We start from the raw sequence: 144,179 nt of genomic DNA, 5'->3' as shown, positions 1-144,179 counted from the left end.
TCTCCTGCCCCCAATCCCTCCCAGCATCAGAGTCTTTTCCAATGAGTCAACTCTTTGCATGAGGTGGCCAAAGTATTGGAGTTTCAGCTTTAGCATCAGTCCTTCCAAAGAACACCCAGGACTGATCTCCTTTAGAATGGACTGGTTGGATCTCCTTGCAGTCCATGGGACTCTCAAGAGTCTTCTCCAACACCACAGTTCAAAAGCATCAATTCTTCGGCGCTCAGCCTTCTTCACAGTCCAACTCTCACATCCATACATGACCACTGGAAAAACCATAGCCTTGACTAGACGGACCTTTGTTGGCAATGTAATGTCTCTGCTTTTGAATATGCTATCTAGGTTGGTCATAACTTTCCTTCCAAGGAGTAAACATCTTTTAATTTCATGGCTGCAGTCACCATCTGCAGTGATTTTGGAGCCCCCCAAAATAAAGTCTGACGCTGTTTCCACTGTTTCCCCATCTATTTCCCATGAAGTGATGGGAACAGATGCCATGATCTTCGTTTTCTGAATGTTGAGCTTTAAGCCAACTTTTTCACTCTCCTCTTTCACTTTCATCAAGAGGCTTTTTAGTTCCTCTTCACTTTCTGCCATAAGGGTGGTGCCATCTGCATATCTGAGGTGATTGATACTTCTCCTGGCAATCTTGATTCCAGCTTGTGCTTCTTCCAGCCCAGCATTTCTCATGATGTACTCTGCATATAAGTTAAATAAGCAGGGTGACAACATACAGCCTTGACGTACTCCTTTTCCTATTTGGAACCAATCTGTTGTTCCATGTCCTGTTCTAACCATTGCTTCCTGATCTGCATACAGATTTCTCAAGAGGCAGATCAGGTGGTCTGGTATTCCCATCTCTTTCAGAATTTTCCACAGTTTATTGTGATCCACACAGTCAAAGGCTTTGGCATAGTCAATAAAGCAGAAATAGATGTTTTTCTGGAACTCTCTTGCTTTTTCCATGATACAGTGGGTGTTGACAATTTGATCTCTGGTTCCTCTGCCTTTTCTAAAACCAGCTTGAACATCTGGAAGTTCATGGTTCACGTATTGCTGAAGCCTGGCTTGGAGAATTTTGAGCATTACTTTACTAGCGTGTGAGATGAGTGCAACTGTGCACTAGTTTGAGCATTCTTTGGCATTGCCTTTCTTTGGGATTGGAATGAAAACTGACCTTTTCCAGTCCTGTGGCCACTGCTGAGTTTTCCAAATTTGCTGGCATAGCGAGTGCAGCACTTTCACAGCATCATCTTTCAGGATTTGAAAGAGCTCAACTGGAATTCCATCACCTCCACTAGCTTTGTTCGTAGTGATGCTTTCTAAGGCCCACTTGACTTCACATTCCAGGATGTCTGGCTCTAGGTGAGTGATCACACCATCATGATTATCTTGGTCATGAAGATCTTTTTTGTACAGTTCTTCTGTGTATTCTTGCCGCCTCTTCTTAATATCTTTTGCTTCTGTTAGGTCCATACCATTTCTGTCCTTTATTGAGCCCATCTTTGCATGAAATATTCTCTTGGTATCTCTAATTTTCTTGAAGAGATCTCTAGTCTTTCCCATTCCGTTGTTTTCCTCTATTTCTTTGCATTGATCGCTGAGGAAGCCTTTCTTATCTCTTCTTGCTATTCTTTGGAACTCTACATTCAGATGCTTATGTCTTTCCTTTTCTCCTTTGCTTTTCGTTTCTCTTCTTTTTGCAGCTATTTGTAAGGCCTCCCCAGACAGCCATTTTGCTTTTTCACATTTCTTTTCCATGGGGATGGTCTTGATCCCTGTCTCCTGTACAGTGTCATGAACCTCCGTCCATAGTTCATCAGGCACTCTATCTATCAAATCTAGCCCCTTAAATCTATTTCTCACTTCCACTGTATAATCATAAGGGATTTGATTTAGGTCATATCTGAATGGTCTAGTGGTTTTCCCTACTTTCTTCAATTTCAGTCTGAATTTGGCAATAAGGAGTTCATGATCTGAGCCACAGTCAGCTCCTGGTCTTGTTTTTGTTGACTGTATAGACCTTCTCCATCTTTGGCTGCAAAGAATATAATCAATCTGATTTCGGTGTTGACCATCTGGTGATGTCCATGTGTAGAGTCTTCTCTTGTGTTGTTGGAAGAGGGTGTTTGCTATGACCAGTGTTTTCTCTTGGCAAAACTCTATTAGCCTTTGCCCTGCTTCATTCTGTATTCCAAGGCCAAATTTGCCTCTTACTGCAGGTGTTTCTTGACTTCCTACTTTTGCATTCCAGTCCCCTATAATGAAAAGGACATCTTTTTTGGGTGTTAGTTCTAAAAGGTCTTGTAGGTCTTCATAGAACCGTTCAACTTCAGCTTCTTCAGCGTTACTGGTTGGGGCATAGACTTGGATTACTGTGATATTGAATGGTTTACCTTGGAAACGCACAGAGATTGTTCTGTTGTTTTTGAGATTGCATCCAAGTACTGCATTTCGGACTCTTTTGTTGACCATGATGGCTATTCCATTTCTTCTAAGGGATTCCTGCCCGCAGTAGTAGATATAATGGTCACCTGAGTTAAATTCACCTATTCCAGTCCATTTTAGCTCACTGATTCTTAGAATGTCGACATTCACCTTTGCCATCTCCTGTTTGACCACTTCCAATTTGCCTTGATTCATGGACCTGACATTCCAGGTTCACATGGAATACTGCTCTTTACAGCATCGAACCTTGCTTCTATCACCAGTCACATCCACAACTAGGTATTGTTTTTGCTTTGGCTCCATCCCTTCATTCTTTCTGGAGTTATTTCTCCACTGATCTCCTGCAGCATACTGGGGACCTTCTGACCTGGGGAGTTCCTCTTTCAGTATCCTATCATTTTGCCTTTTTATACTGTTCATGGGGTTCTCAAGGCAAGAATATGGAAGTGGCTTGCCATTCCCTTCTCCAGTGGACCACATTCTGTCAGACCTCTCCACCATGACCCGCCCATCTTGGGGGCCCCACATGGCATGGCTTAGTTTCATTGGGTTAGACAAGGCTGTGGTCCGTATGATTAGATTGACTAGTTTTCTGTGATTATGGTTTGTGTGTCTACCCTCTGATGCTTCTCGAAACACCTACCGTCTTACTTGGGTTTCTCTTACCTTGTACATGGGGTATCCCTTCACAGCTGCTCCAGCAAAGCGCAGCCGCTGCTCCTTACCTTGGACGAGGGGTATCTCCTCACAGCTGCCCCTCTTGACCTTGAACATGGAGTAGCTCCTCTCTGCCCTCCTGAGCCAGCGCAGCCACCGCTCCTTGGATGTGGATCTGGTAACTGATTATTAGTAATACTATTGTTTAAGGAAACCAACTCTGTCAAATGTTTCTAAGTGAAATACAAATTACCTCTAAACAGGTACTGAAAATTAGAAGAGATGTTTTACCTTTGGATCATATCACCAAAGCAACATGGATTTCATTTCACACAATTTATTCATCTTCCAGTAAACTTCGGTATACCTTTCCATGTTAACTTTTATTACAGTGGATAGCATTATTTGACAGAAGTCTACTTCCTGCCTTAAAAAATCTACATTATAAAGTGTGTCTTCTTACTACCTTAACCATTGGGTATAGTGTTTTCAAACTCCCAACAAATCTTTAATTAATATTAATATTTGGGATCTGAGAATGAGAAATCAGAATTCTTGGGAATTCTAAGGAATCTCTGAAAGTCTGAGAGAGGCTTATTTTTCCTGCTTTGTATATGTATTTTTAATTATGAATTATTTTTATTATAATAGGGTTGCAATAATAACTGGATAAATAATGAATGATTACTATAACAGGGTTATACTCAATAAGCAATGAATGACTTTTATTGTCATAGGATTATACTAAAACTTTGAATGGCTTTCTGCAAGCAAAATTTATCATAATATTTGTGTGGTTTATTATTTTTGTAAACTGATGCATTATGATAGGATTAAATCTTTTGATAACATGTAAAAGGGATATTTTCCTGATAGAAATATTTGATAATAGAAAAGATTCAAGGAAGGTAACATTAATACAAAATATGTACCGAACAAAAACCATTTCAGAATGGAAAGATATCCCAAATATGTTTAGTCTCTCAGTCGTGTCTGACTCTTTGTGACCCCATGCACTGTAGCCTTCCAGGTTCCTCTGTCCATGGGATTCTCTAGCAAGAGTACTGAAGTGGGTAGCCATTCCTTCTCCAGGGGATCTTCCAGACCCATGGATCGAACCCAGATCTCCTGCATTGCAGACAGACTGTTTACCATCTGAGCCACCAGGGAAGCCTCATTATCCCAAATACTGATATTTAAAAGACTCCATGTAAAAAGTCACACCTAAAGTGTCAATTTCCCCATGTGATACTCTTGATCTTTGTTTTGCAACAAATATTCCACATGTAGATGCTTTTCTTGCCTTTTGTCTTGAGTTGATCTAATTATTATTTGTTCAAAAGCACCTTCATTTGAGCATGAAGGCATATGTCACTGGTTTTCTTTTTTAACAATTAAAATGTTTTGTCTACTTGCCCTGATTTTGGTGTTGCTGTTGAAATCACTATCAGTTATGCTAATTTAATTTTTTGTTTTGCTAATTCAAATTTCACGTGTAGTCTCCACAGCACTGCACTGACATTTTCTCTTTGCATTTCTTCTGTTTAAATATTTACAAAGAACTGTAGTCCATAGCAAATACTCAAACACTAGAGAATGTTATTGGGTATATTTGAATAATGTAACATTTAGCTCTCCTGGTGTGGTTCATAGCATAAAGAAACACATGTCAATATTGCCAATTTAAGTATTTATTTTTCGTTTCAAACTTGCTATTTCTGGAAACACTCATAAAATCTGTATAAAGTACATCTTGTTCTATATATGTATTAATATTTATTTTCTTTGCAATAACAGTGTACTGTTAGGAGCACACAGGACCAGAATACACTCTTATAACATGGCAATGATCACAGGCAACAGGCACTGATTAAATCACAACACTCTTCTGCTCCTTGCTCTGATCCCAGTTTCCAGAAACTTATTAATAGATCTTAACCTTGGACTCCCCACGTAGCACTTCCTGCTATTGCTTTTTACTTGAATTAGAGACTTCCATTGAGCTAATAATGTCTTACCTGTTAACTCTATTCCTTCCAGGAAAATTAGAATTATTCAAGTTTTCCTGAGTTCACAATTGATTTTTCTTAGAATTTGAGATTTAGAACAACATAAATTTCCTGATAAAAGCAGGGAAGAAATTCTCATGTAAAAACACTGGTTGTCATCTCTGGTTGAACAATGGAATTTGTTGGGTATTTCATTAGAGGAAAACTGAATTTTTCTCCCTCTGGGATCTTCTCTGGGTCAGGGACGGAGGTATGGTGAACACTGGAGATATTTATGAACAAGTATAATGGTCTTCACGGCAATCACAATTAATGTTAGGGATGCCTAAGCACGTAAGTGTGAAATTCTTCAGGTAAATTTTTACATACTTTGGGTCCTGATCTTTCTTAATCATCATTCTCAAGCTGAATGTTATGGAAAGTTTATGATAGATAAATGTAATTTTACACATCTAGATAGCATCTCACTCTCATAAATTGATAAACATATATAGAGGAGATGAGGTTAGTATTTAAAGCATTTTGTTCACTCATTAATATGAAGTCATTTTTGTAAATATGCTGTAACTGTGTCACATACATGAACTGGTAGAATATAGATTAGTCAATTGATTAAATTACCCCCAATATAATAAGCTGATTTGCCATGTATTTTATTATAGTGATGTAGTATTTGGAGGTGATGATATGTTTGTGAACATGTAGAAAGAACTTTTTTTTTTTTGCTTGAAACTGGTAATTTACTGCTCACTCAAATGCCATAAATACTGGTTTTGGCCAGAGAGAAATCATGGAATTTATCTTTGAGCTAAACTGTGAGTCAAATTTTAGACCAGCAAGCATTTTTGTACAGTTTCAAATTATAGCCTAACTGGTTACCTTTTACTAGTCCTCCCCACCTATAACCTCTCTCAATGATGGCAAACCACAGTGGTCCAAAGTCTCTGGACCAAGAGGAGCCGACCCACCTGATTTAGGTCCCAGAATTACTCAGCTTTGTGACTCTGAGCATGTCATCTAGCACCTGGGCCTGCTTCCGGGGTTTGGATGTCTTGCTTCATTCCAGTTCAGAAATCTTGTAATTCTCTGATCTGAATTATATCCTGTATACAGTTCTCTGTACCACAAACTTCGGCAATCCCAAGCCTTATCTCACATGATGGGTTAGATATTACAAGAGGAAGGCAGAGACAGACTACAGCTGGATCAGGCTGGCTTGGGGTCACATTTAATTCAAAGCACATTGGTTGAATTATTGATCAGACATTTCCTGGGCTGGCCAAAAGTCTGTTAGAGTTTTTTTTTCCATAACATCTTATAGAAAACGCTGAATGAATTTTTTTGTCCAACTTCAATACAAATATGTTTGCTAAGCAACTTGTAAACACTGGCTAGGCCATCAGTGGCTTGTTTTCCTAAATCCTGGGGATCCGCATAAACATGGGAGCCCCTGGAACAGACACCTGCAGCAGCTTCCTCTCTGCCTTGGCTGTTTCCTGAGGCAGAGGGGCTGTGGCTCGTTTCTTGGCAGGAGTTAACTCTCCCGCCCTTTCCCATTCTGCCCTCCAGACGGTGATGTTCTTTGTAATGGGGTGTGAGCCGGGGCAGGGAGGGCTGGTCTGCTGGACTGTGGATGCTGTCAGCCTCTGGGGTCCACAGGGGAAGACTCAAAATAGAACAGCAAATGCTTTTTCCCCAAAAAAAGTCCATTTGTTTCACGCCAAAACAGACATGGATGATTGTTTCTTTTGAAAAAAGATTATCTCAAATACAATAGCTTCTAAGGGATTATACAGAATCGCTAACCTATCCAACCGTCCACGTGCTAAGTGTTCACTGAGCACCTGCGAAGTACCAGAGTCTCTGTAGAGAGATGGAAAAAGAGGTTCACAAGAGAAGCCTGGCCTAGTGGTGGTGCATAATTTTGTATGTCAACGTGAGTGGGCCATCTGGCCTAGATATTGGGCACAGATGAGTCTAGAGGTGACTGAGAAGGTTTCTTTAGATGAGGTTAGCATTTAAATCAGTAAACTGTGAGGAAAGCAGATGGCAGGTTACCCTCCTTTATATGAGAGGGCCTCACCCAATCAGTTGGAGGTCTTAAGAGAAAAAGCATGATTTCCAAGGAAGAAGAGGGAATTCTGCCTCCAGACTGCAATGTCATCTCCGGGGTCTCTAGCCAGGATATCCATGTCAGCCTGAAGCTTCTGAATGATATCAGTAACTGGTCCTCCTCAATAATAAGAAAAATAGTGGTCATAATAAACAACTTATGTTAATTGAAGACTTAACGCTCTATCAAGCATGCCTTGGGAGCTTCACAGGTATTGGCTCATGTAATCCTATGAAGTATAGGGATTGTATTCATCACCTTTTAATGGATGAGGAAACCGAGGTATCAAGGGATGATGTAACCTCTCCCGGTAGTTGGTGTCTGCGTGGGGTTAAAATGCAGGCAGTGTCTCCTACTGCAGAGCTGTTGCCTGGATCAGTGCACCGTGTTCCCCTCTCCTGCTCATCCCGCTAACCCTGCAGTCATGCAGCCCCTCAGGTCCTATCCCTGTCACACCCCTGTCCTTGTGTGATTCCTGCAAGGATCCCATGTGGTAGGAAGGCCTGCTGGTTCATTCCCCAGCTCACAAGTGAAGAGAGGGAAAGTCAGAGAATTTGTGAAGCCTGTGCCTTAGTCTTGGGGCCAATAGTCACTGCAGTTCCTTTGTCTCCTAATGAAGATGGTGCCATTTTTAACTGCCCGGTGTCTTTCCCTCCAAGGGTTTCTGTTTACCCTGAGGTTGGCAAATGGGTAATTTTCTCAGCAACTCAGACTCTTCAGGCCCTGGGGCTGTGTTAAGGAGGTAACATTGCAGCCGATGGAGTGGACATGCTTTTGAAGGTCTCCCTGTTCCTCTTGTGCTCCGAGGCTGTGCCTGCCAGGTGTCCTTTTTGGAGAATCTCATTTCTTCTCTCCACATGCACTGTTTCGCTTGGTTTGTGGGTTCAGCTTAATCCATCCTTCCAGAATCTTCCTCGACAGCTCCTCTCTCTTTTCTTTCCTTCTGCATCAGAATTTCTTGGCCACGTGTCCCATTTGATAATTAACCATTGGCACAGTTCTCATGTGCTTTGATTCATTCAAAACCTCAGGTGTTGGGAGTTCTCTCTTCAGGAAACCTCTCCAGGTTTTTCAGCTCCCGGGTCAGGCCCAGAGCCTGGCAAGTGGAAGGCACAGAGTTTACATTTGTTGATTTGACGTGATTTAATATAATTCAAAATGCAGACCAGTCACAGTTGGAAATGACCCAGTCAGCTCAGAGTGCTTCAAAGGGAGGCTGGTCAGAAAGCTCCCCTGGAGCTAGGGAACCTCCCCTGGGAACCTCTCCAGGCCCCTGCTGTGACGTCCTGGAATTCAGTAGGAGTTTTAATGGGTGTAATAATGACCCCGTGATTCAGAAGTACAGCTTGAACACAAGCAATTTCCTCAGTTCAGTTCCTCACCAGGAGCATTTCCTGGGGAGAGTTCAGAACTAGTTTTATTACACCTCCTTTAATTTGGGCACTTTTCAAGTCAACCCCGCAGGGATCACCTCTCTCTGTCCAGGCTGCTTAAAGATTTCCCTGAATTTCTTTTGCAGCAACTGTAGAAAAGGGCAAAATCAAGGTCACTGCTATGTAACTTAGGAAGTAGCTTGGGGAGGAAGGGTTGAATGGTGGATATCTATGGCAGGGCATATGAGAAAATGACACGCAGGGGACAGTCCCTAACCGAGGGTCCTGGGAAAGTAACATGGGACTTATAGAACCACAGAGAAGAAGCAAGGGGAAAGGGAGCCATGATGTCACAGGAGCACGTGCAGCAGGGCTGCCCTGGGACCCCAGTGCCCTTATTCAAGAGATGTTAGAGCTCAGATCTGTGAGTTCTTAGCCTGACAATTGTCCCGGATGCCGTCAAAGCCAGGCCTTTACTGGACAAATGGAATGGAAGCACAGAGAATGGATGGGTCTCTTCCCAGTGCAACAGCACAGGAATCCTTCCCCTCCAGAGTGAGTAGCTGGAAATAGTCGGATATTCCAGTGTAAACTTTGATTTTGGCATCTTAACCATTCTGGATCCAAGATGGGTTTCAGGGCAGCAGGAGAGGAAGACGTAGTCTGGGTGAGTGAACAAAAGGAAGCAGAGCACCTCGGGCGCTGGCATTATACAGAACAGAGTGCAAAGTCTGGCCCTTTAACTGTTGAAAGCTGAGACTTCAGGGAACTTACTAATTTCCCCGAATTTCCTGCCTCAGGGAATTCTTGGGTGCAAAGTGCCAGCCAACAGCTCCATGAACCGGTCTCTTCCCACTATGGAAGGGCTCCTGTCGGACTGCGCCTGCAGCATCATGACGTCTTATTTCTGGGTGCTTCCAGACTGTGACCTCAGTCAGTACCTGCACCGGGCTTGAAGCTCTGTGGGAACGTCTCAGAGCCCCTGTGGCTGGGATGCCGGCTGTTGGCCGAGTGTGACAACGTTAAATATAACAGCTGATGATGTCGTCAGAGCCCGGTGAGGAGCGGCGTCTGCCAGCATCCCAGCCACTGGCGCCTTGTCCGCCCGCCGTCTCGTCCGCCCTGCCACTGTGGCCAGACGGCCAGTTGGCTGGAGTCTTTGCCCCTGGGAAGCAAGGGGGCTGGGGAAGGGGGCCTCCGAGGGGGTTTCCGGCTCCTGAATGCTGTGATTCCCTCGCACACTAGCAGGAGGGCAGCGATCCAGTCTCTGCCAGCCACACCTTTTGCCATCTCCTCTTGGAGGCCTTGTTGAAGCACGTGGTGGCCCCGGGCAGCTGTGCGGCCTTGACCAGGGTGAGGGTGACAGCTGTCAGGTCCAGGGCAGCCCCGTGGCCTGGAGATGTGGTGGGTGGCTGAGCGAGAACCAGACCAGGTCTCCAGTCTCCTGGCTGGTGCTCATCAGAGGCACCCAGACACCCTCCATGCTGCTGGCCCCTGCTTAGCACATCCATGGGCCCAGCTGGCACATGCAGGGCCCCCAACTCCAGTTCTGGAGTCTGGGGGCGGGCACAGGGGAGGCTTACCCAGGGGCAGCTTACCTCCCTGTGACAGACAGCTTTTTTTTTTAATGTGGACCATTTAAAAATCTTTATTGAATCTGTTGCAATATTGCTTCTGTTTGATGTTTTTTGGCCTCGAGGCATGTGGGATCTTAGCGCCCTGACCACGGATTGAATCCGCATCTCCTGCATTTGAAGGCCAAGTCCTAACCACTGGACCACCAGGGAAGTCCTTGGGGACACAGTTTTGGTCAAGCTCGGGTGACCAGAAACAGGCTCCTGTATGGTGTTCAGAGCCAATACCAGTAAAATGATACTCACCACCAGACCCGGGAAAACAGGTTAAATGTGCTTTCTTTCTGAATCCCAAACACTTTTTGTTTTTTCAATCTGTAAAGGATGCTTCTGCTTATTGCTTTTCATGCAGCCACTTGCTCAACACTCGGGACCCACTGGACACCCCTGCCCCCATCATTTTCTTGCTTGCTCACATGTTGCAAAGCCCGAGTATCCAAGGGCCCTGTGCTGGGTGAGGAGGTTGATGAAATGAACCCCGAATGCTTTCTTCTGGTCCTGGCCATGCACCACGTCCTCACTGTCATCTTGTACACTGTCACCTGCCTTCACTCAACTCAGTACACAAGCATCTAGCGGTCATTGCATTGGCAGGCAGACCCTTTACCACTGAGCCACCAGGGAAGTCCAAGTCCAGGTGTCCTAAAGCAGCTTTTTCACCCTAAGGAGAGAGATTCCATTTACTCCTGTTCACAAGTTACAAAATGTTTCATTCATTTGTGACTTTTGGTAGGAGTAGGGGCAAGATTGGGAAGTGACATTAGTTGTTTCATTGGCCAACACTCATGGATAAAATCTGGTTGTCTATATCCTTCCCAGCAAATGCATTGCTCTGCCCTAAATTTAATTTCCATTGAGATTTCTCAATGAAATATTCCCCACCTTATTTTGTATTCTTTACCAAACTGGTTTTTAAAATGATTTTCGTGGACAATGAATTCCATTCATCATATAAAAACTCTGAAACCCAGGTCAGACTCGGTGCACAACCCCCGAGGGAAGGTCCACCTGCTTCTTTATATTTCACATGGTGCTTGGCAGTCCTCTCCTCTCTTCGCGCCCTTACACACTTTGGCTGGAACAGAATGTTTCCAAGCAGGTGTGTCCTAACCCAGAAGCCTGGGTTTAAGGATGCTTTCGTGAAAACAAATGAGCAATGAACATATTCAGTGCCATACAATTAGATCTCAAAATAGCAACTCTAGAGTTTTTAAAATAAAAGATACCATCCCCAATGGAGATGACATGATTTCAAAAACACCTACAGTATAACATTTCTACATGAGTCAAAAAATAGAGATACAATTAAAGAGATACAGGAAAGAGAAAAAGAAAGGGGTGTGATTTAGGTGGAAGCTAACTCACATAGAAAAAAAAAATTTAACCAAAAAGATGAAAATAGTGGACCAGAGAAAAATTTTCTTTTCCTTAAAAACACATGCACAAAGAATGCCAAGGAATGAGGGAGAAAATGGAATAAGCTACAGAAGTCATCAGCTTTTATCTCTTTATTGTAAAATACTGCATGCATTGAAATAGAATTTTGGCAACAGGAGGCTTGAGTCAGCATGACCACACAGTCTGGTTTGCTCAGGACAGTCTCTGCTCTTGCCTCCAATAATCTCACATTCAAATCCTCTCATTCAGTATCACTGTCCGTCCTCAAATTTGCAGTAGTTTGGACATTAAGTTATATGGTCTCTTGCAAGGAGATCCAACCAGTCCCTCCTGAATATTCATTGGAAGGACTGATGCTGAAGCTGAAACTCCAATCCTTTGGCCACCTGATGTGAAGAACTGACTCATTAGAAAAGACCCTGATGCTGGGAGAGATTGAAGGCGGGAGAAGGGGACGACAGAGGGTGAGATGGTTGGATGGTATCGCCGACTCAATGGACATGAGTTTGAGTAAATTCCGGGAGTTGGCGATGGACAAGGAACCCTGGCATGCTGCAGTCCCTGGGGTTGCAAAGAGCAACTGAGCGACTGAGTGACTGAACTGAACTGTAGCAGCAAAACTCAAATATTTGTGATATGGAAAATAATTAGTAAAGGCATTGGTTTCCTTCAAGGTTTTTGAAATACGGGATTGAAATGACAAGATAAAATTCCACGTGTTTCTGTCACTAGCTCAGATGTACACTGATGCTGGAGTGACTGAGGATTTCAGAAGAACATACAGAATGGAGTGTGGAAGAATTAAGTTGTCTTCACGGCTATGGTCAGGATATATTACATTTGTAGGGCGAGCAGTTTTTTAGAGACCTCCCATATGCGTAGACTCCTGAGGACTTCTATGACTTTGAGTGGCCTGGTGAGAGGAGGTAATGTTAACAGTGATGGAGAAGATGCCAATCCACTCGCTCTCAGGGTGGACGCCACCCCTACTGATTCTGGAGGAAAAGGAGTGGAAACAGACCGGAACACATTCAAAAGATAGGGACCCCAGAGGCAGGAATCTACTGGGAAGATCGTGGGAAATGAAATCTGCATATCAACATAGAATCACGACTAATGGATCCCAGTAGTTCCAGCTTTGGAAGAACATATTAGGTGTTGCTTTTAGTGGAGATGAGGAACAGAAGCTCCTTAGGAGAACATTTTGAGGTGACAAGGGCGATCATCTGGAAAAGGGTGGTTTGGTACCCAAACTCTTTAAATGTGTCCTTGGAAAGTTAAATAGATTATACAGAGTTTTTTTTTTTCTTATTTTTTCTCCTTTTTATACACTGTGAATACACGATAGCATTATCTATTACTATCATCTGAAAAAAGTAGCCTTGTCTTTCACTATATTTGGGGAGGTTATCAATTGCCAGAGATTGCCTAAGTGGAGTGTCAGTCTCATTGGCAGAAAGGTAGGTTGAAGGATTCAAGTCTAATACGTTTGGGGATGACTTTGTGCAGGTGACCCAGTGATGTCTGCATTCATTTCAAGGGAGAGTGTGTCCTGGACAGCTGGCTTCTTGCTCCTCAATCAAGACACTCTGGAACTGTGACATTCGGGGGATCCCCCGCCCCTTTCTGAGTCATCCAGGAAGTAAATGGGATATATCAGAAAAGTCTGACCTAGGCTTGATTTCCAGGGTCAGTTTACCGAAGGTGAGGTCGTGGGTCTCTTTCTTAATCAGCATGAGGTGATAGGGATACTGGAGGGCAGTCCTGGGAAGATTTGATGAAATTCTAACTAGCTATTGTATTGACATGTGAAGTACTTAGGCTTCTGCAAGGAGGCTGTTCATCGCATGTGGTCCCCTGGATCTCGTGGTACCTATTCTATTGGGCAGAATTCTGGGACACAGGCCCCGAGGGAATTAAACCGCTGGGCCAGACAGCTCCATGGCTTCTATGATGTCCTTCTTATTAATCACTATATCAAAGTAGATTTAAGTGCAGTAGCAAGGTGGTCTTTCATTTAAAAGCTTTAGAAGAAAGCTAAATGAACGGCAAAGGTGACACAATATCATTTAACTTCTATCTTTTTGTCACTGTAAATAAATAGAACCAGTTTTCTTAAGATGTGTATCAAATTTACTCCTTTAATTTATTCATTAATAGACATATTTGCCTATGGCTTACAATTTGAAATGTCTGTAATATTACCAATCCCAAAGAAAGGCAATGCCAAAGAATGGTCAATCTACCACACAATTGCACTCATCTCACATGCTAGTAAAGTAATGCTCAAAATTCTCCAAGCCAGGCTTCAGCAATACGTGAACTATGAATTTCCAGATGTTCAAGCTGGTTTTAGAAAAGGCAGAGGAACCAGAGATCAAATTGCCAACATCCGCTGGATCATTGAAAAAGCAAGAGAGTTCCAGAAAAACATCTATTTCTGCTTTATTGACTATGCCAAAGTCTTTGACTGTATGGATCACAATAAACTGTGGAAAATTCTGAAAGAAATGGGAATACCAGACCACTTGACCTGCCTCTTAAGAAACCTGTATGCAGGTCAGGAAGCAACAGTTAGAACTGGACATGGAACAATGGACTGGTTCCAAATAGGAAAAGGAGTTCGTCAAGGCTGTATATTGTCACCCTGCTTTTTTAACTTATATGCAGAGTACATCATGAGAAACGCTGGGCTGGAAGAAGCACAAGCTGGAATCAAGATTGCCAGGAGAAATATCAATAACCTCAGATATGCAGATGACACCACCCTTATGGCAGAAAGTGAAGAAGAACTAAACAGCCTCTTGATGAAAGTGAAAGAGGAGAGTGAAAAAGTTGGCTTAAAGCTCAACATTCAGAAAACGAAGATCATGGCATTCGGTCTCATCACTTCATGGCAAATAGATGGGGAAACAGTGGCTGACTTTATTTTGGGGGGCTCCAAAATCACTACAGATGGTGACTGCAGCCATGAAATTAAAAGACGCTTACTCCTTGGAAGGAAAGTTATGACCAACCTAGATAGCATATTCAAAAGCAGAGACATTACTTTGCCAACAAAGTTTCATCTAGTCAAGGCTATGGTTTTTCCTGTGGTCATATATGGATGTGAGAGTTGGACTGTGAAGAAAGCTGAGCACCAAAGAATTGATGCTTTTGAACTGTGGTTTTGGAGAAGACTCTTGAGAGTCCCTTGGACTGCAAGGAGATCCAGCCAGTCCATCCTAAAGAAAATCAACCCTGAAAACTCATTGGAAGGACTGATTCCGAAGGTGAAGCTCCAGTACTTGGCCACCTGATGAGAAGAGAAGATTCATTGGAAAGGACCCTGATGCTGGGAAATATAGAGGGCAGGAGAAGAGGGCAACAGAGAATGAGATGGTTGGATGGCATCACCAACTCAATGGAGATGAGTTTGGGTAAGTTCCAGGAGATAGTGAAGGACAGGCAAGCCTGGCGTGCTGTAGTCTAAAGGGTTGAAAGGAGTCGGACACAACTTAGTGACTGAACGACAATAACAAAATCTCTAAAGAACAGATTCTTAAAGCTAGAAAGGGTCTTTGTCTTTTCCTTGAAACCATCTCTCACTTGAGGCAGAAATGAAATTGATGGTATTTCAGCCATAGCTTCTATACACCATTCATTCATTCATTCACCAAGCATTTACTGTGTATATACTACATTTGTTAGACACTGGATAAAATGGTTCTTCAGACATTTAAAATCCATTGGAAGAAACTTGCAAAGCAGTCAGTCAAGTGCAGGTTAAATATACAATATATACTGTGTGCTTAGTATATGCTAGGAGCTGTTCTGAATGTTGCCCACAGATGAAATTTGATCCGTACAAGTCATCATGACATAATACTCAGAGTCTGAACTCTCAGCATCCATGCCTAACAGCCCAGGACACATGCAATCTACTGCTCACAGAAAGCAGAGGGAGGACCCCAACCCAGTCAGTCTGATCCAGAGTCTGGGCTTTTAATGATGGTGCCATAGAAGATGCTGGAACATGCGGAAGAAGCCCTGGTCCAGCCTGGAGACTGCGAATGGTTGAGACTTGCTTCCTATAAATAGGTACCCAGGGACTCACCATCTGTAGAGACAGGTCACCAGCTTTGGAAGGCTTATGAATGTAAGCCTTTTCTTCCTGAAAAAGAAGAGAAAACACACAACTGAACACTATGAAACATTAGGAAAGGAAGGAGGAAGGGAGTGGGAGTGAGTAACCCGGGGAACAGTAAGTAGGTGTGGGGAGATAAGGGAGCAGTCGGTGAGAAATGGTGAGTTCTTTTTCTCGTTTCATGACTGTATCACTGAGACATATGCTCCCACCTCCTGGGCCTGGAACTTGCCAAGATCCACCTCCTCTACCCACCAGCCTCCGCCTGAGACACCTGCCCCCCCGGGACCACATCGCTCTCACCCTCAGCATCACTTCCTGGGGTGACTGGCCCGCCCCATGGATGGTCTTCCTGCCACCATTATATGTTTTCACAGAATCCTTCAGAGACCTCATCACAACTGGAATTATTTGGGTAATTATTTAAGCAATGGTTCTACATCCACTTTTTTGCCCTAATTCTAAGCTCCATGAGGACAAAAACAGTCTCTCTTTTGTTTGTCATTATCTACCTGGTACCCAATAGCGTGGGCTTTCCAAGTGGCTTCCCTAGTGGCTCAGAGGTTAAAGCGTCTGCCTGCAATGCAGGAGACCTAAGTTTGATCCCTGGGTCAGGAAGATCCCTGGAGAAGGAAATGGCAACCCACTTCAGTATTCTTGCCTGGAGAATCCCATGGACGGAGGAGCCTGGTGGGCTACATTCCACGGGGTCGCAAAGAGTCGGACACGACTGAGCAACTTCACTTTCACTTTCCAAGTGGCTCAGAGGTAAAGAATTCACCTGTTAATGCAGGAGATGCAGGAGACTCAGGTTCGATCCTTGGGTCGGGAGATCTCCTGGAGGAGGAAATGGCAAACCCACTCCAGAATTCTTGCCTGAATAATCCCACAGACAGAGCAGCCTGGCAGGTTGCAGTCCTTGGAGTCCCAAAGTGTTGGACACGACTTTGAGACTGGGCACACACGCATGTACCCAGTGTAGTGCCAAGGTCAGCATTAGTGCCTGTTATGGGTTGAATTTTGTTCTCCACTACCCCTCAAAAAAGATATGCTAGAGTACTAAACCCTGGTGCCTTAGAACATGACTTTATTGGGAGTTGAGTCTTTACAGAGGGAATCAAGTGAAGATGAGGTCGTAGGGGTGGGCCTGATTCAATACAACTGGTGTCCTTATACAAAGGGGAAACTGGATTACAGACACTCACACGGTGAGGACACTCTGCGAAGGTGATGGCAGAGATGTGTGAGTCAAGGGACCCCTCAGATTGTCAGCAAACTACCAGCAGCTGGGGGAGAGGCCTGAAAAGATTCCCTAACATTTTCAGGAGGAGTCAACCCCGATGACAGACACCTCAATCTTAAGCTTCCAGCCTGCAGAGGAATAAGTTGCTTGTTCAAGTCACCCAGTTTGTGGTCCTTTTTACTGTCCTTATCAAAGGAGGGATTTCGGACACACACACACACACACACACACACAATTTGAAAATGAAGGCAGAAATCTATAAGCCTAGCAGGTAGCTAACCCAGTACCCAAGAGTGAAAGTGTTAGTCACTCAGAAAGTTGTGTCTGACTCTTGTGACCCCACGGATGGAGGAGCCTGGCGGGCTACAGTCCCACCAGGCTCCTCCATCCATGGGATTCTCCAGGCAAGAACTGGAGTGGGCAGCCACTGCCTTCTAGAGGGTCTTCCTGACCCAGGGATTGAACCCAGGTCTCCTGCATTACAGGCAGATTCTTTACCATCTGAGCCACCTGGGAAGCCCATAGCGCCTGATGAATATCCGTTAAATATGAAAAAAGAAGAAATCATGCATAGATTGACACAGTCCTTTCCCTCACTTGGAATAAGGGCTCAGTTGATGTCTGTTGCTAAAAGGATGTTTAACATGTTACCTTTTGTGTGTTTGTTTACATGTTTGAATTTTATTTCTCATTGCTAATTTCAAAGCCAGATGAGTTTAACTCTTTCTATTACTCTTAAGAAAAATGATATTTTAACTTACTCAATTCTTTATTATTCTTCATGTCCTGGATCTTGGACTAGAGAGGAAGAAGGAACAGCACGAAAGAGTGGCTGGTGTCACCTGAGACCGTGTGTGACACCAGTGATAAGCATGAAATCTTGAAAATCACACACCGAAGAGCTGGCTTTACATTGTGGGGGGAAATGTGACTCATTCCTGCGTTCGTGATGATGTTGCCATGCACGGATTGGTACCTGGCAGGCTGCGTTTTCTCTAGGATTTCTGCCACCAACTGTCACTACATGCTTTCCAATTTGCACAATCTCATCACTGCCAAGAATGAAATCCTCCCTGTGACTTGTAATTACAGGACTGCTCCTGTTGCCCCCCCTCCCCACATCCCTGGAGATTAAATTTGCACATTCTGACAAAGTCATTTCTTGATTTTGTTTTCTGTACGAGTCATGGAAGGTTTCCTGAACAAGCTCCATTGTAAACAGGGAGTAGGTGTCAACTCCCAGAAATACTTTCTCCTCTGACAATTCAATTGTTTTCTTGGTCTCCAGGTTTTTCACCTTTTACGAAACATGATGTTTTCTCTATATCTTGTCTAAATACAGATATGAAAACACTGCACAGATTGATAAGCTAAAGAGCTAAAGTCTAATTAGAAGACAAATGGGATTTTTCTGCAAATATGTACAGAGTGTCTTGAAAGATCACTTGGGTTTCTCAGGTGCCCCTGACGGCTTGAGACTGATGTCCCAGGAAGCAGAACAGAAAGGAAAGACAGGGATTGTCTGGAATGCCACTCAGGTTGTTCAGTTGCTCACTTGTGTCTAACTCTTTGAGACCCCATGGACTGCAGCTTTGGATTTTCCAGGCAAGAATACTGGAGTGGGTTGCTAATCTTCCCAGACCAGGGATCCAACCTGTGTCCCCTGGATTGGCAAGCGGATTCCTTACCACTGAGCCACCAGGGAATCCCGCTACTCAGGTACCTTGGTACTAATTGCCACTTTGGATCAATTCATTGTTTGCCAAGTGGATGTGAGTACCTTGGCTCCCATGGGGACTGCCTCACCAGCCCATGACTTGCTTTATGGTTCATAATGAGCCTTGGTGCCTGGAATCCGTGCAGCCACAGCTAACCTTGTTCCAGGTGAGTCCCCCACCTGCCCTCTTCAGCCCACTCCTCCACCCTCTGACATCTGCTCCGTCTCCTTTGACTCTTCCCCTTTGCTTCTCTGTAGCTCCTTCCTCTCAGCCTGTGCACACATTAAGTATATACCATCTTTAAATGAAATGGAACAAAACAAAATCCTATTAATGAGCTTCCTCCTCAAGGTGGAAACCTCCTCTCTTATTTCTTTTTTTGCAAAAACCTGGAGAGTCTTTCTAAGCTGAACATCTTTCCTTTTTTCACCTTCCACTCACCTCAGCTCACTCTGTGGCCACTTCACCCTCCCTGCTCTTATTAAGGTGTCTAAATATTCCCCCAAATTGGGAGACTTTCAGTCCTTATCTCACTTGACTGTCAGTGTGACGTCATCTTCCCCAGCTTCAAGCACCATCTCTATGCCTTGAATCCCAAATCTTCACTTTTACCAAGGACCTGAGTGCTGAGCTCTAAACTTATCTTCGAAGTGCTCGTTGGACACGACCCCAGCAAGTTGTCTAGGAACTTCAAGTTGAGATGCCACAAGGTGAATTTGATAATGTCTTCAAAACTGCTCCTTGTTGTGTTCCCTATTTCAGCACATGGCAGGACCACCCGCCACCTCCTCTAAGCTGGAATCTTGTGTATTTCCTTGTTCTTTCTCTGTTACATTTCTCACACCCAATGTTATCAACTTCGTTTAGTCTTGCCTTGTGTATAACTCTCAAACTTGTTGTTGTTTTAATTTGCATTGCCATAAGTTTGGTTCTGCCCTTAGCATCTCTGCTGCTGCTAAGTCACTTCAGTCGTGTCCGACTCTGTGCGACTCCATAGACGGCAGCCTACTAGGCTCCCCCGTCCCTGGGATTCTCCAGGCAAGAACACTGGAGTGGGTTGCCATCTCTTTCTCCAATGCATGAAAGTGAAAAGTGAAAGCGAAGTCGCTCAATCGTGTCTGACCCTCAGCGACCCCATGGACTAAGACCTGTTAACTAAGAGTTAGCCAAGGAGATTTTTTTCCCTTAAGGTGCAACCTCGTTAAAGTCTGGACCCTGATTTTGAAAGTCCGTGATGGGGTTTGAGACTCTGCATTGCTAGCCTGCTCCTTGGTGCTGCTGCAGTGGGTTCCAGGCCCACGTCTCAAGGAGCAATGGTCCCAACAAGCAACTCCTTGTCTCACATCCTCCACCTTCCTCTTCCACTTCCCGATCTCTGCCCTGCATAACACTTCCACCAACCTTTGCAGGTCATTCTCTACAATGTGGACGATGACCTTCTAATCTCTTAAAGTAAAAATATAATAATGCCATTGCCCCATTTAAAAAGTTTTAATTAGGCTCTCACTGCTTTCAGGGCAAAATGCAAGCTTCTCAGTAAAATCTACAGGATGATTTTAGTGATCAGAAACCCACCTGCCTCTTATACCCTGATCTCTCAATCCATAGGAGATTTATATTCCTTTTTTTCAGGGGGAGGGACTGAAGACTCTGTTGGATTCTCAAACTGGTCTTTAGCTGAAGAAAGGGGAATACCTACTGTCCTTTCTTGATGAGGGAAATGTTATATAGATCAAGAAATAGGAACCTGCATGGACGGGAAAATTTCTCTGAGCTCATCAAGCCCAGGGAGTTGCAGATACTGCAGTCCTTGGGGTCCTAGCCCAGGGCTAGTTTCACAGAGCCATTAACACTGCCCTTCATTAGTGAGTGAGATTGAGGTCAAAATGAGATGTGGAAGGGTTATGACTTCAGGTCACAACAGTAAAGCAACTTGCTTTAGTTGCTTTGCAAGTCTTGAGTTACTCCTCCTTTGTTGAGTCCACACTGGGGGAAGGCTTGACTGTACTTTTTTGACAATGGAAAATAAACAGAAGAAAGAGAGATGCTCTGGCAATGCAGGAAAGGGAACTTGGACTGTGGCTGGAAGAAGTGAGCAGTGTCAAGAGATGTGTCATGTCAAGATGGTGATCAGTGAGCCACAGATGGAGGAGCTTGGTTACTCAGCCTGGAGGAGAGAGGTTGTGGGGCTGGGGGGCCTTTCCAGGAAGTCATGCTGTCAGTTTTCCAGTATCTGCCAAGTTATTATGAGGGTGGAAGTGGGCTTTAGGGGAAGCCCACTAAATAGGTAGAATTGTCCAGGGATGGGACAGGATGCACCACGGTGTGGCAGCTGTTGCTCTAGCAGGGTTTCCATGATGACATCACATGGCTTCTGTAGATGGGACTCCTTTATACACGCAGGGTTAGATCAGTCGACTTTGGCTGCTGCCTTACCCCCAGGTCCATGATTATACATGCTTTAGTGATAAAGACTGAGTGATGGGTGCTCACCTCATGAACAATTCAATGGTCCCAGACATAGGTAAGTAGATGCCATGGATGACAGCCACAGTCAGAAAAGGTGAAAAGTGAAAGTGAAGTCACTCAGTTGTGTCTGACTCTTTGTGACCCCATGGACTGTAGCCTACCAGACTCCTCTGTCCGTAGGATTTTCCAGGCAAGAGTACTGAAGTGGGTTGCCATTTCCTTCTCCAGGAGATCTTCCCAACCCAGGGATTGAACCTGGGTCTCCCGCATTGTAGGCAGACGCTTTACCGTCTGAGCCACCTCTGACTTTTCATCAAGTCGCATGTGCATCTATTTTGAATGGGTGACTATTTGTTCTCATAAATTTCTAGGGTGTTCTATGGCCAACTTATTTCATAGAGTAAATTAAGGATTGTCAAAATGTTTCTGCAGCGGGTCAGATAATAAATTTTCAGCTTTGTGGGTTGTAGGTCTCTGTCTTGACTACTTAACTCTGCTGTTGTAGCATGAAGGTAGCCCATAGACAATCTATACATAAATGGATGTGGCTGGGTGCCAATAAAACTTTACTTACAAAAACAGACAGCAGTCACAATTTGTCCCAACAAATTATACAGTCTCACAGTGCAAACACTTTGTGTTTAATTTGAAACACTGATGAAAAACAGAAAATGCATTCAGCATGTATTGATTTTCTATGATGTTTATGTGATCATGAGTATTTGTTTGAATGAAAGTGAAAGTGGTCGTCGCTCAGTTGTGTCCGGCTCTTTTCGATGCCATAACTATAGCCAGGGAGGCTTCTCTGTCTATGGGATTCTCCAGGTAAGAATACTGGAATGGGTTGCCATGCCCTTCTCCAGCGTATCTTCCTGGCCCAGGTATTGAACCCAGGTCTCCTACATCACAGGCAGATTCTTTATGACCTGAGCTACTGAGGAAGCCCTATATTGTATTTGTATGAATACCTAGAAGTAAACAGGGTTTCTATGGGATTGCTAGTTTAACTTTTGGTTAGTGTACTGAAACATCATCTCAGAAGACAGGTGTCTTCTTTCTGTAGGAGACTTCGAAACCCACCAGCAGAGCAGGAGAAATATATGTTGACTTTAAAGCTGTAAATTTTGCTATCAGGATTGTTCATCTTTAAAGATACAGTTTTGACTCTCAGAAGACATTTAAAAAACAATGTCAAAATAAATAGCATTTGACATTTTAAAACACAATTAGTGTTGAGCATTCAGTAGGGGGCGGGTAGAAGCAGCAGCTGGGCTTGTGGAGGAGGAGTGGTTTCTGGTCACTCCTATTTATTACACTTTTGGAATAATGGCAAAAGGTGGTGACTGCTACATCTTGGGGTCTGTTTAATCTCCAGCTGTGAACATGTGATCAATCATCTCGTGGACAACAAAAGACTTTTTCCCAGACCAGCAATGATTTCCATGTGCTCACAGGAGGTTTATGTATGTGCTGTCCTGCCAGCTGACTGGCCCCAACGATGCATTCTCTGTGCTCCATGACTCAAGGGAGATGGAAAAGAGGACTTAAGACTGATTGCTTCTGCTAGTGACTTTGCAACTAACTTACTACTTTGGGGGATTGTCTCTGTTTTCCTCCTAAAAAAGATAAGGGAAACAGTACTTGTAAGTTTACAATTTCAAATGCAAATATTATCAAACCATTTTGCAAATGACTGTCATTGTCACCGTGTCTCAGTTGCTGCCTTTTATTTACAAACAGCTGAGGCTCTTTCTCTCACTTCTGGATGAGACTTTGCAAGGGCTCCGAAACCAACCTCAAAGGTTCTAATGGAAATGTATGTTGTCCAGACATGAAGCATCAGTAGTGCTGCTTTCAGAGGGTAAGAAAATGTGAGCTACATCTGCTCCCGAAGTTTCAGGCTATTTGGCTAAAATTCCTCCATGTGTAGGGATGTATAGGGTGAATAAGTAAGTGTTAGTTGCTCAATCATGCCTGACTCTGACCCCATGGACTGCAGCCCACCAGGCTCCTCTGCCTATGAGATTTTCCAGGCAAGAATACTGGAGTGGGTTGCCATTTCCTTCTCCAGGGGATCTTCCCAACCCAGGGATCGAACCCAGGTCTCCTGCACTGCAGGTAGATTCTTTACCGACTGAGCTACAAGGGAAGCCCTTGTAGGGTGAATATAACTCAGCAAATAAACATTTAATTCACCCTTGTGAATTCACAAGGTGAATATAATTCACCTTTGTAGGGTGAATATAACTCAGCAAATAAACATTTAATTCAAATTTAAACCTAAAGAGCTATCTGAGACAAAAACCATTTTCCAGTATCTTCATTCTGTATAATTTTGGGGAACTGAAATTGCTTAGAAGAATTTTATGTTTTATTTGTGACCATTTAAGAACGTATCATAGTAAGGCTGTGTAACTGACCGTTGGAATTCCCATTTCTACCATTTGCAGAATGGGTAGGACTGGTTGAGGGCTGATGTGCCACTGGTGGGGGTTTTCTACGTTGCTTTCCATCACGTGCTTGGTGAAATATGGCAAGGCAGATGGAAAGCGGGTGATCCATGTCCATAAGATTTCCTGGGGAGGGTTGAGAGGCAGTGGGTGTGCAGAATTCCCCCCACTGTACCCCACTAAAGCTTTTGCCTAAATGAAACAGAAGCATTTTCTCTCTTTCAGATTTTCAACTTAATGATCCCAGAAATGTTTTGTAAATGAATGTTTTTATCTTTTTTTTTTTCTCTCTTTGTGTGGTCCCATCTCCTTTTTCTAGTCTTATTCATAAGGGTCCCACTGTTTCCTGGTAGCTGAGGGGTAGGTATTTGAACTTACCTGTTCAGTGGTGCTGGCAGGGATCAGAGAACGCAGCCAGTGAGCCTGTAGCAGTGCAGATGTCCCCAGGGGAGGACACTATTAAATCAGGAAGACTATTTCAACAAATAGATGGCAATGTGTATATTAGCAATGATGGCAGGTAGATGTTTAGGCAGGAAAAGCTGTTGATTATAAAAGCTAATATTGTGGGAGATCAGGGTGAAGTGTACCTACTAACAGTCCTTGATTTATCAGCATTATCTAAAAATTGAGCTGAATCTAAAAATTCTAAGCAAATATGTGTGCTATTTCATTGGAGGCTGACAAGTACATCTTGAAGTTAACCTCAAAGTATCAATGACATGTCTGGAAGAAACTTGAGACATGGATGCTTTTCACAACAATATTAAAATGCAGAAAAAGTTAATAGTCTGCTACAATTATCCATTCATCTTCTGTCTATAAAATGGAAAATGGTGATGTACTGGAAATTATTATGTTCAGTTTGTTTACTTTTAAACCGTTAAAATGTTGAATGTCAGAAAAAGGAAAGTGTGCTACACAATCAAATTTTAAAAATCAGGATATAAATAGCATGAATGCTACCATCCCATTCCTTAAATCTATCCTTAGTACTGTTGCTGTTGTTTAGTCACTAAGTCGGATCTGACTCTTTGCGACCCCATGGACTGGAACCCACCAGGCTCCTCTGTCAATGGGATTTCCCAGGCAAGAATATTGGAATGGGTTGCCATTTCCTTCTCCAGGGGATCTTTCCCACCCAGGGAGTGAACCTGCATTTCCTGCATTACAGGTTGATTCTTAACTGCTGAGCCACCGGGGAAGCCCTATCCACAGTACTAGGTTGAGCCATATCACATTACCATTTTGTGTGTCAAACTGTTGACATCAGCAATTTCAAACGATCTGGGGTATAAATGAAAACACATGTATACACATGCACAGGAAGGATAACTACCAAAAGTTCTGGACGGTGATCATCAGCATCTGATTTTTCTCTTTTTCTTATTCATACTTTCTATAAAAAATGTGCATTACCTTTCTGATGAGAAAGAGAGATAGAAAATGTTTCTAGCTGCTCCAGGCTCCTTCATTGTGAAGAGATATTGGCTCTGGAACTGATCTACATGGTTTGCCAGTAGATTTGAAAATTCTGGGTCTCTGGTTTCCAGAATTCTTTAAAAATACCAGACTTGGTAAAAATACTTACCTTTTTCTTCCCTTCCCCAAATCGATACCCACAACTAGACCCATTATGTGCAAACCTCTGGCATTTAGTAGATACCAAATAAATCTTTGTGAGTGGCTGAATGAGTGAATATGCAAATACATGAGGGAGATAGTTATTAAATAATAAATGTGTAATGCACTCTGAAATTTTGCTTTTTTCCTCCTGATTACTAAATGACTTGAATTGTCTTAAGAGATAATGTGGCAGAATTATAAGTCCATACATATACACATAACACTAAGAGGAAAATCTAGTTTGTCATAAGGGATAACAAGGAAAATTTTGAATGGATTCTGCCGAATGAGTCTAGAAGTATCTTCCCAATTTTCCTGGATAGAATAAAAAATAATGTCTGGGTAAAAATCTCAGTTCATTATCTGGAAGATGTTAGAATTTCTGGGCTTTTTACCATACAGATATTTCTAAAACAGTTTCACTGGTAAGGACAAATGAGCAGTGCCCAGCCTGGCTCCAGTCTCTGTTCTAGGTCACAGAGCGCATTTAATTCTGTGTGTGATCAGAAACGTTCCTTTCAGTGGCTATCCATTTCTGCTTTGGAATAAAAGGAGGGTGAGGAAGAAAGGGAGAAAGAGGGGACGAAGGAGGAAAGGAAGAAAGAGAAGAAGCAAGGGAAAGAAGAAAGAGAGAGAACAGAGACAGAGAGATGTTCAGCCACATGGGATCCTCATTCGGTCGTATTTTTAGCAAATGGTTATAAAAAAGCTCCAAAGGGTAGATATTGGTCATTTACTAGCTGACACAATCAGTGGAGAACTCTTTTCATCCTGCAATTACCTCTAAGGGACTCATGCCAGCTCAGATGGGCTCTAAGCCCCTGAGTAGACCCCGTCCTTAAATTAACTTGAATAACCTAATTTCTACCTTCCCTGAATCTCTCCTTACACACTGCGCACAGGGCAAAACAGAAGTGAAACAAGAAAGATTAACAAGGTCTGTGCCAGCTGTTGGAGGAGAAGGCATTGTTTGTCTGCATTTAAGGAGAAAAGGACACTATTTGGCCGCGTGGGGTGCCTCGGCGTTGGCTGGTGCTAATGATCGTCCGAGGTGGAGCTGTAACGCGAGCTGCCCGTGGACCCGCTCTGCTGACAGGTGTTAATGGGAGGGGGCAGGACACAGCTGCCTGAACAGAAATCCCATTATCCTTTGCTGGGTATTGATGTGCCCTGTGGGATGTTTTCTCCCTGGCTGTGTTAATGTTCAGCGCACACGCTTGCCTTGTTCGTGGCACAGAGATAGAGACAGAGGTGCCCGGGGCAGACGTAATGGGCTCTGCCTTCCAGTCTGCAGAGGTTGTGTCTGTGGGGACCGAAGGCTTCCTTAATTATAGTGCCAGCTAGGGGACAGGTCTCGAGGAATAGCTCAGCCACGAATAGAATTGCCTGAGGTGCATAGTAAATTAATCTAATGACACGAGGTGCCTGTTGAAAGTCTTTTTTTTTTTTTCCTATCCATAAACAGTAGTCTCGTTTTAAAACTTGATGTTTTGCACAGAAGTTCCAGGAAGTGATTCAACAGTGGAAATCTTGGCCATCCACAGTCCTCTAAACATTTTCAGACTCCTCATTGTTTCCAGTGAGGGATTCTGAAAAATCACTAGAGATAATGTAGAGATAATCCTTGCCTTTGGCCATGCTCTGTGATTTGGTGGCTGAGTTGAAGGGCAGTATGTGATGGAATTGGGTTTGTTGGAGTTAAAAATTACTGAATATAACTTGTAAAGAGATCTTATCACACAGATGAGTCAAGGCAGAATTTACTGTGAAGATTTACACAGGACAGACTCAACTCTGAGCAGTAAATTCACCTGTAGGTCCACTCATTTGACATTCTCCATCATCAGCCAGCCACACTGTTCACCAGTAGAATCTCTACGTGTTAAAGTGTTCCTTATATTAAGCCAAAACCTGGATTTCTGTAAATGGCATGCAGATGTATATGTGTATATGTCAGGTATCAAGACTGTGGCATTTTTGGGCATTTAAAATATTTCAACATTCAATTCAGTTCAAATTGCCCAGTTTCTGCCAGCTGCTGTGCTTTTATTTTCTCTCGGCCTTTTGGCTAAGATCAAGTGTAGCAAGGGGCCTCCCAGGTGGCACAGTGATAAAGAACCTGCCTGCCAATGCAGGAGACACAAGACATGCGGGTTTGACCCCTGGGTCAGGAAGATCCTCTAGGGGAGGAAATGACAACCCCTCCATTATTCTTGCTTGAAAAATTCCTTGGACAGAGGAGCCAGGTAGGCTACCATCCAGGGGGTCACAAAGAGTTGGACACAACGGAGCGACTAAGCACACACAGTAGAGAAAGTGTATGACTCCCTACTTTTGAAGTGTCTCTTAGCTCAGCCTCCGTCTCTATCAGCCATTCCACTCTCTGTTCATGTTTCTGAGTAGTGAGGGTTGTACTCTTTGGCTCACATTTCCCCTGAGAAAGGTGACACAGACAAGAGAGGATCTAGGCTCAAAGCTTTGAGCAAAGGCTGTTGTGAGGTCCATTCCCTAGAAGGCGATTTCTACATCCATTTGCACTGCTTCTGTCAACACAGAAAATTCATCTCAGAGGTTTAGCTAAGCAAAAAGCAGAGGATAAGCTGGGGATGAGCAGTTTATCTAAGATGGTTGGAAATGGCTCTCATAATGATGATAGCATCTTTCCCCTTCAGCAAGCTCAAGGCATTTCCTCTTCTCCCTTTCATGGCTTGTGGGAGAGCTCCTTGCTAACCTTGTTTAGCCGCATGCCTATTCAGTAGATTAGGGATGGAGGGTGAGGGGCATGTCTGCTCGGGAGCTGGAGAGGAACATACGCCTGGATTTGGTAAAAATATACATGTGAATTTGGTAAAAATATACAGAACTGGCTTGAGCCAAGAGGCTGCACTTCTTTTTCAATGCATTATATTTTTCTGGTTATGCAAGTAATTATGTAGCTTCTGTGGGAAATTCAAAACTACAAAAAATGACAATCATTCTTGATTCTGCTATTCAGAAATAATAACTGTCATTACTATTTTGATAATTTCTGTCCATTTAAAATTAAGGGATTTTTTTTTGCATCCTTTTAAATCATTTGCTGCTTTGCCCCCCAAACATTCCCCCACAGCATTAAAAACTCTTTAGGGAGGTGAGTGCCAATGACAGAGTCATATTCAGGACAAAGAAGGACCGGGGCGTGGTGGTGGTCGCTCTCCACGTACCTGGAGCTCTGGGGGCAGAGGGATGAAGTCTTCCTGCAAGTCGTTCGGGTTTCTCAGGTGCCCTTGACAGCTTGAGACTGATGTCCCAGGAAGCAGAACAGAAGGCAGGGATTGCCTGGGATGCCATTCAGGTCGTTTAGTTGCTCAGTCATGTCTGATTTTTGGGATCCCCTGGGCTGTAGCCCACCAGGCTCCTCTCCATTGAATTCTCCAGGCAAGAATACTGGAGTGGGTTGCCTTTCCCTTCTCCATGGGATCTTCCTGACCCAGAGATCAAACCCAGGTCTCCTGCATTGCAAGCAGATTCTTTACCATCTGAGCCACGTGGGAAGCCCCAGAAAAACAGCTTAGGGCTGCCTTTAGTGGAGATGAATAGTTTACTCTGGTGAATAGAAAAAGAACCAAATGAGGAACAGTAGCTCCTTTACCATCTGAGCTGCCAGGGAAGCCCTGAATTCTCCAAAGCAGGTAGAAAGTGCTCAAGGACAAGATTTACATGCCTTGGCCTTTGGGAGACTTCTACCTCCCTGTTTGATGAAATGGGAGCAGAGTTAGAAGTGAACGGGGAATTTCACAGTGATCGCACCTTGGAAAGAAGCAGGCGACTGGTGTAGAAGGATGGATGGGAAATGCTGCCCTCTGGTTTGGGAGGGCTCAGTAGGATAAAGCTGAAATCGCCTTACGGTTCAGACCCTCAGCTACTGAAACTTAATCCTCTGCTGCCTCCAACACTATCCTGCAAATAGGTGACTCATTGAAAAATTGTCCTGAAATAAGGTACAACCTTTGCAGATTGACTCCAAGCAGAAATGCAGAGTTAAAACATGAAAAGTAAAAGGTTCATAAAGAATGCTTACCAGAAAAAAATGATGTCACAGAGCTTAAAAGTATTATGAGCAACTATTTCTTCATGAAGGCAAAGATGTTAATGAAAGGGTGACCTTTCTGAGCGTAAAACTCCAAGGAGACCTATAGAAAAGTGAGAAAATCAAAGCCATTATGGAAATGAGACTCTTATTACGAGAAACAAAAAGCTGTATGTGGCTAAAAACTCACTCAAGGATGTGAAAAGTAAGTCTGAGAAAATGAGCAAGATGAAATGGAAAAGAAACACATTACAAAAGTTTCTAGAAGAAAATTGGTAGTGAAAACAGGTCATATCATAGCCCCTGGAAAAACAAAGAAGGGAGAATATAAGACAAATATTTTAAGTGAGTTTTAAGATTTCCAAAAATTAAAAAAAAAAGAGGTTGAAATGCAGAGATTGAGAGAATATAGTATGTCCCAGGAAAAACAAGTTCAGAATAAAACTATTCTAATATGATTTACTGAAGTGAATGAAGATAATTTTGTGGCATAGAGGAAAAATAAGGTTATTTCTAAGGAGAAAAAGGTAAGGTGACCCTGGGGCTTTCTCACAGCATTTAAATGTGAAAGTCAGCAGAATATGGTAAGTTCTTAGAGATGAAACTGTGGCTCAAGATGTTTATATGCATGTTGTTTTTGTTGCTGTTCAGTCGCTCAGTTGTGTCCAACTTTTTGTGACGCTATGGACTGCAGCACGCCAGGCTTCCCTGTCTTTCACAATCTCCTGGAGCCTGCTCAAACTCATGTCCATTGAGTCAATGATGCCACCCAACCATCTCATCCTCTGTCATCCCCTTCTCCTCCTGCCTTCAATCTTTCCCAGCATCAGGGTCTTTTCCAATGGTGGTCTTTTCTCAAAAGGTGGCCAAAGTATTGGAGCTTCAGCTTCAGCATCAGTCCTTCCAAAGATATTCAGGGTTGATTTCCTTTAGGACTGACTGGCTTGGTCTCCTTGCAGTCCAAGGGACTCTCGGCGGAAGTCTTCTCAGAATCACAGCTCAAAAGCATCAACTCTTCAGTGCTCAGCCTTCTTTATGGTTCAACTCTCACATCTGTAGATGACTACTGGAACAATCATAGCTTTGACGATACAGAACTCTGTGTACAAAGTGGTATCTCTGCTTTGTCATAGTGGTATCTCTAGGTTTGTCATAGCTTTTCTTCCAAAGAATGTCTTTTAATTTCGTGGCTTCAGATACCATCTACAGTGATTTTACAGCCCAAGAAAATAAAATCTGCCACTGTTTCCTTTTATTGTCCTCATCTATTTGCCATGATGTGATGGGACTGGATGCCATGATCTTAGTTTTTCGAATGTTCAGTTTTAAGCCAACTTTTTCACTCTCTTACCCTCATCAAGAAGCTCTTTAGTTACTCTTCACTTTCTGCCATTAAAGTGGTATCATCTGCATAAATGGGTTTCTCCATAGCCTTCTGGCTTATATAGTCTGCTATATTTAGTATCTTTGCACCTTTTTATTTACTGTATCTTTTTTACCTTTTTTTTTTGAGATATCTCTTATGGCTTATTTCCAGAAATTTTGGACTTTATATGTTATCCCTTTTCGTTTAGTTTGCTTGGGTTTGTTAAGATTTTAGGATCTGTAAATTTATAATTCCCAAGCAATTTGATTAAAAGAAGTCTTTATATTTCTACAAAAATATTTTTTGTTCTTTTTCTTTCCTCTCCTTCAATAGCTCCACTTACATTGTCCTTTATTGTGGATAGTTTCCACTGCTATTTTTAAAAATTCAGTTATCTTTTCTTATGTAGCTTCTGATCTGCTTTTAATACTGTGCTTTTATTTTTAATTTACAATTTTTATTTCTAAAAGCCTCATTTAGGTCCTTTTTTTTTTGCATCTTAAATAATTTCCCTGACCATGCTTTCCTCTACCTTTGTGAGCCCTTGGAATAAAATTATATTAGCTTTTTAACTTGTGAGTTTGTTAGTTCCTTTATATCTGTCATGTCTGGATCTGTCTATTTTTTTTTTCTTCTGGTTATGGAAAAATTATGCTCTTTTACAAGCCCGGTAAATTTTTAATAGACACCATATATTGTGAATGTCATATTGTTTGCTGTATTTTGGTGTTTGAATGTGTTCTTAATAGTGATCTGTTTTTGTTTTTGTGTGCCATTAAATTAGTTGGTGGACTTCCTTAGCAGTTCAGCTGGTAAAGAATCTGCCTGCAATGCAGGAGACCTTGGTTCCATTCCTGGGTCAGGAAGATTCCCTGGAGAAGGGATACGCTACCCACTCCAGTATTCTTGGGCTTCCCTGGTAGCACAGACAGTAAAGAATCCACCTCAATGTAGGAGACCTGAGTTTAATCCCTGGGTTGGGAAGATCCCCTGGAGGACATGGCAACCCACTCCAGTATTCTTGCCTGGAGAATCCCCATGGACAGAGGAGTCTGGAGGGCTCCAGTCCATGGGGTCACAAAGAGTCAGACACAACTGAGTGACTAAGCACACACAGAAGTTACTTGGTATCAGGTGGTATCATTTTGAGACTTGCTGTTTCTCTTTTCTACTGGAACCATATATTATATTTTGTTGGGGTATTCAGTCACTCATACATGTCTGACTCTTGAGACCTCATGAACTGCAACACACAAGGCTCCTCTGTCCATGGGATTTTTTTTTCAGGCCAGAATACAGCAGTGGGTTGCCATTTCCTCCTTCAAAGGATCTTCCTGAATCAGGGATTGAACCCAAGTCTCCAGTGTCTCCTGCATTGCAGGTGGATTCTTAACCACCAAGCCACCTGAGAAGCTGCTGTATTTTATTTTGTAACTTCTTATAAGTTCATGTGTATTTCTTTGTGTATTTGGATGCATACTGCAACCAGTTCTATATTTTCTTTCTTTAATCTTTCATTTAATTTTATTTCAAATATTTACTAAATTGTATTTCCAGTTTATTTCTTAATTAACCTTTTTCATTTTGAAATAAATGTAGCTTGACTTGCAAAGGGATTTCATGTGTTCTCTACCCAGTTTCTCCCAAAGGCAACACTTTGCAAAATGACAAGACAGTGTCACAATCATAATATTAACATCAGTACAGCAGGATATAGATGGTTGCAGCACCACGCTGTGTGACCCTTCACAGGACACCCATTTCACTCCCAACCATGCCCCTTTTTTACCCCATTCAATACTATCTGCCCTTCATTTGTATAGTTTCGTCATTTCAAAATGTTATGTAAATGGAATCATACAGTAAATACCTTCTTGGAATTTTCTCCTTTCACTTAGCATAATTTTCTAGAGATGCATCTAGGTTGAGACATCTATCAATAATTTGTTCTTTTTTACTGTTGAGTAGTATTTCCTGGTATGGATGTTTCACAGTTTATTTAAGCCATTGAAGAGCATCTGGGTTGTTTCCAGATTTGGGCTACTATGAATAAAACTGCTATGAACATTTATGTACAGGTTTCAAGTGAACTTTAGTTTTCGTATTTTTCTGGGATTAATGCCTGGGAATGCAAATGGTTATATGGTAGTTGCATGTTTAGTTTTTTGAGAAACTTCCAGACTTTTCCAGAGTGGCTATACCATTTTCCACTGCCACCAGTGACATATGAATAATCCAGTTTGTCCACATCTGTGCCACTATTGATGCTGTCATTTTTAAAAAGTTCTAATCATTCTGATGAATGCTTTTATCCTGTATTTCATGAGCAGATAATAACATTGAATAGCTTTGCATGTCTTTATTTGCCATCTGTATATCTTCTACAGTGAGATGTCTTTTTATGTCTCTTATACATCTTCTAATTAGACTATTTATTTCTTTACTGTTGAATTTTGAGAGTTGTTTATACATTCTAGAAAGCAGTCCTTTGGTGACTATGTGATTTTCAAATATTTTATCCCTCTCTGTAGCCTGTCTTTTCATTTTTTAACAGAGTCTTTTGCAGGGCAAAAGTTTTTAATTATGATCAAATCAAAATTATCAGTTTCTTCTTTTATGGATTTTATTTTTGGATACAAGTCTAAGAACTCTTTACCTATCTTGAGATTCTAAATATTTCCCCTATTTTTCCTTAAAATTTTAGTGTTTTACATTTAATTCCATTATCTGCTTTGAGTTATTTTTGAGGTTTCCCAGGTGGCGTTAGTGGTAAAGAATCCACCTACAAATGCAGGAGACAGGAGATGTGGGTTCAATCCCTGGGTTGGAAAGATCCCCTGGAGTAGGAAATGGCAACCACTCTAGTATTCTTGCCTGGAAAATCCCATGGACTGAGGAGCCTGGTGGGCTACCGTCCATGAGCATCGCAAAGAGATGGACATGACTGAGCACAAACACAGCCTCCAAGATGTGAAGTTAAGTTCTCAGTTCTTTTTTCTTTTAATATATGTTTGTTAAATTTTTCGGTATCATTTGCTGAGAATACTATCCCTCTTTCATTGACTTGCTTTTGCATCTTTCTCAAAAACCAGTTGTGTGGTTGTTTTTGGGTTTTGTATTATGTTCCTTTTGTCTAAGAGTCTCTCTCTCTCCACCAATACCACACAGTCCTGATTACTGTAGTTACAGAAAATCTTGAAGTTAAGTAGACTGACACCTCTAATTTCATTTGCTTAAAAGACTGTTTTTGGAGCAGTGTTAGACTCATAGGTGCAGAAATTGCCCATATAGTCACTGTCCCCACACATGTATAGCCCACCCCGCTCCGTTATCAACAACACTCACCAGACTAGTACATTTTTTTTTTATTACATACTGGACTTTATTACAACAAATTAATTAATTTCTGATAGAAGTTTCATTAGAAAAAATGTGGAGGTACTGAAATTCTTATTTGACACTGCTTTTTGGCTAATCATTCTAGTTTTACTGATTCTATACTCAGTCATTAAAGGCAGAAAGATTAATATTTCATAACAAAGGACTTTCTCAAGTGGTACAACATTTGAAGTACGTAAAAGGAATATTCTCAAAATGTGGACATGACCACAATAAGAGTGTATGATCAGAGAACTTACTGCTGTTTATGGTGTATTTATAGTAGCTACAGACAACTGTTAATTCATGCACATTAAATCTTTACTACCTACTAAAGGTTTCTACCTTATACACATTAAATTATTCATGTCCTAGGGTTTGGCATCTGGCCCAAAGTTAAACCATGATGGAAGATGGCTGTAAAATTGGCTTTTCAGGGCACCAGAGAAAACCTGTCAGCAGACTAGTACATTTTTTACCAAGGATGAACCTACATTGATATATCATGATCACCCGAAGTCCCTAGTTTACCTGAGCATTCATTTTTGATGTTGTGCATGCTATGGTTAGACAAATGCATAATGAAACCTATACATCACTTTGGTAACGTACAGAGTATTTTCATTCCCTAAAAATATCCTGAGCTGTGCTTATTCTGTTCCCCACACCCTTACCAACAGCTACCAATATTCTTATCTACACAGTTTTGCCTTTTCCAGAATATCATATATGGTTGACCCTTGAACAATGTGGATTTGAACTGCATAGATCCATATACAGGCTGACTTTTTCAATAAATACTACAATACATGGCTCAGATGGTAAAGAATCTACCTACAATGCAAAAGTTTGAGCTTGATTCCTGGTTTGGAAAGATCCCCTGGAGAAGGGAATGGCAACTCACTCCAGTATCCTTGTCTGGAGAATCCCAGGGACAGAGGATCCTGGTGGGCTATAGTCCATGGGATCGCAAAGAGTCGGACACAAGTGAGCAACTAACGCTTTCACTTTCACGGCAATACTACAGGCTCCAGAGTTGGTTGAATCTGCAGATACAGAGACTCGGATACAAAGGGCCGACTATAAGGTTATCTGCGGATTGCCAGCAGGATCAGTATTCCTATCACCCACATTGTTCAAGGGTCAATTGCATCATAGTTGGAATCATATCATATATACCTTGTCAGATAGGACTTTTCCACTTGGTAATATGCATTAAGTTTCCTCTATATCTTTTCATGGCTTGATAGCTCATTTCACTTTAGTGATTAATAACATTCCACTGGCATGTGCCAGAGTTGGTTTATCTTCTCACCGAGTCATTCTGGTTGGTTCAGTTCAGTTCAATTCAGTCTCTCAGTCATGTCCAACTCTTTTCAACCCCATGGACTGCAGCATGTCAGGCCTTCCTGTCCTTCACCAACTCCTGGAGTTTACTCAAACTCACATCCATTGAGTCGGTGATGCCATCCAACCATCTTATCCTCTGTTGTCCCCTTCTCCACCTGCCTTCAATCTTTCCTAGCATCAGGGTCTTTTCAAATGAGTCAGTTCTTCACATCAGGTGGCCAAAGTATTGGGCTTCAGCTTTAGCATCAGTCCTTCCAATGAATATTCAGGACTGATTTCCTTTAGGATGGACTGATTGGATCTCCTTGCAGTCCAAGAGACACTCAAGAGTCTTCACCAACACCACAGTTCAAAAGCATCAATTCTTCAGCGCTCAGCTTTCTTTATAGTCCAACTCTCACATCCATACATGACTACTGGAAAGTTTTGGCAATCAAGAATAGAGCTTCTATAATCATCTGCATGCAGGTTTTTTGGTGGATATAAGTTTTCAGCTCCTTTGAGTAAATATTAAGGAGCACAATGGCTGGATCATATGGTAAGACAACATCTAATTTTGTGCAGCCCATTTGGAGGACAGTTTGCTTCACATTCTTACCAGCATGCTGTGTTGTCAGAGCTCTGGATTTTGGCCATGCTAACAGGTATGTGGGGATAGCTCATTGCTGTATGATTTATATTCTTCATGTCATATGATGTGGAGCATCTTTTCATAGATTTATATACCATCTGTATATCTTCTTTGGTGAAGTATCTGTTAGGTCTTTGGTCAATTTTTTTAATGATGCCATGAATTTTGAATGCTATTATATGGTCATGTAGCCATTCTGCCCTGTTACTCACCCTTCTTTCCTCAACCTCTTCATCCCTCCTTCCTTCAATCCTGTTTATGAAATTCCTAGTCACTTCTCACGCACAGCACACTGGCTCCATTCCCTCATGGCAGCCTGTTCAGACCTTGTCTAAAGAACAATCTCCTCTTTCTCTCCAAACTTTGTTTTGTTTTCAGAGTTATCCATTGAAACACTGCAGGGGGTACGTCTCACGGAGAATATGCTGTGAACAAGTCCTGGATCTGTCTGCCTGGAACTTAGGCCTGGGTATGGTACAGACTTCAGCTCTTTGACTGTTAACATATGCCTTCAACACACTCTTTCTCATTTGCCATTTGTCTTACAATGTTTGTTGTTTTATCCTGCTGTATAAACATATTTATTTGCAGAAAACCTGTATTTGAAGTTGAATATACAGCTTTCCCTTTAGGTGTATTTATTTTTCAGGCTTATGTAGAATATCCTTCTCTGCCTAAAGGTTATAAGATATTACTCACATTTGTGGTGTGTGCATTTCTTTCGCAGTAAGAAATTCCTTTCGTTTCCTTTACATCTGAGTGAGTTCCGTTCCAGGAGCATGTTCGTAAGACCAATTTGTTCTTAAGTCCAACAAAGTCAGCCCAGGTGTTCAACTAACACAATCAGTATATAGAACTGTACTATAATAGGTTTATAATACTTTTCACACAAATAATGCATAACAACAAACACAAAAAATAAAGAAAACAGTTTTTAATCTTTGATACAGTACCTTGCAAAGAGCAGTAGTAAGTACAGTGCAACAGCTGGCACACAGGGGCTGGCATCAAGCGAACAGGCAAGAAGAGTTACTGACTCTTCTCGACTGGAGGCGTTACTGACTGGAGGAGAGAGAGGAGGGGGAGATGGTAGAGCTGAAGGGCTGTCAGCAACAGGAGATGGAGGACGAGCTGCAGTTTCACTCACGCCTGACGCTGAGGGGACTCACGACCACATCTCTGAAAGTTTGAAACCTGAAGGTTTGGCTGTAAAGGACTCACTGTATTGCTTTATTTCTGGTTTTTTTTTTTTTTTAATATTTGATTCTGTTGGGAACATTTTGACATAAGAAAGGAGCTGAAGACCCTGCATTCTTCTCCCACTTGCCAAAGAACTTGTCTGACATCATTTACATGTTAAAAAATTATTCTCTGCTGAATTGAAATGGCATCTTTTTTCCACATACTCAGTCTCTATTTATGCTTGAGTCTTTATCTGGATTCAAGCATACACACTACTATATATAATATAGTGAAGAAGGACGTACTGAATAGCACAGGGAACTCTACTCAATTCTCTGTAGTGACGTACATTTGCAAAGAATCTAAGTAAGAGTGGATATATGCATCTGGATAACTGATTCACTTTGCAATACAAAAGAAACTGACACAACATTGTGCACAACTATACTTCAGTAGTTTTTTTTAAGATAAAAGAAAATTTCTAAACAAAGAAGATTAAATCCTTATCTGGGTCTCTACTCTTCCCTGGCCTTGGTCTTTTAGATGTTGCCAGTTGTGTCCTTCATAACATCATTGTTAAAAAATGAGATTATCTCTACTCCCCACTCCCAACCATGGCTTTATCTTGGTTATTCTAAAGATATTATATTGGGGTTCAAGGTCCTAGACTGTCAGAGTTAGTGGGATCAAAGTCATCTGAGGCCAGCACCAGCAAGGCATGGATGGGGAAACCAAAGACATAAAAGTAGAGCAATGTGACTGTTGACGGATGGGGAGTCATCACCGGGCCCAGGGTTTAAGTCATGTTCATACACTCCGCCTCTACGCTTCACCTTTGCTCCTACCGCGCCACGCGTCCTTGTAATCTGCCTCTGCTCACTGGGCTAGTCCCCTTCTCCCCGCCTCAGTGCATGCTACTCAGACCTTCTCACGTGATCTTGGAAAAGCAGAAGCTGGGCAGGAGAGAAGCGAGGATGCTGTGTTGTCTGTGTGGAAAATGCTACCGTGTTACACCCTGTGGGGTTTTCCTGAGCTATCTGTGGAGTAAGCAGACCCTGAAGTCAGGGCCACCTGGCTCTGGAAGCTCTCTGATCACGTGGGACTTGAGGTGGACATGGCTGTCCTACCACCCCTGGTGCGGGATGTCAGGGATGCCAGCTGGCCCGGAGCCTGTTGGCAGAGGCAGCAGGGGCAGCCCTAGGCCAGGTGCCCAGTGATGTGCATGATGGAATTGCAGCAGAAGCCCAACAGACCAACAGCGGGGAGACTTCTGAAAGACAAGCACCCTGGCTGCTCTGTGAGTTGAATAGAACCAGAGCACAAGTGTGAGGCTGGGAGAGTATGTGTGTTCTGGGGGTGTGAGGCTGAGATCAGCGATGTGAACTGGGTGGCAAGAAGCGGGTGTCTGTGAATGCTGGGAGGACGGTGTTTGGAGAAGAAAATATGGGATGGAAAATGTGGACCTTCTCCTGGCTGTAGCAGGAGTGATGACTGCTTCTTCTGGGGACATGCTGGATCCAGACACAGCATTTGAGGGATTTCTGAAACCACCCCCTTCTGAGGCTCTCATGTGGTACCTGACCCCTGGGCCTTGGCTGGGAGGGACTGTGGGACCTGGTGACCCCAGGGCAGTTTCCTGGGCAGGCCTCAGCAGCTTTATCATCAAGGCTGCTTGGTGCCAGAGAGGAAGATGAGGATAACTAATGGCTGTGGCCCATGGGATTTGTTTCAAATCTCATAGAGGGCATTCTCAGGCCTTCCAGAAATAACAGAGAACATTTTTCGAAGGGGGTATAATTCCTGCTTCACGGAGGAGGAGCAACACAAATTTTGCAGCCCGAAAGTCCCCCTGTTTTTTTTTCTTTTTGACCTCATTTTTCATACCAAGTCGAGGTGGCCCAGGAACCCTGGGGTCACCTGTGTTTTCCCACGTTGCCTTGGACACCCAGTATGTTGGTGGAGCTCTGACTGTTCCAAGATTAGCATTATTCAAAATGTGCTACCTTTGCCCCCAAGAATGAGGCCTGCATTTTTTCAAGGCTGAGACTTGTCAGAAGAGGAAGCAGAAGCGAGTTGTGGGAAAGCGTGATAATAACGTGGGCAAGAGGAAAGTATCCTTCTCCACAGGCCTCGGAAGCAAGATTCCTGGGGAAGTCAGGCTCAGCTGGTAACAAAAACAAGGAGCAGGTACTTAGAATGCTCATAATTCTAAAATGAATTCTAAAATGCAAAATCTCGGCAGTTCTGTTTTAAGAGTACATCACTATGTAAATATTAACAGATGGGGATACTGACTCAGAATAGTTACTCCTCATAGTAAGTGGCTCCCCTGGAGGAACCTCAGCATCTTCCCTGGGGACGGAGGAAGCAGAAGCTTGTGCCTCTCCAGGCGGTTAGAGGGATGAGACACCCGGCTGCTCTCAGCAAGTTGTCAGTTTTCTTCATGGATCTCCACCATGTACATCATCAATCAGGGAGGCAGGCAGGAAGTCACCCATTAGGGTGGGTCCTCGTGCAGTGTTTTGGGGAAACACTAGCTGTTTGTCTACCCTGGGGTTGGGGAGGCCCCGCAGGAACAGGTCGTTATGGACTGAATGGCTGTTTTCCCCAAAATTCGTGTGTTGGAGCCCTGACCCCTAATGTGAGGGTATTATCTTGCCATTGTTGTGTAGCTGCTCAGTCGTGTCCGACTCTTTGTGACCCTATGAACTGTAGCCCGCCAGGCTCCTCTGTGCATGGGATTCTCCAGGCAAGAACACTGGAGGGGGTTGCCATGCCCTCCTCCAGGGGACCTTCCTGACCCAGGGATCGAACACAGGCCTCCTGTGTTTCCTGCTTTGGCAGGCAGGTTCTTTACCACTGAGTCACCTGGGAAGAGCAATGTGAGGGTATTAGGAGATGAGTATGTTTAGATGAGGCCATAGGATTGAGCACTGTGTTGGGATTAGAACCTGTAGGAGGACAGGGGAAGCACCAGAACTTCTCCACCAGGCGAGGAAACAGCAAGAAGGCAACCATCTGGTGCCAAGAAGAGGGCCCTCGGCAGACCCAGGATCTGCCAGCACCTGGGTCCTGGACTCCTCAGTCTGCAGAACTGCTAGGAAGACATCTGCTATAAGTCCCCCAGGTTGGGCCATTTCACTCTGCCAGCCCGAGTAGACCAAGGTGGAATAGGCAGTTCCATGTCAGAGACAGCTGGGCCCCAGGCTCACCTCCACCATCCCTGTAACTGGATGATCTTGCATGGCTCTGAACTCAGTACTTCTAAAACAGAGATAATGTCTTCCTTGTAGGACTGTTGTTCTGTCTAGAACACACACACCCAACCCTTGACTCCTGCTTCCCCCTCCATGTATATATAATGCATCCAGCCCTATACACTTGGTACAACATATTGGTACCTCAATATATTATTTTTATTGTCTGAGTGCATGCATGCTAAGTTGCTTCAGTAATGTCTGACTCTTTGAGACCCCAAGGACTGTAACCTGCCTGGCTCCTGAGTCCATGGGATGCTCCAGGCAAGAATACTGGAGTGGGTTGCCATGACTTCCTCCAGGGGATCTTCCCCACCTAGGGATCAACCCTGGGTCTCTAGGCAGATTCTTTACTGTGGAGCCCCAGGGAAACCCAGTTCTTATTGTCTACTGGTTTATACAAATAGAAGCTCTTTTAGAGCTGCCATCTATGTGGCAAAGGTGACGTGCTAAAGGAGACATTTAGAAACTGGACTTCAGAGTAGAGGAACCAACTGGATGTGGAGGTCCTAAATCTGGAGGGACTCAGATTTGACTTATTTTTAGTATACTCTAATGTGGAAACTAAAAAGGTAGCATGCATTCTAGTCTAGAGGTAAGCACCCAATAATAAGCCCCTATGAACAGTGAAGAAAAATTGCTGCACACAGCTTTTCCATTTTTGATGAATAGGCTCTGATGCCACAGTAATGGTATTTAGTAAATTATAATGCTTCCATTAAATTATAGTCCTGTGGCAAGTAGTTGTGAATTCAATTACACTGCTTGGCTTCTAGCTATCCTACATATTTCATCAAAAGTTGATTTGCTACTGATGGCAATAGCTCCACATTTCTATGAGGAAAAGAATGCACTTGGCAAAATTTGGGTTGAAAGTCAACCAGCGAATGAGAGGCTTATTGGAGTCCTCCATTAGCTGGGAACTTTTGTGGTCACCCTCCGTTTACACGGGCTGCCCTGAGACCCTGTCCTAGGGAGGCAGTCTTTTGTGCTGTTCCTTCTATCCAAGGCTACAGTCCAGCAGCTCCAAGAGAGGGCAAAAGGTGGTTCTCCTCAATTTTCAGGTGAAACCAAAGGCGGATCCCATCTGGAAAAGGAAGGCTCCAGTGCATAAGTCTGCCAAGAAACTTCAAGTTCAAGTTAGCCCTCCTAGGACATGAACTCCAGTTAGTGACAGGAGACCTGAGAGTCAAATTTCAGGGGTTCAAGTTTCTTTAGTGGATAGCATCTGAATTAACTAGCCCTCTTGAGCAGTGCTAAAACTTCACTAGACTGAGAAGTCTTCAAAGCAAGGTCAAAGGCAGGAAGACATTGGCATGACCCAAAGAATGGGGCAAACAGCATTACTTACCTCAAGTGTTGATGTGAAGAGTAAATGAATGCTGCATGTAATACACTTGAAACAGTGCCTGGCCTTTAAGAATGTTACATGTAAGTGTTATTATTGTTATTAAGCATATTATATATTTTTATCACACCTTGAGGAACTCTGTGGTCCACAGAGAATATTGGGAATCATAGCCAAAGAAGGATTCTTGAGAGTGAACCAGTCGTTGATGTTGTTCAATCCCTCAGTCGTGTCCAACTCTTTACCACCCCATGGACTACAGCACGCCAGGCTTCCCCATCCATTACCATCTCCCAGAGTCTGCTCAAACTCATGACCATTGAGTCGGTGATGCCATCTAACCATCTCATCCTCTGTCACCCTCTTCTCCACCTGCCTTCAATCTTTCCCAGCATCAGGGTATTTTCCAATGAGTGGGCTCTTGGCATCAGATGGCCAAAGTATTGGAGCTTCAGCTTCAGCATCAGTCCTTTCAGTGAATATTCAGGGAGTCATAGTTGTCTCCATTTTGTGGTGTAAGATGACCTTAGTTCCATGTATACCTAGTAAAGGAACACACTTTCCAAGTTCATCACCTGATTGCGATGCAGGGCTGTGATTTGCATCCTATCATACTATGGTACCTCCTCCTAGACACCCATTGCCACACAACCAAGATATCATAGAACTTAACTGATTAACAAGCTCTCTGTCTCTAGGACTTGATTTATTAACTTATTAACCAGGGTTCATACTATAATACTGTAAAGCCTGATTTGGGCCACATTAGGAGTATTTGAGCAGCTGTGTAGCTGAGAGCTTGGTTTCCCTGATGGCTCAGTGGGTATAGAATCCTCCTGCAATACAGGAGACACAGGAGACTCGGGTTCAATCCAGTATTCTTGCCTGGAGAATCCATGGACGGGGGAGCCTGTTGAGCTACCATCCCTTGGGTCAACAGAGTCAGACAAGACTGAGTGACTAAGCGCAAACACACACACACACACACACACACACACACATGCACACACAGCTGAGAGCACACGAAGGCAGAGGACCTGTGTATCAAGAGAAAAAAGGAAATTCCACAATCTACAGACACTGAGTGGTGATGTTGATTCCTGCAAGATTCTAGAATGTCCATGGATTAAGCATGAAAAGCTTTCAGTGATGTCTGGTTCTCCCAAGAGCTGGTTAGAGGATTGAACTCTGCTTCCCAGAAGCTGAGGGTGGGTTTGCAGAAAGAGGTGACACAGATCAGTTCGTATTACTAGGTCATGGCTCTGAGCCTGCTCCTCTCTGCTCCCCATGGCAGGAGTACATGTTGGCATGAGACTGCCTAGAGAGCAAAATATTCTGGTGTTCTCAGCTAACTCCAGGAGGACAGCTACCTTGGAGAGGAACTAAACTTGTCTTTGTCATCCACTGTTATTTTGGTCTTGTTCTTTTTCTTTTGTATCTGTTTCTTTTTTAAATTGAAACACAATGATCTGTTTTTCTTTTTTACTAACATATAGAAGCATAGTCTACCTTGATTGATATTATATGGTTTGTAAAGGAATAGGTCTAACTAGAGAGGTCAAGAGGAACTATACACACTTCCATTATGTGATGAATATATTGTAGGTTGTTTCTTTTTATTATGCTGTTAGACTAGCAAACTGGGGCAATGCTGTTCATTTCATTACTTAGTTTTCATTACACTTTTTCAAAAAAATATTTATTAAAGTCTCTTGAGCAAGAAGGAAAAGTATGAGCTCAGTGCTACAAGAGTCAGGTTGAATTTTTAATACCTTAATTAATGTATTAAAATGAATCTGAGCAAAACCCCTGGTGAACTATCATGGGGTTGGTTCATTCTTTGAACTGTGGGTATGCACTCGGTCACATAGTAGTGTCCAACTCTTCAGGACCCCATGGGCTGTAGCCCACCAGGCTCCTCTGTCCATGGAATTTTCCAGGCAAGAATACTGGAGCAGGTTTCCATTTCCTTCTTCAAGGGATCTTTCCCACCCAGGGATAGAACCTGCATCTCTTATGACTCCCAGGTTGGCAGGCAAGTTCCTTACCAACTGGACCACTGGGGAGATCCTTCATCCTCGCTCTGTGAAAGTGAAAGTGAAGTGTCCAACTCTTTTCGACCCGTGGACTGTAGCCCACCAAGCTCCTCCGTCCATGGGATTCTTCAGGCAAGAATACTGGAGTGGGTTGCCATTTCCTTCTCCAGGGGATCTCCCCGACCCAGGGATCGAAGCCAGGTCTCCCACATTGCAGGCAGACGCTTTAACCTCTGCGCCACCAGGGAAGCCCCTTAAATACAAGAATACAGTCTCTCAGAAAACCTCCTATAGAGACACAGAACTTCTTTGCTCTGTACCTTTCATAAAAAAAGGAATGGTTGGAACCAGGATTTATGGTATTCTTGCTAAACGTCCCAAATCAACTAGACTAAATTCAGATTAAATTATGTTCAGTTATATGTTGTGTGATATTAAATTAATAGTATAATATAAAATTTCTATGATCACTTAATGCAATGTTATTTATTTTCTCCAAAGGTTGGTAAACACCTATCCAAGACTAAGAGAGATATCCAAGACTAGGCGAATCCCGCCAGGCTCCTTGTCCATAGAATTCTCCAGATAAGAATACTGGAGTGAGTTGCCATTTCCTTCTCCAGGGAATCTTCCCAACCAAGAGATGGGACATGAGTCTCTTTCTTTGCAGGCAGATGTTTTACCATCTGAGCCACCAGGGAAGCCCAGCAGGAGAATAGTTAAATACATTGTAACATGTGTCCTTGAAGTACATTGAATGTCACTGGGTTTGTTAAAGATATAATGTTAAATTAAAAGATGAAGTAGTTACAAAATTATATACAGCAGTGAGCCCAGTGTGGTTTTAAAAGGAAAGTACCATGGTAGGGAGGCTCAAGAGGAAGGGGATATATGTATCAGATCAGATCAGATCAGTCGCTCAGTCGTGTCCAACTCTTTGCAACCCCATGAATCGCAGCACGCCAGGCCTCCCTGTCCAACACCAACTCCCGGAGTTCACTGAGACTCACTTCCATCGAGTCAGTGATGCCATCCAGCCATCTCATCCTCTGTCGTCCCCTTCTCCTCCTGCCCCCAATCCCTCCCAGCATCAGAGTCTTTTCCAATGAGTCAACTCTTCACATGAGGTGGCCAAAGTACTGGAGTTTCAACTTTAGCATCATTCCTTCCAAAGAAATCCCAGGGCTGATCTCCTTCAGAATGGACTGGTTGGATCTCCTTGCAGTCCAAAAGACTCTCAAGAGTCTTCTCCAACACCACAGTTCAAAAGCATCAATTTTTTGGCGCTCAGCCTTCTTCACAGTCCAACTCTCACATCCATACATGACCACTGGAAAAACCATAGCCTTGACTTGACGGACCTTTGTTGGCAAAGTAATATCTCTGCTTTTGAACATGCTGTCTAGGTTGGTCATAACTTTCCTTCCAAGGAGTAAGAGTCTTTTAATTTCATGGCTGATTCACTTTGTTGTACAGTAGAAACTAACACAACATTATGTGTGTGTGCTCAGTCACTCAGTCATGTCTGTCTCTTCACAACCCCATGGACTGTAGCCTGCTAGGCTCCTCTGCCCTTGGAATTTTCCAGGCAAGAATACTGGAGTAGATTGCCATTTTCCTTCTCCAGGGGTCTTCCCGACCCAGGGATCGAAATTGGCATCTCTTGTGTCTCCTGAATTGGCAGGTAGATTCTTTACCACTAGCGCCACTTGGGAAGCCCAACACAACATTATACACCAAAAAAAAAAAAAAAAAAGAAGAAGAAAAAAGGACCAAAGTACCCAAAGATGATTTTTCTTCTTTCTTTCTCTTTTTACATTTCCAATAATTTTTTACATAGATAGGTATTATTTTTATAATGAAAGTAACATACTTTTAAAAAGAGGGAAAACTTTATATATAATGATATCAATACTCTATGGCTATATGGTTTTCAGTGGTCCATTTGAAGTTTCTTTATGGCCCATGGTTTGAAATAAAAGACATTTACTTAAAAAAATTAGAAAAAGACTTCCCAACAGACATATAAAGAACTTTGTCAAAAAACGTATGAGGAAAAAAATCCCCTGGATTTTTCTCAAATACTATCTGCTCTCATTTATTTACACATTTGTTCTTCTATTTGCTTGTTCATTCAACACGTCAGTATTGAGAACCCATGTTGCTCAAGGTCATGGGTGCACTAAGTTGACTATTTGCCAGCTCTTTAAGTACAGATCAGGGGCTTTCCCAATAGCTCAGTTGGTAAAGACTCAGCCCGCAACGCAGGAGACCCTGGTTCGATTCCTGGGTCGGGAAGATCTCCTGGAGAAGGAATAGGTTATCCCTCCAGTATTCTTGGGCTTCCCTTATGGCTCAGCTGGTAAAGAATCCACCCGTAATGTGGGAGACCTGGGTTTGATCCCTGGGTTGGGAAGATCCCCTGGAGAAGGGAACGGCTACCTACTCCAGTGTTATGGCCTAGAGAATTCTATGGATTGTATAATCCATGGGGTCGCAAAGAGTCGAACACGACTGAGTGACTTTCACTTTCACTTCACTTTTCACTAAGTACAGGTCTTGTTCTCCACCGTACTTGAGCGTTCAGAACCACTGAATTCCACTGTTGAGCTGTATGTTACAACATTACTGCTGGTGTGTTGTGAAAATTGCAGCGTGTGCTCATTGTTCCTTCTTCCTGTCTCAATTTCCTTCCTTTCAGTTGATGGTGAATTAGAACAGATGCAGCCAGAAGAGGCCAGAGTGGCAACCCGAGCCATCACAACTGGGGACCAAGAGGACAGTGGGTCAGATTCTGCAGGCTGGGCTATACTGTAGGCTGCACTTTGCGTCTGGGACACTTTCCCAAGAACGAAAAGCAAAATGAAAGAACACACACAGGTCACAGATTTGAGGCTGTTATCCGGAAACCAGGGAAAACAAGCAAGAGGAGCTGGGGTTAAGCCAAGATGTGTACATTTGATGCAACTAGTTAATTTGTTCAGATCCTTAGGGAACATCTACCTTCTAAAGTAAACAAATGTTGTTGCTGTTCAGTCCTTGTCAAGTCCAACTCTATGACCGCATGGATTGCAGCATGCCAGGCTCTTCTGTCCTCCACAATCTCCTGGAGTTTGCGCAAACTCATGTCTATTCAGTCAGTGATGCTATCTAACCATTTCATCCTCTGTCATCCCCTTCTCCTTTTGCCTTCAATCTTTGCCAGCTGCAGGGTCTTTTCCAATGGGTTGGCTCTTTGTGTCAGGTGGCCAAAGTATTAGAGCTTCAGCATCAGTCCTTCCAATGAATGGTCAGGGTTGATTTCCTTTAGGGTTGACTGGTTTGATCTCTTTACTGTCCAAGGGACTCTCAAGAGTCTTCTCCAGCATCGATTTGATTTAAAAAAAATCAAGAGCAAAAATGATGTATTATAGCAAGCAGGCCCTTAGACATGGGTGCCCACTTCTGCATATTTACACCTTCACTTTCCCAGGCGCAGAGCTCCTGAGAGGCGCCTATCAGTTTTGATTTTATGTTGGATTCGCTGAGACTTCACTTTTCAACATCAATTAATTTATAGTAGGTGCTTTTAATGTACTAAAATATAGTAGAATGTGGAGAAGGAAAATTTTATTTTAATGGCCATGGAAGCTTCCATTGTCTCTGCCTCCAGGTGCTATATTTTGTAGTGTAATTTTAAAAGTCATAAGTCATGGGGAAGAAAGCATTTCAAGCCTCTTGGGAAATAGCTCTCCCTTCTGTTCCCTGTGGATTGTTATTTGGAAAAAAAAAATATCCTGAGAATTAGAGGACTGGGAAATTTTGCTTTGTTTCTTTATTGAAAGTGAGATATCAGAGATAAATATATTTTATTTGAAATGAGATCTTTTTGTTGTTTAAAAAATAAGATATCCTTATAAAAATTCAGAAACTATAAGAACATATTTTTATACATATAAATTTACTTTTAAACATATTTAAAAGTAAAAGTAACCTGGTTTTCCTAGTAGACATAGTCACTGTTTATATGTATAGTTAGACAGTTAGAAATATACACATATAATTTCACATAAAAATTATACAGTTCTTTATATATAAAATAATTTCAAGTGTGTATATTTATGGAATATTTTGCATTTTCCTATTGCTTTATATATTCAATTTTTTCTTAACATTTAAAATATAAATTGACACACCTCCTTTTATAAACCTCATTTTATTGGCTGCATAATATTCCATTGTATATTCACAATGATGATTTTTATTTTAAGGTAAAAATTCTCTTTGGGTGTAAAATTATAGACTGGTACTCTTCCTACCTGCAGAAGTATTGTGCAACTCTAAGAAGATAATTCTTAGATCAATTGCTAAAAAAAATTCACAGACTCTGGCCAGCAGTAAGTACAAGTTCACCTACTCTCGTCTAAAACTGGAAAGAGTTAACATATGTGCTGTCACCATGAGCACAAGTGTGGGCAGGAAAGCCGTTCTCCTTAACCATTTTTAAATCACACCCAGGATGCATCTGGAAATGATGTCAGGCCAAGACAGAAGTATCCCTAAATTCTAATGAAGTCAGCAACAGGATCACGCGTGAGGCACCTCGGGACACCGACCTCCAAAAGTAGACCCCCGTCTCTCTGTGTCTGATCCACGACAAAGTGCTTTTGCTAATTAAATGCATAGAATCTCTTCTCGCTTTGTAAGACAGATTTCATTCGTATACGTTATATAAAACCCCGTAACTTAAAAGGAGAAATTATAGGACTATTTCTGGCTGGGATTTTTTAATTCTGATTTTACTGAATGACTAAGCAGTCTTGAATTCATAAATATATCTCACTTACTCAATTGTGTCCACAATAGATGGGGCTGCCATCTTCCCGTTCGTTGGCTTAGCCTATTGCCTGCGCTTCCAGAATTAGAAGGGCCACTGTCTAGACCTCCTGACGTGTGAGCAGCCCAGGCTGTGGTCCTCTCGGGCTGCAGAACCGCTTCATCCCCACTCCGGAGCCGCCTTTAATCTTGGTGCTGTTTGCAGACAGACTTTAAAAAGCTGCCCCGAGAATACATCCCTGCCAGTAGTTTAGTGTGTCAAGCCGAGGACAAGAATTTTGTTCTATTCTTAAGATGCAGCTATTTGTGTGGGGGAAGCTTTGGCCAATGGGAAAGAAAGCCGAAGGTCAGGAAAAGAACTCTGTGGGATCCCGTGCCCCATGGGGTTCTGGAAGGGTCTTTCCTGGGAGGAGGGGGAGATCTGGAAGGGTCAGCACACCCCGGGGGTGGCTGTTTTGTGGCTTCATGAGATATTAACCCCAAGCACTCCAGGGTGCAGATGAGAGATGTCGGAGCGAGACGAATTCTCTGTTTGTTTAAAAATTGTTTGCATTTTTTTTTTTTTCCAAAAAATAATAAAATCCTCTAAAGGACTGTTTGTGGGCACTTGTCCAGAGGCAGAGATATGAAGAATAAAGGTAAATAGCTCTTTGTAGAGAAATGGACCTGGGGAGATTGGAGGGAAATGCAAAATTTGATATCCTGGAAACTCTAAATATGCTTTTATTTTTTAAAAAGTGTTTGAGATCCACGTGCCATCCACCACACAGGTGGAGGAGGTTGCAGAGCGCCGGCAAGCCCCACGCTGGGTGGGTGGCCGTCCTGGTCCCGTCTGTGTACCAGCGCTGCCACCAGCTACGGCCAGGGTTGGCTCAGGACTCCTCGTGTGAGTAAGAAACCGAGGAGAGGATAATTTATGGCGTGTGCTTTGAGATTCCCTTAAATAGAAAAGACCAGCCGCTCAAGTTTTCTCAACATGTTTGCTGCTCCCAGGCTGCTTGCTGAGCACACGGCAAACACAGAGCCCCAGAAATGTCTGCAAAAAGGTGCGGGAGCGAGCCCAGCCTCCAGATTGCAAGGTCCCGAGTGACTTCCCAATGACACGCAGCCCTACAGGATGACGGCAAGGTCAAGGGTGGAAAGGGTAGGGACACGCCTTGCCAAGGTCTGGCCCCCAAGCCGGCCCTCCACCCTCATCCATCAAGCCTCATTTCCTTTCCCAGAGTGCAAATGTGAGCAAAGTAGCTTATTAAAGAATAATTCATTGTAGAATGCATTACAAATTGTGATTTATAGTCTTCACTGCAAACTGAACATTGCTTTAAGTTCTAACTTTGAGTAAAATGGAAATTCATTAAATGTCTACCTGGAAAGAGATGGACTTCCTTGGTGGCTCAGATGGTAAAGCATCAGCCTGCAGTGTGGGAGACCTGGGTTCAATCTCTGGGTCAGGAAGATCCCCTGGAGAAGGAAATGGCAACCCAGTCCAGTACTCTTGCCTGGAAAATCTCACAGATGGAGGAGCCTGGTGGGCTACAGTCCATGGGGTGGCAAAGAGTTGGACACTACTGAGTGACTTCACTGGAAAGGAATATTTCATGATTATTTAGAATCCTTAGGAAGTCATCGGGATAGCGTTCATATCCCCTACAATCAGCATTTTGTGGACATCTATTTTTAGATCTTGAGCTCAGCAACTTTAAATAGGTGACTGCTTATGTCAGGGGGATTCAGGGGATTTTCTGGAACCCCAGTGCTCTCATACCCATCCCCAGGTTCCCACTGAAGACTCAGTTGGGTGTTTGTGATTCAGAATTCAAGGGAAAAGGATAAGCAGGTGTGACGTGTGAGGGATTCTTAGGAGGAGGGCAAAGTGGTGAATCTTATCCTGACTGTATAGAGGGGGTGCCCGCCAGAAACAAGTCTAAGGGGCTAGGGGAGGGGGCACACAGAGGCGGCGATGGTCAGCTGGGGTGAGGGAACTTGAGGGAAAGCTTCTCAGAGACGTGGCAACCGGGGAGAGTCCTGTAACAGGAGTCAGGCAGGGGCATCCAGAGAGGAGAAAGGGGGTGTTGAGGTTAGGTGAAGGCAGGGCCAGGACACAGCGTGTCTGGGCTGCAGGATGGAGCCTACTGGGGTGAGAGCTGGGGCTGGAGTGTGAGTTGTGCTCGGAAGCATCCTGGGTCCTCCTGTAACTTCACTCTGATGTGGTGCAACAGATGCTGCTGGCTGGGAGGGCCTGGAGAGTCAGTTATCCATTTCCCAACACTTGCTTGGAAAGGGCCTTGGGGAAGACTCCACAAGCATCCTTGGACTTTGAGCACGACAGAGCCCTGAGTCCCAGGTAGCCAAGCAGAGGGACAGCTGCATTTTGTGGTGGGAGGTGCTTTATAGAACAGATTATGTCCCATCTATAGTCTTCATTATGCAGATCAATCATTTTAAAGCATTTACTGAGCACATGATGACTTCCTACTTAGTGCTATTTAACATATTGAAGCACCAGTGTTTTGGTCATCTGGTGTGAATAGCAGACTCATTGGAAAAGTCCCTGATGCTGGGGAAGATGGAGGGTAGACGCAGAAGAGGGTGACAGAGGATGAGATGGCTGGACAGCATCAGCAGTGCACTGAACTTGGACTTAGACAAACTCCAGGAGGTGACAAGGGATAGGGAGCCCTGGAGTGCTGCAGTCCATGGGGTTGCAAAGAAGTCAGCACGACTGGGCGACGGAAGAACAGCAACATACACCAGGAGATCGGAGGCAGCCTGGGCACCAGAAGTTTCCTGTTGCCTTAGATTGACTCAGCCTGTCCCAGGCTATGGGGTGCTGATTTGAGCAAACTGGTGTGGACCAGATGACAGAGAGGGGTTCAAGAGAGGGACAGAGACTTCATTGGGATGGCCAAGTGATCATGTCTAGATGGATGGAGGTGGGAACAAAAACCTCCCTTGCAAGAGGAAGCCTGGAAACATGGTTTTGTGTCAGAGGTTGTGAAAAGGAAATAGCAGCCTTGGAGATCAGTGGAAAGGAATCAAGCAAGTGTAGCATGGCTGACAGGGAGGCGGGATAAGGGGAGGGTGCTGGTGTTCAGCTGACTGAAGGGCCAGGTAGGTGGGTTAAAATTCACTGCCTTCAGGAGGAGCAGCTGAGAAGCAGCCTAAGAAGCTGTCAAGCGACAGAGAGCAGTGGAGCCTGAGGCAAACAGAGAACACAGGGAGGTCTCCTGACATCAGCTCTAGTTTTAACCTGGCATCGGACAAACCAAACTGGTGGCTGTGACTGATGTTAAGTCTGTCAACTCTCGGGGCTTCCCTGGTGGTCCAGCAGTTAAGACTTTGCCTTTCAATGCGGGGGTGTGTGTGTTTGATTCCTGGCTGGGGAACTAGAGGCCGAAGACCAAAAAAAGCAGCATAAAAACAGAAGCAATAATGTAACAAATTCAATAAAGACTTTAAAAAAATGGTCCATATAAAAAATCTTTAAAAGAGTTTTTAAAAGTTTCTTTTTTCTTTCTTTTTTTTTTTTTTTGCAGAGGAAGGGATATAATTTTAATGTTGTAAACTCTTTATCAAGGGCTTCCTGGTGTCTCAGCAGTAAAAAATCCTCCTACCAATACAGGAGATGCAGGTTCGATCCCTGGGTTGGGAAGATCCCCTGGAGGAGGAAATGGCAACCCACTCCAGTATTCTTACCTGTTGAATCCCAGGCACAGAGGAGCCTGGTGGGCTACAGCTCATGGGGTCGCGAAGAGTCGGACATGACTGAGCCACCAAGCACTTGCACACATACAGCCTGATATTAGTAGAGCTCCAGGAATTGTAGTGAAGTAAATGAGGAAAAAAAGAAAGAAGGAAAGCATGGAATGCCAGTGAGAAAACCGAAGTGTCTCCAACTTAAAAACAAACAAAACACAGCCTTGATTATTAAAAATAGAAACCTGAGATAATACAGCCAAGAATGTTACAAATCCATGCACTTTTCATTAATCCCTTAAGGAAAAACTCCTGCAAGCTCACAGAAGCTCTGTGGAATCTTGGGGATGGGGGCAGGGTATAAATAGACGTGCGGGAGACACGGATTCAGAGACGGTTCTATACGCTGACAGGAGGGTAAACAAGCAGCAGTTGCCTCCGTGGCACAAACACTGGGACTCGGCTAGTTCCGACTCCTAGCTCTGAGTCTCTGTGACTGTGCCACCGAAATTAAGATTTCTCACTTTACATCTCACCATTCTTGACGGGGCCAGAGCTGGTACAACATGAAATTCCGTCTAGAGTGATTTCACCCTCGAAGCAAAACTGCAACGTCTCATATGGCAACGCAGCACTGTAGTCATGACTGCCTTTTCTTCTTTCTTTTTTTTCATTTTTATTTATTTATTTTTGTAAGCAGAAAAAATAATGTGGTTTGATGCAATGGCCCAACACAATAGGAGCTAATGAATAGAGCGTGTTGCACTTGAGAGACTGCAGTTCAATTACTGGTGGTGCCAATCAAGTCAGAAATATTAACCATGGTAACCGCAGATTTCCAGCTTTACAGAGGCATCAGGGAGGCAGTTGCTGTTTGCGGATCACTGGGGTCCTGGGAGGGCCAAGGGCTCCGAGTGACAAAGCACCACTGAGCTGGTGAAAGCCGGCTTCACAAAGACGGGCATTGAGGGACTTCTGCTCCGAAAGGTCCTGCTGAGGAGGCCCAGGGCTTTATTCCCAGAGAACTTGCAGGAGTCCAGGAGGGAAGGCACAATGGCAGAGAAATACGTATTTAGAGGAAGCTGAATAGAGAGAGAAGAAAGTAAGGTATGCGCAATGGGTCATTCTTTATTTCAGTGATCTGGATTCGTTAGAAATTGGGGGCTGTGAGTTATATACAGGATAAGGTAGTTCTTGTGGGAGAAGGGGGCAACAGAGGATGAGATGGTTGGATGGCACGACTGACTCAATGGACGTGAGTTTGAGCAAGCTCCGGGAGATAGTGAAGGACAGGGAAGCCTGGCGTGCTGCAGTCCATGGGATTGCAAAGAGTCTGACATGACTTAGCAACTGAACAAGAAGTGGGTTGAACTGTGTCTGTTTAAAATGCCTTATGTTGGGGCCCTAAGTCCCAGGATGTGACCTTCTCTGGAAATAGGGTCATGGCAAGTGTAACTGGTTACGAAGAGGTCATCCTGGATGATCAGTGAATTGGGTGAATTCAACATGGCTGGTGTCCTTATAAAAATGGGACGTTTAGACACAGAAATGCAGACAGGATGAATGCCATGTGAACTTGAAGACAGAGATTGGGTGGGTGTATCGTCAAGACACACAGCACCAGAGGTGTCAGCAAAGCCCAGCAGCTGGGGGAGAGGCATGCAACAGTTTCTCCGGGGCACCTCAGCCCTGCAAACCCTTGATGTCGGGTTTCTGGCGTCTGAAAGATGAATAAATTCTGCTGCTGAAAGCCATTCCGTTTGTGGTGCCTGTTATGGAGTACCACCCAGATCCATGGAATCAGGAACTCTGAGAGTCGGGAAAGTTACCAGAAGATTGTGATGCACGCTCAAGTTTGAGAACCACCCCTGCCAATTTTAGTTCTTAGTAAAAACAATCCAGGCATGTTAAAACAACAACAACAAAAAATAAAAATAAACAAAAAACCCCAGACTTTTGGCCTTTCTTCCTAGCAGTTTTCATACTCCGTTTTCCCCATGTACACACCCCAATTATTGAATTACAATCTCACAGATACTTTTTTGGAATAAGTTCTGAATCTTAGGGGCCAGGTTTTCCTGGGATGGGCCTAGTGTTTTTTTCTATTTAGAAAGTAATTGATTTTCCAATAAGGATTCTCCACTTTCAAACTGTGTTTCCCAGTTATAAAACAACTTAACACATGAATTGGTTCATTTGCGTAATTGTAGGTCCCGACCCACCCATCGGGAAGACTAAAAAGGAGACACTTCCACTTTGGTGGCCCCTTGGTGAGCCAGCATGGGTCCGAGGCCTGAGCAAGCCTGTGTCCCCCAGTGCCTGGGGAGACCCAAGGACCTCCAGAGGATCCAGATAATCACACAAGTTGGGTTTGCAGAGAATCTAGCAACACTTGCTCGTGTAATGCTTGATCATTAGTTTGGAGTCTTTATCTGTAAAAGAACCTTGAAATGTGATCTTGACCATGGCTTCACTCCCAGCCCTCCAGAGCTCCATCTTTGCCTCTGGGACCTTTCGGATGGCACCCAAGTTCCCAGAGTGGGGCCCGTCACAATTTACCCCCACTTACTTCACCAGGCTCGTTGCCCTGGCCCCTCCCACCTCACTCATGTTCCATGTCATCAGCTCCAATGAGAATAAAGACATCAGCTGACATTGCCCTACCATGCATCACTCTGTGTGTGTGTGTGCTAAGTTCTTCAGTCGTGTCCAACTCTTTGCGGCCCTGTGGGGCATAGCCAACCAGGCTCCTCTGTCCATGGGATTCTCCAGACAAGAATGGGAGTGGGTTGCCACGCCCTCCTCCAGGGGATCTTCTGGACTCAAGGATCAACCCATGTCTCTTACATCTCCTGCATTGGCAGGTGGGTTCTTTACCACTAGCTCTACCTGGGAAGCCTGTGCACCACTCTGAGCTCTCCTCAATGTGCAGAAAAATTTCCTAGGATCAGGCTCCAATCTGGGGTCTAAGGTGCCCCCAAAATTCTAACAAGCTCTCAGGTGTCACTGGGAGGGCAGTAGCGATTGTGGGCAGATCATACTTGAAGGAGCAGGCACTTAGCACATATTCACATGTTTAATCCTCATGACCATGTGTGACGTTGGTGCTATTGTTGTCCCTATTATTCAGATGGGAAAACTGAGGCACAGGATGGTGAAGTGACTTGCTTGAGGTCGCGCAGCAAGAAAGTGTCAGAGTTGGGACTTGAACCCAGGAAGTCTGGCTCTAAAGTCCACTTTCCTGTTCACTTGCCTGTGCTGCTTTTGAAACAGGCCTGGTAAACTGTTTGTGGTATCCAAAGACCCCATCTTCTTTCACTCCTCAATGTTCTCATCTGTGAAATGGGGCTTTGACAATACCTACCTCATATGGTTTTCATGGGGATCAAACGAGACGATATGTGAAGTTTCCCTCTGGTTCTCCTCCTCCTTTTTTATTATTTATATTACTGTGTGGTTACTAGGGCTTCCTTAGTAGCTCAGATGGTAAAGCATCTGTCTGCAACGCAGGAAACCCGGGTTCAATCCCTGGGTTAGGAAGATCCCCTAGAGAAGGAAATGGCAGCCCATTCCAGTATTCTTGCCTGGAAAATCCCATGGATCGCAGAGCCTGGTAGGCTACCATCCATGGGGTCGCAAAGAGTTGGACACAACTGAGCTAATGTAGATTAAACCCCACTGACTCTTGAGGCTGCATCCTTAGGACTCCTTAGCTGGCGAGTTACTGAAATTCTCTGCAAGTCAATTTCCTCTTCCAAAAGAGGCATAATAATCATTCTTTCCTCATAAAGTTATTTTGTGAAGGATGAACTAGATAAAAGCTCTTTGTGCAACCTGGGTACATAGAAAAGTGTCAAAATGTTAATTATTATTATTTAATTAAATAAAAACACTTCTTTTAGCCAATAGTAGTCTCGGACCATAAAACGTCTACCTACAATGTGGGAGACCCAGATTCAATCCCTGGGTTGGGAAGATCCTTTGGAGAAGGAAGTGGCAACCCACTCCAGTACTCTTGCCTGTAAAATCCCATGGACAGAGGAGCATGGTAGGCTACAGTCCATGGGGTTGCAAAGAGTAGGACACGACTGAGCGACTTCACTTCACTCACACTTTTATCCATACACACCAAGGCTTCTGTGGTGGTTCAGACGGTAAAGAATCCACCTGTAATGCAAGAGACCCAGGTTTGATCCCTGGGTCTTGATGATTTCCTGGAGAAGAAAAGACTACCCACTCAAGTATTCTTGCCTGGAGAATCCCAGGGACAGAGGATCCTGGTGGGCTACAGACCATGGAGTCACAAAGAGTCGGACACGACTGAGGTACTAACACTTTGGTTTGAACTTTGGTCTGTTCACATTTATAGTCATTTAATATTCTAAGCACTTTCACAGGTATCTTCTTATTTAATTCTTACAAAAATCTTATGCAACACTTATACGCCCTGTGTAGGTGAGAAGACGGAATCACGGAACCAGTATGACTTGCTCAGGGCAAGTGCAACCATGCTTGTAGTTCATTGTTGGTGGAGCAGAGTGGAAACCCCCCAACGATGCCCATTGGTTCCTCTTTCCAAAATGGCCAATGCAGCTCTCACAATGAAAGACCCCCTGAATGCACGGCAAGATCACTAGCACGTGTGAACTGCATGGAGTTTCTTTGCAACCCAATACATTTCTGCTCACTTAGCTTTGGTATTTTTGTGGATTCCTTAAATCTTTCTTTTAATTATGTGTTTGTGTTGCTTTTTCCTCCTCTCTGACTGTGACCCTTTCTGTAATAACTCTGAGCAAGTAGTCCTGTCCAGCTTCTCCGGTGATCAGTCTGTCCTGGATGCTTCAGCATCATCCCTGTAGCTGGTCCCCGAGAGCCAAGTTCCCAGAGACAGGATGCTGAAGTCAAAGGGGCAAATGGTTTTGCATCCCCTGCTCCTGGAAGCACTCACTTCCCCCTTCATCATTTTTGAAGCTGGGGCAGGAGCCATTTATGTAAAATTAGAAAACTGAGTCCAGCTTGATCTCATAGCTCAGGTGGTAAAGAATCCGCCTGCAGTGCAGGAGACCCAGGTTCGATTCCTGGGTTGGGAAGATCTGCTGGAGAAGAAATAGGCTACCAACTCCAGTATTCTTGGGCTTCCCTTGTGGCTTAGCTGGTAAAGAATCTGCCTGCAAAGTGGGAGACCTGGGTTCGATCCCTGAGTTGAAAAGACCACCTGGAAAAGGAAAAGGCTACCCACTCCAGTTTTCTGGCCTGGAGAATTCCATGGACTGTATAGTCCATGGGGTGGCAAAGAGTTGGACACGACTGAACAACTTTCACTTTCACTGATTTCAGTACCGTGTGCAGCCGTGTCCCGTATGGCACTCTGAGATGAACTGAGCATTGTCTAGGGTGGAGGCCAGTAATTTCCCTAGGTAAATAAGAACCTTTCCTGAGGTTAGTGGTGAGCTTACAGATATTCATTCATTTTTTTAGAATTCATATCTATTTATTAGTAGTATTATGGCTTCCAAAGTGAAGCTAGTGGCAAAGAACCTGCCTGCCAATGCTGAAAACCCAGGAGACCCTGGGTCCTGAAGATCCCCTGGAAGAGGGCATGGAAACCCAACCTAGTTTTCTTGCCTGAAGAATCCCATGGACAGAAGATCCTGGTGGGCTACAGTCCATAGGATCACACAGAGTTGGACATGACTGAAACGACTTGGCACTCATAAATTATTATTATTATTTTAGGCTGTGTCACCTGGCATACGGGATCTTAGTTCCCTGATCAGGGATCAAACCTGGGCCCCCTGAAGTGGAAGCATGGAGTCTTAACCACTGGACCACCAGGGAAGTCCCTATTGATTCATTTTGGATTCAAATTTGGACAGTGATTGCCAGAGTATTACATGACCTAAACAAGTGTTATTTGTAAAATGTAAGTGAATTTATGTGAATTTTATTTTCATAAAATTTTATTTTATTTTATTTCAGCAAGCATTTATCATAGGCCTGTGATGTGCTCAGGAATAGGACAGATCTTTTCAGGATTAAGAGCATCAGAACACACACTCACCCACGTGCATGCACACACACAATGCCTTACAATGAACCTAGGGAGATTTGCCTCTAGTTTGGAGACCTTACAAAGAAAATAATTGGAAAATATTTGCAGTGTTTTCCAATTAAGAACCCAATGGAATGTGTAGGCTGTTTTAATGCTGAAGCTGTGTAGTCAGACATAAGTGCTGCTTTTTGTGAATAATTGGGGCCACTTCATCTTGCTGTGTGAGGGAGACAAAATTTTCACTTTACTGGGCTGCAGGTGAGATGGAAATGTGGAGGACTGCTTTTCTAGAATGGAAGTGGTAATATCGTGGGAAGAGCATTGGGCTTGGAGGCCAAAGATTGCAGTCCAATTTTCGTTCTGATATTTGCTCACAGTGGGATTTTTAAACAAGTTAATTAACCTCTCTGAACCCAATTTGCTGATCTGTAAGATGCAGTTAACAACGTCTCCTTTAAGGACTGCTGAGTGGAGAAGATATGCAGTGATAGAAAGGAGCGTGTCCTGTAAACACCGAGGCACTGTGTTCATTCAGATGCTGTGATGCTAAGAGGGTTCTCAACGTGACTAACGTGAACGTCCACATGTGGGGTGATGTCAGGAAAGGAAAAAGGAGATCTGTTCTGTGTCTCCATTTCTGCCCCCAGTGAGCGGTCAGGCCTGAACTGGGGGACCGAGAGTCAGTGTGCCTGAAGCATTGTTGGTGCAGCCCCAGGGAAAACTGGTCCTGCAGGTGGAGAAGTATGGAGTTTAGTTGTATTACTATATTCACAATGTTGTACAGCCATCGCCATTTCTGGTTCCAGAATTATCTATCACCACACTTGTTAAGGGACTTTCCTGGTGGCTCAGATGATAAAGCATCTGCCTACAATGTGGGAGACCCAGGTTCATTCCCTGGGTTGGGAAGATCTCCTGGAGGAGGAAATGGCAACCCACTCTAGTATTCTTGCCTGGAAAATCCCAAGTACAGAGAAACCTGGTAGGTTACAGTCCATGGGGTTGCAAAGAGTTGGACATGACTGAGAAATTTCACTTTCACTTTGGGACTTGTTGAGTGTGGAAAACCCACCTACAGAGATGCTCTGCAACCCTCCCTCTCTCTGCCCTGCCCCTGGCAACTGTCTCCATGCATCTGCCCATTCTGAATATCTCCTGCAGGTGGAGTCGCCACCGTCTGTGGCCTTTTGTGTCTGTCTCCTTTCCCAGAGCACAGCAATTCTGACCTTCATCCACATTGCAGCATGTACCCCCATGCCACTGCTTTTTGACGTCTGAGTAACGTTCCGTCGTGTGGGTGACTGTCCCGTTTCATCGCTCTGTTCATCAGCTGACGGACACGTGGGTTCTTCCTACCTTTGGGCAGCTGTGAATAGTGCTGCCATGGACGTGGCCGTGAAGCCTTTTGTTTAAATCTGGTCTGATCGTGCCTGTCCCTATTCCATTCTCCATTTGGCCAAAATAATCTTCTGGAAGATAAATCTGACCTTCTCACCCCTTTTGTAAACCTCGGTGGCCCCCCTGCCTTGCACAATAGTCTTGAAGATCGTGTACAGGACATGCAGGCCAGCACGTGCTCTGGCATTTTGCTCACTGCCTCGGCACACCGGCCACCCAGCACTTCTCTCAGTTTCTGGAATCCAGCAAGCTTCCACCCGCTCCCCTTGGTCCCATGGTTGACCAGCTCAGCCTATAAAGCTCTCCTGCGCGCTACTTTACCAAGCTCCCTCCTAATCACCCTTCAGAGTGTGACTAAATCTCACTTCCTAGGGCAGCTTCTAACAACCTGCCAGGCTGCGTCCATCCATCCCCATACAGCCCTGTGTTTTGTATTCTCTCACGCTCTGCCCTTCTCCTTGGCAGTGTGCACCCCTCCTTGCTATGTCCGTGATGAGCTGCCTCTCCTGATTAAACGTTAAGGCCCCCCAAGGGATGGTACTGAGTGTCTCGCGCACAGCTGTAAATCCAGCACATAGCATGTTTCCTGCCACCGAGTAAGAGCTCAGCTTTAATTTGTCAAATGTCCAGAGTGTCTGACCCCCAGCAACTCCAACACATTTAACAGCCTCTGCTCCCCACACCCCTGGCTGTTGCACACTTCCTGTGTTTGCACAGCATGTGGCAGAAAGAGGGAGGCCTCTTTGTCCAGTGAAGAATTCAGGGAATGGGCATCATTCCCCGTGAGATCTGAGTAGATGGCCCGGTTCCCCTGGTTCTGCTGGAGCTGTGAAGGTGAGAGGTGCGGACTTTTTCTCGAGACTGGAAAAAGACGAGAAAAGTGCTGTCTGGGAAGATTGCTTTCATCTGGTCCATGACTGTTTTCTGTTAAGCAGAGGATCTGCAGCCCCAGCAAAGCTGAGAATGTAGGATGGCTGAAATACATTAAGCTTTGGGCCAGACGTTCATACATTTGACATGACATCAGAGCCATGGAGGCCCAGTCACTTAATCTCCTGCAGAGACTGAGCAAAGTCGGTGCCTGTAGAAGATCACTCACAGCATTTTCCTCCTGGGACAAATGGGGGGCAAGTTGGGTACAGGTGCCTCAGCCAGGACAACAGCCATGGGGACCACACTCTGCAGGGTCCCTGTAGGGCTGCAGGCTGTGGCAACAGCTGGGACGCCCTCTCCTATTGCAAGAGTGAGTCACTGCAGGTGGATGACCACACGCCGGGAGAGGCTGTGGAGGGCTGCGCCCAGACCAGTGTCCTGGAGTGATCGGTCACCGAAAGCTGGCTGTGGGAAGGGCAATGGAGGCCCAGCTGGACAGGTTCTTGGCTAGAGCAATCTTCGGATCATTCTGAGTATTTCACTGCCCACAGCCATATGGAAAGACTTAATCAAGAGTTTGCTTTGGTTAGGCATTCTTTCTATTAAAAAGATTTTTAATGAGGAAAAATTGACAATAAAGCATTAATTACCCTTCAAAATGATGGCTCACACCCATTTAAACATGCCTCCATACGGGGCACTGGGCTGTGTGCCTTACTTGCATCATTATTGCTAAGTCCTCACAATGACCTCCCAAGAGGGTGTCCTGATTAGCCCGTGGTACCTAAGGAACAAGAACTTGGGAGATTGATTAAACAATGTCTCCAAGAGTATTTAGCTAGGAAGGGCTGAAGTGGTATTGTGACCAGTTTACTTTGAATTCACAGCCAGTACTTTTAAATTTTACAGCAAGTTGACATCATGTTGGAGGTTTGGGATGAGGGCAGGACCCACTTAGGATTCAGTCCTATGCAGCAGGGAGTAGTTATAGGTGATGAAATAGGGAAATTCATCAGCAGTGTCCCCAAGGAACTCCAGACTTATGCACAGGTATACACACACACACACACACACACACACCCCAAAACAAAGACAAGCAGACGGCCCAGGAGCCTCCAAGGGTAAGCACCTCCCTGTCAGCCTTATTGTGGGATTCAGTGAATTGGTTCAGGTTGATGGTGGATTTGGAATCATGTGCTGCTGCTACTGCTGCTAAGTCACCTCAGTCGTGTCTGACCCTGTGCGACCCCATAGACGGCAGCCCACTAGGCTCCTCTGTCCCTGGGATTCTCCAGGCAAAAATACTGGAGTGGGTTGCCATTGAGCAGACTTAATATGGGATCGCCCTCTTGGATGATGTATTTCTGGCTCAGCGCTACACTGGACTCATGGCATTACCACTTTGACAATGATCAGAAGGAGGTGGTTCCTTTTCAACTCCTCCCCTTGTAATAAATGTCATGAGCGAGTATGGAAGACCGCACTGTGATTCACAGGAAGGAGCACTGGCTCAGGACTTAAGAACACAAGCTCTTGGGACAACTGTCCTGTTCAAATCCCTGCTGTGCTACATGTCACCATGTGACTTGGACTAGTTGTCTCAACAATCTGTACTTTCCTTTCCTCTTCTGTGGAATGAGAATGATGAGAACACCTTCCCGTGATGGTTAATTGTTGCTGTTATCTTGGTTAGATCACAATACCCAGATATTTGGTCAAACATCAGTCTGGATGTTGCTGGGAAGGTATTTTGCCAGGTGAGATTAACATGTAACTCAGTAGACTTTGAATGAGACAGATTATATGCTTCATAATGTGAGTGGGCCTCATCTAAGCAAGGGAAGGCCTTGACAGACTAATTTCCTTCAGGAAGATGGGACTCTGCCAGCAGAGGACCTTCAGGCTCAATCTGCAGCGTCAAATCTTCCCTGGGTCTCTAGCCTGTGGGCTTACCCTGCAGAAATTGGACTTGCCGGTCCCCGCCATTGTGTGAGCCAGTCCCTTTTTCTCTCTCTCTCAATAGGATATATAATATTCTATTGGTTCCGTTTCTCTGGAGTAGCCTGATAACCACACTGCTGCACTTACTCACTGGGTCATTCTGAGGATTAAATGAGTCATTACACTTGAAGCTCAGAGACCAGTGCCTGGCATGGAGTAAGAGGTCAGCCTGTGAGCAGTTATGCTGAAAGTGAAAAAGTGAAGTTGCTCAGTCATGTCTGACTCTTTGCGACCCCAGCGACTGTGTAGCCTACCAGGCTCCTCTGTCCAGGTGATTTTCCAGGCAAGAGTACTGGAGTGGATTGCTATTTCCTTCTCCAGGGGATTTTCTCCATCCAGGGATCAAACCCGGGTCTCCCTCACTGTAGGCAGACGCTTTACTGTCTGAGCCACCAGGGAAGTCAGAGTTAAGCTGAATCCAGTGCTAATTGGATCCGTGCACAAACACGTGTAGGCACAAGGGTGACGGGCGGGGTGAGGGGTGGGGGCAGCCAGGGCAGGCAGGTGAGACACGCTGCAGAGGAAGATGAGGGAAGCAGAGGTCCTGATACCAGGTTGACTGCACACAGTTCTACTGGACTGCTTGTCCTGCTGCTCAAGGTTTCTGCCTTGATCTGGGTCCTTCCATTGTCACAAGAAGGGGTGAGTTTCAAGTGACGTCATCTGCCCAAATGCAAGACTGGCGTTTTGCACAGGGATGCTGATTCTCATACAGGAACAAGGGTGCAAAGGTCAAAGTTACAAATTAATCTGCAACCCTTGGCCATGAGGCAGGTAAAGAACTCACGTTTTCAGAGCCATCTGTACGCTCATCTATGGTAAGGTGAGCACAGGTACAGGTGAACTAGACAGGCAGCTCCTGTCCTTGGGGAAACCCAGAGCATGGGAGGGAAATACTTGCCTGAAACCAAATCCTGGCCATGACCTTGCGGAAGTGGAGGTTAGGGCCAGAGCAGTGGGAGCACTGAGGGTGGAGCACCAGGGGCAGTGGGGGCGAGGAAGGCGGTGGAGATTCTGTGGTTAAAGAGTGCCCTGTGAGAAGCAGGGGAAGGACGTCCCTCAGAAAAAGGTGCAGCCTGAGCAGAGGAGGAAGCACAGGGGGTCTCTATGTCCTGGGGTGGGGAGGAGGAGCGGCCTGAGATGAGGGGACTGAGACAGGACCAGCCTCAGGGACAAACTTGCTTGCGACTGTGTATCATTCACGTTAGTTATGAGAAAGAAGTGGCATTGCTGCTAAAAACTGCGTTTACTCTAGCCTATTTCTGTTGCGTGCTACATGCTCAGTTTCTAAGTCATATCTGACTCTTTGTGACCCCACGGACTGTAGCCTGCCAGGCTCCTCTGTCCATGGGATTCTCCAATCAAGAATACTGGAGTGGGTTGCCATTTCCTCCTCACTTCTTTTACTTAACTTGAAGCTAATTTTTATGACACCACCAAGAGAAGGACCACCAAATCCTTGGAGACAAAAGCATTGTTATGTTCTGTCTGAGAGCTCCTCTAGCAGCCAGCTCAGTGACTTACAGAAAATGCACTTGAATATATGTTTACAGAAAGGAATCAAACGATAAACCTTTGCCTTTCAGCTCATTCGATCGATTCAGTGTTTAGTGATTGTTGACGGAAATATAATAAAATATTTGCAGATCAAAAAGGACCCTTAGGTATTGGCTATTCACTCATCTCACTATAGAGATGGAGGTGTTGAGGGCTCAAGATAAGTCATTTGCCCCAATGCACTGAGTAGTGTGACTTGTCAGATAGAGGCTTTATAGTCTAAGAATCAGAGTGATGAGGCAAATCCCCTAGAATCACACAAATCTTCAGATATGGTTTTATTCACTTGTTCATTTATTTGTGACCAGTCATTTCTGTTATTAAGAGAGAGGTGCTAATAACACAGGGCTTCCCTGGTGGCTCAGTGGTAAAGAATCCGCCGGCAATGCAGGAGACCTGGGTCTGATCCCTGGGTCGGGAAGGTCCCCTGGAGAAAGGAATGGCAACCCACTCCAGTAGAGATGGTTCGTGTAGTTCCACTACAGGTGAGTTGGCCGCCTTCTGCCCTTGATGAAGGACGGCACCGCTCACCAGCTCATAACCCACCAGATCTATGGTGGGAAGGCAGTGGGATCCGTGTAGGGTCACCTTGCAAGTATGCAGTGACATTCAAGTATTCCAGTGACTGCTGTGTATGATTGTGAAAAACATACAGGTCACGGATTGTAACGAATGTGCCCACTAGTGGGGGTGTTGGAAATGGGGGAGGCCATGCATGTACGGTGGCAGGATGTTTGTGTGAAATCTCTGTACTCGCCTCTTAATTTTTCCATGAAACTAAAACTATTCTGAAAAAGTGAAGTCTTTATTAAAAAAAATACCTGGAGTGAATGAATGAGTGACCTGCCCAAGGTGACTCTCCTGGCATGTGATAGGGCAGACAAAACTTGCTCTCTGGATTTGAAAGTGAAAGTGAAGTTGCTCAGTCATGTCTGACTCTTTCTGACCCCATGAACTGTAGCCTACCAGGCACCTCTGTCCTTGGGATTTTCCAGGCAAGGGTACTGGAGTGGGTTGCCATTTCCTTCTCCAGATTTAGTGCCCTGATTTAAGGTCACTCCTGACTTAAGACTAAACAGGAATGCATCTGTGATCAATACGCCGCCTTTCTGGGCTCCGATTATGGAATCAGCAGATGAAGGCTATCACACAATGTGTATGCACTCTTGTTCATTCTCATTCTGCAGGCATTCCTCCACAAGGACACGTCACTGTCTCCCGGAGGGCATGTGCATGTCTAGAAGGTAAGGCGAGTCTCCTTTCCCTTCCTCTGTTCACCCTTCTTGCTCTGAACTTGCCTTTCTCCTTCCTGCATCCTAAGCAGGCCTTGGTGTCTGCATCTCTCATCGTTATTAGGATCTCAAAGACGGAGGCTGTGTTGGAACCAACTTTCTACACCCTCTCTCAGCTCTGCGCTCTGTGCATAATAGGTGCTCAAAAACTGCTTACTGAGGAGGAACTCTGACCATTGCACTGCCTTTGTCTGTCCCATAGAAAATAGATTCCAATTAAAGGCCTTTTGTTGGTGGTAACAACAACAAATAATAATGCCAAAAATTCTTGTGTTACTGCCACGCTTTCAAACAAAAGATTACATAATTGTAGGAAAGAAGCTGTTCCTTCAGAAACTACAAAGAAGTCTTTCCTTCTGTCATAAAATATTTCAGACCCTAGTATGGCTTAATCACTGAGAATAGGACAATGACAGTTTATGGATGGATGGACGGAATAAGTGAGGTTAATAATTCACATATCTTGCATGTATTTGTAGGCATGAGTCCCTTCAATGTTCACCTGAAATGATTACAGTGTTGTTAATCAGCCATACTCCAATACAAATGAAAAAGTTCAAAGTTTGAAAAACAATGATTCACATCCCAGTTGACAAGTGTTCCCACATGGATTCAGAGAGCACTTTCTTTTGCTCACTGTTTTGGACCACACACTTCTGAAAGACTAACCCCCACTTTTTGAGTTGGTGGTTCTTGAGTCCTAGCTGGTCAGCAGAATGTCATGAACGTGTCTGAAGTTGGTGACATTATTTACTGCCTAACATTAGAGAAAGGGGACAATGAGAGGAAAAGTAAGGTCAGGGTGTTGCTTAGATAGCATGTGTGTATGTGTGTATGCTCAGTAGTGTCTGACTCTTTGTGACCCTACGGACTGTCGTCTGCCAAGCTCCTCTGATTGTGGGGATGTCCAGACAAGAAGACACATGTACCCCAGTGTTCACTGAAGCACTGTTTACAATAGCTAGGACATGGAAGAAACCTAGATGTCCATCAACGGATGAATGGATAAAGAAGCTGTGGTATATATATGCAATAGAATATTACTCAGCTAGAAAAAGGAAGGCATATGAGTCAGTTCTAATGAGGTGGATGAACCTACAGCCTATTATACAGAGTGAAGTAAGTCAGAAAAAGAAAGACAGATATCGTATATTAACACATATATATGGAATCTAGAAAGATGGTGCTAATGAACCCATTTGCAGGGCAGCAAAGGAGACACAGACATAAAGAAGAGCCTTTTGGTCACAGTGGGGGAAGGAGAGGGTGGGATGGCTTGAGAGACTAGTGTTGAAACATACATATCACCATATGTAAAACAGATCAGTTCAGTTCAGTTCAGTCACTCAGTCATGTCCAACTCTTTGTGGCTCCATGGACTGCAGCAAGCCAGGCTTCCCTGTCCATCACTAATTCCCTGAGTTGCTCAAACTCATGTCTATCAAGTCAGTGATGTCCAACCATCTTATCTTCTGTCATCCCCTTCTCATCCTGCCTTCAGTCTTTCCCAGCATCAGGGTCTTTTCCATCAAGAAGAGTCAGTTCTTTGCATCAGGCCAAAGTTTTGGGGCTTCAGCATCAGTCCTTCCAATGAATAGTCAGGACTGATTTCCTTTAGAATGGATTGGTTGGATCTCCTTGCAGTTCAAGGGACTCACAAGAGTCTTCTCCAACACCACAGTTCAAAAGCTTTCTTTATAGTGCAACTCTCACATCCATACATTACCACTGGAAAAACCATAGCCTTGACTAGACGGCCAGTGGGAATTTTCTGTATGATGCAAAGCCAGTGCTCTGTGACAATCTAGAGGGGTTGGGTAGGGAAGGAGGCGGGAGGGAAGTTAAAGAGGAAGGAAACATAGGTATGCTGATGTTGATTCATGTTGATGTATGGCAGAAATCATCACAATATTTTAAAGCAATTATCCTTCAATTAAAAATAAAATAAAAAGAATACTGGAGTGGGTTATAGGCTAAACACTGGAGACATTCTCAAGGTAAAGTTGCCATCAGAGAGAGGAGTGTGAATCAGAGTGAGAAATCAAGTCAACAGACAGACAAATGTGTTTTCTGCTGGTGTTGATAAACTAATCCCAATAAAGGAAAGATAAGCAAATGTTCATTTGTAAATGAAGTTTCAGAGTAGAAGCAGCACTGGACATATCAGATGGAAAATTTGTTTTAAAAATAGAAATTAATTTATTCCATAAGTCAAAAGATGAGTGAGGCTGTCACTACATTAAAAAAAAAAGAAAGATGATCACTACAAATGTGTTTAATGTCAGGGAATGCAACTTTGGCAATACTTTTAGAACTGGATTTAAAAGTAACTTCAATCACTTTCTTGCCAATCCTTTATTCCTCCTTTTTGTTTTTGAAGAAAAAAAAAAATCCAAGTTTCCTCTGAATCTAGTTCGAGCATTTCTGGAAGGGAATTTGTCCAAGATTCTGTAAACTGCTGATGTTCTATTTTGCCATGCCTTATAAACATATAAAGGGTTATTTTGTTGTTGCATATTTAGGTTTTTAATCACTTTTCAACTCCTTTACCTCAGGAATCCATTCAGTTACCCTCTCAATTTTATTTCTTTGCTTTTTTATATATTCTTCTGATATTCATTTATGTTTTAAAATTTATTTTATATTGGAATATAGTTGATTAACAACATTGTGTTAGTTTAAGTTGGACAGGAAAATGATTCAGTTATGCAATCCTGAATATTCAATGGAAAGACTGATGTTAAAGCTGAAGCTCCAATACTTTGACCACCTGATTCAAAGAGCTGACTCATTGGAAAAGACCCTGATGCTGGGAAAGACTGAGGCCAGGAGGAGAAGGGGGCAGCAGAGGATGAGATGATTGGATGGTATCATCGACTCAATGGACATGCGTTTGAGCAAACTCTGGGAGATAGTGAAGGACAGGGAAGTCTGGAGTGCTGCAGTCCATGGAGTTGCAAAGAGGTGGATCTCAGTTAGCGACTGAACAGCAACATGCATATACATGTACCTATTCTTTTTCAAGTGCTTTTCCCATTTAAGCTGTTGCAGAATGTTGAGCATGGGCTACACAGTAGGTCCTTGTGGGTTGTCTATTTTACATGTAACAGTGTTGGGAAACCATATGTGAAGATCAGCACTTTTTATGAGAACAAAGAAGTGAATCTTTCTTGTAGAGAATAATTCTACACTGGCAGAGAGCTGTACTGGATGACCTAATAGGCCCTTTCTATCTCTAATTTCTATGATTCTATGAAAATCATCACCCAGGATAAGAAACAGATGTTAGCTGGTGACAATGGCCATGAGGCTCCGTCTTCCTCTCTCAGCCCCTCTCAGAGGCGTAGGTTGCCACCTCTCCCCCCTCTTCTTTGCTCTGTGGCAGCTGATGGGATATTTATAGTCCTCTTCCGCAGCATGCCAATTATAATTATCAATATCTCCACTGATAAAAAAAGAGGCATCATCTGAGTTGCACGCTGTATGCGATAAGCCAAGTTTGAGTCGAAAACGAGAATAGTTTCTTCCAATTATGGACAAAAGAGAGGTGCATTTGGTAGTGGGGGCTGCCACTGAGGCTGTGCTGATGCGGGTTTTGCCTCCCGGAAATCACTTCCATGGACAATAGCCAGGTGGAGATGCTCTTCTGAGCAGCTCTGGCTTGAACAGACAATGCCGTCGGTACTGTACAGAGTTAGAGAGTTGCTTTAAATATAATAAATAAAAGTGAAATCTTACACAAGGCAGCACAGCTTAGTAATTGCTGTTTTGGAGCTCACGTCTCTGCAGTTATTGAGCTCAGCATTTCATCTCCAGCTGCAGCACAATTTTTGCCAAATATAGATAAATGAAGTTAAAGTTATTGGCAACCACTAGTTCTGTGTCCCTGTTTTGAGTTTATAGATTTCATAGGAATGGCATTACTTTATTTCTGCAGCAGACAATTGTTGTTCTGAAGTGAGAACTTTTTCCATGGTACGGTCTATATGGCATCTTGATGGAGGCTGGAAATGTTAGCAGAGGGATCTCTGGGCAGCTGGAGTGAGGTTTCTGTTGAAATTAAGAGGTGAGGGAAGGCAGGTTCTCCACCTGATCAGCATAGTGTGTTTCCAAACCTTAACGAGATTTTCATAAAGCACCTGAAGATATTGCCTTTCATCATGGACTCCCTTCTGACACTGAGGGCTCCAGTCCCATCTGCAGTGTCCTGACACCCACCTGCAGAGACAGGCAGCCCCAGGGAAACTGTGTTGTTGTAGCCTTTTATTTCTGGAGAAGTTGGAGGCTGTGCGATTTCTGCTTAGATGACTCAAAGATATAGATGGGGATACAATCAAAGAATTATAGCATGAAGTCTTAAAAGTGATCTTAGAGCTGGATTTCCATTTTCTATATGGTATTATTCCCTTCCGAGGCAGATGACCCCTGACCTCTTTTTGATCCTCTTTGAGTGGACATAGAGCCTAGTCTTCCAAGAAGCATTTGTTTACAATATCCACTCTCATTGTTGTAGTTCACTATTTCCTCGGCACTTTTTTTGGGTAGAATGTTCCCTTCTCCATCCTAATCTCATTGATTTCTTCAATGATCTTGTTATAGCTTTGGTTGTAGACTCCTTAACACTCTTTGCTGCTTCAGAAAAATAATTTCTAGAACCCTATGTGGCTGAAAAATGGGATGAGAAAACACACTTTGGAAAGAGATCATCATGTGAGTCATAGTCAATTTTATTCACACACACACACACACACACACACACTCACACACACACTCACACAGTCTAAATCTAAAAGCTTCAGCCATTAACTGACCTGAATCTATTAACTTCAATTCTTCAAGTTATTAATAATTTTTCTATCTCTGTTTAACTCACTTATACCAATCATCAGTCATTCCCACATTTTTTTGCTTGCTGAGCCCTCTGTAGATGATATTTGAACAGAGTGGTAACTTAGTCTCTTTTTCCTCGTTTTTTCCTCTCCCCTCTTCTTCCCTCTTTCACACTATCCTTGTTTTTTTTTTTTTTTTTTCCCCAGGAGTGATTTGAACCCATTTAAAATGTGACCAAGCAGGACCTTAGGGGGTCTTTCCCAGGATAGACTTTCCCCCATATCCTCTGCTTTAGTTCCTCTCTGAATGAAGCTGAAGCTCCAATACTCTGGCCACCTGATGTGAAAAACTGACTCACTGGAAAAACCCTGATGCTGGGAAAGATGGAAGGCAGGAGGAGAAGGGGACAGTAGATGATGATATGGTTGGATATCATCACCACTGACTCGATGGACATGAATTAACTCAGGGAGCCGGTGATGGACAGGGCAGCCTGGCGTGCTGCAGTCCTTGGGATCGCAAATAGTCAGACACAACTGAGCGACTGACCTGAACTGAAGTACCTAGATAATAATATTTAATGCAAATTTCCTGAGTTGTTTTGCAGATATGAATCATCCCCACCCCAAATGGAAGATGTTAACTACTTGATGACCAGGAGCTAGCATAGCCCCAGGCCTCCTGTAGCCCCAGGACTGATAATATTAACCCCTATGACACCACCTAGTTCTCTTGTCATCAGCCAATCAGAAAACAGTGCAGAAGCTCATCATACACTCTGTGATGCCTCCACCTCCCAACCTGGCTTTTAAAAATGCTTTGCTGAAACCCTTTGGGGAGCTGGGGCTTCATGGGGCTTTTTGTGTCCTGGGAGGGCCCTGCAATAAACCTTACTCTGCTCCAAACCCTGAGGTTTCAGTTTGTTCGGCCTCACTGTGCTGGACACACCAACTTGCTTTAAATAAAAGATGAATGCAATTCGACAATGAGGAAATAATTTAAATATTCTAAAGTGGATCCTTTTCAACTCACAACATTCAGGTGACCACCTCTACTAGAAATGACTTTAGGAAATGCCTTTCCTGTGTATTGTCTTTCCAGAAAAACTCAAGACTCGGAGCAAACCCCTCTCATGCAGAGTCAGGGGGGACCCTCTTCCACAGCGTGGGCCAGCTCTGCCATGACATTGTCACCCTGTACTATCAATACATATCTGTACATAACTCCTCCCCTCCAAACTGGTTAGTGACCATTTTTATTTTCAAATTCTAAGTCCCAGCATGCTGGTAACTGATGCAGAGATGGTTGTCTGCACGTTTTTTATCGAATAGATGAATGTGTAGATTTGAAGAAGTAGTACCAAAATAAAGGGAGGGCCTCTGAACAGTGTTTGTAAGAGGTGAGGATGCTTTAGTGAGTATGTTGGGTTTGGAGATGTCCCCTGTTCACACGCTGCCTGGCCCAGCTCCCCAGAGCAGTCTTGCTCCAGCCCTGCCTGGCTGGGGACCTAGAACAGGGGAGGCCCTGTGCCTTGAGGGTGTGATTCTCGGAGGTCAGCGGAAGGCGATGCTCTTGGGGAGCGCTGCTAGAGGCTCAGCGGCAGGCTCAGTGCTGAAAGTCCACCTTCGCCGGCTGCCTGCGGATCTCACCTCCCTGTCCTCCCAGGAGCACCGGGATGCGCTGCTGCTGGGTCTCCTTTTGAGACAAAGTGTTTGGGGGCGGGGGTGCTGCACCTTTTCTGAACCTGAGTTGGTGACTGCTGTCCTGTCTTCGAACAACAGAGCTAGAAGGAGCAGCTTTCAGCCCCCCTCCTCGGTTATTCCACTTGAATATGAAGAGACCACCTTCCCAGTAGGAAAGGACCTGTACAAGTTCTGTTCTCCAGCTGAAGGAGGCGCCCATGTCCTCCTGCGTGTCCTGGGCCCTAAGTCTTGCCCTGAGGCAGAGACATGAGGCCCCTGAGCATCTTTTCTCCAGACAGACTGAAGATTTTATAATTCTGAGGGTGATCTTGGGTGGCCTTGGTCTGCAACGGCTTGGAGCGAGGCCTAGGCTCCTAGCCAGAGACTGGTCTGGGTTTCGGAAGTGAGAGCACCAGATCCTGGCCACGAGACCGGTGGTCAGTGACAAGGGCCTGGCCTTCAGCTTTTCAGTAAAGAATTCCCACAAAGACAGAAAGTAGTGAAACTATTAAGTGTTTATTAAAAAGAAAAAGAGCACAGTATTTGTGGATAGGCTCACGGGCAGATTCAGATGGAGGGCTGCTGAGCTGTGTCTTCATGGCAGCTTAATCACTTACGCGGGGTACTTCTTCCAGTTTTCCTTTGGCCAATCATTCTCATTTGCTTGCTTCACAGTCCGTATTTGGTATATCTCAGGATCCTCCCATGTGTGTGCATGCATCTGTCTTAGCCAAGGTGGATCCTATTGACCAGGCATCTAGGTAGCCTGGCATTAGTTAGCATCACTTCCCCTTTGGCCTCCAATGAACCTTTCTGTGCAAGTGTGGTCCAGGAGGTCTCCTGACTTCAGGGATGAGAAATATGTGGTCTGAAAAGGGCCCTGCCTCCTCCCTTAATTGCCCTGCCATTCTTGTCTTGGAGTTTCTATCAGTAGAGAAAGAATTTTCATTTGCTTTACCCTGGTGGGGGGAGGATCTGCCTCCTGCCTCCAGAGGACCCATGTGAGCTGCTCCAAAGAAGCCTTGATCCAGTTGGCCATGCCCCATGCCAGCTCCAGCCTGAGAAAGGGCCAGGGAAATCCAGCAGTGGCCAGGCCACTGGCTTTGATTGTGAAGTCAGGTTAGGGTCACCCTTAAGTGCTTGGGCTCCTCTGGTAAGTGGTGCTTTTCTTGGTCCATTTAAATCCATGGCTACCATTACTGTTTTTCTTCCTTTTTTTAATTAGGGGGAAATTCATAAAACATAAAATCAGCCATTAACCATTTCAAAGTGTGCAATCCAGCGACATTCAGTCCATTCACAGTGCTGTACAACCACACCTCTATAAGTTCCAGAACATTCTCAGGACCCCAGAAGGAAACTCGTTCCCAGTCATCAGTCACCCCCACTCCCCGACCCCCTTGCAAGTGTTCTCATTCTACTGTTAGCATTTGCCTCTTAACATGGTGTGTTTTAGAAAGAAGTCCTCTCAGCCCTTTTATTTTATTTTACTAGAAACAAATGCATTAACACATCTTGTGCCAGGCAAAAGGAGAAGACTCTTGAGAGTCCCTTGGATAGCAAGGAAATCACAACTGTCAATCCTAAAGGAAATCAGTCTTTAATATTCATTGGAAGGACTGATGCTGAAGCTGAAGCTCCAATACTTTGGCCACCTGATGCAAACAGCTGACTCATTGGAAAAGACTCTGATGCTGGGAAAGATTGAAGGCAGGAGGAGAAGGGGGTGTCAGAGGATGAAATGGTTGGACAGCATCACTGACTCAATGGACCTGAGCTTGAGCAAATTCTGGGAGACAGTGAAGGCCACGGAAGCCTGGTGTGCTGCAGTCTGTGGGGTCACAAAGAGTTGGACGTGACTGAGCGACTGAACAACTTGCACTGAGGGTTTAATACACATGCACTCGTTTAATCATGGACACAACACTATAAAGCAATTACTGTCTTTCTTCATACCTGACAGGCCAGGAGAAAAAGGCAGAGGGTAGTGTGGTGATAGGGTAACTGTCATGCAGCTCAAGTGGCTACGCCAGGCCTGAGGGCACGTCATTCACTCTTACACGCTTAGCTGGTGGTCCTCTGTGGTCGGCTCCTGGATGACCCGTCTCTTCCTGCTGCCCACAGAGCTGCCTTCCTTTCTCACTGACCACATGAGCCTTTCAATTCTCCTCCTTCTGATTTTGTTTTGTGGCTTCATGGGCTTTGGGCAACAGAAGAAAGATCCAATGTCAACATCTGTGTTGTAATTTTCCATGACCATCTCAGGATGACCAAAGACGCGACTGCTATTTTCTGGATCAAGATGTCTTTCAGGCTTTAGACTGATCTCTTTGGACAAACAGGGTTTAGGTAAGAGTCCAGAGACTTCACAACATTCTTCTGGAAATTGAGCAAAGCTGGAAATTTTGTGAGAAACAATCAAAGTTCCTGACCAAATAGTAATGTGTTTGCTTAACCTTGGGGGAAAAAGTTTTTTTTTTTTCAGATATAGAGTTTGATGTCATTGTAAACTTTCCTCCAACTAAAAAGGCAACAGGGTAAGACCCAGGGCTGAAAATGGAAAAGCATTCAATATGTGTGCATATAGATATTCATCTAGTTAATATGTTTTTATTTTACTGCAAATAGAGATACATGCTTCTGATAGATACGTCGACCGAGTTCCTGTCAACTTTCAGAGTTATAGGAGTTACCATTTTTAGTGATTTCTTCAATATGAACAATTTTTGTTCTCAGAAAGCAAAGGTAGCTTTGAAAATGACCTGTAGAGTTGGTGCAGATCATCCCAGTCATGAGTGGGGTTGGGATTTTGTCTGGAGTTTGCTTATGAGGGATCAGCAGGTGAGCACTGGGGCTGTGTCCCATCCCGTGTGCACATGGGACCTCCGATGACCTTGGGTTTCTGGCCCACACTCCTACGTAAGCCCTGGGGAATGATATCGGTGGTCATCAGAGGGCGAGCTTACAGGGTTGAGTAATCCCTAAAGGCCTCCACCACGTCTTACCTCCCTAAATCCTCACAAAAAAGCCATGAAGTGGGTGCTGTGGTCACCCCCGCGTTACAGAGGAGGAAGCTGAAGCCCAGTGTGCAGGCAGGGGCGTGGTAAGCATGTTCTGGTTTCATTGCCACCAGCAGGAACATAGGTGTTCTCCATCTTTCCTGTTCAGTTTCTTTGTGTTTAGATAAATGAAACTGACGGAAAAAAAAACAAAAAACAAAACAAACAGACTCTACTGCTAAATTTTCTGTTTAGTCCCCATGGACAGAACTGAGAGAGGTCCTGTGTTTTTCCATCTGCCCAGGGTACCTGTTCTGCCTGTGGTGGTCTTGGAAACTATAGAAGACAGAGTGGGATCTGGGCCTCAGAGAGGCACGGGGCTATAGATGACCCTGTAAAACCATCAGCTTCTTTTTGATGTTGGTTTTCACCTTACAGAGCAAGGGACGTGTTCAATCCTACTTTATGATTTTGGGTTTTTCTTTTCACTCTGGGTTTCACTATTTTCACAGAGGGGAAATAGAACTCTATACTATCTCAAAGGAATGGAGGCATATATTTTCAGTAAGAGCACACGTTTTTTAGTTAAGTGTTATATGTGGCCTAACAGCGAGAGTCCCTCAGTGTAAATAGCCTCTGCAAATGCATGGCTTGGTGTCCTCGGGGGTGCACACTAGCTTGACCATGCAAATTATCATCCTCACTTCCGTCTGTCGTCTTCAGCCTGCAAGCAGGTGTTATGCTCATGTTAGGGCTCTGACATGAGGAAGTGAAATAGAAGAAATGCAAGGAGAAAGGACAGTAAAAGAAAGAGCCCAGGGATCCAGTTCCTCCCATATGGTCAATGGAAGAGGCATGCAGGCCAGTTGAATATAAAGTGTTCTAGTTTGATCCAGGTAAGACCAAGGTAACAAATAGATTTGGCTTGATGCACATCTCGCCTGTTGATAGTGGGTATATGGAAAACTTTGATGAAAAAGCTTTTAAGGCTGACATGCCAGTGGGAAGCATGCAGGGATGGTTCAGAATGTTGGCTGTGGGTCAGCAGGGGCTTGTTCACGTTGTACCTGTGGCCAGGTAAGGAAGACAGGACAAATTTTATTATTTATTCAGTTCAGTTCAGTTCAGTTGCTCAGTCGTGTCCGACTCTTTGTGACCCCATGAATCACAGCATGCCAGGCCTCCCTGTCCATCACCAGCTCCCGGAGTTCAGTCAGACTCACGTCCATCAAGTCAGTGATGCCATCCAGCCATCTCATCCTCTGTCATCCCCTTCTCCTCCTGCCCCCAATCCCTCCCAGCATCAGAGTCTTTTCCAATGAGTCAACTCTTTGTGTGAGGTGGCCAAAGTACTAGAGTTTCAGCTTTAGCATCATTCCTTCCAAAGAAATCCCAGGGCTCATCTCCTTCAGAATGGACTGGTTGGATCTCCTTGCAGTCCAAGGGACTCTCAAGAGTCCTCTCCAACACCACAGTTCAAAAGCATCAATTCTTCGGCACTCAGCCTTCTTCACAGTCCAACTCTCACATCCATACATAACCACTGGAAAAACCATAGCCTTGACTAGACAGACCTTTGTTGCCAAAGTAATGTCTCTGCTTTTGAATATGCTATCTAGGTTGGTCATAACTTTCCTTCCAAGGAGTAAGCGTCTTTTAATTTCATGGCTGCAGTCACCATCTGCAGTGATTTTGGAGCCCAAAAATATAAAGTCTGACATTGTTTCCACTGTTTCCCCATCTATTTCCCATGAAGTGATGGGACCAGATGCCATGATCTTCGTTTTCTGAATGTTGAGCTTTAAGCCAACTTTTTCACTCTCCTCTTTCACTTTCATCAAGAGGCTTTTTAGTTCCTCTTTACTTTCTGCCATAAGGGTGGTGTCATCTGCATATCTGAGGTTATTGCTATTTCTCCCGGCAATCTTGATTCCAGCTTGTATTTCTTCCAATCCAGCATTTCTCATGATGTACTCTGCGTATAAGTTAAATAAGCAGGGTGACAATATACAGCCTTGACATACTCCTTTCTCTATTTGGAACCAATCTGTTGTTCCATGTCCAGTTCTAACTGTTGCTTCCTGACCTGCATACAGATTTCTCAAAAAGCAGGTCAGGTGGTCTGGTATTCCCATCTCTTTCAGAATTTTCCACAGTATCATTAAGTCCTACTAAAAGTGCACACCAGACATTTCACACAAATGCTAACCCATAATTCTTCTAATCACCCAATGAGATATGAGAGTTGGCCCATAAAGAAGGCTGAGCACAGAAGAATGAATACTTTTGAATTGTGGTGCTGGAGAAGACTCTTGCAAGTCCCTTGGACAGCAAGGAGATCAAATCTGTCAATCCTAAAGGAAATAAACCATGAATATTCATTGGAAGGACTGGTGCTGAAGCTGAAGCCCCAATACTTTGGCCACCTGATGCGAAGAACTGACTTATTGGAAAAGGCTCTGATGCTGGGAAAGATTGAAGGCAAAAGGAGAAGGGGGCGACAGAGGATGAGATGGTTGGATGGCATCACTGACTCAATGGACATGAGTTTGAGCAATCTCTGGGAGTTGGTGATGGACAGGGAGGCCTGGTGCAGTTGATGGGGTCTCAAAGTGTTAGACATGATTTAACTGACATGACTTAACAACAACTACCCAATGAGATACTTGTTATTAGGCTCTTTTCCAGATGAGCTCATTGAGAAGGAAAGTGATTTAGTAGCTGATCCACAGTTATAGGGCGGTTCAGTGGCAGAGCCTGGTTTGACCTCACGTCTGTCTGTCTCTCCCCACCTCTCCCTGCTGGCTGCCCTAGGCAATCAGCTGTCATTCCTGCTGAGCAGGCACACGTGCTCCTGTCGGCTTTTTGTCTAGGTGCTGATCTGGTGTGTTTCCTCATCAGCAGAGGCTTGTCGTAGTTTGGACCCAGAGAAGATCCCCAGGAGAAATGTGGATAAAGGAACATTGGATGAACTGGACATTCTGCCTTTCCTCTGACAGCATTTGGCAGGGAGAGTCCTCTTTAGCACGACAAACTGGGGTTCATGGGGACATGGAAAACACCTTACTTTTACTGAATGTATATCGAGGGGCCCATTTTTGCAGGTTTGTTTCAATAAATCCTGAATTACCAGGGTAGCTGACTTGTGACTCACCGCTCTGCTTTTCCTGTGCAGGCATGATCCAGGGGTGAGGGGAAAATTGGAGAACCCCACTGTTCTGTTCTTTTCTTCTGTTCCACACGGAAGAAAAAGAAAAGGAAAGGGCTGGTTTCGGTCCTAGCTGGTGACTGAATTGTCCGACTCTGCATTGAACTTGGCCCGTGGTAGTTGCAGCTTTGTTCATGAATGATCAGCAGTCACATCTGGATTCACGTATTTACCTAAATGTAGACAAACCCCAGTTGTCTCGGATCTGCCTGATATATTTCCATCTGATGCTGTATTTCTTTCCCTAAATATCTCACCCCACCATCTCACGCCTCCACATTGCTCTTTTCTCCAAAGACTTAACAACAAAAATATGTGCCTCTCCCCGCTCCCCCCCCAAACCTTCTCCACCCGAACAATGAGTGAAAGAAGAGAAATATATGTTCTTTCCTCTTAAAGTGATTCACACTAATGTTCGAAGATGTGTGACAAGCAAAATATCAGCACATGTTAAAACAGCGATACCTTCAGAGATAGCGTGTTTTAATGTCTCCTCTTGAACGAAGCCTGATCAAGATTGTCTCTGTACCAAATAAGGAGCCTGCGTTCAGGCACACACAAGCACGCCCAGCCCTCCCTTCCACTCCCCCACCTCCTCGCCTTTTTTTTTTTTTTTTTTATTAGAAAACACTTGAAACTTATCATGTGAAGCAGATGGGAGTAGAAAATGCAACTTGAAGACAGTTATATAAATATATCCTTGATGTCTGTTTTGCTTTTCAATTTGCAACGAGAAGTACAAAGGTGGAGCTGCGTGCCAGTGAGGGCCGCCCGTGTCTCCTGATATCCATTCCAGATGCTGGCTAGACTTCCTGGAGCCAGGCTTATGGCACTGGGGCTGAGCGCGGGTCTCCTCCTCCAGGTGCGATGCCTCATGCTGGTCCCCCACACGCTTCTGGCCTTGTCCAAACACTCCTGACTGTGGACTGGCCCCCACCCCCATCCTCAGACCCTAATTTACGTTCCATGAGGCCTAACTTTCTTGGGGGAGAAGTGGATCCTAGAATCAGGGTCACGTGTTCTTGCTTATCACCTGGGCTTTTCATGAAAATGAGGATCCTAGAACAGAAAAATAAACAAATGAAAAGAAAAAAAACCCACCCAGAAAGGAAAGGGAAATAAAAACAGGGGAGAAAATGTGAACCCTGATTGTGTTTGCAAATGCTCTATGCCAGCCCACAAGAGGGTCCCTGTGCCCGTTTATTGCTGAGTTTCATGAAAGGCTGGGCGATTTGACCCCTGGGCCTGCAAAGCACTAATGGTGCTCTCTGTTTGTACATGCTTGTAAAGGATTTTACACCATAATATGTTAACTTCCTGATTAAACAGTGCTAAGCACAGAAGTGTATCATAAATCTTACAGGCGCCAACTTCATTTATCTGAACGTCGGTTACTGTCTAGTGTGGGTAAACACACTACAGGGGCATTTATTACGATGTATGGGCCCACAGGACAGGGCCATTAATAACCTGTGCCCCACGTCCCCTCACCCAGACTGTGCCCTTGTCTTTGAGAGAGAGCCCGCCCGTCTGTGACCTTGCTTTTCAGTTGAGACTTGTCTCATCCAGGCGAGTGTGAATTTCACAAAAGTTTTCAGGAGAAAGATTATTGGGCAAAACCAAGAATCACCAACTGCCCTCCAGTTTCCCCAACAGGGCAATTCAAGGTACTAAAGAGCGATGGTGACCAAGGGACTCCTGGATGTCACGGACCTGCATAGTGCTTTGCAATTGGAGAGGGTTGGACAGGACAGTTCCAAGGAAATGATTAGGAACGACAGATGAGCTGAAGGTTTTAGGGACAGAAATGGAAGGACTGGGTCTAGAGGGAGCCTGTTTTCTCCCTAGTGCCCTGAGAAGCAGGAAATGAACTGTGCGAGGCATTATTAGCACAAACGGGTCTACTCCTCTGTGTTAATGACAGAAAACAAACACTGGAGATTATCTTGCTTTCCCTTCTGCTTCCTCATAACAAAAAACCCATTTTAATTGGATGCATTTTTACTATTTTGACTCGTGTGTGTGTGTGTGTGTGTGCCTGAAGAGAGGGCAGATACACACCAATCTATGGATGATATAATAGGGAGAAAAAGGTCCAAATTCTGTTTGTTTTTGTTGCTTTGAAATTCAGTCTCAGTTTTAGGTGTTCACTGAGGTCTATGTATAAACATTGGTTCATTGAAAGTTGCTACAGTATCATTCATTCTTCCCTGAACTAGCTGTGTACCTTTGGGCATATTCATCAACCCAAAGTTGATCCTTTTCACCCGTAAAATGAGAAAAATAGGGTTACCTTGAGCTGTAAATAAAGTAATTTTTATGAAAGAGCCTAGCAGAGTGCTAGGCAAATTATTCTTACTACAGTTAAGAAATGTAGAATATGGAAGAAGGCTCTATCCAAGAGGTATTTGATGAAACAATTCAAAATATTCTAAGAATTCCTCTTGTAATTAGATTTATTTTCAACAAACATCACAGGAGACGTGGGTTCTATCCCTGGGTCAGGAATATCCCCTGGAGGAGGAAATGGTAACCCACCCCAGTATTCTTACCTGGAGAATCCCATAGACAAAGGAGCCTGGCGTGCTACAGTCCATAGGAGTTACAAAGAATCGAACACGACTGAGAACACATGCGTGCACACATGCATGTGTGTCAACAAACAAGCTGGAAGGATTAGCATGCCTGGCAGGTGTGCCAGCAAGTGTTGCACACATCATGGGGCCCCGAGACGAAAAAGTCAAGACCTGTCCTCACTGGGTTACAATATAAAGAGGGGACAGAATGTGGAAGCCACTGGTGATATACTTTTTTGGTGGAAGGACCTTTGTTCAGTGGCTTCAATGGTGCCAGTGGTGAGTGAGGAATAGGCTCATGGATCTGGAGAGGCTGTTAGACAAGGATACCTGGTTCTCAGTGGCATCTTGGTCAGGGATCAGCCCTGTCTATCTAGGAAGAAGCACAGAAGAAACCTCCAGGTATAATTTTCAGAAAGAATCACCAGGAGCCCAAGAGGGAATGTGCCTCCCAGCACATGCATGGCCTCCATTTCTGCCCCTTCATCACCCCAGCCTTGTGCTCCAGGGCCGTCCTGCCCCCCGCCCCAGCCACTGCCGCCCCAGCCTCTCTCAGCCATCCCCACCTCTGCTCCTGCCATCAGAATCAATTTTCCTCCCTTCTCCAGCTTACTTTTCACTCAGGGTTCTGGCTCAGAGTCCTCCGTGAAGTCTTCCCCAATTTCTTGGCTTGAACCAATCCCTCCTACCTTGGACTCCCCTAGCCTTGCACATACATTTGTTTTTTTTAAATTCAAAATTATTTATTTACGTATTTGGCTGCATTGGGTCTTAGTTGCAGCACACTGGATCATCGTTCCATCACGTGCAATCCTTCACTGTGACGCATAGACTCTCTGGTTGTGGGGTGTGGGTCAGAGCTGGGGGGGCATTAGCATATCTGCTCTGTGGCCTGTGGGCTCGGACTTGAGTCTCTTGCATTGCAAGGTGGATTCTTAACCACTGGACCACCAGGGAAGTCCCTACACGTGCATTAAAAAAAATGTCCTTTTTAAATCCAGCTGTCTTGGAAGATGGGGAAGAGCCTCATCTGCTCTGCATCCTCGGCAGCAAAGTGGTGATCCCAGCGGCTGTCATGGGGGAGGGAGAGGGCCCTCCACTGCCCTTTCTGTGTCCAGTAGGCACATCCCTTTCCTTCCTGGCTTCACTGGCCCTTCCAAGCAATGATGGTGCCACCTTCAGGGTCAAGACACTGAGGTTTAAAAGAGATTTATGAACGTGTTTTTATGTACATGCTCAGTGGCTCAGTCATGTTTGACTCTGCGACCCCGTGGACTGTAACCTGCCAGGCTCTTCTATCCATGGGATTCTCCAGGCAAGAATACTGGAGTGTGTTGTCATGCCCTCCTCCAGGAGACACTCCTCACCCAGGGATGGAACCTGGGTCTCCTGCACTGCCAGGCGGATTTCTGACCACTGAGCTGCCTGGGAAGTGCATGAACATTTTCGAGATCATACAAATACTGTGATGATGAACATAAGATTTGAACCCAGGTGTTTTTGATCCCAGAAACTTTGATTGGACAGAACTCCATGGGCAAAATTCACAGCCAGGATGGGTGGGAGCAGTTGGTGAGCCGCCAGGGAGGGTGTTATGACCAGGTGGCCCCAGCCTGTGGCTCACTGCCCTGTGCTCCAGGGTTCCTGTGAAATTGGGTAGAGTTGGTCACAGTCTATGGCTAGTTAGCTGGGTAGTCATGAGACCGATCCGTGCAGTTGGCAGGGTGTGCAGCTGGGGAGCCAGATCTGAACCCTTTCTTCATCAGCTTCTGCCGGCATGGTTGTTGCAATGACACAGGTAGAGTCCCTGTGACAGCGCTGGTCACCCAGGAGTGATCCAAATGCCATTCATAGTCTTATAATAATACTTATGGTATTTGCCTTCTGCCCTCAGAGGGCCAAGAAAACGCTTTTATAAGAACCGGCAATTTCCGTAGATGTCCAAAAGGCAGAATGTGAAAGATCGTCAAGAGTAACTCAAACTCTGGGCTTAGGAGCTTACTGGACTCATGTTCAGCCTGCCAACTGATTGTCAGGGAAAAATACTCTAGAGTAGGATCGGCAAAATGCTGCCTTTGGCCAAATGCAGCCCTTGCCTATTTTTCTACAAACCACGAGCTGAGAATGGTTTCACATCTTTAAAGCATTGTGAAAATAAAAAAATCCAAACAAAAGAAGACTATGAGAGAGATTCTACACGTCCAACGAAAGTGTTAGTTGCTCAGACCTGTCCAACTCTATGTGACTCCATGGACTGTAGCCTGCCAAGTTCCTCTGTCCATGAGATTCTCCAGGCAAGAATACTGAAGTGGATTGACGTTCCCTTCTCCAGGGGATCTTCCCAGTCCAGGGACTGAACCCTGGTCTTCTGCATTGCAGGCAGATTTTTTACCTTCTGAGCCACCAGGGAAATGAGAGTTACAGACATGGGTATTAGAACAGGGAGTCTGGGAAACACTAGGCTGAGTAGAGCTAAGCAGAGAACTGTGCTGCAGGCTTAGCATTTAAGTCCACAAATTCATTTGACCTAGGAGGTCCATCTCTATTTATCACTTTAAGGACACATATCCCAAGGCAGTATTTTAAGAAATGCTGATGGAAGAATCTTAGTACAAAGGGATCTCCATCCGCTAAAGTCAAAGAGAAAAAGTGCAGGCAAAGTCATAAATGAGTCTTTTAAAGATGTCAGTTCTGGTAGGTTTCATTGGAGAAAGCTGGAGAAAGTGAGATGTCCCCAAATGATTTTCATTGTCGTGGAAGAGTTAATATTTTTACTTTGCATGATAGTAGCGAAATAAAGATGAGAAGATGGTTTTGTCCCCGGCAAGTGCCTTGAATGTGTTCTAGAAACCAGGTTGTCAGTTTGCTGCCGGTCCCATCAGTCTCTGAGGTTCACCCTGGGATGTTTGCGTAGAAGAGATTCTTGACAGACCAGAATGTGAGTCAAGCCAAGCTGAGCTGTTTGTTGTGCTCCAAGGCCGCCAACATGCCTGGATTTTTTATTTAGTGAGGAGTACTTGAAAGGCCAGATCTGGCCAAGGTAGACAAAGTCCAGCTAGGATTGAGCCAGGATTATAACAGAGGGCCATCACCTTCCTTCATTGTGCTGCTTCAGGCAGTTATAGACACCAATTACAGGCTAGGCGTTGTGTTCAGAACTGGTGGATACACACACAATCGAGACTTTCTTCCACCCTCTAGAAACTCATGTTATTCATGCCTGCTTGCTGTCACTTCTGTTGTGTCTGACTCTTTGCGACCCCATGTCAGTAGCCCACCAGGCTTCTCTATCCATGGGATTCTCCAGGAAAAAATACTGGAGGGGGTTGCCCTTTCCTCCTCCAGGGCATCTTCCCGACCCAGGGATCAAACTGGTGTTTCTTATGTCTCCTGCATCGACAAGTAGGTTCTTTACCACACATTAGTCATAGAGTTGATTAATACTTATTAGGCTGTATGCCCTTCAGGGAAACATGGTAGGTTTGACTTTGGCCTTAAAGGAGCTCACAGTCTAGCAGAGATGGCAATGGGCAAGTAACTGAAGTAAAGTTACTTCAGTGAACTGGGACCAGAGTGTTGAACAAAGCCGACACAGTCCTCCTGCTCTCGGAGGTCCCAGCTCAGCGAAGAAGACAGACATGTGTGACAAGAGTCGCAGGGCAGTGTGGCATTTATAAGAAGGATGAGAATGGCTGCTCTGGGTTCACAAGAGCCATGTGCTAATTTTGCAAATGAAATGAGGAAATGTTTAGCCCACCGAAGGACACCGAGGTGTTCACAAGGCTGAGAAGTGGGATGGGCACTCCTGGAGAAGCAGAAGAATAGGAAGGAGCATGTCGTGTGGACACAGAGGGCAAGGAGGCCAGGACTAAGGTGTCACCAGGACTTTGAGAGAGGGAGGGAGCCCAAACCCCAGCGAGGGCTTTGCTCTTTCTCTGGGCGTGTTAGGGGCATTTCTGAGAGCTAAACTATCAACAATGACCAGCACTGCTGAAGACAAATGGATCACTTGTGCTTCCTGCTGATTCCTCAGGTCAGCTGAAATCTCCAGATCAGCTATCTTGAGATGGAAGGGTGTCCCCAGAGTGGGCCTGAGCCAGTGGCTCCTGCAGGTCAGGCATCATGCAGCTTGGTAACGTGCTCTTTGAGAAGAAGACAAAGTTTTCTTTGGAACCGTAGAGCCTGAGCTGCCAAGGCTATTGGTGCAACAGAAAGAGGAATTCCAAAGTTCAGTTGTTCTAAATCTTACCACACAGGATAGGATGGCTCTTGTCTGCTATGTTTTGCATTTTTGGTGTCTCTTCATGCTCCACTTGCTATAATAACCTACACATTATGGCAAGAATAATAGATGAGCAATTTAGAAGTTTCAGGCAAGAATATGTACTTCTTGAACACCCACCAGGTGTCAATGCTTTGTTAAATACTCATTATTCAAAGAAAGGATGGAGATCAGTGTTTATTGAGTGGGGTGTGTATGTGTGTATTGTTTTCTCGTGTGAACTTATTTCACGGAACTCTTCCTAAAACCACCTGAGGTTAGGCATTCACTTTGCTAATTTATTAATGAATAAGGTGGTAAGCTGCAGACAGCTGAAGCCACCTGGCCAAGCTTTCCGAGAAGGAAGTGGTCACGGCAGCTACAGAGCAGGTTGTCCTGACTCCAGAGTTCTAGCCCTTCCTTTCCATTGTGCCAGCAGACTCCTGCGTATGAGTGGTGTTATTTCAAAGGCACAGGGTCAGAACGACATTCACAAGAGTAGCCAGTGTTTCCTGAGCAGTTTCTGTCTGTGAGCCCTGAGCAGGTACGGGTTACCTCCTTCCATCCTCACAAATAGCTGGCAATGAGGTACTGTTATGACATGATTTTAGAGATGAAGATGAAGGATGGCAGGCATGGGGAGCCTCTCGTGTGGCCCCTGTTTTGTGTGGTGTCATTTATCTTGTGGTTGTTGTCTCACGTCAGGGAGAGGAATGGTGTAGTGAAAAGGATACTCACACATGCTTCCAGAAACTCTGCTGGTGCAGAGACATGAACACATGCAGATCCTCCACCGTCTAACAGCTCAAAGGTGAGAGGGGGGATGGCCTAGCAGACAAGCCAGAGCTTGAAAAGGTCTGAATAAGAGCAGTGATGGATATTTGCTGAGGTGTAGAGGGTGCAGATGTGGACAGTTCTGGGAGTATTTGCTCTCACTCTCACCCACGGCCATCCCTATGTGGGTCTTGCCCTGGCAGGAGAGACAAGTATCTGACTGTGTTTTAAAATAGTATTATTAGTAGTAGTAACATTGATATTAAACAAAATCCTTGGACTGCGGACCCTCCAGGCTTGCTCTGGGTGGGAGGTGAGCTCAGGGTGCCTCATTTTCAGCTGTAAGTTTAAAAAAGTCTACTGTAAAAATGGATATCAAACTAAACAGAGGTACATCCAGCAAAAGAGCTGTGTTGGTTGAAGTCACAGAGCAGCAGCTGACCATTCCTGCACATGGGCTTGCCCAGTGGTGTTGCTTAGAAACAGGGCGTTATCAATGAGAACCTCACGGCAGGTTGGAGCAGTTCCCAGACAGCCGGTTAATAAAGATAATTTGCAATGGAAAAAAGTCTAATATCTGCTCCAGCAAATTTTCTTCTCTCTTGATTTAATGTCTTCATACTTGAGAAAATAATCTTGGAGAAGAAATGATAAATGTGGTTGATACTTCTTTTGATAGGCTGTGACTGCTCTGCTCAGTCATGTCCAACTCTTTGAGACCCTATGGACTGTAACCCACCATGCTTCTCTGTCCAGGGGATTCTCCAGGCAAGAATACTTAGGTTGCCATTTCCTCCTCCAGGGGATCTTCCCTACCCAAGGGATTGAAACCGCATCTTTTGCGTCTCCTGCATTGCCGGGCGGACGCAGGTTAAACGAGACAATACCTTTAAATACGTTTCATAAACTGTAAAGTTAACAGTGGAAATGTACAACTTGTCAAAATGACCATTAAAAAGATAGGGTAGTCTGGGGAGAAAACAATGCAACTTGGCATTCAAAAAAACAAAACAAAACAAAACGATGCTAGGAATTTCTGACAAGTGAAGATCAGAAAGGGGACCCTATAAATGACAGATGTATCCTCTACCTGTGTGTTGATACAGGTCAACAGGTTCCAAAATGTTTTATCAGCATGATAGCAGCTCTTCTGGATGATAGCGTTCAACACCATCCAGGACATTCCTTCTCAAAGGACATTAAAATGTTTTAAAAAACTCCAGCCTTTGTGACTCTCATAGTTAAAAGGGCCCCTTTATTTATTTATTTATTTTTTACCTCATGTGGCGCTAGTGGTAAAGAATCTGCCTGCCAATACAGGAGACACAAGAGATTTGTCTTGTGTTTGATTTCTGGGTTGGGAAGACCCCTCTGCATAGGAAATGGCAGCCCGCTCCAGTATTCTTGCCTGAAAAATCCCGTGGAAATAGGATGGTCTACAGTCCATGGGGTTACAAAGAGTGGGACATGACTGAGTATGTACATTATTATTATTATTAAGATGTTTTTAAAAAGCCAGACTGTCTAGTAGAAACACTAAGATGGAACCAGTAACAGAGATTTAAGCTTGAATGCTTACAAAACCGCCTAGTCCAGTGGATTTCAAAATTCCTCCCACTTAGTTAAACTGTGAAATTCTTTTTTTTTTTAAAGAGCTGCCATTGAAAAGCCAATTATGTTAAATCAATAAACGCACGTCTTCCCCAGGGATTGTAGAGGGCAGTGGATTCCCAGCCACTGTCCGCTCTTGAGTCAGCCTTTCAGACACCCACTCCTCAGCTTCTGCCCTTGACTCCGTGTAAGTGGCAGGCCTCCCTCGAGGCCACTGAGGGTCCCCTTGAGTGTTGTCATCCAGGAACATACCACACCAAAGGGACCACCCACCCATGACTCATCTGGTGAGAATGAACATCCTGAAGAAATGATTTACAGCATCAACTGTGTTTTAGTGAAACGTCTCACCCACAAACATCTTTGTAGAATTCCAAGTATTCATTTTCAGTGCACATTTTGCAAATCCAGTCCCTGGCCCATACAGGAAAATTCCCAAATAATTGTGAAATGCTCTAGTTGAACTCCAATCAGCAATCAGCAGGAATTAAAGTCTATTTCTCACCAATTCACTTACCTTCTTCTCTCCTGGTACAAGAGAGACCATGTCAGGATCAGTCTCCTAGTATTTCCATCCCCTATTTGGTCAGATGGTAAAGAACTGGCCTGCAATGCAGGAGATCCAGGTTTGATCCCTGGGTCAGGAAGATCTCCTGGAGAAGAGAATGACTACCCACTCCAATATTCTTGCCTGGAGAATTCCATGGATAGAGGAGCCGGGTGGGCTACAGTCCATGGGGTCGCAAAGAGTCAGACACAACTGAGCAACTAACAGTTTTGCTTTCATTTATTTCTTTTTTCCATGAATATGTTTACATAAAAAAGAATGAATAGATTACTTGTGAGTTTCCGTGACTATATGGATGTGTATGTGTGTATATATATGGTAGGTACATATATGTTTATGTACTTTATGTACTTTTTCTTGTTTGTTTTCACTACTGGCTACCAACAATGAAAAATCTGGGGTCCCAGGTGCTTTCAGAACCGACACCAAGGCTTGGTTGTGAATTCAAAAGGTGGTGCAAGGTTTGGGAATCTTAATGACTGAATCAGTTGCTCTTGGAAGGGCTGGGGTTCAATCTTCTGCTTAGCTTCTGTAATAGAGTAGGATTGCCCCTTGATCAACAAAGGCGAATTTGACTCCTGAAAGGGCAAGCTGGTTTCGATTCGGGCTCCATTCGTGCCTGCCTGTGACTGGCTTCTAAACAGAGCGTGGAGAGCTTCGGAAGGCACACAAAGAGGATGTTTCTACCGGAAGGCACACCGGTACTTTCCCTGCAACCTGCATGCCTTTTAAAGTGATAAACTGTTATCGTTTGAAACTTGGCTCCTTTTTTCCCCCCAATAAGAAGCCGAAGTCTGACCATTTGAACTTTAATAGTTTTGGAATGGTATAATCACATTGTTAGATGCATTTTGCAGCTGGACCAGTGAATGATATCCATTCAAAACCCAGTTTTACCTGGTTGAATCCATGTTTCCTACATACACGCACATTGGGCACATCGTCACCCCTGGCTCCCCCTCAACCAAAGAAACCTTTAATCCTGGAGGAAATCATTCCTGCTGTTATTCTGGCACTCCGAAGGGCCTCACCTGCTCTCTAAGGAGCTCTCCAAGCAGATGGAGAGAGGGCTTGTATCGGGGGTGTTCTCATACACATGGTGGATGTCTTGCCCATGCAGCAGATTCTGTTTCTATTTCTGAGAATTTTGTCAGGAGTCTTGACAATCAATGAGAACTGAAAACAATTAGTCACAGCTGCGGGGCTCTCTTTAAGTTCACGGTCAGAACAACGTCACAGGAAAGCCACGTCTGAAGGTGAAGATTAGGGCTGGGCTGAATTTGATTTTTACCCAGACAATGGCGTTTCGGTCTCCGGCTCAGGAAACGTCAGGACATTCCCTTTGTTTAATCAAAGTTCTCTCCAACTCGCAAATGCTGGCTGATCTGCAGGCCTGCCTTACATTTCCCATCTCTGAGAGACGATACCTTTGGTGTTGAAATCTTTACAGCTAATCTGAGCAAAATGTTTTCAACCAGTAAAAACCCAGCCAAACAGTGTCATTCTCATTATTGATCAAAGAAATTTCCGAATTTCTCTGAATCAGGGAAGGACTCGGTTTGATTTCATCCCATTCAACACACCCAAGGAAATTCACAAAGATTTGAGAAGCAGGAAGTTGGGCACAGAAACCAAGCCCTCTGCTACTGAAAGAGGGGTTGGAAAATCTCATTTGGGGACTGCCTCTCAACAGATCTGAAAATCAACTTGGAGTCTTTCTAAGCAGCCGTTCATGTGGCCCCATTTTGCGTGGTGTCATTTTCTGTTGTCTCACTTTAGGGAGAGAAAAGGACTAGTGAAAAGGATACTCATCCATGCTTCCAGAAACTGCTGGTGCGGAGGCGTGAACACACGCGGAGCCTCTGCCCTCCAACAGCTCAAGGGCGAGGTGGGGGACTGCCTTGCACAGAAACCAGAACTGGAAAAGGTCTGAAGAAGAGCAGTGATGGACGTTTGCTGGGGCGTAGAGGTTATGAGCAGTCCTTTCTGGGTTGGTGGGAGGCGGGCAGGGAAATACTGAGGAGGCTTGAAAGACCGACTGGGTTTGCATGGCCAGGAAAGACATTCTACCCAAAAAAGCCTGGAAAAAAGGCAGAGAGGCCTGACACACAGGTGGGTCACCAGATGGCCCTTCCACACCATGGACATATAGTGACTCTATAACCATAGTGACTCTATAACTTTGGCTCAACTATTCAGCCTCCTGAGTTCTGATTTCCTTATCTATAAATCAGGGACAATGCTCATCCTCCTGGTTTGTTACATGAAGGTTATGGTGGTGGTGGTTTCGTCGCTAAGTCGTGTCCAACTCTTTTGCAACCCCATGAACTGTAGCCTGCCAGGCTCCTCTGTTCATGGGATTTCCCAGGCAAGAATACACCCAAGGAAATTCAGCTTAAAGGACAGGGTAGTCAGTCATTCCCTTCTCCAGGGGATCTCCCCAACCCAGGGATTGAACGTCTCTTGCATTGCAGGCAGATTCTTCACTGCTGAGCCATCATGGAAGTGCAGGTGAGGGTTATCCAGAGGGTTAAATAAGGGAATACGCTCTTCAGGCTGTGAAGTCTGGTGTATGGACACAGAGCCAGAAGGTGATGTGGGTGGGTGGGGGTGTGGTGGAAGCCGGCTTCCTTCTCTCCCTGGGCTCCTGGCTTCTCGCCCACTGCCTCCATGGAACCTCAGACCCCACGGGTATGAGCATCGCTTGCTTGCTGGTCTGTCCTTTCACAGCATTTCTCCTGGGCTCTGTCTCCTCTGTGTGCTGTTTCTGGGTCACTCTGGGCTCAGTGGGGATAGCAACCTCTGGGTGAAGCACCTCTCCGGCTCCCTCCCTCCCTGCCCCTCCCTGGCTGCCCTGAGCGGAGTCTTTCAGGCCCTCTGTCCCAGCTCTCCAGCTCTCCTGCCTCTGCCTAAACCTGTAGGGGCAGAAAGTCAGAGGTGGTTTGCTGTCGCTCCCAAGCCTGGCAGGCTTGGGGAAGGATGGGCAGCCAACAGATACCGTTGTTCTTTGCAGGGGAGGTGATAAGGGCGAGTGGCAGGAGCGGGGCTTCATAGGAGGTGGGGCTTCCCCAGGCCCTGGAGCAGGACACCAGCTGCCCTGCAGTTGCAGGGCAAGAAAGCAGTGCAGGACAGCCTCAGAGAGACCCTGAAGGTCAGCCTTAACTGATCCAGCGACGTGAAAGTTGTTTAGTTGTGTCCAACTCTTTGTGATCCCATGGAGAGTGTGTAGCTTGCCAGTCTCCTCTGTCCATGAAATAATTCTCCAGGCCAGAATACTGGAGTGGGTTGCCAGTCTCTTCTCCAGGGATTTTTCCCATCCAGGGATTGAACCCACATCTCCCACAGGCGGATTCTTTACCAGCTGAGCTACCAGGGAAGCAAGGAGGCAAATCTCAAATGTGTCATAAAATGTTCCCAGCTTTGACCAAATCTTACAAAATAAATCTGGAGCAAAGGCCCCCCGGAGGAAAAGATTTGCTGGGTCCAGGTCTCCACTCTGTTTCTTGCTGAGTTCTCCTCCAGGTTGGAGAGGAAGATACGCCAAGCTGCTCCTCTCCCTGGGGGGCAGGTCAGCTGGAGGTGACCTCCTTTTACATAGACATTGCCTTCCAATAATTTGAAAATAAGAACTGGAGTCAGGAGAGGCAGGCTGCAGACTCCCCACAGGCGGCCAGCGAGGGCATCACGGAACCTCAGCTACTCTTCACCCCAGCTTTGTCTTTTCCTAGCATGAGTCTGGCCACGTGCCCTGGACCTCACTAGCAGCCCACAGCTGCAGCAAATTGATTTATCCTCTGATGAGAGTTGGGGCTGCAGCCTGTAACATCAGAGAGATACTACTTCTCAGGCTGTTTTTCAAAGACACAGTGCAATTTCCTTAGCTCTTTTCAGTTCTCCTGGGACTGTGATATTTTGTGTGATTTGTGATATTACAAATCACGGTTCATAACTATTGTATTTTTCAAGAAGGGGTTGTTTTGAGATGTATGCCTCTGAGGGAATACCAGATATGTCACATGATTCACATAAAACACCCAAGACACCTGCCATGCTGGGCTGCTAAGTTCATTGCTTTTCATGAATTCCTATTTTGTTACTATTTCTTACCCCTTGAGGACAAGCTGAACCAGAAGTGAGGGGAAGTCTGTCCAGATCTAAATGATCTCATTCCCTGACCAGTCAGAACACTCCAGAGCTGAGCCAGGGCATGGACATGCCTTAAGCAGGGAGGTGACCACGGGATGCTCAAACTGGGACAAGCCTAACAAAGAGCCTGAGTCAGGTAGGTTGGAAGGGGCAGTGCAGCCTGGCGGGAATAACCCAGGGTTTCGAGTCCAATAGACCTGCTTCGAGTTCCCTTTCTACCTCTTTCTAACCTGTGGATGAGCCATTTCATGTGTTTGTATCGAGGGTCCTTCATTTAGACAGGAATACAGTGTGAGTCACCTCTGAAGAGTGTTGTCAGGATTAAGTTAGATGAGGGGACAACTGCAAAACCTCCTGATAACAGGACCCAGCAGTGCTCACATGGCATCTACTACAGTGATAATTTTTATCTGGGAGGCAATCAGGTGACCTGGAGTGGCCAGAGCCTGTCTGAGAGGGGGACATTGTTTTTGCAAGAATCCAATTCCATCTGCTGCTCCGTGCCTCTTGGGAGGGTTTTTTCCCATGGACTTGCCAGCACCATCTGCAATGTCAACTTCAAAATTGCATTCTCAATGGCTTCCGCAGCCTTCTGAAAGGCTCACCTGGACCAACTTAATCTGAGAATGCTTCCCGGAACGCTGCAGCTACATTGCTCATGAGAGTAATTTGTAACCTTAGTCTGAGAAAGAAGCGACATCAGAAAAGAATGGGATAGAAGGGGATTATCTGGATTCATGTGAACTTACAAACCACATTGCACTGCACCTGTTTACCCTCCTGGCTGTGGGGTTTGAGCATCACCTAGACCTGCTGCCTGGTGACCCAGGGATGTCATTTGAGTGGGCGTTTCACATCCCTTAAAGTTAACCCTGCCTTCCTGCCCAGGTTGGAAAGTAGCACTAGAAATCCAGAAATCCAGCCTCCCATATTCTTCATAGCCAAAAGTGCATTTCCAATTAAAAGTAGAAGTTTGAGGGTATGAATCATGCACTTTGTATAAATTATATGTGATGATTTATTTTCTTCACACCAAATAAATTATACACAGTGAACTTGGCCTACATTTACACCACCTCAGCTATGGATCATGGGTTAACACCAAGAGAATTGATTAGAATGACAACTAATTTAGTGGGTGATGAGGACCCCATGATACAGACTCTGGAGGCAAATTATTCTAAAGAAGTGAAGAATCAAAAGAGCTTTTGTGAACCAAAGGGTTTTGTAATTCCTAGAGGTCCTTTCAGACTCAGAAACTCACCTAATATGAGCAGTACAAGCTCTTGCCTCCCCAGTGCAAAGCCCTAAAGCATCTCCCCAAAGAGGCAGTGATTATATGTAGCCCTTAATGACCTACTTCCCTGTTTCCACTTCTCTTCTGCCTGCATTAAGGAAGTACAAAGAAGGAAGACTTCAAAGCAAAGTTTGATTTTGAAATTAACTTAATTGTAAAAAGCTATCATTGGACCATTTTAAAGCTGTTTTTTAAATACCCATCTCCCTTTAAGAAGAAGTCATTTAATAAGCCTTATAATGCATAACAAGCTCCTGCAAGGTGATTACAACCAATTTTCCATTGCTTTCTTCCCAGAACAAATGCTATTAGACCTGGTGTTGTGCGATCATAGACTGCTAAGTTCGGTTCAGTTCAGTTGCTCAGTTGTGTCCGACTCTTTGTGACCCCATGAATCGCAGCACACCAGGCTTCCCTGTCCATCAGCAACTCCCTTCCAATGAACACCCAGGACTGATCTCCTTTAGGATGGACTGGTTGGATCTCCTTGCAGTCCAAGGCACTCTCAAGAGTCTTCTCCAACACCACAGTTCAAAAATATCAATTCTTCAGCACCCAGCTTTCTTCACAGTCCAACTCTCACATCCATACATGACCACTGGAAAAACCATAGCCTTGACTAGACGAACCTTTGTTGGCAAAGTAATGTCTCTGCTTTTGAATATGCTATCTAGGTTGGTCATAACTTTCCTTACAAGGGGTAAGTGTCTTTTAATTTCATGGCTGCAATCACCATCTGCAGTGATTTTGGAGCCCCCCGAAAATAAAGTCTGACATGGTTTCCACTGTTTCCCCATCTATTTGTCATGAAGTGATGGGACAGGATGCCATGATCTTTGTTTTCTGAATGTTGAGCTTTAAGCCAACTTTTTCACTCTCTTCTTTCACTTTCATCAAGATGGTTTTTAGTTCCTCTTCACTTTCTGTCATAAGGGTGGTGTCATCTGCATATCTGAGGTTATTGCTATTTCTCCAGGCAATCTTGATTCCAGCTTGTGCTTCTTCCAGCCCAGCGTTTCTCATGATGTAGTCTGCATATAGGTTAAACAATATATAGCCTTGACGTACTCCTTTTCCTATTTGGAACCAGTCTGTTGTTCCACGTCCAATTCTAACTGTTGTTTCCTGACCAGCATTTCAGGTTTCTCAAGAGGCAGGTCAGGTGGTCTGGTATTCCCATCTCTTTCAGAATTTTCCACAGTTTATTGTGATCCACACAGTCAAAGGCTTTGGTATAGTCAATAAAGCAGAAATAGATGTTTTTCTGGAATGATTCAGCACATGTTGGGAATTTGATCTCTGGTTCCTCTGCCTTTTCTAAATCCAGCTTGAACATCTGGAAGTTCACGTTTCACGTATTGCTGAAGCCTGGCTTGGAGAATTTTGAGCATTACTTTACCAGTGTGTTCAGCTGCTGCTGCTGAGTTGCTTCGGTTGTGTCCGACTCTGTGTGACCCCATAGACAGCAGCCCACAAGGCTCCCCCATCCCTGGGATTCTCCAGGCAAGAACACTGGAGTGGGTTGCCATTTCTTTATCCAATGCATGAAAGTGAAAAGTGAAAGTGAAGTCGCTCAGTCTTGTCTGACTCTTAGCGACCCAATGGACTGTAGCCCACCAGGTGTGAGATGAGTGCAACTGTGTGGTAGTTTGAGCATTCTTTGGCATTGCCTTTCTTAGAGAGTGGAATGAAAACTGACCTTTTCCAGTCCTGTGGCCACTGCTGAGTTTTCCAAATTTGCTGGCATATTGAGTGCAGCACTTTCACAGCATCATCTTTCAGGATTTGAAATAGCTCAACTGGAATTCCATCACCTCCACTAGCTTTGTTCATAGTGATGCTTTCTAAGGCCCACTTGACTTCACATTCTAGGATGTCTGGCTCTAGGTGAGTGATCACATCACAGTGATTATCTGGGTCATGAAGATCTTTTTTGTACAGTTCTTCTGTGTATTCTTGCCACCTCTTCTTAATATCTTCTGCTTCTGTTAGGTCCATACCATTTCTGTCCTTTATTGAGCCCATCTTTGCATGAAATGTTCCCTTTATATCTCTAATTTTCTTGAAGAGATCTCTAGTCTTTCCCATTCTGTTGTTTTCCTCTATTTCTTTGCATTGATTGCTGAGGAAGGCTTTCTTATCTCTCCTTGCTATTCTTTGGAACTCTTTCCTTTTCTCCTTTGCTTTTCACTTCTCTTCTTTTCACAGCTATTTGTAAGGCCTCCTCAGACAGCCATTTTGCTTTTTTTGCATTTCTTTTCCATGGGGATGGTCTTGATCCCTGTCTCCTGTACAATGTCACAAACCTCCACCCATAGTTCATCAGGCACTCTGTCTATTAGATCTAGTCTGTTAAATCTATTTCTCACTTCCACTGTATAATCATAAGGGATTTGATTTAGGTCATACCTGAATGGTCTAGTGGTTTTTCCCTACTTTCTTCAATTTAAGTCTGAATTTGGCAATAAGGAGTTCATGGTCTGAGCCACAGTCAGCTCCCGGTCCGGTTTTTTTTTTTTTGCTGACTGTATAGAGCTTCTCCATCTTTGGCTGCAAAGAATATAATCAATCTGATTTCATTGTCGACCATCTGGTGATGTCCATGTGTAGAGTCTTCTCTTGTGTTGTTGGAAGAGGGTGTTTGCTATAGACTGCTAAGCAACCATGCAAATTTAGGAACCAAGGCTCAATGAAGGTTCACATCTCGTTCCATGACACACACACAACTAGGTATGTTACAACCACATGGAGCACACAGGCTCCCTGAAGACATTCTGGTTGGTTCTCTCCACTACCTCCCTTGTTTTTGCTGCTCAAAGTAGTGAGTCTGAGTACCAGCATCTTGACATCATCTAGGAGTTTTTCATAAGACTCTCAGGCTCCAGCCCATTCTACTGAATCAGGATCTGTACTTTGGGTTAATTGACCACTCTGTGAAACTGGAAAAGAAAAGCCAAACAAACCCCCAAAACCAGTTAAACAAGCTCTTAATTTGCATCCTGTTAAATTCCATGGAATATTATAATTATCTAAATATCTCTGTGATCCCCCTCCAACTCCTCAACTCCCCATCCTGAGCCCCTTGCCCCCAGAGTTTCTCTCCAAAATTTGTCCCCAGTGACACCAGCATGACTTTTATGAAACTCAGCCTGTTCATGCCTGTTTCTTAGCTTAAATCCTCCATGGGTTCTGATGTGGAGTGAACTGTCCTCTTCCAAATTAATATGAAGCCCTAACCCCCAGTGTGATGTGATTTGAAAATGAAGCCTTTGGATGGGGCCCCCATGACAGGATCAGTGCCCTTTCTAGCAAGCTTGCTCTTTCTCTCTCCACAGGTGAAGAAGACACAGCAACAAGGTGGTCTTCCTCAAGCAAAGAAGAAAGATGGGGCCAGAGTCTAATCATGCTGCTATCTGGACCTTGGACTTCCAACCTCTAGAACCTTGAGAATTAGATGTTCTGTAGTTTAAGCACCCCTTTAAACCTTCAGTCTGTGATAGTCTTATGGCAGCCTGTGTTGACTAGGACAGGCTCTGTTCTGTTCAACGAGAGAATTGCAAGCTCCTCAAATGTAAAAGGAAAACAGGATTTGAGCATCTTTCCAGAGCTCTGTGAATGGTTTCTGATTGTGTGGATAAATAGGGCAATGCCATTTATCTAGTAGTTGATCCAGAGGTGGAAGTGATGGTGAGAAGGGAGAAATCATTCTGAGCATCAGACAAGGGGTGTTAGATTTCATGCTGCTTCAGTGTTTGGTTTGGTTAATTTAATATCAATTTGACTGGGCTATGAAGTACCCAGGCTCCTGTGCAAACATTATTCTAGGGGTTCTGTGGGGGTGATTCTGGATGAGATTAGTATTTTAATCAGTAGACTGAAGAAGCAGATTGCCCTGCAAGTGAATGGGGGTGGGGGGGGGCGTTGCTCATTCACCAGCTGAAGACTCTGAGGAGAACAGAATGACTGAGTCAGAGGGACTCCTCCTGTCTGACTGCGCTGACCTGGCACCTTGTTTCCTCTGACCTTTGGACTTGAACTGAAGCACTGGCCCTTCTTGGGTCTCTGGCCTGCTGGGGTTTTCAGACTGGGACTATATCATCAGCTCTCCTGGTTCTCAGACCTTCAGACTCAGATTGGAATGGAATTACATCACCACCCTCCTGGGTCTCCAGCTTATTGAATGCAAATTTGGGGCTTCTCAGCCTCCATAATTCCATATATAAAGCACTTTCTCTTCTCTCTCTTTTTCCTCTATATGTATATATGTATAAACACACACACACACACACGCACACACACATTCTGTTGGTTCTATTTCTCAGGAGAATCCTAATGAATGCAGGATCTATATGACAGCAGAGTTAGGGCAGTGGGGTGCAGGCCTGGGAACAGCCCTTTCTGCTCTTCGCCAACTCCTACTTGGCCTAGCTGACCAGAGTGCCCCAGAGAAGGCCAGCATCTCAAATAGCAGGCGAAGAAGATCAAGCAGTCATAGAATGGGGTTAAAACACGGCCTCCCCTCGTGTATAAGCTGAAGCCATGCAAGGGGCTTCTTTGTTCCTGCTTAGATGAGAAGTGATCAGAGTATGCGTGCCAGCATTACCAGGTAGATCTTGAGGCTTGGCCACCACTCTGTCCCTCCCCTAGACTCCCCAGTGCCTTAGTGAGGCTGATGAGAAGCAGTAATGTGGCGCCCAGACCCTGCTTGCATTGGCTGTGGCTGCAGAGTATTTTATTACTTTATCTACTCTGACTCAATCCTGACATTAAAGATGATAGCAGAACCATCTAGAAAACGAATTGCTGAAAAATCTGAACAAAAGATAGTAATTCTTTGCACAGTTACACATTCAGCTTCATTAGCTTCTTTTCAATTTCGATGACAGTAAAACCTTCTTCGTGGAATAATGCAGGCCAAGGGCAGGTCCAGGTTTTGGGGCCTGAAGCATGTCCAAATTTTTCAGGCTCTCTTTAAGAAAGAGAATAAAAATTATAGATGCAAAATGAAAGGGAGTATTTATTTAGAATGAGAAAGCAAATTTTAGGAATCTGAAAAATCCCACAAAATCTTAAAAAGCATAATATTTTCACTAATTAACTGCTTGACACATCTCTGCAATATTTTAATTCCTACATTTTGGCTGCATATTCTCTGAAGTGTTTTTACATTGGACAATAATTTATAATATTTTCTATAAAGAGATGAGAAGAATAACTCAGTCTTCTCATAGCACATTGATTTAATTATTGATAGTTGGAATGCTTAAACATGCAACTCAACACATAGATGTATTCACTGTTTATGCTAAAGCTACAGACTTGTACCTGACTAACAATGAACATGGAATTTGAAATTAAATTTAAATTAAATTAAACATAATACCATTTCCATTAGCACCCTCAAAACTAAAGTGATTAGGTATAAATCTAAAAAATATGTACAAGAACTCTATGAGTAAAACTAAAAAATTCTGATGAAGAGCTAAATAAATGAAGAGGTAGTCCTTGTTCACAAGGAAGAAGACTCAATATGGTCAAGATGTCAGCTTTTCCCAATTTGATCTATAGATTCAGTGCAATTCCAGTAAAAGTCCCACCAAGTTATTTCATGGAGATCAACATGAATCTAAAGATTATGCTGCTGCTGCTGCTGCTGCTACTGCTAAGTCGCTTCAGTCGTGTCCGACTCTGTGTGACCCCATAGACGGCTGCCCACCAGGCTTCCCCGTCCCTGGGATTCTCCAGGCAAGAACACTGGAGTGGGTTGCCATTTCCTTCTCCAATGCATGAAAGTGAAAAGTGAAAGTGAAATCGCTCAGTCGTGTCTGATTCTTAGCGACCCATGGACTGCAGCCCACCAGTCTCCTCTGTCCATGGGATTTTCCAGGCAAGAGTACTGGAGTGGGGTGCCATTGCCGTCTCCCCTAAAGATTATATGTAGAGGTAAAAGGCCCAGAATAGTCAACAAGATATTGGAGAAGAAAGAAGCTGGAGGACTAATACCACTCATTTCAAGAATTACCGGGAAGCTACAGTAATCAGGACAAGTTGTTATCAGACAAAGAAGAAAGAAGATCAGTGGAACAGAAGAGCAAGTCCAGAAGGAGACTCACATACATACAAGCCATCAAATGAGCTTTGACAATGGAGCAAAGAAAAACAACAGGGCCAAGATAGTCCCTTTTGATAAATGGTGCTGGAAAAATGGAACTCCTCACATGCAAGATAAAAATGGATCTAGATGAAGACCGTATGCTCGGCACAAATATTAACTCAAAATGGATCAAGTATCTAAACATCAAAACTAGAAACATCCTAGAAGATAACATAGGTGAAAACCTAGATGATCTTTAGGTATGGTGATGCCTCTTTAGCGACAATACCAAAGGCACAATCCTTGAAAGAAATAACTGGATTGCATTAAAATAAAAAACCTCTCCTCTATGGAAGACAAGCTGGATTGCATTAAAATAAAAAACCTCTCCTCTCTGGAAGACAAGATCAAGAGGATTAGGAAACAAACCACAACTGGCTGGTGATGAGAAAATATTTGCAAAGACATATCTGATAGAGGACCGTTATCCAAAATATACAAAGAATTCTTAAAACTCAATAATATAATATCAAACCATGTGATTTTAAAGTGGGCCAAAGATTTTTAACAAACACCTCGCCAAAGAAGATACACAGATGGCAAATAAGCATGTGCAAAGATGCTCCACATCGAAGGTCATCAGGAAATGCAAATTAAACCAGCAGTGAGATACCCGCACATGACTGTTAAAATGGCCCCAATCTGGAACGCTGATAACGATAAACACTGGTGAGGATGTAGAGCATCGGGAACCCTTACTCATTATTGGCAGGAATGCAAATGGTATAGCCACTTTGAAGGACAGTTTGGTAGGTTCTTTTCTACGAAGCAAAATGTACTCTTACATTATGATCCAGCTGTCATGCTCCTCGGTATTGACCTGAAGGAACTGCGAACACGTCCACACATAAACCCGCACATGGTATTTCTAGCAGGATTGCCTTGTGGACAGCAGTTATCTCATAGCAGGATGGACTTCCTAATATTCAGGGAGGTAGCAATAATACTTCGATAATGCAGAGACGTCAGTCAGTTCAGTTCAGTTGCTCAGTCCTGTCCGACTCTTTGCGACCCCATGAATTGCAGCACGCCAGGCCTCCCTGTCCATCACCAACTCCTGGCACTGTTTAAATTGGGAAACTCTCTCTAAGTTTTAGATCAGTCTTGGGGATGTAGGGTGGGTTCTCCAGGTAGTTCAATGGTAAAGAATCCGCCTGCCAGTGCAGGAGATGTGGATTTGATCCCTAGGTCAGGAAGATTCCCTTGAGGAGGAAATGGCCACTCCAGAATTTCTGCTTGAAGAATCCCATGGACAGACTGGCGGGCTACTCCATGGGGTCACAAAAGAGTCAGAAACGATCGAGTCACTGAGCATGCACGCCCACAGGCACATTCAGAGATGTAGGATAAGAAGCTGAATGAAGCCATCTCCCACAGCTTTATCTGTGTTATACAACACAGAATCCACTTCTCCACGTTTCTCTGTTGACAGCACAAGCAGGATGCAATGTGTAGCCATGAATTCACTGTTGGAGTGCAAAGCAAAATCAGAGGAAAATCAGGTGGTTATTTCAAAATGTAAACTGTGCGAGAAATAAATTATTTCTGACTGGGTTCTATTAAGGAGCTCAAACTTGATTAATCTGTGGCGTAGATAAGCATTTACCTCTAGCAATTACATGCCACTATTACAGTGATTATTTTATAAAAGCTAATAAACACTATCTGGAGTTAATATTTGCTCCTGGGGAAAGTTTGCCAAGAGCTTAGAACACATTTATGGAAGATTTTGCCTGCTAGGTTTGTGTGCAAAGTTTGAAACAGCAAAACCCTTTTAGCATCATTAACAATAATTATACAAAAAAATCAGTGTACAAACAGTTGTACCCAGGAAAGCTGAAATCTGATATAGAAATAGACAAAGTTTAGGAATTTTGCATAACTGGCCAAATCCTGTCAGTGTTTGGCCAATTATGCAAAGTCCAACTAACAAATTCTGCAGTTGATTTAGTCTTTGAAATGATCTCTGCTTAAATCGATACTATGTACTCTTGTGTGTGTCAGAGTTCTAAATAATGGCTGACCTCTTGGAAATTTAAAGACTAGAGTTAGACTAGTTAGTTATGCTAAGCAGATTGTGGTGTGTTTTAACCCACCCAGACCAGCCTAACAATGGGATGTTTGCTAATGTTCTCAACAGGGGAGAATAAGGAACTCATTTACAACCTGTGTATCTGGTTAAGTGCCCATTTTAATAATATGTTTAAGCAGGATTTTCTTTGAGTTCAATGATTGGTGGACATGCATAAGCACATATATATGAATTTTAGTAAAGGTGTTAGATATTCACACATTCTCTTAATTAGGCTAGAGATTCAGAAAAAAAAACTAGTACTTTCTTATTATGGTATTATCATCAAGATACAGTATCCTATTTAAAATTCACATATGAGTAATCTTTATGTCAAAAGAATAAGCATAATCCATGATCCCGGATTTGCTACCATAATTTTCTTTATTTATGTACAGATTGTGTGTATGTGTGTGTGCTCGATCATGTCCAACTCTTTGCAACCCCATGGACTGTAGCCTGACAGGCTTCTCTGTTCATGGAATTTTCTAGGCAAGAATACTTAAGTGAGTTGCCATTTCCTCCTCCAGGGGATCTTCCTGACCCAGGGATCAGACCCACATCTCTTGCATCTCCTGCATTGGCAGGTGAATTCTTTACCACTGAGTCACCTGGGAAGCCCACCTATATATTTGTAGGCTCTGTCAGCTCAGTCAACAAGGGATGTGAGTGGGGGTGGAGGAAGCTACCATCTGGGTCTTTGAAGTTATTCACTTTCTGCAAACTTTATTCATCTCTAAAGCTCTCATGCCTCCTTGTTTATCGAGAACCTTAGATAAGATTTCTTGTTGGTAATGAGAAGGGAGTTGGATCTAAAACTTGTTTCATTCTTCAATCTGGTGTGCACCGAAAACATTTTTCTTAGGGTGAAAGATGACAGACAGATGTCGGATACACTAGGCTATGTGCAGGTATCTATTCTGAGAAGCTGAGGAGAGAACGATGCTCTGAAACATACTAAAGTGTGTGTGTGTTTCTTCTCTGGAGAGGATGGGTTCTTTGGGGAATTAAACAAGTAAATGCATGAAACGAACTGAGAGCTACCCCGTGTAGCCACTGCCAAGAACAGGGGCCACCTTGAGGGGCTGGACAGGCAGCTCTGATAGTCTTATATTCTCAGCTCAGGGGGATTAGGTGGGGAAACAGCAGGGACACAGGTTCTAAGAACCACAGGAAAGAATCCTAGATATTAGTGATAATTGATACTCTAAGTGAATTATGGGTCTGCCTTAACAGTATCAATCAAAGCATAGACTTTTATAGTGACACTGCTACTTTAAAGAAGTATTCTTCAAAGACGAATGACAAAATCGGAAAAATTCAGGAGTGTAGTCTGGGGGAATTTTCATCTACTTCGGACTTTGAAAAAACTAAGGGCCATGCATCCTCTTTATACCACAGGAGTTGCCACCAAAACGTTGTTGATGACTAATCATTATTCTCTCAACTAAGAAAGCATTTCTCTTCCCAAAAGACAGATGTAAGGAAGTAGACAAGCTGGACATTTTCCAGTGGAAACCCTTGTCCAGTTTCTTAGACGTTAAGATCATACTTTCAGAAAAGTTGTTTAGGGCCTTCACTGTAGAGTCACATCTCTCCTATATCTTATCTTCTAAAAATCCACCAGTTGTAATACTTGAAAAATACCTTATTAAGTTTATTCTTGCTGTAGCTTTCTAATGATCTTTTTGTTATACTTTTATTGAGATATATTCACACACCATACAATTCACCCATTTAAAGTATACAGTTCAATGATCTCTAGTGTGTTCACAGTTATGGAACCATCACCCAAACCAATATTAGAACATTTTCATTAAACCTGAAAGAAACTCTTTCCCTTTAGCTATCTCTCCCCATGTCATTTCATTCCTGTGTTCAACTCAAGCCAACCACTGATCTACTTTCTGTCCTTTTTGATTCGCCTATTCTGGAAATTTCATATAAAAGGAATCATATAATATGTGGTCTTTTGTGACTGGCTTCTTCCACTGAGCATAATATTTTCAATGTTCATTCGTATTATAGATGCACCAATACTTCTTCTATTTTTATAATTGAATAATATTTCATCATATGGATAGACCACATTTTGTTTATCCATTTGTCAGTTGATGGTCAGTTGGATTCTTTCCACATTTGAGCTATCATAAATAAAGTTGCTATGAACATTGGTATACAAGGATTTTGTGATTTACATTTTCATTTCTCTTGGGTATATACTTAGGGGTGGAATTGCTGGCTTAAATGGTAGCTGTCTGTGTAATCATTTGAGGAACTGCTGGACTGTCTCCTAAAGCAGGATACAACACCATGACGTTCCCACCAGGAGTGTGTGAAAGTGAAAGTCACTTGGTCTTGTCGGACTCTTTGTGACCCCACGGACTATACAGTCCATGGAATTCTCCAGGTCAGAACACTGGAGTGGACAGCTGTTCCAACCCAGGGATCGAAACAAGGTCTCCTGCATTGCAGACAGATTCTTTACCATCTGAGCCACCAGGGAAGCCCAGGAATACTAGAGTGGGTAGCCTTTCTCTTCTCCAGTGGATCTTCCTGACCTAGAAATCAAATTGGGGTCTCCTGCTTTGCAGGAGGATTCTTTACCAACTGAGCTACCAGGGAAGCCCAGGAGTATGTGAGGGTTCTAGTTTCTCCACATCATTGCCAACAATTGTCAATCTATCTTTTTGATTATAGGCATCCTGCTGCTGCTGCTGCTGCTGCTCACTTCAGTCGTGTCCGACTCTGTGCGACCCCATAGACAGCAGCCCACCAGGCTTCCCCGTCCCTGGGATTCTCCAGGCAAGAACACTGGAGTGGGTTGCCATTTCCTTCTCCAATGCATGAAAGTGAAAAGTGAAAGTGAAGTCGCTCAGTCGTGTCTGATTCTTAGCGACCCCATGGACTGCAGCCTACCAGGCTCCTCCGTCCATGGGATTTTCTAGGCAAAAGTACTGGAGTGGGGTGCCATTGCCTTCTCTCATAGGCATCCTAGTGGGGTGCAAAGTGATATTTAATTGAGGTTTTTATTTTTATTATCCTAATGACTAATCTGAATGCAGAGTTCCAAAGAATAGCAAGGAGAGATAAGAAAGCCTTCCTCAGTGATCAATGCAAAGAAATAGAGGAAAACAACGGAATGGGAAAGACTAGAGATCTCTTCAAGAAAATCAGAGATACCAAAGGAACATTTCATGCAAAGATGGGCTCGATAAAGGACAGAACTGGTATGGACCTAACAGAAGCAGAAGATATTAAGAAGAGGTGGCAAGAATACACAGAAGAACTGTACAAAAAAGATCTTCACAACCAAGATAATCACGATGGTGCGATCACTGACCTACAGCCAGACATTCTGGAATGTGAAGTCAAGTGGGCCTTGGAAAGCATCACTATGAACAAAGCTAGTGGAGGTGATGGAATTCCAGTTGAGCTATTCCAAATCCTGAAAGATGATGCTGTGAAAGTGCTGCACTCAATATGCCAGCCAATTTGGAAAACTCAGCAGTGGCCACAGGACTGGAAAAGGTCAATTTTCATTCCAATCCCAAAGAAAGGCAATGCCAAAGAATGTTCAATCAACCACACAATTGCACTCATCTCACACGCTAGTAAAGTAATGCTCAAAATTCTCCAAGCCAGGCTTCAGCAATACGTGAATCATGAACTTCCTGATGTTCAAGCTGGTTTTAGAAAAGGCAGAGGAACCAGAGATCAAATTGCCAACATCCACTGGATCATGGAAAAAGCAAGAGAGTTCCAGAAAAACATCTATTTCTGCTTTATTGACTATGCCAAAGCCTTTGACTGTGTGGATCACAATAGACTGTGGGAAATTCTGAAAGAGATGGGAATACCAGACCACCTGATCTGTCTCTTGAGAAATCTGTATGCAGGTCAGGAAGCAACAGTTAGAACTGGACATGGAACAACAGACTGGTTCCAAATAGGAAAAGGAGTACGTCAAGGCTGTATATTGTCACCCTGCTTGTTTAACTTATATGCAGAGTACATCATGAGAAACGCTGGACTGGAAGAAACACAAGCTGGAATCAAGATTGCCGGGAGAAATATCAATAACCTCAGATATGCAAATGATACCACCCTTATGGCAGAAAGTGAAGAGGAACTTAAAAAGCCTCTTGATGAAGGTGAAAGAAGAGAGTGAAAAAGTTGGCTTAAAGCTCAACATTCAGAAAACGAAGATCACGGCATCCGGTCCCACCACTTCATGGGAAATAGATGGGGAAACAGTGGAAACAGTGTCAGACTTTATTTTTCTGGGCTCCAAAATCACTGCAGATGGTGACTGCAGCCATGAAATTAAAAGACACTTACTCCTTGGAAGGAAAGTTATGACCAACCTAGATAGCATATTCAAAAACAGAGACATTACTTTGCCAACAAAGGTCCGTCTAGTCAAGGCTATGGTTTTTCCTGTAGTCATATATGGATGTGAGAGTTGGACTGTGAAGAAGGCTGAGCACTGAAGAATTGATGCTTTTGAACTGTGGTGTTGGAGAAGACTCTTGAGAGTCCCTTGGACTGCAAGGAGATTCAACCAGTCCATTCTGATGGAGATCAGCCCTGGGATTTCTTTGGAAGGAATGATTCTAAAGCTGAAACTCCAGTACTTTGGCCACCTCATGCGAAGAGTTGACTCATTGGAAAAGACTCTGATGCTGGGAGGGATTGGGAGGCAAGAGGAGAAGGGGATGACAGAGGATGAGATGGCTGGATGGCATCACCTACTCAATGGATGTGAGTCTGAGTGTACTCCGGGAGTTGGTGATGGACAGGGAGGCCTTGCGTGCCGCAATTCATGGGGTCGCAAAGAGTCGGACAGGACTGAGTGACTGATCTGATCTGAATGACTAATGATGTTGAGTATATTTTCATGTGCTCACTGGCCCTTTGTGTATCTTCTTTGGAGAAATATGACTATTTTTTAAGTATGTTCTGTTGAAATACAAGCATAATTCCATTTGTCTTCTGTTGTCCGGTGGCCTTGCAGGATAGGGCAATTGGCAAATAATTCCAAGTCTGGAGATTTGCAAAACCACAACATAGTATGTTTAATGACACCTCAGCTTTGTTATTCCATGACTCGTTTTTAAAAAATAAGTAATACATAACTACTTTCATGAGAAAGTATGATTTGTCATTACACATTCCCAGTGAAACACGATACAATTCAGCTCTCAACTTTAATGTCTTCATTTTATGTTCCTGATTAGGATAATTTCAGCTTTCATAATATTATTTTTATATATGATAAAATACTACTGGTCCAGGACAAATCAACTTTAAGTACAAAGTTCCTAGTTTATCTTAGAAATATCAGCAATCAAATAAAAGAATTAAAGAAAAAAGATGATCACGATTGTGTTTCTTCTGCTACAGGGGCCACTGCTGAACTCTAAGGAACACATTTCTATTCTTTCTCTTTGGATAGCCTACCAAGAGTTCACTGGCAATTTACCATGTGGTTTTCATGTAGCCAGAGTTCACGGCAGTACAGTAGACTGACTTCTCATCTCTAGATCTATTTCTTGTAAAAGCATTCCATCAGTCATGCCGTAAAAACCTTTTCTAAGAGTGAAGCTTCTAGTTTGGGTCTCATTCCTGATTTAGTTCACACCTGGAAAGTGTAAGTAAATTAGTTTTGGATCCTAGACTAACTCTTTTTCTCTGCCTTTCCTTGCATTTCTTTTAATTTTTATTGAAGTATAGTTGATTAACAATATTGTGTTAGTTTCTGGTGTGCAGCAAAGTGATTCCGTTATACCTAAAAATGCATCTATTCTTTTTCAGATTCTTTTCCCACTTAGGTTATTACAGAATACTGAGCAGAAGACTCTGTTGCTGGAGATAAAAAGTCAGTAACACCTACTCGTAGCCCAGTGAATGAGCAGAGGTGTATAGTGTTAATCCACCAGTGAGGTTGCTCTGATGGAGAACACAAGGGACTGAGAAGTACATGGAGCCCAAGTCTTTGCAATACGAGAGATGTTAGAGCCAAGATTCCACAGAGGAGGAGATAACAGAGTCCACAATAATAAATAGAAGTTATCAGGTAGAAAAATAAGAGAGGTCATTCTGGGAAGGGCCATAATGACCTAGGCCCAGAGGAGTGGCAGAGGGCTTAGTCCTTAAGACTAGAACTGGGCATATGTAGGTGGGCTCCAGGTGGAGGCGGGCTGGAGATGATAATAGATAAATGCCCTTATTACAGGCACTGTGTTACTGTTCAGTCACTAAGTCGTGTCTGACTCCTTGCAACCAACGAACTGCAGCAATCTGTGCTCCTCTGTCCTACACTACCTCCTGGAGTTTGCCCAGATTCATGTCCATTGCATTGGCGGTTCTATCTAACAATCTCATCCTCTGCCACTCTCTTTGCCTTTTGCCTTCAATCTTTCCTAGCACCAGGGTTTTTTTCCAATGAGTCAGCTCTTGGCATCAGGTGGCCAAAGTACTGGGGTTTCAGCTTCAACATCAGTCCTTCAATGAATATTCAGGGTGGATTTCCTTTAGGATTGACTGGTTTGATCTCCTTGCTGTCCAAGGGACTCTCTCAAGAATTTTCATATAGCTTATTTGTTTTTTTCTTCCCCTTGACCTCGGTTTTACTCTCTGGAACAGCAAAGAATGAACTGAATGATTCTTTTCATTAGAGCGTTTCATAGGTTTGACAACAGTGCTAACATTGCTCCCAAATCTTGAGTTTTCCAAAGGGAACATTCCTTATTCCTTCACTTTTTCTTCATATGGAATGAAGAAAATGGTTTCCAAGATCTTCACCATCACCGTTTTCTCTACTGGATATGCTTCAACTTTTAAATTTCTTTATAAAATGTGGGTCCCAATGCAGAATGCAGATCCAGGTGTGGTTTGCCCAGTGTGATATCTTGGGGTTAATATTCCCTCTGCCACGAGTACTAAGCACTGGCATCCGATTGTCTCTGCCCAGGTGAGCTCATCTCTAACTTCTGAGCCTTGTTTCCCCACTGAACTAGATTCTTTCATCCTTGGGCATGTTACTTACTGACTCAAAAACAAGACTGGTTCTTTACACATAGTTATTTTCATCTGGTTAACTTTGACTCATATTTCCCAGAAAGGCCAGAGCCTTTTAAAATCTTTATCCAACAATGTCTTGGTGATCTCTCTCCACCTAGTGTCATCTGAAGTTTTCAAAGTCATGAAATATTCTAGTCTGTCTTCATCCAACAATATATAAAAAATATTGGTAACAATTGGGTCACGTACAAAATCAGCAACCTTGTTTTTATTAAGGAATCGGGAGATTGGGATTAACATATATATATACTCAGTTCAGTTCAGTCACTAAGTTGTGTCTGACGCTTTACAACCCCATGGACTGCAGCATGCCAGGCTGCCCTGTCCATCACCAACTCCCGCAGCTAACCAAACTCATGTCCATCGAGTTGGTGATGCCATCCAACCATCTCATCCTCTGTCGTCCCCTTCTCCTCCCGCCTTCAATCTTTCCCAGCCTCAGAGTCTATGTATATGTATAGGGTCTATGTTTACATATATGTATACATTGGAGAAGGAAATGGCAACCCACTCCAGTGTTCTTGCCTGGAGAATCCCAGGGACGGGGGAGCCTGGTGGGCTGCTGTCTGTGGGGTCGCACAGAGTCGGACACGACTGAAGCGACTTAGCAGCAGCAGCAGCAGAAGACATGTATATATGTATACATGTATATTTGTATATGTATGCATATACATATGTATATGTGTGTGTGTGTGTATACACACACACACACATATATATACACATCAGGGTCTATGTATAATATACACTTCTATGTATAAAATTGATAACTAATTAAGAACCCACTGTATAGCATAAGAAGTGAGCCGTGACGTTATTTACAGGCAAATGTGTTTAAAGTGATGTGTTGTTGAGTCACACCAGAGAGGTTTTTGGTGCACTTATAAACCATCCCAAATCTATTATATCCGCCCTATCATCCAGCCTTCAACATGTCCAAGGGGCATCTTGCCTTCTACCGGGGTGCCAGCATGATTTCAGCATTACTGCTGCCTTAGTCACTGTTGTCTTGGGAGCATGCCTGGTCTGAACTGGCTGTGTGAAATGGCTGATCTCACTCTTGAATAGCAGCATCTCCAGCCTCTTGGACTCTGGAGTCCTAAGGCTCTGAGGGGCTGACATTTAGGTCTTTTCACACACCCTGCAGCTCTGACTTCACACCAGGGTAGACTAGACATGCTTGGGAATTGTCTTCTGAGACACACATTTATTGGATCACAGCTTTTAGAGGCTTGCTCTATATTTACCCGTCTAATACGGCTGCCAAGGTATCACCTAGTCTCCTGTGACTCTGACACTCCCAGGGACGTAAAGATCACTATTTTTAAAGCTAGTTGTGAATATCACACCTTCCTTCTCCTTAGAAGAGCCTAATTATCTATTTGTTAGACATACCCCTGTTCTCTGTAACTTTATTCTACTCCACAGGCTCTCTATTTTAGAAGTCAGTGTAAATTGAGCTTTAAGATTTCTGTGGGGAGGGATCATTGTCTACATTCCTCCCTTTCCTGGCCATGTCAAGAGTATCTTGGTGGTCGTTCTAGGACTTTCCAACATCTGGCTACTTCTCCATGTTCCCATGCTACTAAACTTTCTTACCTTAATGTCTTTTGAAATATTGCCTGTGTGCGTGCCAAGTTGTCTCAGTTCTGTCCGACTCTTTGTGATTGTAGCCCGCCAGGCTCCTCTGTCCATGGGGATTCTCCAGGCAAGAATACTGGAAGGGGTTGCCATGCCCTCCTCCAGGGGATCTTTCCAACCCAGGAATTGAACCCATGTCTCTGGCGTCTCCTGCCTTTCAGGCAGGTTCTTTATCCACTGAGCCACCTGGGAAACCCTTTCAAAATATTGAGCTGGACAAAATGTTCATTAGGGATTTTCCATGAGAGATTATGAAGACCACAAGTGAACTTTTTGGCCAACCAAATGTATCTCAAAGATTTTTTATTGATTCTTATTTATAAGAATATCCCTAGTATTCCTACATTTCTACCATCTTTTTTTTTTTTTTTGACTCTAACACTGAGAAGAAAAAACTCTTTAAAAAAAATAAAGATTTCTTTTTCTCAATTGTAAAAACAAGCATGGCTATAGTGTAAAATCTATTAAACATAAAAATGTTGAAAAATTGATTGTGCTATCCAAACACTACTACATTTTGATTTAGTTTAATTAAATCTTTTCAGTGCACATTTATTTTTCACAGTTGTCATCACCTCTTATCTATAATTTAGTATCCCTTTTTACTTAGCTTATTAGTTCCTTGTTTCATGTCATTATATAAACATCAAAATAGATATCACCATGTAGTTGACTCTTTTGTTGATTATTTTTGATACTTTTTATAAATAAAGTCATGAGGATTATCTTTGATATCAAGGTTTTCTCTCTATATCTCTTGGGTAATTTTCTCAAGATAAAGTCAAAGAAGTGCTGTCATTGTACCAAGAGGGGATTTTTATGGTTCCTGATGTTGTTGTTTAGTCCCGAAGTCATGTCCAACTCTTTGCAACCCCATAGACTGTAGCTCACCAGGCTCCTCTGACAATGGGGTTCTCCAGGCAAGAATACTGGAGTGGGTTGCCATTTTCTTCTCCAGAGGATCTTCCCAACCCAGGGATCAAACCCACGTCTCCTGCATTGGCCAGTAGATTCTTTACTGCTGAGCCACCAGGGAACATATTCCAAGTTGTTTTCCGTAAGAGTTGAATCCAGTTATACACCTACGAGCAATATGTGAAAATATTTATTGGCATGATTTGTTTTAGGAAAAGCATAGTTACAACATTTTAAGGGTAAAACTGTAGTATTCTATATTAGAAGAGAGGTGAAAGCATTGTCGTAGTTGAAGCACATCTCAGGACAAGTTCCATGAACACGGTTTAGAATGTTCAGCAAATCCCTTATCTGTTGGACATGATATATGGTAAGCTTCCCAAAGACTGTGAAGAATACCAAAAGTTTACAGAGACTATTATGCAGACCTTTTGCTTTGGGATTTTGACTTTTGAATCCAGTGATTCAAACCCAGTCATTCTCACAGATTCCTTTCAAGAGCAGAGAAGGTCAGCTGTAATATAACTGTTTAATGCTTTATGTGTATTACCTGGGAACCAGATCACATAGACAAATTCCTAAAAATCCCACAGAGGCATGATAATCTAAGAAGCCTGCTTCTCGGAATTAACTATTGTGATCTTTAATGTGATGAATGGTTTAATTGTTGCCTTCAGAGGATTTATATGTGTTTTCAAACCATAAAAGTAGAAGTTCAGGTAAGGTAAACTGGAAATAATAGAGAACAGGGAACTTGGGGTGGGTAGTCAAAGTAGTTATGTCAGGCTAATTCCCACTGTTATCCCACATGGTACCCACACATCCAGGCTCACCCTGCCATACTGTAGGAAAGGGGAAGGTTTGGGGCCAAACAATGGGATTAAGATCTTAGTCCCCAGTGTTCATTGCAGCACTATGTACAAGAGCCAGGTCATGGAAGCAACCTAAATGTCCACTGACAGATGAATGGATAAGAAAGCTGTGGTTCATACATACAAGGCTGGGAGGGAGGTCCAAGAGGGAGAGGATATATGCATACATATAGCTGATTTACTTCATTATACAGTGGAAACTAACATGACATTGTAAAGCACTATATCCCAATTAAAAAAAAATGATCCTAGTCTTGCTACTTTAGTAAGTTCTTGGGAAATTTACTTAAGTTCTCCAAGCTTAATTTTCCTTATCTGTCAAAATAGGTGCATCTCTATCATCTTTACACAGGAGCTATTAGAGGAAAACATACATAGAAGAAAGGAAACCAAGGAAGTAGGTGAAGCTTCCCAGGGAAAAGGCAGACAGTTAGAAGAACATGGTTACAGTATTTATATGCAACAGATAATCAACTGCAGATTCGGTCAAAAAGGTTATGCTGCATTGCTCCTCATTTTAACTTATTCCTTTCCCAGTTACTTACTTATTCATTCATGTATTCATCTTTTACTTTCTCTATTCATTCATGCATTCAATAATCATTTGTTGAGCCAGGCACTGAATTAAATTCTGAGGACTCACAAATTAATGAGATACCATTTCTGCCCCCAAAAGGAGAGGAGTCTATTTTAACCTAGAAGATCCATAATGACTGTTCAAGCAATAAGTCCTTTCATGTTGTTGAGGAATTATTTGGATCCAGGTTCCTATCCTACTCTGGGACTGCTTCCAGAAGGAGGTAACCCTTGAGTGGCAATGTGAAGGACAGGATAAATAGTCTCAAGAAAGGAGTGAGGCAGTGGAGGTGTATTTCAGGCTACAGGAACTATTTTCCCCAAGTTCTGATGCATGAGACACGTGGTCCATTGAGAAATTCCAAGTTGGCTAATGTGACTCAACCAAAGGATACTGTTGGCATGTAATAAGAGCTGAGATAAGAAATGGTCCTAGGAGCCCATGATGAAGACTGTGGTCCAGATCAGTAGTTTAAGCAAATCTTAGAAGCAGTGGGGAGCCATGGGGAAGTTTCAATCTGGGAGAATGACCAGATCTATAGGTTACATGACCAGTGGCTTAATGTGGAATTTAGATGGAGGGGAGTGAGCATCCATGCTGAGAGTGTAGGAGACGTGTTTACCATAAATCTGGTTAGAATGAGGACTGCCTGACCCCAGGCAGTCACAGCGGTGTTTGGGAAGAGGAATGCAATTTGAGAGAAGTTAAGGAGTTAGAGTTGAGAGACTCGGGAGCCAATTTGGTGTTGTAGGAGCTGAGGGAGAAGAAAGGATGAAAGAAAGGTTATGATAAAACCTGAATTTCTTATTCAGGTCAATGGATGATGGTGAGGATAAGGAACAACAGCTACACCATCACCAGAGAAACTAACTGCCTCTGCATTTGTGTATGTCTGGTTTTCATTTCTTGCATTGACAGGGAAGCTAAAATAGAACATAACAGAGGCCTGTGGTGCTCATCCCAAAGCTGCAGCAATACTTGGGACCCTGCAGGCTGTGACTCTGATGCTGGGAAAGATGGAAGGCAAAAGGAGAAAGGGGCACCAGAGGATGAGATGGTAGAATGACATCACTGACTCCATGGACATGAATTTGAGCAAACTCCAGGAGATAACAAAGGACAAGGAAGCTCGGTGTATGCTAGTCCATGGGGTTACAAAGCGTGGGGTGTGACTTAGTGACTCAAAAACAACAACAACAAGGCTGCCACAGGGGCATGGGCACCTATGACCAGGGCACCTAATGGAGTTCAAGCCCCTCTGTTGTAAATTGTATTATTGCTCGAAAGTATTGCCAGCTGAAATCTGTGGCTTCATAACTGCCTTCTGTCTCTCAGTTTGAACACCAAATTAAGGCCCTCCTCTTTTGTGGCTAAGCTTCTCCTGTGGACCTCAGTTCTCAGCTCTGCTCACTCCTACCTCCTTTGTTTCAGTGTCCTCATGAGTCTTGGTGTGACGCTTCTTCCTCCAGCTGCAACATCCACGAGTCCAACCAGGTAGACCACCTCTCCAGGATAATCCAGATGATCTGTTTTAGGCAGTCTGGATGGAAGGAATTATGCTAGAGGCTTTCATTTCCTTTCGAAGGGATGAATTTTACACTTGGACATAACATCTAAGAAGGCAACATCAGCAGCAGGGATTGGAACACCCTTGTCCACATGGGGAATGTGGGCTGGAGTGTTGAGGTCTGTGTCTGGGGCAGAGTGGTCCTAGACAGAGCCTTCTCTGATAAACCTACCCAGCCTGGGGAGTTTTCAGGATCAACTACCCGTAGGTGAGAAGGAAGTGGCACCTGAAACTCATTTCTCTTCTGTCCCAGGGGGACAGCTGAGCCACCTACAAGACTTCTCAGTATCAGAAAGAGCCAGGACGCTAGATTTTCTTCCTCCTGACTAAAGTTCTGGGACAGTTCAGAAAGCCTTACATTTATTTTCCACCACAGAGATGAGTCTCCTGGCTTTTCTCAATCTTGACGGTGTGAACATTGCCTACTGTGAGTCTTGCCTCTTCAAAAGGAAAGAAAGGCCTTTAGCTGGCTAGCCTCTCTTCATGGCATGTTTGCTCGCTGTTACCACATCCCTAGGTATGCCTACTACTGTTAAGTGGAGAGTGTTGGCAGAGGGTGGAAACGATGAGCCTGTGGTCCCAGGAAAGAGCCGCTGATATTAGATTTTGTCCTGTATTTACTGCAGTGCTGTGACAAACCGTATTTACCCTAAGGAGCAAAATAACATTTCCTCATAATATTTTAGAGCTGTTGTACTTTTATTTTCATATACATATGTATATATGCCTGATAAGAAAAAACAATAAAAAGAAAACAGATATAGTTCTTAACCTTAGCACAGGATCCATGCAGAATGTTACGACATGATAATAAAATATTGAGTGTATGAGATTTGGAAGGCAGTTCCCCTACTTCTATCCCTCTCTGGTCTGGTCAATGCTAAGGACCCAATTCCTCATATTAGTGTTTTTGTTTCAAATACCTGGAGTAGTTTCTCTTTCCTGCACTGGATTCTGACACGCATAGTCACAGAGCAGAGGTAGATTGAAACTCCTGAGTAATGAGCTCCAGTAATTTATGCACATAATCGTGACCTCATTTGCATAGAGCTACCCTCTTTTACATCATCTTGTCTCTTCTTTTTCCTCTTAACATAATAGACTTTAAAAAATAGATAATATATGATGTCTGATTTTTCCCCTGTGACACATATCATTTGGCATATGAGAGTAAATAGAGCATGTAGCTGAGATTCTGAGGAACACCCTTCTCAGCCCGGCTGAAGGATCTCAGCTCCATGACATCTGAGCATATACTGCAGAAGGATGTCAGCTCTGAGTTGTACCCTGGACCTTGACTCTAAGCATTGCTCATTGAATTGACTGTGCCATCTTATGGAATTAATCAGAATAATCTAGTGATGGTGATTGTGAGTGACATGAGACAGAACATGACACTTCATATTATACGACTTGTCTCAGACCAGGAAAAGAATGATGGGAGAAGTAATCCTTAAAGACATTAAAGTTAGATGTGTGGAATCGTTTATATTTATGCATGGGGTCTATCCCTGGGCATAATCTGGATGAATGATAATGCTGCAAACCACAGTAGAGGTCTATGTTGGGTTGATCAAAAAGTTCATTTGGATTTTTCATAAAATGCTCTAAAAAAACCCAAATGAACTTTTAGACTGACTCAAAATTCTGATACGGTGGGATTCTATGCTTTACTTCTCCCCTCCACACCCCCTCCCCAACTCTGACTTGAGAAGAGTGTCAAGGGCTTATCTGCCCCACTTGCTTCTCTCGCTGGAATTTTAAAGGAAGAAAACACGATGGCTGGGAGCATTCCTTCTAGAGAAACAATTAGACAGAATAAAAACCTGACGCTCTGTACCTTGAGTGGTTTGGCAAAATGGAGAGGTGGGGAAAGACAGGTTCAGAGAGTGTATTGTGGAGGGGGAACTGGAAAGGGCAGCAACTAGACTGGTAGTGTGGGTGATGGTTTTATAGGGTTACAAATAAATTTTTTTTTTTACAGTGCATTTTTTCTCTCTCTTTTTTTTTCTTTTTTTAATTTAATTTTATTTTTCAACTTTACAATATTGTATTAGTTTTGCCAAACATCAAAATGAATCCGCAACAGGTATACCCATGCTCCCCATCCTGAACCCTCCTCCCTCCTCCTCCCCATACCCTCCCTCTGGGTCGTCCCAGTGCACCAGCCCCAAGCATCCAGTATCGTGTATCGAACCTGGACTGGCGACTCATTTCATACATGATATTATACATGTTTCAAATAAATTTTTTAAATAAGGGTTTTAGGAAGAGAAAATAAGGATAGGAAATGCTCAACAAACACGGTTTGAACACCTGTTTTTTTTGGCCTGGGAATTGGATACTGGAAAGAAAAAAAGATGACTAGTATTCTGCTCTTTCTCTCAGGCAGCACAGGAACAATAGAGAAAATATATTTGTACAGGGAACTGTGAGGCATAAGTACTAATGGGAGAAGTGTTATCAAAGTGCAGAAATTCTGAAGATGATAGAATTCCATGTCATCATACAGACAACTGCAGAAGACACCTATGCAAAGGTGCAAGGGAGTGTAGACAAAAGAAAAATCGCTCCACCAGTATTTGAGGATTAACAAGATGAACAATTTGGCTATAATGAGATGATAATTCCAGCAATACTAGGCACATGAACAACAACACATGTTTAGTGATTGTTTACCACGTAGACATTGTACTAAATGTCGACAAAGTATCACCTTGCTTCATCCCCACATAGACCCTGTGAACCCATGAGTTAGGTGCTGTGTTTGTCCTCATTTTACAGAAGAAGAAATTGAGCTTTCATTGAATTAAGTGACCTCCCGTGTGTCACACAGCTGCCATGTACTAGACTGCTTTGGAGGCCCTTAGGCTTCATTCACATGGGCCAGCAGAAGCAGGTTTGTCCAGGAAGATAGCTTAGGTCAAGTAGGATGGAGGGGCTGGGTTAGGAATCTTTACCTTACATGCCAGGAAACGCAGAGGTGTAAGCATTGTTCTCATTTGGAGAGTTAGCAAAATTGATGTTTTGGGAAAGGAGCCTGAGGTCAGCATGCAGGATGCATGGAGAGGAGAGACTGGTTACAGGGACCTTTGGAAGGGACTGCAAGGTCTTGCTAGGAGGCACCAGGATGGGAGCAGGGGGTCAGAAGAGATGAGCCTCACTGTCCTTTACTTTAGGAAGTGTTTTGTGTGTGTCTATGTGTCTGTTCATGTGTGGGTGTGTGTATATAAGTGCATGTTGTGAGTGTGTGCTTAGTTGCTAAGTCATGTCCTACTCTTTGTGACTCCATGGACTGTACCCTGCCAGACTCCTCTCTCCATGGGATTTTCCAGACAAGAGTACTGAAGTTGGTTGCCATTTACTACTCTAGGGGATCTTTCCAGCCCAGGGATCAAACCTGTGTCTCTTGCATCTCCTGCGTTGGCAGTCAGATTATTTACCACTAAGCCACCTAGGGCATCGGCTAAGTCTGCTCCTGGCCCTAAAAAGGGCTCTAAAAAAGCTTTGACCAAGGCCCAGAAGAAGGACGGCAAGAAGCGCAAGCGCAGCCGCAAGGAGAGCTACTCCGTGTACGTGTACAAGGTGCTGCAGCAAGTCCATCAGGACACCGGCATCTCGTCCAAGGCCATGGGAATCATGAACTCCTTCGTCAACGACATTTTCGAGCACATCGCTGGCGAGGCATCGCACATGGTGCATTACAACAAGCGCTCGACTATCACCTCCAGGGAGATCCAGATCGCCGTGCGCTTGCTGCTACCTGGGGAGCTGGCCAAGCAAGCCATGTCCGAGGGCACTAAGGCTGTCACCAAGTATGCCAGCTCCAAGTAAATATAATATGCCTAGCTGCTGTTAACGGAGAAGGCAATGGCACCCCACTCCAGTACTCTTGCCTGGAAAATCCCATGGATGGAGGGTCTGGTGGGCTATAGTCCATGGGGTCGCTAAGAGTCAGACACGACTGAGCGACTTCACTTTCACTAAGCCACCTAGGGAGCCCATGTATGTAAATAAACACACACAAATATGCAAATTTTAAACTATACTCCAAAGGGAAATTGTCATTTATATCTGCTAATTGAGGACATGTACTCACCAAAGGCTTGTCTTCTGAGTTAACTCATTATAATCAGATGGTCTGATAATGACATAATGTATTTTATTAAAAGGCCAGTGTTTTTCATCATTGAAATTAACTATAGTTAAAATATGTAGACTCATGTCAACAAAACATAAAAAACTCTTTAAACTCATTAAGAACCTAACTCAGTAGAAAAATGGTCAAAAGATAAATGCACATATTCTATCCAATAAATACTTGATTATGATCAGGTGATCATGGCAATGGAAATCAAGAGCACCCCAAGATTTCACTTTTGCACCAAGTCAGTTAAGAATAACTAAAATTTTGATCATTTTAAATATTAATTACAAGTAATTGCTCGGGATGGGATTGAGGAGACACATGTCACAGAAGAGTTCCTTTATGTTTCTGGTAAGAGAGTCCACGTGGCAATCAGGGTGGGTGAAGGTTTGATATCAATTCAGTTCAGTTGCTCAGTCGTGTCTGGCTCTTTGTGACCCAGTGGACTGCAGCACGCTAGGCTTCCCTGTCCATCACCCACTCCCAGAGTTTACTCAAACTCATGTCCATTGAGTCGGTGATGCCATCCAACCATCTCATCCTCTGTTGTCCCCTTCTCCTCCTGCCTTCAACCTTTCCCAGCATCAGGTCTTTTCAAATGAGTCAGCTCTTTGCATCAGGTGGCCAAAGTATTGGAGTTTCAGCTTCAGCATCAGTCCTTCCAATGAATATTCAGGACTGATTTCCTTTAGGATGGACTGGTTGGATGTCCTTGCAGTCCAAGGGACTCACAAGAGTCTCCTCCAACACCACAGTTCAAAAGCATCAATTCTTCGGCGCTCAACTTTCTCTATAGTCCGACTCTCACATCCATACATGACTACTGGAAAAACCATAGCTTTGACTAGATGGCCCTTTGTTGGCAAAGTAATGTCTCTGCTTTTTAATAGGCTGTCTAGGTTGGTGTTAACTTTTCTTCCAAGGAGTAAGAGTCTTTTAATTTCATGGCTGGATTCACTATCTGCAGTGATTTTTGAGCCCCCCAAAATAAAGTCTCTCACTGTTTCCATTGTTTCCCCATCTATTTGTCATGAAGTGATGGGACCAAATGCCTTGATCTTAGCTTTGTGAATGTTGAGTTTTAATCCAACCTCTTCAGTCTCCTCTTTCACTTTCATCAAGAGGGTCTTGCCTTGAGAACCCCATGAACAGTATGAAAAGGTTTGGTATATATCTTTTAAACATTTAACTACCCTATCGACCAATTAATTCTACAATTCAATTTCTGCTCAAGGTAAATTTTATATGTATTACAGAAGACTTGTATGAGAAAGTTTATAGTTGAATTGTTCAAAAGAGCAAAAAGATCCCCGAGTGTTGGAAATAATGACTAAAAAGTGAAAGAATAAATACATATAAAACATTCAAAGAAAACTGCAGCTGTATCAGTTCATTTCAGTTCAGTCACTCAGTCATGTCTGACTCTTTGTGACCCCATGGACTGCAGCATGCCAGGCCTCCCTGCCCATCACCGACTCTCGGAGCTTGCTCAAACTCATGTCCATCAAGCCGGTGATGCTATCCAACCATCTCATCCTCTGTCATCCCTTTCTCCTTCCTTCAATCTTTCCCAGCATCAGGGTTTTTCCAAGGAGTCAGTTCTTCATATCAGGTGGCCAAATTATTGGAGTTTCAGCTTCAGCATCAGTCCTTCCAATGAATATTCAAGACTGGTTTCCTTTAGGATGAACTGGTTGGAACTTCTTGCAGTCCAAGGGACTCTCAAGAGTCTTCTCCAACACCACAGTTCAAAAATATCAATTCTTTGGCATTCAGCTTTTTTTATGGTCCAACTCTCACACCCATACATGACTACTGGAAAAACCATAGCTTTGACTAGATGGCCCTTTATTGGCAAAGGAAAGTCTCTGCTTTTTAATAGACTGTCTAGGTTGGTGATAACTTTTCTTCCAAGGAGCAAGCGTCTTTTATTTCATGGCTGCAGTCACCATCTGCAGTGATTTTGGAGCCCAGAATAATAGTTTCTCACTGTTTCAATTGTTTTCCCATCTATTTGCCATGAAGTGATGGGATTGGATGCCATGATCTTAGTTTTGTAAATGTTGAGTCTTTAGCTAGCTTTTTCACTCTCCTCTTTCACTTTCATCAAGAGGCTCTTTAGTTCTTGTTCACTTTCTGCCATAAGGGTGGTGTCATCTTCGTATCTGAGGTTATTGATATTTCTCCTGGCAATCTTGATTCCAGCTTGTGCTTCATCCAGCCTGGCATTTTGCATAATGCATTCTGCATATAAATTAAATGAGCAGGGTGACAATCTACATCCTTGAAGTACTCCTTTCCTGATTTGGAACCAGTCTGTTGTTCCATGTCCAGTTTTAACTGTTGCTTCTTGACCTGAATACAGATTTCCCAGGAGGCAGGTAATGTGGTCTGGTACTCCCATCTTTTGAAGAATTTTCTACAGTTTGTTGTGATCCACACAGTCAAAGACTTTGGCATAGTCAATAAAGCAGAAGTAGATGTTTTAAAGCAGAAGTAGATGCAGCTATATGCGACAATATAACGATACATTGACAAGGTATTATAGATGAAAAGAGTCTCAAAGACTATATATAACAGAGTCTCTATCTTAAGTTAAAAATAATTACAATAAAAATATGCATGTATACTTTTTTTTAGGAACACATGTAGCTAAAACAGAAGAATCTAAGTAGGAAAGTAAGTGTCTTGGGCACAGAATTCCGTTCCTGTGAAGGTGAGGTTTGGCATGGAAGGGCCACAAGCACAACAGATGCAGCTTACTGTCAAGATCTTAGCATCCCCCCTTTTTTAAGTTGGTGGGGGTCACTGATGCTTAATAAGTAATTAGAAATAACTAATTAAATAATACTGATGAGGAATATATGTTGACTGACTAGCTATATTAGTCAGTCAATTCTGCCTTTGTGTGAACAAGATAGAAAATTACCTTAAGTCTAAATTCCAACATCCATTGAAATAGACCCCTAGGCTAAAGGATTCCAAGACTGCCTGTGTTGTCACCTAACTTGAACTAGGTCAGCTGAATGATGCTGCTAGAATATCATTACATCGGCATGGAGTGGATATGTTGTGAAAAATACTTACAGTATCAGAAAGCACAGAAGGCTAGGTTTCACCAGTGTGGCAGAATATGTTGTTGGATGCATTCTTGACTACTTACTAATAAATATATGTGGGTCAGAATTCAGCTGAGATTTGTTTTAAATGTGACTTGAGCCGAACTTGTGAGGGAAAAAAATCCTAGAGCCCTCCAATCTATTGGCAGTCTCAGATATCTACCAAAATGTGTCTCATAATTGTGAACGTGGCCACCTTGGCTCTGGATGGGTTGCAGCAATGGGTTTGTTATGGGAGTCTGAATGTCAAGATCAAATTGATTGAGATTGCTGGGGGTCCAAGCTGGACACGCAGGTATTTCCAGGCCCACCAGGATCCCGCCATAACTTGCTGGGATCTGCTGCTTGGTAATGGCTGGATGGCTTTGTAAGAGGCAGTAGAGAGTCTTTGTCACCTGTCTTTGAATCTGAATGGATTCTCAGACTGCTTTGACCCATAGAACATGGAAGAAGTTATAATATTGCCATTCTCCAGGCCCTCCAGGACTAAAGGGAAGGCAGCATAAACTTCTTGGGTGTTGAAACCCAGCCTCCATTCTGAGAAAGGCTGCACATTCCAGTGGAGAGGCCCCTGAGTTTTTCCTCTGAGCCCTGAGCTGACAGCCAATATGGTAAATCCTCTACATGCAAACTGTCAAGTTGCAAACTTTTAAAGATGTGAACATGCATCTGATTCCAGCAAGGTATCAGGACCTGTGCCATCAGCATCAGGCATGAGTGAAACTGCAGCTCGCCCTCCATCTCCTATTGCTGCCAATCATTCAGCTTTACCGTCTCCTACCTCCTCTCCCTCCTCTGATGGGTCAGAGGTAAAGAATCCTCCTGAAATGCAGGAGACCCAGGTTCCATCCCTGGGTCGGGAAGATCCCCTGGAGAAGGGAATGGCAATACTCCAGTATTCTTGCCTGGAGAATTCCATGGACAGAGGATCCTGGTGGACTACAGTCCATGGAGTCGCAAAGAGTAGGACATTACTGAATGGCTAGCACACTAGAGTTGGTATCTCCTCTATCTTCTCCAGTGGTAACTCTTCTTGCCTGTTCACTTGATGCCAGCCTCTGGGTACCAGCTATGGTACCGCACTACTGTACTTTTCAAAATACTGTACTGTAAGATCAACAATGTTTTCTGTAAAGAAAAAAAGATTAAATGATTGATTGAATGGAAGCAGTGACAGTGTGAAAGGATTCAGAAATTATACTGGAGCATGGGTCCCTATGGTGGGACATTCCATTGATCAAATAGAGGAATCTGTAGAAAGCACTGTTTTAAGGAGGGCAATGATGAGTAGGATTTCATATATTGAGTCTGAGCTGCTAGGGAGAGTTAAGAGTTAAAGCAAATCAGTGTCTGGAAATTCAGGGTTGGAGTGGTGGACAGGGAGGCCAGGAAAAGCACAGTTTTCTTTTTCGGTCAGTCACATAAAGGTGATGGATGACGCTTTAGAGCAATAGAACTACGACAAAAAGGAGAGAGAAGGAACAGGCTGAGTAGGTGTTTGGTAAAGAAGGGTAATAAATAATCAAGGGAAGGAGGAACTAGGAGGGTGGATCAGAGGAGAGTCTTGGAGAGCAAAAATTCTGTTTTGAAATAGGGCTATTTGGGAATTTGTGTGTGTGTGGAAAGAATGCAAGGAGCAGCAACAACTTGACAATGCTAGAGAAAGAGCCATACGTTATTCCGATCCAGCACAGAGTGTATTCATATAAATACCTGCATTTCAGGCACGTTGGAGACAGATTGATGAGGCCTGATAGCTGTGGATAGACCAATAGGCCTCTGATCTGGAAGTCTAGGGGATGGGCTCCAAACACACTGCAAGAGACAGCTGTTAATAAAACATAGCTAAACAACTCTAAATTATATGAGTATTATTATGTATATTGAGACTGGTCATATCTTTACAATTGCTTTTATTGAACCTGAAAATAGTCATTAATTATATAAAATTTGGAAAATACACCTCATTAAAAAGAGTGGAATAATTCTTTTTAATTAATTAAAATTAATTAATTAAAAAGAATTTAATTGTTTAAAAAGAATTAAAATTCACCTATTACCCACTTCTCTAACCACTGTTATCCTTTTGATGTATTTCCTTCCAGTTTGTGGTACTTTCATTTGTACATAGTTGAGATTATATTGTATAATTTATCCTTTTTTTTGCCTTTAACATTATACAGTAAACATTTCTCCAAATCATTTTAAGTGTTTAGAATATTAACTTTTTATGGCTGCAAGACATTCCACTGAGTATGTGTACTATAAATTATTTCTCCATTCACATACAATTGGACATTCATGAATATTCCACTTTTATAACAATAGTAAATAATACAATAAATAAAAGTTATTTTATTGGTGCTTTTTGGGCTGCTTTTTTTTTTCATATATATTCATAGAACTGGAACTACTGGGTCAAAGCACATTACCGTTTTAAGACTCTGTGAGTGTGAGTGTTTGTCAAACCATTTTCTAAAGCATGACACTATTGTGCTGTCAGGAGCTGTATTGTGAGCTGGAAGAAACACTCAAAGAACATAGTGTGGAATACATATGTGACTCTTTCTATGCCCAGGTTGAATCTTAGCAAACAATGGTTATATTTTTTGCCCAAAGTCTTTGGGATTGCATGACTTTTGGATCATAAAGAAAGTCTGCAAAATGAGAAAAGAAACATTTTCAGCAAATAACAGCTTCAATGTCCAGGTCTAGGATGGCCTGAGAGTTGCTGAAAACATCCGTAAACAAAGATCGGCTCTCCCAGCAAACACCCAAGGGCTTGGGCAGGTTTTAATTGGAACATGAGAGATGTCTTTTATCCTGTGATTAATATTTTAGGTTTCCTTTTTGTCTGGCAGTTATTTCTATAGTACCATCACATAGTATCTACTATCTACTAATTTAATCTGTGACACCCTGTGTCACAGGGTGTCACAGATTAAATTACATTGTCGCTTATATTTAGAATCAGTTGTCATTCTTCAAGTATCAGGCAAATTTCAAACCCCACTAAACCAGAGAATACATGCGTGTTTTTTTCTAACCCTGTCGTTAGATAAAACACACACACACATATTTTAGAAACCCACCCTGAAAAATACGGCCTTTGCTTAAAAAAAAAAAAATAAGAGAAGACAGTTTACACTGCTATGTAGCAAAGACCATATTTTCTCGTATTTAGGAACAAAGACATGTCAAGCTTTATTGAGCACATCACTAACTATATAACTAGCGTTAAACACTCTATTTGCAACTGTTGCTGTGTATTTTGTGTGTGATTATCACCCCTAGATCTGCATCCTATAAAAAGATATTTCTGTTTGCTTAATTATAAAGCTCTTTATGAACAGGCTCATCTGTAAATAGCTTGGTGCAGCTGAAATAGAAATATAATTATAATGAAGGCAGATGTTTGTAAGATACTGGCTCATGAAACTTGTTCAGAATCTACAAAGGAGAAACGTGAGCGTGTGTGTTTACTGTGGGGCCAGAGCTAGAGCAAGCAGTCTTTGCCTCTAGACTTATTTTAGAGTCATCTCATTTACTCTCAACCTTTGCTTTCCTAGGTCTCTGTAATTTTGAAAAGGAGTGGCTTACCTCGGGAAAGCTTATTTATAGGAGCGTTTGAGACAAAGCCAAAAGAATAAAATCATGAAGCTGGATTTAGGGGGAAGAACTGATGTCTGAGGCTATGGTTCCATCAGTGATACGACTTGGGCTGAGTTTTAGTGGCTAGAGATCGGGGATTGAAGAATTCATTGTGGTTAAGATGACATTATTTCAGTGATTAATTTTTTCCTTGTTAATACAAATTTTCTCAAGGACACACAAGAAAGTGCTAACATATGGAGAGAAGAAGTTTAAAAAAGTGCTGATGTGACAAGCTTTTAACCAATCTCCATTCTGAAAAGTGAATATATTGATAAATGACTCTGGTAAACTGATACCTAGACGGAGGAGCCTGGTGGGCTGCAGTCCATGGGGTTGCTAAGAGTCAGACACGACTGAGCGACTTCACTTTCACTTTTCATTTTTCACTTTCATGCATTGGAGAAGGAAATGGCAACCCACTCCAGTGTTCTTGCCTGGAGAATCGAAGGGATGGGGGAGCCTGGTGGGCTGCCATCTATGGGGTTGCACAGAGTCGGACACGACTGAAGTGACTTAGCAGCAGCAGAAATTTGGGCAGAGGCAGGAGTTCATATGAGGTTTTAAAGTTAAGACATATTCATCCAATCAAATAATTATTTCCAGGCCAATAATGAGCTGTTTTATTGAAAGTTTGATTTAAACTAAATTCTGTCTGAATTCTTTTTCAATGAGAAGGGTCTTAAATTACTGTTTTTGATTTGTCCAATTTTTCTGAGTCATTACTGTCTTCAAGTTTTTTAAGCACTCTGAAAATATTAGTGTTTACTTTTTAAGTTGTTAAATAAATGAATGAATTAAAGAACAGGTTAATCTCCCTGAGCTAACCCATCTGGGGGCACACTCCTTGTGGTCATGCTTTCAAGCCATTTGCAGCCATGTGTTGGTATTTTAGAATTTGTGTTTTGTGTTAATTGGTAAGGAAAAGCTGTGTCCTATAAGAAAAAAAGGTAATGTACCCTCCCTTCAAGCTTGGTGCAGGAACTTTCCAAGAGCCATTTTCATCACACTTGGAGTCTTTTTCTTTTTAGTTTACAACCTCTGGAAAGACTGAGGACGAGAGAAGGGGCTGGCAGAGGATGAGATGGTCAAATCACATCACTAATTCAATGGACATGAGTTTGAGCTAGCTCCAGGAGACAGTGAAAGATAGGGAAGCCTGGTGTGCTGCAGTTCATGGGATCACAAAGAGTTGGACATAACTTGGCGACCGAACAACAACAGCTGCCATCTTAATCTCCAGAAACTTGAATTGCCTCAAAAATCACTTGAGCACACTTAATATTTGGTTCTGAAACATAATTTTACATGTGATATCTGCTCAGGACCCAGGCACTCAATTTTTTTCAAATTTTGGAGAGTCAATGGTAGAACAATCTTGTGTCCGACAGAGGCACAGGGGAGCCCCTGGAGGAAGTGAACCCACTCTGAGGGGAGCAGGGTCTGGTGACAGCTCTGGAAAGAACATCAGTTCCCTTATAATGGATGGACCCTTCGCCTGAGGCTGAGCTGTGGGGGTGATACATCTCAGACTTGGAACTTTATCTCACAAAGTTTAGATCATATTATCATGGACAATAGTTCCTTTGGATTTTTCTTTGTTCCTTTGGGCTAATTTACAAGAACTCTGATGAGCTGTGTTGGTTAGAGTGAGACAGAAATGCAGGATGGGTTTTCCTTTAGGATCAGAACAGTCCTGGCATTGCCACTTAAACCCTTCAGGGTAAGATGCCACGAGAGTGCAAAGAGGTCACAGGAAGAAGCAATTTGGCAAGCAGAGCTCCACACCTCTGGCTCAGTTGGGATAAGAGAGAATCCAGAGTAAATGAATAAAGATGTGATACACACACACAGGAATACTATTCAGCCATAACATATAAAATCTTGTCATTTTTTATAATACAGATGCAACTTAAGGGATCATGGCATGTGATATGTCAGATGGAGAAACACAAACCATATGATTTCACTCATATGTGAAATATAACAAACTAAATGAACAAGCCAAACGAAATAAAAACAAACACACAGACACAGAAAACAGAGTACTGGTTACCAAAGGGATGAGGGAGGAGATGAAATGGGTAAAGGGAGTCACCTGTGTGGTGATGAACCAATGACACCTCAATATAAAAAAAAGATCATTCTCCAGAAGGCTAATGTGTCTTCTCCAGAAGGAAAAAGAAGAACCCAGGGAGAATGCAGCTTTGACCAAACTAGCAGCCAGCTTAGAACCTTGAGCAGCAGACACCAGAATGAGCAGTGGACACCAGGGTGAAGCTGACCTTCTCATCACAGAACAGGTGCAAACAGTTCAGGAGCCACAGATCCATTGAGCCTGAATTCTGCACCATCTCTAGGGTTCTGTTCAGATGGTGCAGTCTCTATGATTTTAATAGAGACCATACTGCTGCTGCTACTCTAACTGCTGCTACTCCTATTGCTACTATCGATACTTCTGTTATTGCTACTGCTTTGAATATAATTATTCCTAGTGACTACTACTGCTGCTACTGTGGCTACTGCTGCTGCTGCTGCTTTATCAATACTACTGCTATAACAATGCTGCTGCTATACTACTATTGATACTGCTTTTATTGCTACTGCTACTGACTATTACTGCTACTACTAGTATTGCTACTACTACTGCTACTGCTGTTACCTATCGTTACTGCTGCTTCACAGTCACATCTCACTTAATCCAGGGGTCCCCAGCTCCCGGGCCATGGACCATTATGGGTCTGTGGCCTACAGGGAAGCAGTTCACACAGCAGAGTTGAGTGGCGGGGGAGTGAGTGAAGCATCATCTCTATTTGCAGCCACCCCCCAACAGGCTTGAATCATCCTGAAACCATCTCTCTTCCCTCTTCCCCCCACCGCCCATGGAACATTTGTCTTCCACAAAACCAATCCCTGGTGCCGAAAAGTTTGGGGACTGCTGACTTAATCCTTAAAAATGGACTTGAAGGAAGGGTCATTAGCTTCACTTTAGGGACAGAGAAGGGGCTTCACAGCTGACGAGCAGACAGAGAAGAACCATCCAATTGCGCCAATGCTCTTTTCAGGGTTCCTTGTGCATTCTCTGCCTGGATAGTTAATATGTTGGTTATTTTAGAGTAGAAAGGAAATGTGGAAATTATCTAGTCAAATCTGCCAATTATACAGAAAATAAAATGAAGCCTTGATTGGTTAGAGATTTCTAATTTTGGGAATAAGGACATGAATGTGGAAATCTGAGGTATGAGGTGTTAAAATGCTGCAGCAGTTATTCTCTTGCGATCTGAGCATTTGATCTCACATTAAATAAATTCAAATTATTTCATATAAATTGGTATATTTATATTCTTAAAAGTAAGAAATCTTCTAATAGAGACTATCTCCTTGCATTAAAAAAAAAAAAACAAACTTGATAGGGAATGAGGAAAAGGAGCGCTTGCTTATTTTAAAAAAAACACAACAGGTAGTGTGCTTTCAGGACCTCCTTCATTTTTTACATTGTTATAAATATCAGGTATCCAAAAGTCTACAAACAATAAATGGTGGAGAGAGTGTGGAGCAAAGGAAATCCTCTTACACTGTTGGTGGGAATGTAAATTGATACAGCCACTATAGAGAACAGTATGGAGATTCTTCAAAAAATGAAAAATAGAGCTACCATATGATCCAGCAATCCCATTCCTGGGCATATATCCAGAGAAAACCATAATTCAAAAAGATACATGCACCCCTATATTCATTTCAGCACTATTAACAACAGCCAGGATGTGGAAGCAACCTAGATGTCCATCGACAGATGAATGGACAAAGAGGAGGTGGTAGACATATACAATGGAATATTACTCACCCATAAAAAGGAACAAAAGAACGCTATTTGCAGCAACATGGATGGGTCTAGAGATATCATACTAAGTGAAGTAAGTCAGAGAAAGACAAATATCATATGATATCACTCATATGTGGAATCTAATTTTTTAAAAAATGATGCAACTGAACTTATTTGCAAAACAGAAACAGACTTAAATATATCGAAAACAAACTTATGGTTACCAAAGGGGAAACATGGAAGGATAAATTAGAAGCTTGGGGTTAACACACACACACCACTCTCTCTCTATATATATAAGATAGATAACTAACTGCTGCTAAGTCGCTTCAGTCATGTCCGAGTCTGTGCGACCCCATAGACGGCAGCCCAGCAGACTCCCCGGTCCCTGGGATTCTCCAGGCAAGAACACTGGAGTGGGTTGCCATTTCGTTCTCCAATGCATGAAAGTGAAAAGTGAAAGTGAAGTCGCACAGTCGTGTCCGACTCTTGGCGACCCCATGGACTGCAGCCTACCAGGCTCCTCCATCCATGGGATTCTCCAGGCAAGAGTACTGGAGTGGGGTGCCATTCCTTCTCTGAGATAACTAACTAGGACCTACTGTATAGCACAGGGAACTCTACTCAATATTCTGTGATAAGCTGGAAGGGAAAAGAATCTGAAAAAAATGAATATATGTATACTTATAATCGAATCACTTTTGCTGCACCTGAAACTGTAACAACATTGTAAATCAACTATATTCCAATGAAATTAAAAAACAAACAAACACAAAATTATGTTCTACACAATGAGCTTCCCTGGTGGTTCATACGGTAAATAATCTGTCTCCAATGAGGGAGACCTGGGTTTGATCCCTGGGTCAGGAAGATTCCCTGGAGAAGGGAATGGCAACCCACTCCAGTATTCTTGCCTGGAGAATCCCATGGATGGAGGAGCCTGCACGCTACAGTCCATGGGGTTGCTGAGTTGGACCTAACTGAGTGACTAACATACAGCACAGCCCATGTTCTATACAAACATACCATTTTTTTACCATCAAGGAGAAAATAGTGGTTGAATGGTTCCATGAAAGCTTCATATGTTTGTAGTTTTGTTGTGCCCCAGATGTGCACTGTAACACATGTAGGCTACTTAATGTAATTCTTTACTTGTCATGTCCTTTGTACTGATTTGCTTCTGCTTTTCTTGTCAAACTAGGTCCTCATTAAAAGCAGGAAATATAGTTTGCTTATCTATCTATTCCTATGTCTTGCAGGGTGCCTGGCACACACTCTGCCTCAATATGGGTTCATGAAACTGAATCATGTTTTTAAAATACAGCACTGAAACGCTCTGCACCAGTCTGAAGACACTGTGTGGCCTAGCTAAAAGCGTAGCTAAGTAGTGAAGAATTCGACCAACCTCTGAGGATATTAACTTCAGAACTTTGATCACTATAAACATTGCCTAAACCCCCTGACACTCAAGACTGTCCTGACTAGTCAGCTGGCATCAGGGTAGTGAAAATTCTCTCCAAAGCACATGGGGAATTTGGCTGTTAAGTCACCATCAGCTACAAATCAATGCACTGCCAGGCTGTATGATTGATGTCTGAGCTGTAATAATGATTGCATTTGAGTGTGACTCCTTGGCATTCCCATGACATGACCACCACATTGGCACAGCTGGAAAATGGTGAGAATTAAGTAGGAATTTGCAAACTTTTAGAGAAGTTTTGTGTTTTGTATCCATATGAACTAAGGACTCCTCTCCTTTCTGCTGAAGTGGAGCTAAAAGATTCCTCTCTGAAACTTCTGTGGAGTTTCTGTGGTTTTGTGGTGCATGCCCAGGTTCAAGTCCGCTCTAAACTTTCTTCTGTCTCTGAGTGCAGAGGTCCAGCTGGGGTTCCCAAAAGAAAATTCTGGGTGAGAATGCACCCATAAATTTACATTGAGAAAGGTGCTTTACATTAAGAAGGTCACCTTCTTCCCTCTGCCCACCTCCAGCCACTCCAAGCTTGTCCCCGTCTCACCCATCCCCCTGGGCCTGTGCTTATAGTCTGACACACAAGTCACCACCGAATAAATCCTTTCTGTCTGTTCTATTATATTTTGTTTTCATGTTATCCTCACAGATTGTGATTTCCTCAGAGCAGGAGTCCTGTCTAAAAATCCTCTTTGTCTTGAAAGACCTATTATAGAGCAGGTTAAAAAGTAGGTTGTTATGAAACATTGGATAACTTCACCCCTAGAAGTTGAAAGTATTTCACATGAAGTTTACACAACAATAAGAAATATTCAGAGTTGAGATTCAATGATTCTACATAATCTATATTTGAGAACCAAATTCAAGTGTTCTTTTATCAACACACTGTCTGTTACCCCAGATATTTCCAAGGCTGATATTCCCAAGGCTGTTAGAAGTGGTTTTAGAACCCAGGGAAAAAATTTTGACCTGCCAATGTTTGTTTTTACACACAACAGTCCAGGCTCTACACATGATCATAATTTATACCATTATACCCTCCTTTTAGTTGTTTGGTTGTTCAGTTCAGTTCATTTCAGTCACTCAGTCGTGTCTGACTCTGTGAGCCCATGGACTGCAGCACGCCAGGCCTCCCTGTCCATCACCAACTCCTGGAGTTTACTCAAACTCATGTCCATTGAGTCGGTGATGCCATTTAACCATCTCATCCTCTGTCGTCCCCTTCTCCTCCTGCCTTCAATCTTTCCCAGCATCAGGGTCTTTTCAAATGAGTCAGTTCTTCGCATCAGGTGGCCAAAGTTTTGGAGCTTCAGCATTAGTCCTTCCAATGAATATTCAGGATTGATTTCCTTTAGGATGAACTGGTTGGATCTCCTTGCTGTCCAAGGGACTCTCAAAACTCCTGTCCAACACCACATTTCAAAAGCATCACTTCTTCAGTGCTCAGCTTTCTTTATGGTCCAACTCTCCCATCCATACACGACTACTGGAAAAGCCATAGCTGTGACTAGACGGGCCTTTGTGGGCAAAGTAATGTCTCTGCTTTTTAATATGCTGTCTAGGTTGGTCATAACTTTGCTTCCAAGGAGCAAGAATCTTTTAATTTCATGACTGCAATCACCATCTGCAGTGATTTTGGAGCCCCCTCAAAATAAAGCCTGTCACTGTTTCCACTGTTTCCCCATCTATGTGCATGAAGTGATGGGACCAGATTCCATGATCTTAGTTTTCTGAATGTTGAGTTTTAAGCCAAATTTGTCACTCTCCTCTTTCACTTTCATCAAGAGGCTTTTTAGTTCCTCTTTACTTTCTGCCATAAGGGTGGTGTCATCGGCATATCTGAGGTGATTGATATTTCTTCCAGCAATCTTGATTCCAGCTTGTGCTTCATCCAGCCTAGCATTTCTCATGAGGTACTCTGCATATAAGTTAAATAAGCACAGTGACAATATATAGCCTTGGCATACGCCTTTCCCTATTTGGAACCAGTCTGTTGTTCCATGTCCAGTTCTAATTGTTGCTTCCTGACCTGCATACAGGTTTCTCCAGAGGCAGATCAGGTGGTCTGGTATTCCCATCTCTTTCAGAATTTTCCACAGTTTGTTGTGATCCACATAGTCAAAGGCTTTGGCATAGTCAATAAAGCAGAAGTAGATGTTTCTCTGGAACTCTCTTGCTTTTTCAATGATCCAACTGATGTTGGCAATTTCATCTCTGGTTCCTCTCTCTTTTCTAAATCCAGCTTGAACATCTGGAAGTTCACAGTTCACATACGGTTGAAGCCTGGCTTGGAGAATTTTGAGCATTACTTTGCTAGCGTGTGAGATGAGTGCAATTGTGTGGTAGTTTGAGCGTTCTTTGGCATTGCTTTTCTTTGGGATAGGAATGGAAACTGACCTTTTCCAGTCCTGTGGCCATGAGTGCAGAACTTTCACAGCATCATCATTTAGGATTCAAAATAGCTCAACTGGATTTCCATCACCTCCACTAGCTTTGTTCGTAGTGATGCTTCCTAAGGTACACTTGACTTTGCATTCCAGGATGTCTGGCTCTAGGTGAGTGATCACATCATCGTGATTATCTGGGTTGTGAAGATCTTTTTTGTATAGTTCTTCTGTGTATTCTTGCCACCTCTTTTTAATATTTTCTGATTCTGTTAGGTCCATACCATTTCTATCGTTTATTGTGACCATCTTTGCATGAAGTGTTCCCTTGGTATTTGAATTTTATTGAAGAGATCTCTAGTCTTTCCAGTTCTATTATTTTCCTCTATTTCTTTGCAGTGATCACTGAGGAAGGCATTCTTATCTCTCCTTGCTATTCTTTGGAACTCTGTATTCAAATGGGTATCTCTTTCCTTTTCTCCTTTGCTTTTCACTTCTCTTCTTTTCGTAGCTATTTATAAGGCCTCCTCAGACAACCATTTTGCCTTTTTGCATTTCATGTCTGGTGGTAGCAAAACTCAGATATTTTCAGCCACTAATCAATGGTTGACTAGACTGGCTTCTCGAGAGACCCAGATTTCTTTACTGGAGAGACTCTCTACTGGAGATTTTTATTTTATTTGAGTTGAGCTTATCTGTGTCCCTACCCTTCTTTAAGAGTCACTGGGAATTGGAAGGGAAGCGTGGATTTTGGAGAAGGTGCTAAGAAAGAAGGGTTTAAGCTTGCTGGCCATGTCAGACTGGAGGCCTCATAAAGCAAGGCTGGATTTTATCACTCTCTCCTCCTGGCCTAGTCAGAAATCAGACAATATTGCTGAATCCATGATGAATAACTAGGTTGAAGGAGAAGAGAGAGATTTCCCTGTTAATGAAAGATTCAGTATACAGAGAAATGTAGTTGTGGAGGACAGACCTCTGGTGTTCTGTCTCACCATGATATGCCGTGATTTGCTTGGTAATGGGCACAGCTTAGCCAAGTGTGCTTTATGCACAAACGTCACTCATTGTTTAAAGATGCCGGCCAGGTGTCAGCCAGCCTGGGCCAGGGAGAACAGTTGGCCCGTTCGTCATCATCTGTCATGCCTGTGGACTCCAGGGACCAGGACATTTACACTCTGAATCACAAAGAGAATTAGCACATTAACGCCTTTGTTCCTAACCACCAAGGCCATTCATCTAGTCCCAGCCTGGCTTCAAGGTCCCTGGAAGCTCTGCCAGCCTCCCCACCTGCCCACTACTTTGTTCTAAGACTTCTCAACAGTATCTTGCATTGGCTGCCTCTAGCTGGTTTTGTGATTGTTCAGAAGCCCACGGCATGATTCGACCTTCCCTCAGTAGACAGCATCGTTGGGTATAATGAGGGCTTTTATCTTCCTTTTCTATTTTTGGTATATTTTTTCAATAAAATCAGAGTTTGGTTTCAATTTAATTCAAGAAACATTCATCTAGGGCTTTTAGTGCATCTCGATGGAGATAAAGAGAGATTGCACAAAGGATGTGTGTCTGCCCCTCTGTTCTGGACTGGGTTTGGGAGGAGAGAGTGGATTAATCCTTAAGTTCTGTCCTTGCCCAGTATTTTTTGTGCTTCATTATGAGTTTTATTTCTGGAAGGAGTCTGAGCCAGGCACTGTGCCAATGCCCTTACACTTCTCCTTTGATCTCTTCACTACATCTTTAAGGAGATATCATCATTCTTACTTTATAGATCAAGAAAGTGAAATTCAGGCTCAGAGGGGTTGGATACTATGCCCAAAGCATATGGAACCAGTAAGTGACTGGAGACAGGACCTGAACATAGGCCAGTGGGACTCCTCCATTCTAGTCATCAACGCAGAAGATTGTCCACTTTACAAACAATATAAGGATGATCTAGGTTATGGCTGGGATGGCTTTACAATATGTTTGTAAAGATGAGGTAGACAGAGCTTAAAAATAGGCAAGACAAGACAATATATGATTAAGTACTAAAGTAGATTAGGGGTAATTGATTTCATGCCCCAGGAAACCTTTGCAATCCTGTCCAGTTCTATTATTTTCACATCATCAGTGAAGAGACTGAAGATTATTGACATTTCACATCTTGTACAAAGCACCAAAATTTCCACCAAAGTCTGAGCCACTGCACAATTCTAAGTTACCTTAATGCCGACCTGTGATCGATTTTGATGTATCTTCCTGCCTTGATGGCTTCTTAGAATCAAATTTTATCATGAAAATTTGTCAGTTTGGGGTAGGTAGTGGCTTAGATGGAAAAGAATCTGTCTGCCATGCAGGGGGTGCACGTTCCACCCCTGGGTTGGAAAGATACCCTGGAGAAGGGAATGACTACCCATTACAGTATTCTTGTCTGGAGAATTCCATGGACAGAGGAGCTTGGTAGGCGACAGTCATGGGATCACAGAGAGTCAGAAATGACTGAATGACTAACACTTTCACTTTCGTATCCAGTTGTGTATTTCAATTTAGGGAAACAAAGTGGCTTACTTACAGGAATTCTCTTAGCTAATATCCTAATTCTTATAATCTAAATTTTGCAGCCATATCTGGGTGAATCTTCAAGGCTCAATGTCTTACCAAAAATGTGTAATGTCAGTCTGAACTGGTATTTACAAATGAAGAGATGTTATTACTGGGGTAATTTGGTTAAATGAATATTGTGCCAAATTATCTCAAATTTATAACACTTATAACAATTTTATGGAAAATTGCTTTCAGAATTATACCCTTATAAAGCACACACATTAATAACACACCACAAGGACACATAAATTATATGAGAGTCATATCTTCTTGCACTTGCATACATTGAATAATGTGATGTTTTTGCAAGAGTCAAAGATATACTATGTTATTAAAACATACTGGCATTTTAAAATGCTACATAAATATCACTATAGAAAAACAGATACCAAAATAATAATGACATGGTCTTTTGAGGAAGATGAAACTTATTCCCCCTCAATAGAGAAAAGAAAAAAAATAATACTACACATATAAAGAAAGATGAGTTCCAAATATGAATTGGAAAGTGATGGGGCCAGTTGTGTTATTTCATTTAGTTTGTTACACTGAAATTAAAAGATGGATGTGATCATCAAAAGTATGAGGAATTCAGTTATCAAGAAACAAGATAGAAGCACTTCTTTCCAGTATTTCCTGGGGACAGTGCTGCTTTTCCAATGTGCTAAATGAGTAGTGAGCCGAAGTCTAGAAGTGGTGGGTGAGCACCTCTGTTGCTCAGATAGACAGGCATGCAGAATGGTGCAGAGGCCCATCAATGAACAGTGCTGTCTGTGTGTATTTCCACTCATGCTTCTGTTAATCCTAATTTTTATGTTTAGAATTTCCACCCTTCTTGCCCTATACTCTCTTCTCCCTGTTATGTTTTGGGGAACACAACCTCATCTTTCAGGATTTGGTTCAACAGTCACCATATCTTTAAAGTCTTTTCTGACTCTTATCATGTAATTGCTGCTTCCTCATTCAGCTTCCCCCTGAACCCTCTTGAATGTCCTTGTTGGTCTCCACTGTGGTCTCTCCACTCGACTGTGAACAGTCTGAATCATCTCTGTGAACCTAAACACCATCACTGTGGCTAAGTCAGATGGTGCATAACTGTTGAATGATGAGTTGAATGAGTGAATGAATGGGTGAACCTAAACACCATCACTGTGGCTAAGTCAGATGGTGCATAACTGTTGAATGATGGGTTGAATGAGTGAATGAATGGGAAGTGAAGCACAGAGCTAACTGAGAGCCCAGGGTGCATAAAAGGCACATCCCTCAACATCAGTGCTGCCAGCTGTACCATCAATACTATCATGCACTTGGGACAGAACATGTCATTTGCGTAGCTGTGAGTAGACCAAGGGTTTCCCTGGTGTCTCAGTGGGTAAAGAATTCATCTGCAATCAAGAAGGCCCCCTGGATGGGGGGTGTGGCAATCCACTCTAGTATTCTTGCCCGGAGAATCCCATGGTCAGAGGAACCTGGCAGGCTACAGTCCATGGGGTCACAGAGTCAGACACAACTGAAGCGACTGAGCATGCATGCATGAAGTAGACTAGATTTTTTTTTTTGTCTTCTAAGACCTTCTTCATATTCCATAAAGAAGGCAATCTTGACAGGCTTCAAATGTAGATCAGCTGCCTACTTTTTTGGGGGTGGAGCAAGTAACTGCCAGCTACAACTGTATCTCATTGTTGTAGGAATTTGGTAGCAAGACATTCACTCAAATCATGCCAACTAATTAGCCACCTTCTGTGACTATGCCTGAAAAAATCAGCCTCAGTTCTAGAAAAGCATCCTTCTCTCTCTTTTTCAATCCTCCCTTCTCTGCTCTTCTGTCCTTTTTTCCTTCCTCAAAGCTTTTTTGAAGGACTACTATGTTCAAGTCGCCAAGCCAACTGTTATGGCCACAAATATTAACAAAGCCAATGTAACAACAGCATGTTATTTTCTCTTTGACAGAGAAAAGGAGTTCTCTCTCACATTTATGTCTGTCCCCTTGTGAATGAAAAGCTAGACAAGAGTTCCACTCCTGTTACAGCTTTTATGGGCCAAGGACTTGGTTTTGACCTGTGCAATTGTACATGGAAGTAATGGATGCCATTTCAAGGCTGGCTTTTCAATCTTTCTGCAACATTATCTGAGTTTTCTTTCTTTTCTCCATTGGCTAACTGGATTTAGTGGATTCAAGAGAGAACTGAGACCTCAGAATTTTATACAAGTTGATGGAGCCCTGAATGGAGCAAAAATATCTTCTCTCTCACCTCCACTAACACAGACAACCGATGATAGACTGTGAGAAGAGCAAAAAATGATTATGAAGTCAGTGAGACTGAGGAATTATTTATCAAAACAATCAGTCCACCCTGAAAGAACCAACAATACATTCTAACACTTCCATGTCCACACATATTTTCCCTTCCTTTCCATTATACTTAAGAGACGTCATTCTTCTGGTGTAGGACCACTTCCTCCCACTTAGCTAGAAATTTTATTTTCTCTTCAAATCCTTCCATCATACATGAAACACATTCAAATCTGCATCATTTTTTAAAAAATGAGACAAATAAAACACCCTTCTGTGAAAACTTTTCCCTTTTGTTGCAACTCAACAACTTTCTCCTTTTTAATTAAACATCTTGAAATATTTGTGTGCAATTTATTTTCTCAATTCTATTAACTTCTAAACCCACTGCAGTGTGAATTCTCTATGCCCTCTGCCCTCCTGCCATAAAATTGCTGTTACTCAGACCGCACCAATCTCTCTGTGTTTTTTTTTTTCCTTTTCTTTCAGAAAACCCTGAAATATAGGCTCGAACCCAGGTTTCCTGCATTGCAGGCAGATTCTTCACCAGCTGAGCCAAAAGGGAAGCCCAAGACATGGGCTGGGTCCTTTCTAAAATAGATGAAAAGTGTTTTACGCTATCCTGGGAAATCCCATGGATAGAGGAGCCTGACAGGCTACAGTCCATGGGGTCATGAGAGTTGGTCACGACTGAGCAAATAAATCACCACCATCAAGACATATAATATTAATACTTATCTTACTCGACTTTTCAATCGCACTTGGCACTGTTGAACTTTCTTCTTTCTTGAACAAAAATCTATCCCTTTGGCCTCCATGATGACACCATCTCCAGAGTTCTGTTTCTGGCTCCTTGGCTATCTTTCTGATTTCAAGGATCTCTCTCTTTTTCCCAACTCTTAAATACTGTCATCCTAAGCCACACCATAACTTTTCCTGACTCCCAAGTCTGTGTCACTCGGCAGGCTCATTCCACTCTCCTGGCTCTGAGAACTACTAGAGGCTGACCCCTCCAGCTCTTTCTCCAGCTAGAATGCTTTCTTCAGCTCCAGAAGCATTTGTCAAACTGCCTTCTTGACATCTCCTCCAGGATATTCCTTAGGGGCTTCAAAGTGGAGAATTCCCAGCCTGACTATACAACCTGTCCCTCTCTCAGTGACACTGCCATTGTCGTCCTCCATGCTTCTGGCTTCTTTTGTTGTCATTGTCATTTGCTCAGTCATGTCTGACTCTTTCAGAACCCCATGGACTGTAGTCTACCAGGCTCCTCTGTCCACAGGATTCTCCAAGCAAGAATACCAGAGTGGGTTGCCATGCCCTCCTCTAGGGGATCATCCCCACCCAGGGATCGAACTAACGTCTCCTACACTGGCAGGCAGATTCTTTACCACTGAGCTCCCAGGGAAGCCCCATAACTTCTTTACCCAATTAATAAACAATTTCTGCCACTTCTTCCTTCTAATACAAATTTTCGACTTACTGCTCTCCACCCTAATTGCCACTCGCTAGCCCGTGCACCAACTTTCCCTTCCAAGTGATTCCTAGAAATCTACCTGTCTTTACACTGATCGCTCCAGAGAGCATCATTCACCCAGTTCTTAATGTTCTTTGTCCTGGTGGCCTGTCTAAGTCACTTCTCACAATGTGACATTAAAGCATACCCAATTGTTACCTCAAACCTATTTAAAGACCTTAAATTAGTATTATTGTGTGTATGAAAAGGTCAGTTTTCATTCCAATCCCTAAGAAAGGCAATGGCAAAGAATACTCAAACTACTGTACAATTGCACTCATCTCACATGCTAGTAAAGTAATGCTCAAAATTCTCCAAGCCAGGCTTCAACAATACCTGAACCATGAACTTCCAGATGTTCAAGCTGGTTTTAGAAAAGGCACAGGAACCAGAGATCAAATTGCCAACATCCGCTGGATCATCAAAAAAGCAAGAGAGTTCCAGAAAAACATCTATTTCTGCTTTATTGACTATGCCAAAGCCTTTGACTGTGTGGATTACAATAAACTGTGGAAAATTCTTCAAGAGATGGGAATACCAGACCACCTGACCTGCCTCTTGAGAAACCTGTATGCAGGTCAGGAAGCAACAGTTAGAACTGGACATGGAACAACAGGCTGGTTCCAAATAGGAAAAAGAGTACATCAAGGCTGTATATTGTCACTGTGCTTATTTAACTCATATGCAGAGAACATCATGAGAAATGCTGGGCTGGATGAAGCACAAGCTGGAATCAAGATTGCTGGGAGAAATATCAGTCACCTCAGATATGCAGATGACACCACCCTTATGGCAGAAAGTAAAGAACTAAAGAGCCTCTTGATGAAAAAGTGAAAGAGGAGAGTGACAAATTTGGCTTAAAACTCAATATTCAGAGAACAAAGATCATGGCATCTGGTTCCATCACTTCATGGCAAATAGATGGAGAAACAATGGCAGACTTTATTTTTTTAGGCTCCAGAATCACTGCAGATGGTGACTGCAGTCACAAAATAAAAAGACGCTAACTCCTTGGAAGAAAAGTTATGACCAACCTAGACGGCATATTCAAAAGCAGAGACATTACTTTGCCAACAAAGGGCCATCTAGTCAAGGCTATGGTTTTTCCAGTAGTCGTGTGTGGATGTGAGAGTTGGACTATAAAGAAAGCTGAGCTCTGAAGAAGTGATGCTTTTGAACTGTGGTTTTGGAGAAGACTCTTGAGAGTCCCTTGGACTGCAAGGAGATCCAACCAGTCCATCCTAAAGGAAATCTGTCCTGAATGTTCAATTGGGAAGACTGATGTTGAAGCCGAAAGTCCAATCCATTGGCCACTTGATGTGAAGAGCCGACTCATTTGAAAAGACCCTGATGCTGGGAAAGATTGAAGGCGAGAGGAGAAGGGGAAGGCAGAGGATGAGATGGTTGGATGGCATCACCGAATGAATGGATGTGAGTTTGAGTAAATTCTGGGAGTTGGTGATGGACAGAGAGGCCTGGTGTGCTGCAGTCCATGGGGTCACAAAGAGTCAGACACAACTGAGCAACTGAACTGAACTGAACTGAACTGAGTGTGTGTATATACCCTCATTATAAAACACTCTCATAGTCCCATGGGGCATCTACTTTAATTAGGAAGACAGTACCCTTTTTTTAAATCCTCAAATAAATAGAACATCACTGCTTTTTTTCTTTGAATATAAAACTACCATCCTAAATATAAAGGAATATTTAACAATAAATAGTTAAAAAAGAAGAAATTAAAAATCAACCCTAAATACTATCTCACAGAATAATTACTGTTAAGAATTTAGTGATTATTGTTCTAGATTTTCTCTCTCTCTGCACATGCATGAATTCACACACACACACACACACACACACACACACACACACGGGTATTCTTCACTATTGCAACATATTCAGAAACCTTTTAGATTCAGATCATTTCTTGAGATAAGATTTGTATCCTTCACTGTCTGAGCTCTAATTAGTCAGTTTCCAAATACAGATCCAAGTGGATTTAAATAACAAGGCAGCTCTCACTAGGAAAATTTACTATCCAAAATCAGGAAATGAACGACACTCATATACATCTGTATACATAGCTCCGAGACTCTCCATGAATGGTTATATAATACATACTGTCTTACAAATTGTGCCCTTTAGTTCAGTGGTGTGTCCTGCTGGCAGAGGTGCTTTCGGTCCATGAACATTTACACCCCTGTCCTGATGTGGAGTCTTAGCTGAGAAACGGCTGCCAGTCTGGGGACTGTTTTCCCAGCACCTGTGTCCAAGTGGGGCCCTTGGCCTGAGTTCTGGCTGGTGAATTGTGGGTCCAAATGATGTACATTACTTCATGAAATCAAAATTGCACTCACAACCCTCTACTTTTTCTCTCTTCCTATTTGCTGGATGGACGAAGATCCTAGAATAGCTCTGAAATTTGTGCAGAATGGACAAGATAAAGGACCTCTGGAAGCCTGGAGCCCTGTGTGTCTGTGTGGGGCTCAGACAGGAGCCACCTGAGGTCCATTTCCACCTCTGCAGTTCTGGAACCTTCTCGAATGTGTCAATAGCTCAAAGCAGGTGTGAATTTCAGTGCAGCCTGATGCTGGCCCAACGCTGTTCTGCTTGGGACCTGTGAATCCTGAGGCTGTCAGAGCATCATTTAAACAACAGCAAGGCTTGCAGACGGATCAGACAGAAGGAGCCCTCAAGTGAAATACTTGTGATGGAAGAAGCCACTTGGGTCTGCGCTGAGCCAAATAGATGAGGAAACGGCTTTCCTGCCTGCTGTGGGCATTGGGTAAGCGGACGTGCCTCCCTGGGAGGTGATGGTAACCAGCTTCGCCGCCCCCTTGCCCTGAGGGTAAAGCTACCACACAGCTGGGACTGTGGGCAGAGCACATCACCTGCCCTGAATGAGATTCCCTGGCTGGAAATACATGGACCAATTATTATATGAAGGAGTGGTTGAATTTAGGAAGCAAAATAAAAATAAACGCTAGGACAACAAATGTCAATGGTGAAATTTTGACACTTAAGTGATAGTTAATGGATTTCCTCATCACTCCAAACACCAGTTATTTGAATGAAATGTGTGCTTTATTTTTTCTCCACCCTTTGTGTGACTTGAAAGCTGTCCATCCCCTTTACTAGGTGATATGCTGCCGATGTGTCTGAGCAGGGACTTAGGGAGCCTTCATAAACACACACACACACACACACACACACACACAGACACACATATGCATATGGCCTTTCTCAGTGGATCTGACAATCATCAGGCATTATCTCCCCAAGAATATTGAAGACTGTGTCTTGTTCATTAATTCTAGTGTACATCTGCCTTGAAGAAAATATTAATCGTATCACAGATCTTCCAGAAAAGGATTAGAAAGAATTTGGGATGGTGTTATCAATGGCACCCCCAAAAATGTCATCAGATGTGGCAACTCACAGAAGAGAAGTGTTTATTAAAAAGACCTTCAATATCTGAAAACATCTAATAGGAATAAGACACTTTCACAGTTGGGCTACAGACTAATAAAACCATTGGTCTCTGCAGTTGGATGGAATTATGTACCCCCATGAGGGCCCTCCTGTCCCCATGGAGACAGACCAGGGCATCTCTAAATGCACAGGCCCACTCATCCCCACAGGGAGAGATGATAATTTTCCTGGTTTGAATGAGGATGCTACGATTCTGGTAGGTTAGGTGCACGGTCCACACTCATACAGCTCATTAGCCCAGGGGCTGGAGACAATAAATACATCCTGCTCTAAACCCCGTCCGTGCCCTTCGACATGTCATTTTTGTCTCCTAATTTAGAGAGAGGCAGTCTTAAAGTACTTATACCTCTTCTTTCACAGTCTCTGGGGGTTGGGGCGGGAGAGTTCAGTGGGGCATGCCAGTGTGAATTCGTAAGAAGCTGCAATCATAAAACGTCCCTGGTTGAGAAAATGCGATTCAGTAGTGTTTAGGCAGGGCGGGGGTTGACCACAGGGAAAGGTAGGTTATTCAGGGAGCCAAGGAGGCAGGAGGAGCCCAGCAATCAGGCCGAGATGGTCACCAGGGCACCTTTCTCTACCTGCGTGTCCTCTCCAGGCGTTCGTGCCCTGCTTCTCACAGAGGAGCGCGCCCACCAAACCTGGGTAGAGCTTCCAATCACAGGCAATGTGCCGCTGCAACTTCAGGGAGAGTCAGTTTTGCTTTATTTGGGGGAAATGTGATACTGTTAGCTTTAAATTAAGATACACCCATACACATACCTACTCACACAGGTATACATAAACTGCACTAAACTCAGGCAATTTTTTAAAATTAAAAAGAAAAATGTTTGAAGAAATGTCATGTATGTTGTTTCTGGTTTAGGCTGAGCACCCAGATTCTTATGGCCGGATATTATCTCTGTTGAGCAATTGGAAGGACCCTGGGGGAAATGATTCAGAAAAATGATGAACAAGACACTTCAAATTGAACATTAATTTCACGACTTCCCTGATGGTTCACTGGTTATGATTCTGGATATCCAATGCAGAGGGTACACGTTCACTCCCTGGTTGGGGAATTAAGACTCCACGTACCACACAATGTGGCCAAAAATGTTTAAAAATGAAGTAAAATTAATTTCAAAAGCCAAAAGCATCATTTTCCTGCCAGAGAAAGTCCTCCCCACCACCTGTAAGGTTCTCCCTGCCATAAACCCAGGCTCCCACCTCTGAGTCCCACTGATGCTCACTCTCTTTTTTGTTTATAACATATGACAAACATTAATGATTCTTTGTCTTCTAATATCTCCTGACTCTATCCTTGTAG

The 144,179-nt window shown here is 43.4% G+C and overlaps 1 protein-coding gene across 1 annotated transcript; it reads left to right on the top strand.

Annotated features, from left to right (window-relative positions):
* The first annotated feature begins 76,004 nt into the window (after positions 1-76,004).
* LOC138990019 (histone H2B type 1-H-like) lies at positions 76,005-118,234 on the top strand. The gene is made up of 2 exons (XM_070380188.1): positions 76,005-76,153; positions 117,859-118,234. The coding sequence occupies exons 1-2, from the start codon at positions 76,005-76,007 to the stop codon at positions 118,232-118,234; spliced, it is 525 nt and encodes a 174-aa protein (XP_070236289.1).
* Positions 118,235-144,179: the final 25,945 nt, after the last annotated feature.

Source organism: Bos mutus, chromosome 11 (genome assembly GCF_027580195.1).
Source record: "Bos mutus isolate GX-2022 chromosome 11, NWIPB_WYAK_1.1, whole genome shotgun sequence".
Lineage (NCBI taxonomy): Eukaryota > Metazoa > Chordata > Mammalia > Artiodactyla > Bovidae > Bos > Bos mutus.
The sequence above is the reverse complement of the archived record's forward strand: the minus strand, read 5'-3'. Positions and strand labels throughout refer to the sequence as shown.

Excerpts from the sequence above, each read along its gene's own strand:
- LOC138990019 (XM_070380188.1), top strand. The coding sequence starts at position 76,005 with ATGCACATCTCGCCTGTTGATAGTGGGTATATGGAAAACTTTGATGAA. Across the intron at positions 76,154-117,858 it reads CACGTTGTACCTGTGGCCAG|GGCATCGGCTAAGTCTGCTC; the intron begins GTAAGGAAGACA and ends TAAGCCACCTAG.